At 41.5% G+C, this 121,896-nt stretch overlaps 1 protein-coding gene across 1 annotated transcript; it reads right to left on the minus strand.

The window, feature by feature from the left end:
- Window positions 1–3,047: 3,047 nt before the first annotated feature.
- LOC126159769 (glutamate receptor 1-like) lies at window positions 3,048–111,668 on the minus strand. Its single transcript, XM_049916574.1, has 7 exons — window positions 111,397–111,668; window positions 98,434–98,683; window positions 84,131–84,473; window positions 57,692–57,908; window positions 55,620–55,831; window positions 17,533–17,720; window positions 3,048–3,395 (listed from the first exon to the last, which is right to left on the minus strand). Exons 1-7 carry the CDS (start codon window positions 111,666–111,668, stop codon window positions 3,048–3,050), a joined length of 1,830 nt encoding a protein of 609 aa, XP_049772531.1.
- Between the last annotated feature and the right edge of the window lie 10,228 nt (window positions 111,669–121,896).

Here is a 121,896-nt window from a genome sequence, read left to right on the forward strand (position 1 = left end):
TCAATTAAAGTACTTCACATCCTCTACTTACAGAGGTGCATTAAACAGAATACCACTCATGCTCCCTCATTAAGTAAAGAAATTTGTTTCACACATAACGTGGCATGTAACTACCACACGTGGCGTTCAATTAAAGTACTTCACATCCTCTACTTACAGAGGTGCTGCATCACGATACGAAAATGTGCTTGAGGAGTTGGTTAAGGAGATAAATAAATATTTCATATAACTTGTCTCAGTGATCCTATTAACATTCAATTAACAAGCAGGCACTTTATCTACAACATTCAGAATGAATAACCTTAACCCCATTTGTATTCGAACTTCTGGACTGAGTTCAGAATATATAGAAGTTGGAGAATGCGATCAGAAAATCTTAAACAGTGGCATTAATATAAAGTTGATCATCGTGGTTGTCGTGTATTGATGGACGATGCTATGACAGTGTCATTCTCACCTAAGACCCCTGCGACAAGGAGGAAGGAACAACGACCGTGCTGAGAAAGGACCATCAAGAGAGGAAGCTTTTCGCTCCTTTGAGACTCCTATGATGTGGCTTGAACAATAAGAAATCTGCTTTACAATTGCTGCGCGTGCGTTGTTTGTGAAAGTAACAAAATAAGGAGTCTGAGATTTTAAGAAACATTTTCTTGTGCATTCCTTCTCTTAAACTTTTTGGAAACTTTTTGAAAACTTGTGGTAAGTTCCTATTGGACCAGACTGCGGAGCTCGTCGGTCCTAAGGTTTACACACCACTTAATTTAACTTAAACTAACTTACGCTAAGGACAACACAACACATACACACACACACACACACACACACACACACACACACACACACACACACTCATGCCCGATGGAGGACTCGAACCTCCGACGGGGGAAGCCGCACGAACTGTGGAAGGTGCCCTAGACCGCGCGCCTACCCCGCGCGGCTCTGTTGAACTGTAGGCCTACTTGAATAGCTATTTTGAACTTCTCAAACTAGAGTATGCAAAGTAGTGTGAAAACTTTGGGAAGACTGTAAGAAAGGAAATTAACAAATAAGTGCTCGAGATGACTAATATGGCTTATTTCTAAGTTCAAAAACTAATCAGCAAGAATATTTGAACACCAATGCCAAATTGATTTTACGTAAACTTACGTGAAAAGTAGTATAATGCAGTAGTGATTAAAACTATTTTAACGAAACATAGTTAGAGAAGAGTCCAAGCTATAAATCTGTACCTGTCTGTTAGAGTTATTTCGTAATAACAGATATATAAGCCAACATTTAACAATTATATATAGCCTACAATATATAGTCTATAGAATGTTTTCAGACCAGCAAAGTAAAAGATTCGCTGTATGTAACCCTACCTCCAACGAACTCCATACAAATAAAACAATATTTGAAACGATAGGCAATTTCTTTGTCCCAATATCTTAATTCTAAGGAGAACCTGTGCCGCTATATGAAGAGAATGGATCACAAATGAAGATTACGGAACGTATCTGTAAATGGTGACCACTTCTAACCAACTTAGTGAATTTATCGACGATCCACCTGCATTGGATTTTCCCTCTTATTGCCACTGCATTGCGACGGGAACTCAGGGCATACTATAGTTCAGTTCTTTTATCTCGGCGGTTCGCGCAAGCCCGCCCAGACGCGGGAGATTGCTGCCTTGCCAGTTGTACGCGCCAAGAGAAGCAGCGCCATAGTATAGTATAGTATAGTTCGCAAACCTACGTTTAGGGGGTAGCGCGCAGTTTATGAAGTAAAGACACCACGATCGCATTAACCCTTTCGCTGCTACAGAGACGTGCTCCCCGCATTCCGCGCTATGCGCGATTTTGTCATCACTGCACTGCTCGCCTGTGCAGACACATGGTGTTCCGACTGCTTTGACACACTTATCATTCGACTTCCCAAAAACTATTTGGCCCAAAAATTTGATTTTTAGACATCTTCTTGACTGATACCTTCCCCCCATAAATGAGTTAATTTTGTTCCGATGTTCAACGCAGTTGTTGTGCAGCATTAAATGTAGTAAACCATTGCACGAAATTTTGAAGAGTTTGCAGAGGTAAAAGTCACAGCGTATACTTTACGCTTGGTCGAATTTAGTTGCCACTAGAAATTTAAAAAAATTACATTAGAATGAATGAAATTCATGAAGTAAGACACTTTGATATGGTTTTGAAATAAAGAAAGTATTAGGCACAAAACAAGGTTAGAACTCGGAACCTTTTGCTTAGCAGCCAAACACCTTAACAATTACGCTAATGCAGCTCGTCATTTAACAGAATTCCTGGAGGAGTTTAAAAAGTCACGCAAAATACCGACGAACACTGTTGCTATGGCTATCAATTACTCACGTTTCGTCAAAGTATGAATAGGAAATAAACAATTACCGCAGTTCTTTATTGCGAAAAAGCGGTTAGTGAGAATGAATTTCCCTGCTATCGCCTGAATTAGGAGGCATATTGCTTGTTTGGTTTAATTAATTAATAGAATATGAAGCAATTGGTATAAGGAATGCTTTTTCCGAACTTTCTTCTATAGAGAGTCTGCTATCAAGACATTGCCTTTGTTCAATTACTTTATTTATGAATGAACGTTTCTAAAACTGAAGACACTCGTCCGTTCTCTGCACTGCAGTCGAGCTCTGGCAACGTCGTTCTCTGTTCATTAGCTGACTGTGTTTTGTGACGTCAGATACGCAGAACGAACCTAAACTCGCCTGCCGTCGTAAATGACGCGCACTTTAGTACAAAAAGTACAGTGCATTCGCTGGTTCTCCATATTGTTTCTAAAATGTGTTACGCCAAATATACATGTACACTTTTGTGTTTAAATCAGGGTTTCTTTAATTTATACTTATCAACTGTGAAGATAAATTTTTGGAAACGGTTATCCAATAAAGTAATTATCTGACCACCCTACTCCCATGCACAACTGTTTGAAATAAACGATATTCTACGATACCCACATTTATTTGAATATGTGAACTAAAAGATGAATGTGCTAGCTCAATGTTATATTGAATAACAAATGTCACATTAATAGATGAAGTCGGTAACGCCTCCGCTGTGTCGCCGACGACCATGTGCTGGTGACGCTGTTGACTGAGCCCCTTTTTCCAGCCAGGCTGCTGGACGGCACACCTCCAGCGTCACTGTAATGGAGGATCTAAATTCCAGCCGTGTGGTACCGACGGTCTTCCAGTGAACGGCAGTTTCCAGTACGAAGACGACCAGTGACATGCAGAGTCCGAGCACCAGCAGAGCGAACTCTCCCTGCACGTGCGTCAGTTGCAGCTTCACCGGACCATCCGGCGCCTGGGCGTACGACCGCATCCCTACTTGGGCGGCCAGCTGCACTCGTGGGACCAGCCACTTGCGAGCCACCTGTGGAAAACATTCGCAGCACTCAGAGCCTGCCTACATATTACCTGAATGAGATTTTTCACTCTGCAGTGGAGTGTGCGCTGATATGAAACTTCCTGGCAGATTAAAACTGTGTGCCCGACCGAGACTCGAACTCGGGACCTTTGCCTTTCGCGGGCAAGTGCTCTACCATCTGAGCTACCGAAGCACGACTCACGCCCGGTCCTCACACCTCTGCTTCTACCAGTATCTCGTCTCCTACCTTCCAAACTTTACAGAAGCTCTCCTGCGAACCACTCAGAACTAGCACTCCTGAAAGAAAGGATATTGCGGAAACATGGCTTAGCCACAGCCAGGGGGAGGTTTCCAGAATGAGATTTTCACTCTGTAGCGGAGTGTGCGCTGATATAAAACTTCCTGGCAGATTAAAACTGTGTGCCCGACCGAGACTCGAACTTGGGACCTGTGCCTTTCGCGGGCAAGTGCTCTACCATCTGAGATACCGAAGCACGACTCACGCGCGGTCCTCACACCTTCTGCCAGTATCTCGTCTCCTACCTTCCAAACTTTACAGAAGCTCTCCTGCGAACCATGCAGAACTAACACTCCTGAAAGAAAGGATATTGCGGAAACATGGCTTAGCCACAGCCAGGGGGAGGTTTCCAGAATGATATTTTCACTCTGCAGCGGAGTGTGCGCTGATATAAAACTTCCTGGCAGATTAAAACTGTGTGACCGACCGAGATTCGAACTCGGAAGGTGCTTCGGTAGCTCAGATGGTAGAGCACTTCCCCGCGAAAGGCAAAAGTCCCGAGTTCGAGTCTCGGTTGGGCGCACAGTTTTAATCTGCCAGGAAGTTACATACTACCTTTCTAACAAGTACATTTCTGGGAATTAAAACTGCGAGACTTGGAATGGTAGCAAATAATTAACGTGGACAATTTAGCGGGAAGTACAGATGATTTGGGAAGACACAGGGTAATGCAGCTGCCCCTATCGATGTCATTCTATGCAACCCGCAGTGTTATATCTGCTCTTTATAAAACACGCATAAGAGCTTCATATTCTCTGATTCTTTACGTGCCAACTATTAGGCCTACAGTAAAAATGAATGGGAGCTCTTTGTAGGAAATGTAATGCACTGAAATTTTGTACTGGGGTACTGCTTCGCTAGAGGCCGTATTATGGAGTTATTGAAGAAAAACGTACAAAAGTGGCTTTCAAAACAAACCGCATTCCATGACTCAGCCCCCATCAATCAGGATTTCTAGTATATTATCTACGGCTCTCAGTCCTATCACAAAAATATTGCGACTGCAAGTATTATTTCCCACGTTCGACCTTTTTTGATCTTCATTGACTGGCCGTCTTACACCACCGGCTTGGTCGAGGCAGTTAAAAATTGTAAAATTGTTGTCTGAGTAAACTTTAACTAGCCCGCCCGGTTGGCCATGCTGTCTAACGCACGGCTTTCCGGACGGGAAGGAGCGCCAGTCCCCGGCACGAATCCATCCGGTGGATTTGTGTCAAGGTCAGGTGAGCCGGTCAGTCAGTGGATAGTTTTTAGGCGGTTTTCCATCTGCCTCGGCAAATGCGGTCTGATTCCCCTTATTCCGCCTCAGCTACACTATGTTGGCGATTGCTGCGCAAACAAGTTCTCCACGTACGCGTACACCACCAATACTCTACCACGCATACATAGGGATTACACTAGTCTGGTGTAAGACGTTCCCTGGGGGGTCCATTGAGGGGTCGAACCGCAGAATTACCCTGGGTTCGGTGAGAGCGGCGGAGCGATGAAGTGGACTGCGGTAGTCGTCGTGGGGTTGCGGACCACTGCGGCTACGGCGTGGACGGAGCCTCTCCGTCGTTTCTAGGTCCCCGGTTTACATAACATAACATAACATAAACTTTAACTATCAGTTTTGTAAAGTAAAGTATAGTAAACACTTGCTCTATCGTTACATTAGTCCGGCCTTCGGACTGTGAAAAAACTGTACGTGTAAATAATAAGTCTGGATCGAATTGTCTACGTAATTAGTTTTAGTGGAACATTTTAGATAGTAGTTTTTATTTAATTACGGGCACTTTTAAATTATCAATGTTAAGAAGTAGCCTACTATGCTGGTGGCGTAACATCCCAACCAATACAGACCGAAAAAGATCGAATATCGGGAACAGTTCGTGCAGTCCGAAATTTATGTACCGTGGTAGGAAGGAGCTCCACGAATTACATACGAGAAATCCTGACTGGTGAGAGATGCCTGTGGGGCTGGAGGTGCGACTGAAGGTTACTTTTGTACTTTTTATTGAATAAATCGAAAACCGTGGCCTCTAGCAAAAACGTATCCCAGTACAAACCTTAACTCTTGATAGTGGACTCTGGTCTCCTCCTAGAGCCTAAGATCAATGTGATTCGAAATTTCGGAGATTCATGTCCGCCATCTTCAGATGAACTCTGCTGCTGAGGCCCAATGAAAACTGATGATGGTGGACAGATGGAGACTACACTGAATTATAAGACCGGGAAAGCCTACGAAGTCACATAAAATTTAAGTACATTACATTTTCCACAAAAATGTCCTCTCCATTTTTTCTATAGGACTAATAGTTTGCATGTAGCGAGCGAGAGGTCGGAAATCTCGCGCATAGTTTATGAAGGTGTACTATTTGTCTTGGGTGGACTTGGTTTAAAAAAAATGTAAACTAAATATTACGATAGATTTTATAAATAATCGACAAGTACGTCAAAGAAGAAGAGATAGAACTACAATGGACATGTTATTCCATGGAGTCTTGCGCTTCTATGCATGAGCTATCTTTCCTTTGTCATTTGCTTATCTTATCTGCTTGGATTCGGACCTAAGAGGACGTGCTTGTGTAAAGCCCATCTCGCTGTACCAGCTGATAATGTAAGACGTACTTAAAACCCGAAAAATATAATGGTTATTTTGTGAAAAGAATTTGTGTATGTGATCAGTCTATTGTGAATCTGACACCTTTATTGTCTTAAGTAGATATGGGCCTTAACAAAGAATTTTCATTGTTAGGCGCCATCTTAGAAAAATCTTTAACATTTTTCTTTTAGCTCATCTACGAGACGTGCCGTCGGTTAGGACAATTAACTTTATTTCAGATCCCACATGACCGGAGGCAGCTACTAATAATTTAACAATTTAATTTACAGATTTTCTTTATATAACGAGATAAAATCCCAGGCAGAAAAGGTCTGGTCATAGGATTCCAGTCCCATTATAGGATTTCATTTGTAGATGCTACTCTTGTTATATTATATTGGGGAATCGAGACGAAACCACGACATTAACTTACGTACTACAGTAGTGTACATGGAACAGATTTGGCAAATATTCTCTGGTGCAATAAGCACACGACTTCTCACGATCCTAGTGTTGGATAAATAATAAAAGGACAATAATTATAGACGATTACGTAACTACCCTGAGAACTGAACTAGTTTACTGAGTGCTTATACACGTCGGGCTAAATTAAACAACATATTGCACTGTTAATAATATTCCTAGGTTAGTTATTTCTCTTTTATGCTGATCCATTGCATTAATGTGTGTTTCTTTTTTGTATAAGTCACGGCTCATATTATTTTATTACATCACACTAATAGTCACAAAACAAATAATTTTATTTTATTTTATTACATTACAAAGGCCAGATATAACATTGCGGATTGAATAAAACGGTTTCGATAGGGGCAGCTAAATCACCCTGTCTAGTGTGGCAAACTCGGTATACTGAACTGCAGATACACTCGCTCTAACCGGGCCGCTATCGAGTCAAACTGAGACTGGATAACAGATAAGGGTACTTCATCCCAATACTGTCTCCGTACCAGAGTACATCACTTGTAATTGCTGAAGAGCAGTGGCATTTCAGTCTACTGGTAACCCGTGACTACGTCTGTTCACTGGGTGAGAGATCTGGAGAGTGTACTGGAATGTTCAGTACCCCCAGTATCGAGGTTGATCAGGACGTAACAGGCATCACGATCTCTCCCTATAAATGTCATGAGTCAACGATCACGCGATATTGTTTGTGGTTAAGAGATTTGTGAGACTTCTGCAATTAGAAATAGTCCTATGGAACATGAAGAAACATACAAAACCACTTTAGTCAACATTAAAGAATCAATAAATCAAATAAGGATTTAACAGTCTGTATAGATAAATATATATATGTCCGTTTCCTTCAAAATCTTGCGTCTCCAAATGTTCTTCAGTGCTAGATAATACGCACTTAAATATAAAACTGCCTGTAAGAATGAAACTCTCGAACAAAGTAAGTGAAATCGTCACTAAACTTTACCTAAACTCACCCTTTAAACAATTTTTAAATGCAGTGTTTAACTGTATTATCTTACTATAATGTATGACGTACAAGTGGCCCTAACTAATTAGCTTGGCTTACCTGTGGCAATGGAGACGAGTTATTTCTCGAAGTGATGAACATAAAAATACAGCGGAGCGGCATACCAGCTCAATATCAGGAAGCCTTGCGTAGTGCAATTCAAGGACATGCAACTATTGTTAGCAGATCATGCTTCAGTTTTAACCACTGTGCAAAGTACAGTGTGTCCATTCACACATCAAATTATTAGACGGTGGTGGATACTGAGTGTGCTGATTGAGGTAAAGGGGCTAGCATTCAAAAATTATATTGAAACTCAAATATCCTCCTTTGCAGTTTTAACGATTCTCACAAAACTTACTTCTTTTTACAAATATGACTCTGTCATGAAATTAATTATTGAAATGGTAACAGAGTGATAATTCTAAACCTCTGAGAGCAGTCCATGAGAATAGGTTATTCAGATCTGTACAATGAAACTACTAAGTCGAACCTAGAAAGAGAAATCCCAGTAAAACTTTCGGTTTTCCAAACACATCGTAAATTACAGATAAGCAGGCAGTGCTCAGCAATGTGTCCATCACACGACTCACTCACTTCTCACAGAATGCCACTGGCAACAAAATATCACAGTGATTGTATTCATAATCTCTCTGGCATAACATATCGGCTGTTGAAGACAAGTGTTTGAGAAATGTCGATCCTACAAATATCAAGTACGACACATCGAATGAAAACATTTAGTCTACATCACATTTCTTGAATACTAAAGATAAACTACAGGTTTTACACATTGTGAGTGGAGATCGAGATGTGGAAGATATTGCGGAGGATGTTGGGTCGAAAATGATGAGGAATATATTTGTGGAAAATGACTGAAACCTGGGATTTAAGTGTTAGGATAGGGGTGGGATGACAGCCGGACAAGGAAAGAGAGGGTTAGAGCCTTTCTTTGTTGTGATTTGGGCACAGTAGTTTACTGTTGGTTGGTAGAGTGATCGATCCCGAAAATAAGTTAATGGTCTAGGAGGGAAAAGCGATTGAAATCCTTTGGTAAGTAAATGGAGTGCGTGGAGATGAAGGGGAGGTGCGGCCTGTTAATAGAGGTGCGGCAGCAGGGAGGGTTCTCAAGGATGGAGAGGGGGGGGGGGATTATCGAGACTATTGGGCGTCGAGTCTCACGTTTAAAGACGATGTGTGAATGTGATTAACTGGTACAGGAGGTGGGTGTGAATGTGTAGGCAGATGGAGAAGGCAAGGCCTAATAAACGACGTTCTAGGTTTGTGTGGGATTCGTAGTACTTAGGATGGGGATGAGGTCCATGCAACACTGGCATAGGTAGGATGGGACAGATGAGGGTCTTGTAGGTTACGTAGAATGTTAAGGAAAATAATCCCTGTGTCCAGCCTGTCAGCAGTTTTAGTCTATTGTGGACTTTCTTTTGTCTGGTGAATATTTTTGGATTTTAGGCTGCTTTCCAATCGAGTCGAAAGTATATTATTTGATCAAAAGTATCTGGATACGAATTAGTGGGCATTAATGTGTGGCCTACATGCCCTTCGCCCTTATGACAGCTTGAATTCTGGTGCAGATACTTTCAGTGAGGTGCCTGAGTGTTTGTGGAGGAATGGTAGCTCATTATTTCTCAAGTGGCGAAATCAGAAAGAATATAATGTAGGACCCTGTGGTCTGAACTGTTGTCGATGTTCTAACTCATCCCAAATGTGCTCCTTTGGGTTTAAGTTGGGACTGCTGCGGGACAATCCATTTCAGAATTGTGACTGTACACGAACCATTGCCTCACAGATGCTGCTTTATGACAATGTATTATCATAATGATGCAATCATTGTCTCCAAACTGTTTCTTTACCGTACACAGAACGTAGTGCTGCAAAATGTGTTCATACCGTTCCATATTCACGTTTCATTAAGAGCAGTAAAGGGTCCAAACCTTAAATACGAAAACCGTACCCATACAGAGACTTTCGTACTTCACTGTTGGCTTTAAAAATGATGAGAGATACCGTTCTCCCACTGATTCGCCAAACTCAGACCTCAGACCCTTTCATCTGTTTCCCGCAAGGTATACGTCGATTATTCACTCCATAACACACTCTTCCAGTCACTCACTGTCCAGTGCCAATTCCGCATTACGTAGGACGTCCCGCTGCTTTTGGTCCGACAACGTATTTTAGTGTTTTAGGTAGGATGACTAGGTAATTGTGGACTGTGATATAAATGTCACGGGGATGAGTGGTGGGGATAGCCGGTGGAAGTCATCATATAGATGTCTCTATAAGCAAATACAATTTCATATGTATGCCTGATCAGAATTAGGTCGACTTAAACTGAAGTACAAGAGTACGTTATATTATTAAATTACTGACGCGAATTATAAAAAATTAAAAAAAAAATTACAAAATAACATCGCCATATGTACTCGTATGATTGACTGCAGTCAATAGCGTGTAATAAGATGATGTGATTTCAGAGATAACGAGGGTGTGAAAGACGTTATCGACGTAATAAGCGAACGCAGAAGCACACGCTAGACATATAATAGCTTTGTGGCATAGTGTTAAGAAGCGACGGCGGCAATTTTTGATATTGCTGACAATCCAGTGACGGGACGTCGGTTGCAAATAATATATTGCCGAACTTACAGTTTGAGTTCATTGAGGGTTCCGACCTAGAGAAAGCTAATAACACGAACAGTGAGAATGTACTTAATTCATTAGATAACATATTTGAAGCTACTGGCATTTTCTGTGACCCCTTCAAATCCGCCGGCCGCAGTGGCCGAGCGGTTCTAGGCGTTACAGTTTGGAACCGCGCGACCGCTATGGTCGCAGGTTCGAATCCTGCCTCGGTCATGGATGTGTGTGATGTCCTTAGGTTAGTTAGGTTTAAGTAGTTATACGTTCAAGGGGACTCATGACCACAGCAGTTATGACCCATAGTGCTGTGAGCCATTTTTTGAACCTTAAAATCCTTTGAGTGGATGAATCGCAGCGTTCTGTTCAGTAATATTATGTTGCTACCGGCACTGCTGTGAAATAGTACGAATCTTACCTAACTAACACTAAACACATGATGTCGTTGCGAATCTCCTGTAGAGGAAGTAATCACTCTTCATCAGATTGGTGATTAATTACCTGTGGTATTCCTCAGGGTTCGATCTGGGTCCTGCTGCTTTTCTTCAGTAAATTAATAAATCTCTTGTCTATTACATTGCCAGACTTGTTTCGTGTGCAGATGATACAAACATTTCAATAAATAGCAAGTCAAGTACAGATTTATGAATGTCTGGTAATCGAATTTCACTAACATTCATAAATGCTTTAAAGCTAATGCACTGTCACTAAACGTTGAAAACACCACCTATATTCAATTGAGAACCTGTAAGACATTTCCTTCCAGCATGTGTATAACATGTGAAGACATGCAGATCGAAGAGGTTGACTGTGTTAAATTTCTGGGATTACAACTCGATATTAAATTCTGTTGGGGAGGGCATACTACAGAATGGATGGAGCGCCTAAATAAATATGTATATTTGGAATGAGAATGATGTCAGATGGAGGAATACAAATTTAAAATACTGCATGCTTTGCATTCTTTCATTCCATTATTTCATATGGGATCACAATCTGGGGTAACTCGATAAACTAAGCAAAAGCGTTTCAAGTGCAAAATCATGTAATAAGACTTATTTGTGGTGTAAATGCAAGAACATCATGTAGAAAGCTGTTAAAGGAACTGCGTATTGTAACCACTGCTTCTCAGTATATTCATTCCTTAATGAAATTTGTTGCAAGCAATATGTCTCAATCTCCACCCAGTAGCTCCATATATAGCATAAGTATTAGGAATAAGAACAATCTACATAAACGCTTAAAATCACTCCCCTTTGTCCAAATAGTGTTCTAATATTCAGGAACATACATTTTCAATAAATTGTCAGAAACGATTAAAAACTTGGTTTCAGATGAAGCACAGTTTAAACACAGTTTGAAAGACTTTTCGATACGCAACTACTTTTACTTTGTAGATAAATATCTTAACAGTAGTCTTAGAACAGTTTCAGTAAAAATATCTTTTAGTTATTAGTTTTGACAGCACTTGGTCAGAACAGTGAAGGTTAGCTGTTTTGTGTATGATGAATTGATTAAAAATGCATAACTGCGTTGCATTCTGAAAGTGCATAAATTCTGTAATTATTAGCACTTACAAATTGCTATATTTATTCACATACTTAGACAATCTATTGACAAATTATGAGGAAGATCAGTATCATATTTAAATGCTCTATGTTTTTCATGTTATACTTTCTGATATATCCCACACTCACGAGAATCATCACATTTTTTGTCTACGCAACGAAAACTAAATCTAAACCAATCTAAAAGAATTGCCAATTTTTAATAACTGGAAAATGGCTTGGCTTTTTAAAAACAAAATGTTAGTCACAGGCATACATCATCAATTCGAGATCGCAGATCCACAATTGAATACATAACTGTTAACCAAAAAGAATCATTGTGGGTAACTGACATAAGAGTACATTAAGGAATTGACATCTTTTCCTACGAATATTTCTCAGTTTCTAAAAATAATATTCTGGGCAATGGAGAAGAAATAATAACACTAATAGAAATAAATATATGACATTTAAAGTACACTTAATAAAATGTAAGGGCATACAACCATTATATGCAAAAAGAGGAAATGAATAATTGCTATTGAAAGTTGCTACTGCAGATATTAATGAAGAATGAGAGAATATTAGTAGTAGCTTACAGAATCCTACATTTGAAGCACTGGGAAAAAGATTTAAAAGATGTGATAACAAGAGGTTAGGAGGGAATTAAGAGCAGAATATTATTAACAAACAGAAATTGCTAAATAGGAACATAAAAAAGCACCCAGTGCAATTTGTGCCAAATATAGAAGTAAACCAGAAAATTACATTTAGGACAAAAAGGAATTGCCTGTACAGAAATGAAACATTTGAACAGACAAGAAAAAGATATATCAATCATTAATATAGTCAAAAATAAACAATGTGAAGAAATCTATAAGAACATTTCTTATGACCACAACTTGATGGAACAAACAGAAATGAATGTAGGTGGGAGAGAAATAGGTCTGCTAATATTAACAGAATTTGAAGAATCTTTGAAACCAATGAAGAAAGAAATGCGGCTAATATAAATGACATTAACAGCGAGTTATTAAAATATAGCAGATTCACTTACAACTACGAAATTTCAGATTTCCTAAATATCTTCTTGGAGAATACGGGATATTGTCGAAACATTTTTAACTAGAAACCATATATTTATAAATAGAAGAAGAGAGCTTAACAATGAGACATACATAGCTTCTATCAGCTATGTCAAGGCGTTAGATAGAGTTTAATTTTAAACGAAAATGAAATTCCACAACACTTAATAAAGGATATAAAAAGCCATACAACGAAAGTAATTTGATATAGAAACTGCTAACAAAATAAGTAACAACTGCATTGTAACTAACCATGGAGTTAGGCAAGGTTTGCAGTCTTTCCCCAATCAAATCAAGTTTATATATAAATTATATGATTAAAATGTGGAATTAGGAAAGAAAAGAACGACGAAGAAACAGAATGAGATGAGAACCATTATACAAAAACATTAATGTATGCTGTCTGTCAGTTTACAATATCCACCCCAGAAGAAGAAATAAAAAGAGATATTTTCAAATTAAACTAAACTGATAAAAATTGTAAGTTAATGGCATTAAAAAGATGCAATCATTAAATAGTGGTAGTAGACTAAATAATCAACAATTACATTCTTCTAACTAACTGACCAGCCACGATTCTTTGCACTATGATGAAGTTATAAAGAATGAAATACCAAAATTATGGGGTGTCTGTACGACAAATAAAATGGCATTATACGTAACACATGTAAAGAAATGCTAAAGAAATTTTATAAAACACAAACTGTCCCATTGAGGTTTTATGGGTCTGAATCATAGACCGCAAATAAGAAATATAAAAATTCGTAGTGCCGTCATAAATACAATTCCTCAGATCAGTTAAACGATGTAAACTAGAAGACGAATTAAGAAACGAAGATATTAAAAATGACATTAAACAACTTAAATAACAGATGAAATCGACGCATATTGGTAGCAATGGAACACATGAACAGTATGCAATACGGCAGATATTCTATAAAAACTTTGAAACATATACCAAAGGGTTAGAGAACGTAAGTCGGCCCAGGGAACTATGGAGCTAAGAAAACTCAAACTGGAAAGCGTTCCTTGAACCAAACCCATGAATTTAAATGATCATGGTGATGATCATGACAATGATAATCACCTGATTACCGAATAAAGAGTACTGTGTAAAGTAGGGCACGTTATATCAATATTTGGCAGTAACAATCCGTAGAGGTATGAAGTGGAACGAGAATATAGGCCCAGTTGTAAGTGAAGCAAACGACAGGCTACGACGGATGGATAGGGCATTGGGAAAATGTAATTAATTTTTTTTTTTTCAACACTTCTCACATCTCCCATATAGGCATTTCGCTTTAATTGCTAAAAACGCTGATTCCAAGACTAATTTCGAATCCAAGATCGTTATTAAATGGCTAATTTTATGAAGAGTGTAACAAAAAGATACGACCAATCTTTCGTGAAACATTCCTCGCACATAGAGAAATAAAATGTGTTATACTGACGTGGGTCTGCTGACACTATACTTATATTCTATAGCTCATTTTCTACTTCCCTTCATAATGACAGTAATCACGGGAAAACACACAGAAACAGAACGTTCGACCATTGCATGAAATGTTTTCTTACATGAAACGTTACAGTACGCTTTTCGTTATGTTTGGTTAGAAGATGTAGTAATTTGTAACCCTTCGGTTCACCGCCAGTATTTGCTGTTGCTGTAGAACTAAGGTAATGTTGTCATGTGACTCACTTCATTGCTCGTGTTATAATGTGTTAGTAGCCCATATGTTGTGACAAGCAACTAAATTCATTGTTGACATGCTGGTAATTTCATTGCTCTATTAGCATGTATCACTTTGCATAAACTGCTTAGAGTTCGTCACGGATTGTCCAAGCACGTAGCATGAACTGTTGGTTGGGCATCAGAGACTGTGCACACAGATAGACTCAAGCCTTTAGTGTTCACCACTGATTCACCACTGACTTGGTTTCCAGTACAGTTCAATGGAAGTGTACTCAGATGTGAAGTTGGCAGATGCCCATTTGCTGTAGGAATCTGCAGATGGTAATGATCCCAGCGCCACGAGAGGAGTTCGTTGGAAGCAATTGATCGTCTTCTTAGGGAGCATGGGACGTTTGAGCCTGCTATTCGCTTCTCGGGGAGGCCATAAAGGACTGGGACACATCAACTGGAGAAGGAACTTCTTAATGCTGTTGGGAGGCGTACAAGGACATATCAGCTGGAGGAGGAACTTCTTCAGGCAGTTGACGAAAACCATAGTGTCAGCGTAAGACAGTTAGCGGCAATAAGCAGCGTTCACCACATGACTGCCCTGAAGAATGATACATGAGAAACTCATGTATGCGAACGAAGTACAAGGTTTTCAGGCAATACACTGTAGCTGATGTTTCTGCACGGCTGCATTTCAGCGAATGGTTCATTCAGCAATGTCAGCCCGCATTTTATTGTAAAATTGCTCTTCACGGGTGAGTCTCAGTTTTAACCTGATCAGATTGTAAACGTTCTCATTTAGCACACTTGCGCCATCGAGAATCCTCACGAAATTGTGCAATCACGTCATCAAGAAAGATTTTCTGTCGGCGTTTGGGCCGTCACTACTGGTGGCCGTTTGTTAGGGCCTCATATTCTTCCAACCAGGCTCAATGGAGAAAGTTTCAAGGGAGGAACCATTCTTTCTCGTAGAAAGACTTCACAACAGCGGTAAAACCTGTACTTCGTGACTGATGGAGCTCCTCCTCATTTAAGTTATAAGGTTCTTGGGCTTCTTATAACAGATTCCGTGAAAGACGGGTAAGGAGAGACGGACCAATTGCTTGGCCTCCACGCCCTCCTACCCTAAAACCACCAGAATTTTATTTGCGAGAGCATTCGAAAACTTCTTCATAAAAAACCCCGATACTGCACGTACAGAGTCTTTGAGTCCGTATTGTGGAATGCTGTGAAACTGTACGCAATTTTCTAGGGCTGCATCTTCCAATAAGTCATCCATTGCTTGTATCATTGCTAATGGAAAGTATTTTAAACACTTCATTTAGGAAATAGTTTCATACTGTGCTGAAACGTTCTTTTCCTGTTTGTTTCCCAAGATTAATGTATTGAAGAATTGTAGAAAGTGAGCTACAACATGGAAGTAAAGCATTTCTGCAGACTTATTTATATAACATATTTTCTCTTCTACGTGATTGAAATGTTTCCTGAGAATTTGGGCATCCCTTTTTTTTGCACACTCTGTATAACAGCTGGAGTAGTGTGAATCCATGAGTACATAGGACTAACGTGCATTAGAATCAAATCAGGACACCTGATGTCATATGTAACTGGACACCTGATAACAGCCAGGGGTTAACCACAATATTACATGGACCGGCCAAGAATATGGAGAGACATTACGATGCCTAATACGATGTAGGAAAGCCGTTGGCATTCAAAAGACCGCGGATGGCAACCAAATGGGTCCTGCTACGAAAAGAAAAGGCATCCCAGGCCATCACTCACGGTTGTCGGCCATAGTATGGCCGACAGTCAGGTTGGTATCCCAACGCTCTCCAGAACCCCTCCGGACATGTACTCGGCCTAGAATCCCATTGACTGGAGTAGAATTGTCTCCATTGATGAGTCCCAGTTCTAACTGTCTTCCGATTACCAGTGAAGTTACCTGGAGACCCCCTGGACAGTGATGAAATACGGATCTGAATGTCCGTAACTTTTCGTCCTGATAACCAGGAGTGCCATTCCTTTTCATAACAAAACCCCTTCGGTTGTCTTCCGTGGCACCCTTACAACACAGTGGTATATCGATGATATTCTAAGCACCGTTTTATTCTCCTTCAAGGGAAGGCAGCCTGGGCTTACATTTCGGCAAGATAATGTCCGCCTACAAAAGGCGAGAGTTTCTAATGCTCGTTCCGTGCTCACCAAACCCCACCTTAGCCAGAAACTTCCCCGGATCTCTCCCAAATTAACAACGTTTGTAGAATTATGGTCAGGGCCCCTCAACCAGCTCCAGATATTGACAGTCTAACCCGTTAGTTGGGCATAATTCGGCCCGATGTCCCTCAAGAGGAAACCCACTATCTCTGTCAATTAACGCTAAGCTTAATAGCTCCTCGCATAACGGCTATAGATTCACCAACTAATTAATAACTTGCAAGATTTGTAAAGCTCTTTCTCCTCAATCAACCAGCCAAGTTTTCTGAAACTGTGATCATTTGTTAGTCTGTACACATACATCATCTCTGTACCAACTCGGATAATTCTACCGTGGTCCATCGCAATTTATTTAGTCTTAAGAGTGCATTTTAGGACAAGACGTACCAATGGCTTCTCAGAGGAAGGATGCTGATGGAGGAACTCAGTTAGGCTCATTAATATGCCTGTAATGAGACATCTTTGACAAGTACATGCCAGTAAGAACTACTGTATCTAATGAAATTAATATTTTGACATAAATTAATATTAATTGGGAATGATCTATATCTTTTAGGCATCAGACATCAGCAGAGGCTGGTTTGTAAACACACCTGTCCCTCCCACGTGCTTATTATCCCAGCCTCGAAGAGTCTGTCGATGATATCATTGAGCTGTTCAAGGTAAGGCCAACCCTTGCGGACCGCAAACACCACGTTCTCCCAGTAGATATCCTCGCGCATTGGTCGCAACCATTTACTCAGCGCTTCCTCGTCCATGTAGTCACCAATGGCAAAGTACTCTGTGGGCAAAGAAGGGATCACTTCACACCAAACTAGCCTTTACACTAGCTATCAGTGTAGTTCTATGATACTATCAAACTTATCTAGGCGAAGAATAAAAAATTATTACAACCTGTTGCATTAAATAATACGAACACAGACGTTAATCTGCAAAATAAATTCGGAAGTTTTGTATTTCTGTGAAGGTGCTAAGGTAAATTCACATATCAAATAAGAAAATAATATTGTTTCTGTTAGCTGTGCATCCGGATTCATGTAACTTTAATGGAATTTGAGCTATGGACAAAAATATGAAAAACTTTAATTATGTATTTACAATCGCTAGTATTACATACTGCAGAAAACTTAGGATCTAAATTTTGTTTGTTATGTGTGATACTTTTACTGACATCTTCCACCATGCTGTCCATGTCCCTGTCCTGCGTAATAATTACACTAAGTTCAATTAAGTACCTTATTCTGTCACCTTACTTTGACTCATTAAGTACAAGGAGACATTATTCAACTATATGAGAAAAAGCCCCCCCATGAACCATGGACCTTGCCGCTGGTGGGGAGGCTTGCGTGCCTCAGCGATACAGATAGCCGTACCGTAGGTACAACCACAACGGAGGGGTATCTGTTGAGAGGCCAGACAAACGAGTGATTCCTGAAGAGGGGCAGCAGCCTTTTCAGTAGTTGCAAGGGCAACAGTCTGGATGATTGACTGATCTGGCCTTGTAACAATAACCAAAACGGCATTGCTGTGCTGGTACTGCGAACGGCTGAAAGCAAGGGGAAACTACGGCCGTAATTTTTCCCGAGGGCATGCAGCTTTACTGTATGATTAAATGATGATGGCGTCCTCTTGGGTAAAATATTCCGGAGGTAAAATAGTCCCCCATTCGGATCTCCGGGCGGGGACTACTCAAGAGGATGTCGTTATCAGGAGGAAGAAAACTGGCGTTCTACGGATCGGAGCGTGGAATGTCAGATCCCTTAATCGGGCAGGTAGGTTAGAAAATTTAAAAAGGGAAAAGGGTAGGTTAAAGTTAGATATAGTGGGAATTGTGAAGTTCGGTGGCAGGAGGAACAAGACTTCTGGTCAGGTGACTACAGGGTTATAAACACAAAGTCAAATAGGGGTAATGCAGGAGTAGGTTTAATAATGAATAGGAAAATAGGAATGCGGGTAAGCTACTACAAACAGCATAGTGAACGCATTATTGTGGCCAAGATAGATACGAAGACCACATCTACTACAATAGTACATGTTTATATGCTAACTAGCTCTGCAGGTGACGAAGAAATTGAAGAAATGTATGATGAAATAAAAGAAATTATTCAGATTGTGAAGGGAGACGAAAATTTAATAGTCATGGGTGACTGGAATGCGAGTGTAGGAACAGGGAGAGAAGGAAACGTAGTAGGTGAATATGGATTGGGGCTAAGAAATGAAAGAGGAAGCCGCCTGGTAGAATTCTGCACAGAGCACAGCTTAATCATAGCTAACACTCGGTTTAAGAATCATGATAGAAGGCTGTATACATGGAAGAATCCTGGAGATACTAGACGGTATCAGATAGATTATATAATGGTAAGACAGAGATTTAGGAACCAGGTTTTAAATTGTAAGACATTTCCAGGGGCAGATGTGGACTCTGACCACAATCTATTGGTTATGACCTGTAGATTAAAACTGAAGAAACTGCAAAAAGGTGGGAATTTATGGAGATGGGACCTGGATAAACAGAAAGAACCAGAGGTTGTACAGAGTTTCAGGGAGAGCATAAGGGAACAATTGACAGGAATGGGGAAAAGAAATACAGTAGAAGAGGAATGGGTAGCTTTGAGGGATGAAGTAGTGAAGGCAGCAGAGGATCAAGTAGGTAAAAAGACGAGGGCTAGTAGAAATCCTTGGATAACAGAAGAAATATTGAATTTAATTGATGAAAGGAGAAAATATAGAAATGCAGTAAATGAAGCAGGCAAAAAGGAATACAAACATCTCAAAAATGAGATCGACAGGAAGTGCAAAATGGGTAAGCAGGGATGGCTAGAGGACAAATGTAAGGATGTAGAGGCTTATCTCACTAGGTGTAAGATAGATACTACCTACAGGAAAATTAAAGAGACCTTTGGAGATAAGAGAACCACTTGTATGAACATCAAGAGCTCAGATGGAAATCTAGTTCTAAGCAAAGAAGGGAAAGCAGAAAGGTGGAAGGAGTATATAGAGGGTCTATACAAGGGCGATGTACTTGAGGACAATATTATGGAAATGGAAGAGGATGTAGATGAAGATGAAATGGGAGATACGATACTGCGTGAAGAGTTTGACAGAGCACTGAAAGACCTGACTCGAAACAAGGCCCCCGGAGTAGACATTCCATTGGAACTATTGACGGCCTTGGGAGAGCCAGTCCTGACAAAACTCTACCATCTGGTCAGCAAGATGTATGAGACAGGTGAAATACCCTCAGACTTCAAGAAGAATGTAATAATTCCAAACCCAAAGAAAGCAGGTGTTGACAGATGTGAAAATTACCGAACAATCAGTTTAATAAGCCACAGCTGCAAAATACTAACACGAATTCTTTACAGACGAATGGAAAAACTAGTAGAAACCAACCTCGGGGAAGATCAGTTTGGATTTCGTAGAAATACTGGAACACGTGAGGCAATACTGACCTTACGACTTATCTTAGAAGAAAGATTAAGGAAAGGCAAACCTACGTTTCTAGCATTTGTAGACTTAGAGAAAGCTTTTGACAATGTTGACTGGAATACTCTCTTTCAAATTCTAAAGGTGGCAGGGGTAAAATACAGGGAGCGAAAGGCTATTTACAATTTGTACAGAAACCAGATGGCTGTTATAAGAATCGAGGGACATGAAAGGGAAGCAGCGATGGGGAAATGAGTAAGACAGGGTTGTTGCCTCTCCCCGATGATATTCAATCTGTATATTGAGCAAGCAGTAAAGGAAACAAAAGAAAATTTCGGAGTAGGTATTAAAATCCATGGAGAAGAAATAAAAACTTTGAGGTTTGCCGATGACATTGTAATTCTGTCAGAGACAGCAAAGGACTTGGAAGAGCAGTTGAATGGAATGGATGGTATCTTGAAGGGAAGATATAAGATGAAAATCAACAAAAGCAAAACGAGGATAATGGAATGTAGTGGAATTAAGTCAGGTGATGCTGAGGGAATTAGATTAGGAAATGAGACACTTAAAGTAGTAAAGGAGTTTTGCTATTTGGGGAGCAAAATAACTGATGATGGTCGAAGTAGAGAGGATATAAAATGTAGACTGGCAATGGCAAGGAAAGCGTTTCTGAAGAAGAGAAATTTGTTAACATCGAGTATAGATTTAAGTGTCAGGAAGTCATTTCTGAAAGTATTTGTATGGAGTGTAGCCATGTATGGAAGTTAAACATGGGCGGTAAATAGTTTGGACAAGAAGAGAATAGAAGCTTTCGAAATGTGGTGCTACAGAAGAATGCTGAAGATTAGATGGGTAGATCACATAACTAATGAGGAAGTATTGAATAGGATTGGGGAGAAGAGAAGTTTGTGGCACAACTTGACCAGAAGAAGGGATCGGTTGGTAGGACATGTTCTGAGGCATCAAGGGATCACCAATTTAGTATTGGAGGGCAGTGTGGAGGGTAAAAATCGTAGGGGGAGACCAAGAGATGAATACACTAAGCAGATTCAGAAGGATGTAGGTTGCAGTAGGTACTGGGAGATGAAGAAGCTTGCACAGGATAGAGTAGCATGGAGAGCTGCATCAAACCAGTCTCAGGACTGAAGACCACAACAACAACAACATGAGAAAAAGTAAGTTAGTTACAAACTACGACGTTCACACACTTTATTCAACATGCAAAGTCACTACAGGTATACGAGTTTAGGTTATGACATGTTCGATATGCCTGCCGTCATTGGCTGTGATGTGGCGCAAACGAAGACACGAAATTCTGCATGCCACGCTGAAGTCTTGTAACATCGATGCTGTCGATGACCTACTAAAAAGCAGTTTTCAGCTCACCAATGGTTTCGGGGCTATTGCTGAACACCTTGCCTTTAATATAGCCCCAGGAAAAGGAGTCACTTAAGTTCAGATCAGGAGGATATGCAATCCGATCGAGGTTCATGCCAGAGGCTTCTAGGTACCCCAGAGCCAGAATGCGGTCCACAAAGTTCTCCAGGACATCAAACACCCTCCTGCTTCGAAATGGTCGAGCTCCGTCTTGCACGAACCACATCTTGTCACTTGGATATTTGGTATGAAATCATTTCTCGAGACCTTCAATACCGTTGCACAGTCACCGTGCCATCAAGGAATATCGCACGGATGATTCCGTGACTGGACATTGCACACCTCACAGTCACCCGTTAGGGGTGAAGAGACTTCTCGATCGCGAAATGCCGAATCTCAGTCCTACCAAGTGCTCCAATTTTGCTTATTGACGGACCTATCCTAATGAAAGTGGACTTCGTCGCTAAACCAAACCATACATGCGCAAAGTTATTCTCATCATGACCAGCTGGGGCTACGATGCAGTTTGAATGTCCTAATGTAAACCGTTCAGAAATATGACGATTTTATATCATATAGTTCAATAATTGTCACCCTGTACGCAAATAAAAATTGTAGTCGCCCGTTTTATGTATCTCGATCAGTGCCTTCTATCTTTTTGTAGTTTACTTGTTACAGTTTTTATTAGATATATGGTCAGGATCCGCTGCAGATACCTCATTGGCTCAATAACAAATTAAATACATTTCATTTGCATAGTCAGTCTATACATCAATTGAAGCATCCCGCTTTGCCATTAAATCTGTGTGTAGTACGCTGCTGTAATTTCAGATGTCTACATCCAGATACCCAAAAACGTACAGAGCTATCTAGTGCATTGCGGGTGCCGCAGCAGGTGACGTGACGTCAAGTACAGATCAGAGCGAGTTTAACGAAGGACATCAGTGACCGGCTCGCGCATGGGTCCTCCTGCCAAGTGTCAGAACTGCATGATGATCAAAACAAAACTACCTCCGATTTCTTTAATATCTGTCGTGTTACAATACCTCCACCTACCCTGTTTTTCGCACTGTGTTTCAGGCAAGGAAATTAGGACTAAATCTCATCGTCCCACCAAAGAGAGCCATAGATTTGTTGGGAAAAAGTTAACAAGAGCAATAATTTGGGCAGTTGTAAAATCAGCATGTGTGGCACGTTTCTTATGCCTTACAATCCCAACATACATTAAATCTTGCGTGTGACACTCTCAATTCTACCTAGAACTACGACTCTTCATACCAAAACATGTACAAAATAAACCATTAACCTTGTGTGCATCTGTGTATATGCCAGTGCGACACTTTCTAAACAAGAAAGAAAAATATTTAATTATTGGAACTCTATCCCAATCAGAGCCAGTGCTCAAAACTGTACAAACTGAGCTTCTGCTCAAAAGAATAAACAGAATAATCTACTGAAACCATAACAGTTTTCGGCCTCAAATGCCCCTTCCAGATTGATTTGCATATCATTTAGCAACGGTTTGCATGTTGCTATCATACACATTTTGAGTTTACACATGCTACGAAGCACTAAAGTGACATTTTTCTTACGCCACGTAGCAAATGATGCAATCTGAATTGCACGCACTACGTCTGACGTTAGCGCACGTTTTGTACATATATCAGTAGGCTCAGTGCAGCCAACATCACTGCAAGTGCAGCCAACATCGCTGCGTCAACCTTCGGGCCTACCAGCCGGATCGTCCAGTAGCAAAGAAACAAAAAGTCCCACAAGTCACTTAATTAAAGCTCAGGATTGTCACTCAGAGATGGTGCTATATGTACCCACCCTTGTCAGACCATACGTATAAAGAAGTCATCAGGAGAAAGAAGCAAATACACTCACAACTGCTGTGTGGAGAACAGAACACGCAGATACAGTTTTTCACCTTTTCTGTGTGACCCTTGTCTTCACACTGAAAGAACACCGACCATTAGCTGCATTCGTTAGAGAACATATTCTCACGCCTAGCAAACGCGTTCGTAAAGAAGATATTGCTCAGAAACCAACATATCAGCTGTCACATCACTGCAACGAATTAAAAGGAAATGTAAACCTGATTTACATCTGACACTTACACAAAGAAAGAAGTACATAAAATCCAGTGCCACCACCACACAATTAAATAAGTTAGTCAACTAATCAAAACATTATACACAACAAGTCATTAAAAGATACTTGCCACCATTTTCAGTCCTGAAGGTGCAGCCTTAAAATTGACACGCTTGTGATTGGAGACAGCATTCAACTTAATAAACATGTTTGTAACTGAAATCTGCCCCTTGCTTATAAAATCTATTCCCAACAAAACTTTGCTGCACAAATTTGCTACGATGATCTTTTCTTCGAGTATAACCTCACTCTTTAATGGCCTTACGTAGCTCTGAGTTGGAGATTTAATTCCGAATCTTGTCGCAGTTCAAACAACAAAAAATGGTTCAAATGGCTCTGAGCACTACGGGACTAAACGTCTGAGGTCATCACTCCCCTAGAACTTACAACTACTTAAACCTAACTAACCAAAGGATGTCACACACATCCATGCCCTACAAACAACAGTTTTCATATTTCTAATACGATTAAAAAGGATTATTTGGACACACATAACACATTACTATCTTCGTCGAACAAAAAATCTATTTCAATACTGTTTCCTGTAACATTCATGATAGGTTGAAATTTTACTTCTGGCTCCCTTTTCAATTCTGTCTCTTCAGGCAGATCACTCTCAGTTCCGCTAAAACTATCAACAGCCACTGCATTTACTCAGATATCACTGAGAGCCTAAGTTTCATTGTCGTCATAAAACCCTTTCTAAATTTGGACAGAATTTCTTCGAGAACGCAGAACTTTCTGGTTATTTTTAATTTTTCCGTTGCCCTTTACAATGATACCAACTCTTTCCCCATCTCATCTTGTACAACGTAAACCTTAGGACAGTAATCACAGTCATACATTTATCTTCACCAAGCCAAAAACCAGTGTCTGGATCGTTGTCAATAACATACTGTTCTCTGTCATCTATAATGAGGAATGTTTACATTTGTTAGGGAACGGGAGATTAGAGTGTTGCAGTCAGTGAATCTAAAATAAGGTTCATCGCAACAACCAGCTGCACATTGTTAATTTTGTCAGCACATGCAAGTTACATTGCGTGCCCATCCTCCGTAACAGCAGCCACAGGTTCCAAATCCTGTTTATCAGTATCTAGGAACTGTGACTCTGAAACAATCTTTATCTCTGTCATCAGAATAACGGTTTACTATACCCTCTGTTGTTGTCCACCTATCGTGCTGTCAACCGTAGCAAATCATAATTGTGATTAAATAGATAATTTAAAATCTACATCCGCTAAGGTTCCACTTCGATTATACTTTTTGTTGCCTCAATGATCGTTGTCTCCAAACTATCCATAATATCTCGTTGCCCATCACAATCTCGATAGAAAATATCTGTGCCTTCTTCCTTCCTTCTAATCGTTACTGCTACCTTTTTTTCTCATCACTTATCTGGTCCTATTCTTTGCAAAGTTTGTCTTACTTCATTCTTTTACCGCAGGCGACAGAAAAGCTAGTTTCCTGGTTTCTGCCTGCCTATTACCACTATACCAGCCATCATCTATATTTCTACTAAACTCACGACTACCATGGTTCTCAGAATCTGGTTGATATTTACACATGTCCCACTAAAATCTGTTCCTATACGAGTCTTACACATCCCTCCAATTCCGTCCTCCCCGATTGTTACCATTATTCTCTCGAGAACTGTTTGCATTGTTACTATAGCATACTGCATTACGCATGCCCCCCGTGTAATCAAGAAATTCGTCCATCGATACTATAGGGCTATGGACTAAAGCCCGCAGCAGACATTACGGTAAGCGGCACTTCAGAGTAGATGACTTGCACACCGTTCCCAACGGGTTATCTAGATGTACTAGTTTCTGCCCTTCGGCCTGACAGAACTCGATCGCACTTATCCTGTCATTGTGATAGCACAGCCCATTTAGAAGAGGGTTCTGCAATAGCAGGTGTTTTCATATCCCGCAGTACGTATTTAACAGTTGCTCCTCGAATGTTTCGTAATCAAAAAACGCCGGAGAGATCTGATTCGCCCATGTTTGTGCGCTGCCACGACGCTGGAGCTTGATGAACTTCATTTGGTTAATTACTGTGGTAGCCTGCCCACTCGTGTAATATAAGGTGCCTCAGATGCTGGTTTCTCGGACAGCTAATCAACAATTAAAGCAAATCACTTTAATGGTCCTTATTACGTTAAAGTAGATTGACAATACTTGGCGTCTTCACAAAGACTGGTCGTATGCAATTGGCGACAGGCAGATAATCAATGACCTTCAATGAATACAATTTCCATGCAAGTATATGACACTGTTCACAGGTCACGGCTCGTCTTCCTGTGCAGCTCTTCTAGTGCGGCCGCGGCTCTTTTTTTCTTTATTGTATTTCAGTGGCCCGTATGGGTTGGGCTGGTACCAGCATAGTCGCCGCTTTTCAGCCGAGAGACAGACAGTATGTACAGAACACGGAGACACTTAAAACAACATAAAGGAGGAAATATGGCAAAACAGACACATAAAAGGGGAATCATAGTGAAAGATAACGTAAAAAAGGGGGTGACTGTAAAAATCTAAAAACTGTACACAAAAGACTACACACTGTGACCATTAAAAGACTCACAAGGCGAAGTACGGCCGGAGCATAAAAGTAGCGTTGGGCGGCGTAGCACGTAACAATCACTGACAGCAACACTATGTACAAGTCCAGGACACGATTAAAATCACAGATATTGACGTCACAGGAGAACAGCACCAAACACAACATTGACGTAGCAGCTGCGGCTGGGCGGCGCGTCGCATTTACTCTCTTCGTGTAGAGGCCGGTCCTGTCGTGGTGACGTCCTAGTCAGCGTGCTATTGGCTGACGTCATCTCGCAGCCCTCTCTGCTGTATCGTTCTTGATCTTCCTGGCGGCGCTTGTCCTTACGCCGGAACAGTTACTATGTTACTTAATTTAGTTCTTACCGAATTCTTTCTCCCTTACCCCTTCCTCCCTCCTTATAGCGGTGTCCAGTTCTGTTCTCATTACTGCCTCGCATTGTATCACCTCTCCTTCACCTTTAGCCATTCGGGTAAGAGCAGAGTCGTCTCCTTTCGTTTGTTCTCATACTCCTTCTGCACATTCTCTACGCCAAATCCTTCTTTATCTCGGTTATCCACTCTACCACCTACTTTTAAATATGAGTGTGTTGAGTGCTGTAACCCTCTAATACAGACCGGGTTTGCTCGATCTGATCATTGACGTGATTTTCTACCCACTTCACCCTAGTGAGAGGGCTCTGGTGTCTTTTTGCGATGGGCGCGAGGAAAGTTATGAGACTGATATTTTATCTAACATAGTTTTACCTTTTAAGGCAACAATATTGTCCCCTTCAAAGCAGTTTCCTTCGGCAGCTATACAGCGTTGTTCCCAGTCTGGCCAGCACAGCTGAAAGCCTTCAACTCGAACGGCCTTTAACATGTCGCTCACATCCTTTTGGGTGTTCTCCAGAGTCTATGAATGACACAAGGACTCAGATGAGGTGAACAGCGGGGGGAGGAGGGGTGGGGGCTGTGTGAAAACAGGAATGCCTTTAGAGGTCTAAAATTACGTGATGGAAGTAGCGTTGTTATAATGCAGCAGCCAGTTATCTGTCATGTCCGATATCATTCGATTCACCATTTCCCTTAGCCTTTCAAGGACATCTTTGTAAAATATTTGGTTGTCAGTTTGGGCTGGAAGAAGAAGTTCTTCATGTACGACAACCCTATTGTCAAATAACAATTCAGGATTGTTTTGATCCTTGATTTACTCATCAGGTCAGGACATGTATCAGTGTGCCAGTCTTCACTTTGTCGCGTTTTGTCAGGATGGTATTAAAAAATTCAGAATTCAGATCACAAGGCTGAACCATTCATGGTCGTTGGAAATACTTTGAATTTTAATGCACACTTTCCGTCCCCTCAGTTATGAGATTTCCGGCACCATTTTGGCACAAACTTTTCGCATTTCCCAAACTTCTCTCAAAATTAGATGTACTGTGAAAGAGTTTAATATGTCACACATCATCCATGTTGTTAAACGTCTATCTGATACCACTACAGCACGCACGCACACTTTCGACGTGTCGTCGGTTTTCGAAGGTGAAGGTCTCCCTGAGCAAGGTTTATCTTCAACTTGTTCTCGGCCTTCCAATAATTATTTGTGTCTGCGGAAAATCTGTGCTCTTGATAACGAATGTTCCCCATAGGCCGGTTTCAACTTTTCAAAGTCATTGAATAACCTTGCTCTAAATTGCGTTCTTCCTGTTTTGTAACATAGAGCAAAACCCCAGATTCACTGATGGAACCGCTTGGTGACTGTACGGAGCTGAAACTTAGAGAGAACATCTGGAAGGGATGAACACACCGGTCTACACCAGTAGAACAACACAGCGGTGCCAGATCTCTCGCAATGGTGTCTCATTACTTTTCTCACACATCTCGTATACGGCAGAGAAAACGCCAAGCCTTATAGCCATCTAATTGTTGACACCTTTCAAGTCATTGTTTAGCTTAAGTTTAGTTGTGTCAGAGCAACTGTAGCATCTACAGGTCAAGGGTAACGATAAACATTTCTCAGAACCACGCTCCTGGTATTGTAAGTACTATTTCACTGTCAACGACCTCTCTTGTATGTTTACACGGAGCGGTGTGCTGAAGAGCTGTGTTTTGGAGACGTAGGTTATTATACTTTATTAACTGCTAACCATGGTTCATGCCTCTAAGTTTAGGACCAAATAGAACTAGACTGAGAAGGAATTAGACCAGACTCTTCTAGAGGTACTTGTGCAAGAAGACGACTGCGGAGATACTGATGTTCATTTGCTGGCAGAGAGGAATATTTCCGAGCAATCATGTTAGTGATTTTGAATTGAGTGTGACGAAGGTTTGCCATCATTTGATACTGAAGTCTACGTATTTATTGGTGGGGACAAACCAACGAAATGAATTAAAACTGACATGCAAAAAAATACATCCCAGGTAGCAGGAAAAAATATTATCAAGACTTTTCCAAGCCCTGCAGTGATGGCACGAGGTATTGTATAGAACACTGATTCGCTCCATAAAATCATTATTACTGATATGATTGTTGAAACTGTGCAATTTACAGACGTATACATACAGAGAAAAAGACAAGATTAACATTATTCTAGAGTTATGGATGCTAAGTTGACCGAACGAACTGAAATGTGGGCTCTATTAGTTGTTTTGTTTTGTTTTGTTTTGTTTTGTTTTGTTGTCGTTACAAGTGGAAAACACAAAAATGCATTGAAACTTTGCCAAAACGACGGAACAGTAATGATTATTTTCAGGTCGTACATGATATAAGAGACTTCTTATTATTTTGTAAAGTGTATTAGATTTGATGATAAAAGAACTAGAGATGTAAGACGTAAAACGGAGAGGTTATCAGCTATTAGGAGATTTGTTGATGCATTTGTGAAAGACTGCGTGGCTAGGCACACTCTTGGAGAATTTGTTACTATGGACGAGAAATTAGAAGCATTCAGAGGTCATTAAAAATATATTCCAAAGGAATCAGCTAAATGTGGCATAAAATCTTTGCTCTGTGGCATGCTCTCATTCTACTATGGTTTCTAGGAAGTGTACTATGGAAATCTGGACCATATTGTGTTTCTATTAACCCATTTGACATTGTGTTCGAGTAATCGAGCCGAAAAAAGCACCAGTAGAAATGTGGTAATGGATAACTGATATACTAGCTATTCTCTACTGTCTCTCTCTCTGCTGCAAAACAAAGTCACTTGTGTAGGAACCCTAAGAACGGATAAAAAAGATATCCAGACTGAGCTTTTGTCCAACAAGGACAGAGAAATCGGTTGGACATTTTGTCTGATACCACAAAGGCATTACTATGGCACACGTAACAAATCTACTGTACTCATTTCCAGTATGCACAATGAAGGAGCAGTAAATGAGGCCACTAAGAAACGTAACATAATAGTAAACTGTAGTAAGACAAAGTGTGGAGCTGAAGCTGTTGAGCCGGCCGATGTGGCCGAGCGGTCCTAGGCGCTTCAGTCTGGACCCGCGCGACCGCCACGGTCTCAGGTTCTAATCCTGCCTCGGCCGTGGATGTGTGTTGTCCTGGCCGGCCGCTGGTGGCCGAGCGTTTCTAGGCGCTACAGTCTGGAAGCGCGCGACCGCTACGGTCAAAGGTTCGAATCCTGCCTCGGGCATGGATGTGTGTGTTGTCCTTAGGTTAGTTAGGTTTAAGTAGTTCTAAGTTCTAGGGGACTTATGACCTCAGCAGTTGAGTCCCATAGTGCTCAGAGCCATTTGAACCTTTTTTGTGATGTCCTTAGGTTGGTTAGATTTAAGTAGTTCTAAGCTCTAGGGGACTGATGACCTCCGATGTTAAGTCCCATAGTGCTCAGAGCCATTTGAACCATTTTTTTAAGCTGTTGACCAAACGTGCAATAAAAAGAATAACATTAAGATGGACAATGGCTATACATTACGCATTGTTGAACGTGGCTTCAATCAATGCGCAGCCTTTGTTTTAAGCAAAAGGAAAGGGGACATACATCCAAGTTACGTTTTTATAAAGAGTCTTTCTTTTCAACGCATGAAGCGACATTTTATCGAAATATCTGCGATACTAGCTTTACCAGCTGATGTTACAATGTGTCTGCGTCGTTGCATAGTTCAAGAGACGCATATATAAGAGCAACCAACGTAGAAAAATTTTGATGTCGAATTTGTAGAAGGGCCAAGAATAACTCCGAAACAATAAGATTCAATTCTTGTAACGATTTTGTTTGCAAAAATTATTCTCAAACAACTGTTCGCAGCCAAAAGTGCAGTGTACATTAACCCAAGTTTGGAGACAATCAACTTGCAAGTAAGTTATTCCAATGGAGCAAATTTGAATTTATAACATGGATGAAACTACTGTTAACCATAACTTTAAGTGTTACTTGTAATTATTGTAATAATTATTAAATAGATAGCAGTAAATAGCCATTTATCATCAATGTGTACGTAATACACCGGACGCCTGCTACTGAAATATTAAAGAGAGCCCTCGGCTGGCTGTTCATCCTCTCCTTTAAACTCCTTATTGGTGCCAGTTTCTCCATGATATGTCACCATTGTGCTTAAACATTTTCTTCAACAGAAATATATTTTCTTCCCCTGCATAAATATGTCGTCTCCACGATCGGAAGCACACTCCCAGGGCGACTGTTTAATAAGCTAGGCATGGCTAGCATTCTGCAGAGGCAATATTAAAACAATAACAAATGCTGCTGGGACTTAACTATAGTGGACCACCACCAATTATTGCTAGTGTAGTAGCGGTGACCGCAAGCTGTGCATGGCCGCTACTATGGTGCGCTGGAGTCCCGGACCATCAGCCTATGCATGGTCAGTCCGTGCTGCCATGGTGACTGCTGCTTCTCACTGCTGTTGTGCCGGCAGCATTCGCGAGTACGGCATGACAGTTGCTGCTACCGATGGTGTTTTGTGATTCGTAACACAGTTACAATGTGTCTCTCTCGTGGCTAGGCTTGTGGTTCTCTAATGAACGTCTACCTCTCAGTAATTCTAAGATACGGAGCTACCACTTCAGCAAGACAGCTGTTGTCTCCACTCTTTCACCAATATTGAACGAATATCCTGCTGTCCGCACTCCTCCGCGGACCCCGACCGAATTGTCTTCTTCCACACCATCCGGCTGGGGAAAGCTCGACGTGCATTTTTCGCCAACAACGTAAACCGCCGATCGAAAGCTCGGAAAACACCCGTGCGTCAATTGCGTATCAGTTCGAATACTGTGCAGTCTTCCTTCAAAGGCGTGTAAAGACGGGTCCTCCACTGCTAGTACAGGGACATGCGTTCACTGTGACGATTTTTTGCGTCACGAACTGCAGTCAAGTCAACGGACTATTATTTTTGACACACTGGGAACAGGAGGACCAGAGCACGTACGTGAACTTGAAGGAACGCAACAGTCTTCTCGGCCATCCAGTTTCCGGCTACCAGCAGCGTCTCTGAGAAATGTTTGCACCACCAAGCGGATACGGTTCCAGTGGTAACAGGAGACAATATGAGGTCCATGCTGAAATGCGGACTGCACCTCTCCTCGCGGGGAAACAGTTGCCGCTCCCACATTGCTACGCAACATCTGCGAAAGAGGTTAGCCATTTCTCCTCTGGTTATACTTACAACACAGCCAAACCCCTTCTGCTACGTCTCCACTATGTGTGACCCAGTGACTCCCTGTGGCTCGGACTGTGTGTCCTCTTGTGACAGCCCCTGTTGTGTCAAAACGCAAGCCAGCTACCTTTCGCATACCTGCGACCTACTCTTCCCACTGCGCTCTTCAGTATCACCTGCTACATCTGTGGCTGTCCGATGGATAACAATCATTCGTCCCATCCATCTGAAGTGACTGCATGCGTATTGGTACGATCGAATTCAGTGTAACAACCACTGTCTCAATAAACATAGAACACGACCAAATAAAGTAGAAGAATGACGTGTCGAAAGGGCCTGACGTCTTCCACAGTGACATGAAAGTTGCTGCCTCTCGCTGCTGATGTACCAGTGGCATCTGTGAATATTGCGTGACCATAGTTACGATGCAATGGAGCCGAAGCTATGAATGTGTGTGATCAGAGCCGCACTGTCATGAAAACCGTTGCCACGTGCTGCTCCTGATGTGCAGGCGACGTCAATTCATTTGCGGCGGAAGCAAAGAAACTCCTGCCCCACTTTGAGTACATCTCACGTGCTATGCGCAGCTAATTCAGATTAACCTCCAGGTGTGGTGGCAGCGCACACTAAATCCCCGATGACAATTGCAACGGTACATTAATAATGTTGTTGTGGTCTTCAGTCCTGACACTGGTTTGATGCAGCTCTCCATGCTACTCTATCCTGTGCAAGCTTCTTCATTTCCCAGTACCTACTGCAACCTACATCCTTCTGAATCTGTTTAGCGTATTCATCTCTTGGTCTCCCTCTACGATTTTTACCCTCCACGCTGTCTTCTAATACTAAATTGGTGAGCCCTTGATGCCTCACAACATGTCCTACCAACCGATTCCTTCTTCTAGTCAAGTTGTGCCACAAACCCTTCTTCTCCCCAATTTTATTCAATACCTCCTCATTAGTTATGTGATCTATCCATCTAATCTTCAGCATTCTTCTGTAGCACCACATTTAGAAAGCTTCTATTCTCTTCTTGACTAAACAATTTATCGTCCATGTTTCACTTCCATACATGGCTACACTCCATACAAATACTTTCAGAAACGACTTCCTGACACTTAAATCAATACTCGATGTAACAAATTTCTCTTCTTCAGAAACGCTTTCCTTGCCATTGCCAGACTACATTTTATATCCTCTCTACTTCGACCATCATCAGTTATTTTGCTCCCCAAATAGCAAAACTCCTTTACTACTTTGAGTGTCTCATTTCCTAATCTAATTCCCTCAGCATCACTCGACTTAATTCGACTACATTCCATTATCCTAGTTTTGCATTTGTTGATGTTCATCTTATACCCTCCTTTCAAGACACTGTCCATTCCGTTCAACTGCTCTTCCAAGTCCTTTGCTGTCTCTGACAGAATTACAAAGTCATCGGCGAACCTCAAAGTTTTTATTTCTTCTCCATGGATTTTAATACCGACTCCGAATTTTTCTTTTGTTTCCTTCACTGCTTGCTCAATATACAGATGTAAGGACATTACTAATATATATGGGTGTTTTGAATGTTTTTCCCTCCTCTCATTGCCGTGGGGGTTGTTGCTCGTACTGATAGCTTTATGTAAAATAAAAATGTAAATAAATTCCTGATATACAAATCCAGAACATAAAATATTAGATTGGGTTATAGATGCGGAACGTAAATAATGTTCGCCAACAACGGCTCTAAAGTTGAATACCATTCACAGTTTATTCCATTCTTGCACAAAGTGAACAGCAGACTGGTGAAAACCAACTTACCATATCTATTTGAGATCTAAAATGGCTTGAGACTCATATTGTAAATATATATGGTATCACTGCAAATGTTTTAAAACGGTAGAGTTAAAAAAATTGGTTCAAATGGCTCTGAGCACTATGGGACTTAACTTCTGAGGTCATCAGTCCCTTAGAACTTAGAACTACTTAAACCTAAGTAACCTAAGGACATCACACACATCCATGCCCGAGGCAGGTTTCGAACCTGCCACCATAGCGGTCCAGACTGTAGCGCCTAGAACCGCTCGGCCACCCTGGCCGGCGGTAGAGTTCACAATTCCGAAATATTGTATGTCCAGGCCAGCAATAGTCATCGGAAATAAAAGTCCATTCAACAAACAATGTAATGTAATGTAATGTCAATGTGTCGAGTCGAGTGAAAATATCCAGCTTGTTGCAGAATATCTCTTTTTAATTGCGAGTTAGACCCGTTGTCAGTATTTTATAGTTCTCCTAAGGAAATAAATCTATGCTCTTTTCTTATAGTTCAGACCTTATCAAACCTGTATTTTATAAAAAATGTTTGTATTTGTCAGGTTTTTCTTGGAATACAGGTACAATCTCTTAAGGAAGATTGTGGTTGGCATTACGCATAGATAGAAAAAGATATCGCCTTAGTACTTTCGCAATGCTACAGAGGGAACCTTTGTCCTTCATGGAATGTACATAATGCATTAGTTTAACTCGAATTTTTGACTGAGATACACATGAAGAGACATAAGTGACCCTTTCGCGTCGTTTATATAAAAAATGTTTGATGCCGACTGCCAATAGCTGGTTTATCGACATAAATGAATATTTGATACTGTAGGAAGAGAGTGATCCGTAGCACCGCAACAGGATTTGGAGCGACTGGAGAAAGAAGGAAGGTGTGTAGGTACTGGATTGGCCTCAGAGTCGCCTGACGCTAATGTAGTGAAAACGTATGGTCTTGCATAAAAAAGAAGTTGCAAGGAAGAAAGATCTTTACTTTCAAAAGCTTGTTAACTCCAAATTCGACGAATTTGGAGGCCCTTTCCACGTGGATACTTCGACAATATGGTTTCAAGAATGTCACGGAGATGCCAAGCAATTATTGACACTGCAGGTGAGTGGACGTATTATTAAGCACAACTGCACTTATCTTTCGTTAATGTACACTGAAGTGTAGGGCCCCGCCACACGCAGAAGTGCAGCAACACAACGTGGCACGGACTCGATAAATGTTTGAAGCAGTGTTGGAGCGAATTGACACCAAGAATCCTGTAGGGCTGTCCATAAATCCGTCACCGTACGAAGGGGTGGAGATATATTCTGAACAACAATTTGCAACGCAATCCCAGATATGCTCAATAATGTTAATGTCTGGAGGGTTTGATGGCCAGCGGATGTGTCTAAAGTCAATAGCGTTCCTGGAGCCATTCTATAGCAATAATTGTGGACGTGTTCGGTGTCGTTTTGTCCTACTGGAATTGCTCAAGTCTGTAGGAATGCACAATGGAAATGAATAGATGCAGGTGATTATACAGGATGCTTACGTACGTGTCACCTGTCAGAGTCGCATCTAGACGCATCAGGAGTCCTGTATCACTCCAACTGCACACGCCCCACACAATTAGAAAGCCTCCACAGCTTGAACAGTCTCCTACTGACATGAGACGCCCGTGGATTCATGAGTTCGTCTCCATACTGGTACACGTCCATCCACTCGATACATTATGAAACGAAACTCGTCCGACTAGACATGTTTCCAGTCATCAACATTCCATTGGTGGTGTTGAGCAGTAATTAAGTGTACAAGAGTGGGTATTTGGGTCCGAAATCCCTTACCGATGATTTTTCATTGAATGGTTCGCACGATAACACTTGTTGATGACCCAGCACCGCAATTTGCAGCAATTTGCTGATGGGCTGCACTACCATCAAGTTGAACGACTCCCTCCAGTCGTCGTTGGTCTCGTTCTTGCAGGATCGCGGGGGTGTCGGAGATTTGATGTTTTACCGGATTCCTGATATTCACGGTACACTTGTGAAATGGTCGTACGGGAAAATCCCCACTTCATAGCTACCTCAGACATGCGTCGACTATAGCACAACATTCAAACTGACCTAAATCTTGATGACCTGCCATTGTAGCAGGGGTAACCGATCTAACAAGTGTGTCAGACGTTTTTTTGTCTTATAGAGGCGTTGCCGATTGTAGCGCCGTATTCTGCCCGCATACATATCTCTTTATATTGAATATATGCCTGTACCAGTTTCTTTGGCACTTCAGTTGTTATAGTTTGTTGTGAAATACATTTTCCTACTGATTAACCCGAGCATGATCTTAGTTGACAGAGTGTATAGGAGTAAGACTACGCTTATATTTGTAGTATCTTTAGTTTCATATTTTTTCGCCTTAGTTTGTTTTTAAGTAGGTTCAAAATAGAGCCGGCCTCGGTGGCCATGCAGTTCTAGGCGCTTCTGTCCGGAACCGCGCGACTGCTACCGCCGCAGGTTCGAATCCTGCCTCGGGCATGGATGTGTGTGATGTCCTTAGGTTAGTTAGGTTTAAGTAGTTCTAGGGGGCTGATGACCTCAGATATTAAGTCCCATAGTGCTCAGAGGCATTTGACCCATTCTAAATAGAAAATCTTGTTTCCTTATACGTCTTTCATTACGTATACTTCCCAAAACAAAAGCAGTAAAATATCGTTGCCAGACACAATATTCTTTGCTCTTAAGTCTCCAGGATGCCGCAACGCATTTAAGTGAAAACCTCTAACAGCGCTGGTTAAGAGTTAAACGTATAGGTATCAGCAGAAGCGCTCAAAAATGCTGATCAAAATAATATACAAAAAATGTTCTCAGTTCGGTATCTACAGCAACTGCACATTTCAAATGCCGAGAATAATATTCAGTTTCTGTTTGCTGTATTTTTACGATATATGCTCACAAGGTACATCAATTTTTTTTTCGAAATGATCTCTTTCCACTGCTGCTGTCCGAATTCATATATCTGCAATAGAATTGGACTTTTAGGTGCCGCTACGAAAAATTTTAATTTTTCCATTCAAGCTGGTAATTCAAAATAGGAGACGTATGATGTGAATGTTGTTTTTCTGATTGCGATTGTATTTATCAACACAGACTGCTATGATATTCGAGTACCTGTATTGTATAATTAATTATGCGGACTTTAATTAAACATTTCAGTCATTCACATTTCATTGGCTAATTAAGTATGTAAATAAACATGTTAGTACCTCGTTCGATGTCCGTTGATGAGTGTTTATATGATGTAGTTATATACTCTTTGTCGATAAATTGTTACTACTGTTTTTAAAAATATTGCGAAAATAAGTTACAATTATTTTCTTGGTTCAACAACAAATTAAATATATCCTTTGCATAGACAATCTACACTGTGGTGACAAAAACCGTGGAATAGAAACATGCACATATACAGATGGAGGTATTATCGCGTGTACGAGGCGGAGCTGTCAATTTAGTGACATGCATCCTACTGCTCGACTCGCTGCATGTCACATCGTTGCTGCTGTCACTCTTCGCACTACACTTCACACAGATGTCCGGACGCGGATAGGGAGAGAAAGTTGCTGCTTTGGTCGAGTTCCTGCTCAAGCTGGCGGGGAACGACAGCGGCAACAAGGAGAGCAGAGCGAAGAAAGAGCAGTACTAACGCTGCCAGAAGATCGGGCATGTAGCCAAGACCTACAGGGGTACAGTTGCACGTCCAAATTGCGCGAAAGCACACGATACTCGCGATTGTGACAAACCGAGAGATGTCACTGTCACATGCGTAAACCGCGGCGGCGCCCACGCTGCCAGTTCATGCAGCTGCAGCTACATAAAGAGCTGTGTACGGGAGAAGAGGTAGGAGAAGGAAGGCAAGACCGAAACACGAGAACAGGCTGTCCCATGCGATACGCGGCCGCCCCGCTCCCTTGCCCACCTTACCCAACAGGTAGAAGCGAGTCGAGCCGGCACAACGAAGGCAACGGTGACTTCCACGAAACATTGCGGACAACCACCGACGATGCGTTTACCGCACTCAAATGCTTTACGGTGGAGGGGAAGGTGGCCCTGAGGGTGGAGTCAGGTGACAACACCACCAGTTCGGGTTGGACACAAGATCGCAGACGATCGCTACCTTGGCTGCTACTGAAACGCACGCAGCTCAGGTCGTGGCCATGGAGCTGGAGATCACTGCCCCAGACAAGGCCGCCATGGACACAGTCGCCTCAAAGGCCCCTGCAGACCAGCAGGAGATTGAGAAGGTAGCGATGGATGCGAATATGCCGGACTCCTCCGCTCCCTCTCGTGGAATTGGGGCGACAGAGCCCGAGAAAGAAGAAAAGCCGTCGTTTATGTACCTGCCCTTCCAGACGGGAACATAAAGATGGTGGCGCTCCACAAGATCACTATGTCTCTCTGTGACGGTTCCTATCCCCACCACGACTATCCGTGTAGCTTTGACAGATGGACGTTCCTGAAGTCCCACGCCAACCCCATCCATCCAGAGTGGGGAGAGAACCCTTGAATTGGTCCAAAATGGTTCAAATGGCTCTAAGCACTATAGGACTTACGTGAGGTCATCGATCCCCTAGACTTAGAACTACTTAAACCTAACAAACCTAAAGACATCACACACATCCACGCCCGAGGCAGGATTCGAACCTGCGACCATAGCAGCAGCGCGTTTCAGGACTGAAGCACCTAGAACCGCTCGGTCATAGCGGCCGGCCGTGAACAGGATATTTAAGAAGTAGGTGCTCATCCTGAGACGAGACCTCAAGCTCATTAACTCCTATCCCGCCAAAGAAGCGGTCATCTCCAGAGAAACACTCCACAGGGTCTTTACGTCGACGAGCTTTCTACATCAAAGCAGCCAAAGGAGAAAAGGGGAGGTGGCAGCCAAGGCTCTCAAACTACATATCACTATTGTCAGCCTGACTGGCAGCCCATGCTTTTATTTATTTTTTCAAATCCACACATCACAAACACGGATCCACCACGGAAGATAATCAAACTCGGACCAAAAGAAAAACCACCAGGAAACGTTCCTAATGAGCATGAAATGCAGGCACCTCGAGCCGAGGAATGGCTCTTCATTCATCGAACGAACGAACGGAGCTGTCATTTTTAATCACATGATTCGTTAAAACGGTTTCCGACGAGGCTACGACCAAACGACGGAAATTAATAGACTTCGAACGCGGAATGGTAGTTGTTGCTAGACGCATGGGAAATTCTATCGCGGAAATTGTTAGACAATTCTGTATTCCAAGGTCAAGGATGTGCCCAGAATGCCACATTTCAGGCGTTTGCCTCTCGCAACGGATAACGCTGTAACCGATGGCTTTTCGTTTCCTACAGAGAGCAGCGGTATTAGTCAGTGCTGGCGGACGAGAAATATCGGGCGAAACGAGCGCAGAAATCAGTGTGGGTCTCGCGACGAACGCATCCGTTAGAACCGAGCTCAAAATTTGTTGTTAAAGGGCTGTTGTAGCAGACGACCGACGAGAGTGCCTTTGCTAACAGCTCGACTTCGGCTGCTGTGGCTCTTCTGGGCTCGAGACCATGTCGGTTGGACCCTAGACGACTGGAAAACTGTTGCCTGATCAGATGAGTCCAGATTTATTTGTAAGAGCTGACGGTAGGGTTCGAGTGTGGCACAGACCACACAAAGCCATGGACTTAGTTTATCAACAAGGCACTGTGCAAGCTGGTGGCGCTTCTATGGTACTGTAGGCCGTGTTTGGATGTAATGGACTCGGTCCTTCGGATGATCCACTACTTGGAGGCCATTTTCAGCCATTCATTGACTTCATGTACCCAAACGATGAAATTTTGATTGATGAAAAAGCGCTGTGCCACCGAGCCACAGTCGTTCACATTTGGTTTGAAGAACATTCTGGACAGTTTGAAAGGTCTCTGTTGGATTCGTTTCATGTAAATTTCTTAAATCTGTTGTCATTTACGGCATAAATTCCTCTTCTAAATTTACTGTGGCGTTTCTGACTATCTGGGACGAGACTGAGTAGTGGAACGTGTTACTTTCACACATAAACAAGAACGATCTATCACACTACTACACTTTGAAACACAGTTTATATGTAATTCATGTCACACAGTCTCATACGGAACCTACATCCGCTTTCTTTTATATACTGTATATGATAAGATACTGTCATACCCCTTCCCTTCTGTGTGAGAGGATGAATGAGCAAATGTATTTCTAGTTGCATGCTTGAGGGTAGCAGACAAGCCTGTCTGCTAGAGAACAGTAGGACCAACGTCGGAACAGGTAGCTACGCTTTCTAAAAGCAAAGAGGTTTCTATCCTTAGTATGGTCCTGTCCGTCGATTGTCATGTTGGTATAGGAAGCTGCCCCTCTGGCCACTTCCGTTTGTATTTGTGAGCCCCCTCAGGAAGGGACCAGGTCAGTCTGTCAGTGGCGAGCGTCTGAAGTGGTAAGATCTCTGGCTAAGCGCGTGTCTGTTAAGTCCGTAGGACAATGGATTTCTTAAGTTCAGCCTAACTGAAAATTTAATCACGTTTATTTCAGGTTTAGCTCTAAAATATCTAATGTTATCTTAAATTGCAACGCAGTGTAATTCGCGTGTGAAGTTCAGAATATCTTCCGGCAGTTGCTTTGTTACTACTTTGTGAGTAAAGTGGAACCACGTGTTGATCAGTAACTCTAAGATCATCAATCTTAAATGCGAGTGTGCGTGAGATTATAACATCTCGTCTTAACAATATTTTTCAATATAGCAACTTTTCTTTATGTTCAACCCATGTGCGGTGTACTTTGTGAGATCACTACCACGTGCTTATATAATTGTTTGACCCATCAGATTAATAGTAAGAAGTTAGTAACCAGTTTGAGGTTTTTCTTTTGTAAATTGCCTTTCGATCTAGCTTATTTTAATTATCAAAATTATTGTGGAGTTACACGCTTTGTGTAAACCAAGTTGACCACGTGAAGCATGTGGTGTAATCATCAAAGTAGCCCTCAGCTATTCTTTTTGGGAAGATTTCACAGAGAGTTAGTATGAATTTAGTATACCAGTGTGTGGTAATTACCTGGCGGACAGGATTGTGATACGAACGTAATTTCTTTGGGTGAAAATTGAATCGGTTGGTTATGGTTAATTTCCTCTTGCATATGTTTCAACGTTCTTCGTGTGTTATGTTATGAATGCAGTGTTGTATGCAGTCTCCCAATCTTGGCTCCATATTTGATGTGTTCCATAAGATTACAAACCCACATTTTCACAGTCCTAAATAAGGCACCAGCTTAGTTATGACTCACGTTTAATACACTGAAATTTTAATGATCAATGTTAAAATAAATTTCCAAATATAAACTGATTTATTTCTTTTTATTTAAATTCTCTTATATATATATATATATATATATATATATATATATATATATATATATATATATATATCACCGGTTATCGTATGCCTATTAAAAGATTATAATTCATGTTAGTCTGGTTGGGAATTTGGTAAGCTAAACTGGATACCTGGTGAAACAGTTGCTCAGTAATGCAAGATTAACTTCCCCAGACACCTCACAGCTTTAAACCCGCTTTTATTGTCTATCAGTTCAGCTTACATAGCAAAATAAAGCAACAACGTTACAAGTTTGAGCGATTGGTTTGGTCACCCAGATCGCCCCACATGAATGCCATCAAAATTTGTGATACATAATCGAGAGATCAGTTGGTACACAAAATTCTCCATCAGCAAAACTTCGGTGGCTATGGGCGGTTATGGATGTAACATTGTTCAATATTTCGAACGATTTGTTGATTCTATGCCACGTCGAACTGCTACACTATGCCATGTAAAAGTCTGACATGACATTAGGAGCATCACAATTTCTGTCACCTGCTGCAGCTAAGCTTGTTCGCACTGGCTCCTGCCTTGACAGAAGCAAGTGCGCTGGGCTGCCCACTCCTTGCGCTGCGCCACGCCTACCTGGCACTTCCTGTCAATCATCACTGTGGCACGTTGGACAGTGGCCATGACGCAGACAGCACACAAGACGTAGCACTCGACCAAAACAAAACCACCCCTGATCTCTTTACTGTCTGACATGTTACGAGTACTTCGTTACTCATCATCGTAAGCCCCCAAACTACTGTACTCACTCACTACGTTTCTCCAAAGCAGTCCGTACATGATTTCAGTAATTGTTGATCAGGCTATATTATGCCTGGTTACTTCATTTTCAGGTTCTTCATTCTACAGGGTGTTTCGAAAAGAATATACATGCTTCCAACGCATTATTTATTAAAACATAAGACATACTATTATGAAACCTAGGACACCCATTTACGAATAGCTCAAGTTTACGCAACAGATAATCAATACTTCTTCCGCCAGATTTATCACATCGAAACTGTTGTGGATTGGCAAGACAGCCAACCCACTATAAGGAAGCCGAAAGGCACGCGTGTAAGCTCACGCAGGCTGGCGTGAGGTCTGGAAGAGGACAAGGAATTGAGACTAGCCAAAAAACGTACGTAGCTTCTGGAATACTTTAATCCATAATTGGTGAACATCGCTCTTGACGGTACATGTTTTACAGCATCAATAGTAACTGGTAATGGCGCCTTGCTAGGTCGTAGAAAATGATGTAGCTGAAGGCTATGCTAACAATCGTCTAGGCAAATGAGAGCGTAATTTGTCAGTGAACCATCGCTAGCAAAGTCGGCTGTACGACTGGGGCGAGTGCTAGGAAGTCTCTCTAGACGTTCCGTGTGGCGGCGCTCGGTCTGCAATCACTGATAGTGGCGACACGCGGGTCCGACGTATACTAACGGACCGCGGCCGATTTAAAGGCCGCACCTAGCAAGTGTGGTGTCTGGCGGTGACACCACAGAAACAACCAGTTTCGTAACACAGCAGGATGCTGCTGTCCATCAGCAATGTTTCCATTAAAGAAGAATGGACCTTAAATAGATGAATGGAATATCGCTCATAACACATTGGCATTGGGTGATTCTCGTACGTGTTCAGTCTGTGCATGTGCGTTCTGTAGACCATAATTCAAACAGTGTGTTCGTTTACTTTACCACTAACGTAGAAAGTCGTTTCATCACTGAACACGATGAGTTATGCGAAAGTGTTATCATTGTCAATAGTATTCTGAAGCGCGTTGGAAAATGGCACACGTCTGTATTTGTCGGCATGACGTAGAGTTTATAACAGATGTGGCTTGCACGGCTTCGTAAACAACCAATGTCTCAGAAATCTATAAACTGCAGTTAAAAGCAGTTGTAACTTCCGACCGGCACGACGAGTTCATTTTGGTTGGAATTCGTGCGACATTTTCGTTGGAAAGATGAAGGCACATACTGTGGGTACAAACTGTCGATATCATGTGCGAATATTGCTCAGCCTTAAACGTCTTTGCAGTGTAATCACGGAATTACCGTTCACAAAATCGAAAACATAGAATGACTTCAGCTGCGGAGCACTCATTTTGTAACAAATTAGGGTAACCAAGCAAACAGGAGATAACCGACATCTAACGACAATGAACTAGACAATGTATTCGTCTCTCCATTAACCGAGCATTGGGGCAGCGCTCTATAGTTTTGACAGCATAATATTTTGTAGTGCGTATATTCTTTCTAAGGCAACCTATACTTCATGTGTAACTGTAGTAGACAAATGGTGGTAGACAAATGGTGACTGTCAATACACTTGATAGGCAACGTGGAATACCTTATGGTTCAAATGGTTCAAATGGCTCTGAGTACTATGGGACTTAACATCTATGGTCATCAGTCCCCTAGAACTTAGAACTACTTAAAACTAACTAACCTAAGGACATCACACAACACCCAGTCATCACGAGGCAGAGAAAATCCCTGACCCCGCCGGGAATCGAACCCGGGAACCCGGGCGTGTATACCTTATGTATATGTTCATTAGATCACGAGATTAAGTAGCCTTTCCTGTATGAAAATCTACTATTCAACTTTATATTTCTCTGTAATGAGGATTTTAATTGGGCTGCAAACCAGTCTCGGGACTGAAGACCACAACAACAAACAGATCAGAAATTAGTGGTTTCTTCACAGAATCGGCGAGGGAAACTATGTATGGGAAACACTGGCGAAAGGATAACGTAATACGTCGAATCATGGACTGAGTCATAGAGGGTAAGGACTATAGGAGAGGACGGAGACGGGAATATAACCAATAAATAAATGAGGATTCTGCGTCTAAGAGCTAGTCAGAGGTCCAGAGACTGGGACAGAAAGGCGCGCCGGCAACATAAAACCAGTTCTGACGACTAATGACTAGAGCGAATCTTATTTTTGAAGATAGAGTTTTATCTTTGTGCTGCAGGGTAACAATATAAAATGTAGAGAAAATCTAAAAAATAAGATATGAGAGCCACGATGATGATAACCCCAATTAAACACACGAATAATTTCATTGTGGAATTTACTAACAACTTCGATGAAAATTGGTAAAAGCCCGCAACGAGGACAATTGCGAGATCTTATGAATACATTAATTATAATTACAGATAAAGCAAACAGTGATTTGTTCAGTACTTGGAAAAAAACGCAACGCACCACGAATGAGTGGTCACAAATTGATACTAATTTAGATTTAGACGGATAGCGCGAAATTGTAAACTTTTGCGGCCGATGGTTCAATGCGTGACGCTGCAGCGCTCTTTAACTGTGCAGGTGGCAATGATAGTAAACAGAGGACACGTCGACCAGAGATAAGATATTTGCGAATTTAATTCTGTGTACTGAGTTAGACAGTAAGTGTGCCTCGGAGGCAGGGGCGTGGACACACCATCAAGAAAGAAGCACTAGACCTAGAGAGGACCAAGCGATTGTCAAAGAGGGACTCAGAGCCCCGAGTTCATCATCATCATCCTCATCACCATCGATCAGACGTGCAACTGGTGCTGCAGTGACCAAAAACATCATGAATAAGCAGCTAACAGAAAGGGGGCTGAGCTCACTGCATCTACTGCGCCGATTACCATTGGCCTGTGTACACCAGCAAGACCGTAGGAAATGGGTCGGACACATTCGCGCTGAAATCTCGTTGACTGGAGTACAGTTGTCTTCAGGGATGAGCCCCGCTTGAACTGAGCCTCGACGATAATCGAAGACGTGTCTGGAGACGCATTAGACAGCGGCGTGATGCCAAGCGGCCTGTCGGACTCCATATGGTCCTACGATCAGAAGTCATGATCTGGACTGCCGTTTCATTTCATAGCAGTAAGACTTTGGTTGTCATCCACGGCACCCTTACAGCACTGCTGTTCGCCGACGACATTGTATTCCCTGTTTTGTTGCCCTCCATGGCAAGTCATGGAGGGCAACAAATTTCTGCGAGGAAATGTCTGCCCACGCACGCCGAGGGTTTCTAAAGCTTGTCTTCGTCCTTACCAAACCCTACGTTGGGTAGCCAGGTAGCCAGATCTCTCCCGAATTGAGAACGTTTGGAGCATTATGGACAGGCCTTTTCAACCAGTTTTGGATTTTGACGATTTAACGCTCCATTTGGGCACAGTTTGGCACGATATCCCTCAGGAGAATATCCGACCACTCTATCAGTCAGTGCCAACCCAAATAACTGCGGCCGGCCGCTGTGGCCGAGCGGTTCTAGTGCTACAGTCCGGAACTCGCTGCTGCTACAGTCGCAGGTTCGAATCCTGCCTCGGGCATGGATGTGTGTGATGCCCTTAGGTTTGTTAGGTTTAAGTGCTCGTAGTTCTAACTCTAGAGGACTGATGACCTCAGATGTTAAGTCCCATAGTGATCAGAGCACTTTGAACCAATAACTGCGTGCGTAAGGGCCAGAGGTGGACCAACGCACTGTTGACCTGCTCAAGTTGTGAAGATCTTTCTTTTGAATAAGTCATCCAGTAGTTCCAAAACACTGGTTTGTCTGTACATGTACCGATTTTCGTCCCATTCATCTAATTCCTTCATCGTGAGTCGTTTTAATTTTTGCCTTAGAGTATTAGTGAACATTGAACAACGATCTATGATAATATCACGATGAACAAATAAAGGTATGCATAATCATTATGGTGATTATTGTGATGAAACTTTTTCAACCAGTTCCCAAGTCTCTGAAGAATCAAACTACACGAAATATCTAAATAAAGTTTCGTTCCTTTAAGTTTAGCTGATTTCATTATTTGTAACGCCTATTTCGAGTCTGTGTAAAAAGCGAACTTTGCTCAGTTTCTTTTATGGTCGGCACTGTAAGGATAATGAGATATCGTTGTGCTTGGAAAAGAAAGTTTAATATTCGCAAATTTTATTCCCAATTTTTTTTCTTTACATACTCCAGTCTTACGTCAAGATAGCTCATCACAAATCTATTACTTAGTATGTAGGGATTATGGGAAGTACGCTAAATATCCATCAACGATTGCCAAACTCCTGTCATTGGAATGCAAGACATTTAATTTCAGAATACGTGGAAGCTAAAGGATACCAAAACTGGTGCTAAGGAGGCTGTTAGAAAAATGTGTAAACGTTGTAAATTTCCAAATTGTCACAATTGGTTCTATTTGTCTTTTTTTTATCTTTTCTTAGTTCAAAATGTTCAAATGTGTATGAAATCTAATGGGACTTAACTGTTAATGTCATCTATCCCTAAGTTTACACACTACTTAACCTAAATTATCCTAAGGACAAACACACACACCCATGCCCAAGGGAGGACTCGAACCTCCGCCGGGATCAGCCGCACAGTCCATGACTGCAGCGCCTGAGACCGTTCGGCTAATCCCGCGCGGCAATCTTGTCTTTCCAGGACGCTTCTAACATATTCTTTTCAGCCTTCTAGTTCTCTATTTCCCAGATATGACGTTACTTACTGCTAGATAATACATAAGAAGAATCGAAATAATGAGAATACTAACTACTGACATAGCCTAGACTGTAATTAATCGATGTACAAATGTAACGCAATTCTTACATAAATTTCTACGCATGTTATTGTTTTTCGACTGTCTAAACATTGACTACCACCCACATTTTTCATCATTAATTATGCCGTCATGACATTAGATAAGTCATACACTTTGTTTCTTTGATGTTCCCATTCCACATAATCTATTCGTTTTACCTGTGATTGCATTTTACCAAGGCCATTCACACCTTCAAAAGAAATACGGTCTTATAAGCACTAAGTTACACATCCATTCTTTCACCAGCTTTTGGATACATTTCAGTTAGTCACATATCGCTTAAAACAAAAATAATTTTGCGCCCGAAAACTATGAAGAATTTATCCATTTGAAAGGAACTCTTACAACACTGCTACTTTGAAAAGCGATGTAAACACAACGGTTCTGTAGACAAATTTGAAAGACATCTTTCGTTACTGCACAACGGTTACCAACATGACAAATACAAATGTGCCCGCATCTCGTGGTCGTGCGGTAGCGTTCTCGCTTCCCACGCCCGGGTTCCCGGGTTCGATTCCCGGCGGGGTCAGGGATTTTCTATGCCTCGTGATGGCTGGGTGTTGTGTGCTGTCCTTAGGTTAGTTAGGTTTAAGTAGTTCTAAGTTCTAGGGGACTTATGACCACAGCAGTTGAGTCCCATAGTGCTCAGAGCCATTTGAACCATACAAATGCCAGTGACGATTCTGTGACCCCGTGGACTCCAAAACTTTACAGTAAACTGGAATTATTCGGGTATTTGTGCCTTCACTTACTCCAGCTGCAGTTGTGAGATTATTTTCTTTAAAGAACGCATGCTGCAGTTGTAATTTTTTGTTATTTAAAGTATTTCTGGTTTCGGCCTCAAACGGAGTCATTTACAAGTTAACTTCAAGTACTGTTTCAGCCTTATGAAGAACACTTAATGTATACAATATATTTGAAGTCACCTGAAAATGGACGTGTATGAGGCCAAAATCGAAAGTGCTTTTCAAATAAAAATTCTAAGAAGAAGAGCTGCCGTTATTAACACCAATTATATGCAGTTGTGGAACACGCCTTCATAACAGTGGAAGATTTAAATATTTACCGGTTAATTAACATTAATTTCACGGACAGATGAAGTCTGATGCATCTACACAACATTCATTCCACATTTCTGTATGTTTTTTGTAGTTAACGTGTCTAATTCTGTAGGACCAAATTTAGCAGCAAATCTCCATGACCAGGGGAGAAGTCAGTACATGAAATTAACGTAAACAAAATAAAATGGAGACGGATCCTATGAAGATGACTAGCTGCAAGCATATGTTACCACAATCAACCGTGTCATCTAGGAATCACATTAATTATCCCAGAAAGGCCCTGGTAGAATAGAACGAGTGATTCATACGGGAATTATTAGGCTTTAATGAGCGAGGGTCACTGCTAATATTTTTTAATTCCTGTGTTAGCTTACTGTAAATGGATGCAGAAAAAAGAGCTAAGGAGGTACGATCCTAAAGACGAATGGATTTCTGCGTAGTATTAATTGAGTGAGAGCTTATTATTCTTGGGGATAAGCACATATATTAAAAAATAGACGATGTTAAAGAAAATTCCCAGACTCCTGAACAGGGGTCGGCAAGAGATTTGTAAAGTTACCCCACATATTGCTCGAACTGCCCCTATATGAGCCAGAAATATCCTTTATAATTGAGAAGCCGTACCCCAGAATATAATGCCATGAGTCAGAAGCGAAATATAATAACTAAAATAGACTACTTTTCATGCTGGACCCGTCACTTATTGCAGACGTTTTTCTAATGGTAAATACAGCAGCATTCAGATTTTGAACAAGGTCCTGAACATTAGCCTTCCATGACAATCTGTTTGAACACATTAAAATTTGTATTGTTTAAACTCACTAATGGTATACCCATTCTGTGTAATCCAAATGTCACTTTTAGTTGAATTATGTGTTAGAAACTGTAAAAACTGAGTCTTACCGTGATATAGCATCAATTTCTTTCCTACAAGCCATGAGCTTATCTCCTGAACTACAGTATTTGGTACATTGTTACGATGCACTCAGCATCCTTCACTACCATGCTAGTGTCAGTGTTCTAGAATGTACTGTGGTATTCGAAGATATTAGGCAAACATGTGGTTCCTGAAAAGGGGCAGCAGCATTTTCAGTAGTTGCAGGGGCAACAGTCTGGATGATCGATTGAACTGGCCTTGTAACATCAACCAAAATAATATTCCTGTGCTGGTACTGCGAACAGCTGAAAGCAAGAGGAAACTACAGCCGTAATTCTTCCCAAGGGCACGCTGGTTTACTATATGGTTAAATGAAGATGGTGCCCTCTAGGGCCCTGGAGATAAAATAGTGATCCATTCAGGGCGGGGACTACTCAGAAGGGCGTCGTTATCGGGAGAAACAAAACTGGCGTTCTACGGATCGGAGCATGGAATGTGAATCTCTTAATCGTGCAGGTAGGCTAGAAAATTTAAAAAAGGGAAATGGGTGGGTTTAAGTCATATGATGGGAATTAATGAAGTTTGGTGGCAGGAGGAACAGGACTTCTGGTCTCGTGAAAATAAGGTTATAAATACAAAATCAAATAGGTGTAATGCAGAAGTAAGTTTAAGTCTTCAGCAAGGTCCTGGAATCTATCCTGACCCGACGCATCCACCAGCATCTCCGCCAGCACCGCCTCCTTCCTGTTACCCAGTGTGGCTTTCGGCCGTCCTTCTCTTCCGACGACCTTCTCCTTCACCTCACTCATCTCCTTTCCGAACAGCTTAATTCCCGTCGCTCCGCAATCTTCCTCTCCCTGGACCTCGAACGTGCCTATGACCCGCGTATGGCATTCCGACCTCCTCTTCAAGCTCCAAACCTTCGCCCTTCCCATTAACTACGTCCGTCTGATCGGCTCCTTTCTCTCCCGCCGTCCTTCCTATGTCACCGTCCATAACACAGATTCCTACACCTTTTCCCCCTCTGCCGGTGTGCCCCAAGGCTCCGTCCTCTCCCCCCTTCTGTGCCTTTTGTACACGGCGGACATGCCGCAACCGTCACCACCCATCCACCTTCTCCAGTTTGCCGATGACACCACCTTCCTTGCCCTTGCCCCCACCCTGCAGCGCTCCCAACACCTTCTCCAATCCCATCTTGACCGGTTCACCGCTTGGTGCAACCAGTGGTTGCTCAAGGTCAATCACTCCAAAACCCAGGCGATCATTGTGGACAAAACCACCCCTTCCTTCCGCCTCCTTGATTTTTATCTCACCATCTATGGCCGTCCTATCGCCCTCACTCCCACCCTTAAGTACCTTGGCGTCACCCTCGACCGTCGCCTCTCCTGGACTCCCCATCTCCGGACAATCCAAGCCAAGGCACGCTCCCACCTCAGTCTCCTCAAGCTCCTCTCCGGCCGTACGTGGGGTCTGGGCCCCTCCACCATCCTCCACACCTATAAATCCCTCATCCGCCCTATCCTTTGTTATGCCCATCCGGCTTGGATCTCCGCCCCCCCTACCTTTTACAAATCCCTCCAAATCCTTGAACGCCATGCTCTCCGCCTCGCCTATCGCATCCGTCTCCCCTCCCCCACACGGATCCTCTACGATCTCATCCCCTTCCCCCACCTTCTCCTCTTCCTTGAAAGGATACAGATCCTGTACACCTCCCGCAAACTCGATCCTCCTCACCCGCTCGTCTCCCCGCTCCTCTCCCACCCCCACCCGCTGCCGCGCCTGTATTCCCACGTCCCACCCGGTCTCCATCACTCCACCCTCCTTACCCTCTCCCGATGTGGCTTCCGCCAGCTCCCCCTCCCTGATGATGTCCTCCTCCCTTCCATTTACCCCTCCTATCAACTTTGATCCCCCACCACTCCCTGTTTCCTTTCCTTTAGGCACCCTCCCTCCCTTCTCCTCCCTTCTCTTTCCTTTTTCCGCCGTCCCCCGTCCTCCACCCCTCTTCCCCCGGGCTTCCCCTCCCCCCTCACCCCTCCCCCACTCACCCCTGCCCATGACATCTCTGCTCTCCCCTCTCCCTCTCCCACTCCCCTCCTCCTCCTCCTCTATTGGCAGGTCCCCGGACTCGCACACGCTCTGTGAACATTCGCGCGCCGGAGATCGTCGCCATCAGTGTCTCGTGTGTGTGCCTTCGTCTGTGTTTAGTGTTGTTTCGTCGTCACGCCTCCTCTGTTCACGTGTTCCGTTGCAGCCGTCCGCGTTTTGTGCGCCGTGTCAACTAGTGTCAGTGATGTTTTTTCGTCAGGTGTGTTTTTTTTGTTTTGTTGTTTTTGGTGTCTACATTGTTATGCCCACCATTTTTGATTGTATTCTCTGTGTCCCCTCTATTTTATTGTAAATCTCAAGGCTGAAGAGCGGCGTACTCCGCTGCTGACAGCCCGCCTTATGTAAGGTGTTAAAAATTACAATAAAGAAAAAAAAAGAGTAAGTTTAATAATGAATAAGAAAATAGGAACGCGGATAAGCTCTACGAACAGCATACTAAAAGCATTATTGAGACCAAGATAGACACGAAACCCACACCTACCACAGGACTTCAAGTTTATATGCCAACTAGTTCCGCAGATGCTGAAGAGACGGAAGAAATGTATGATGAGATAAAAGAGATTATTCAGGTAGTTACGGGAGATGAAAATTTACTAATCATGGGGAACTGGAATTAGGTAAGGAATGAAAGAGGAAGCCGCTTGGTAGAATTTCGAGCAGAGCGTAGCTTAATCATAGCTAACACTTGGTTTAAGAATCATGAAAGAAGGTTGTACAAGTGGAAGAGATTTGGAGACACAAGAAGGTTATTGATTATATAGTGGTCAGTCAGAGATTTAGGAACCAAGTTTTTAGTAGTAAGACATTTCCAGGGGCATATATGGACTCTGACCCCAATTTATTGGTTATGAAAAGCAGATTAAAACTGAAGAAACTGCGAAAAGGTAGGAATTAAAGCAGATGGGACTTGTATAAACTGAAAGAACCAGAGGTAGCAGAGTGTTTCCCAGGGAGCGTTAGGCAATGGTTGACACGAACAGAAGAAAGGAATACATTAGAAGAAGAGTCGTTAGCTCTGAGAGATGAAACAGTGAAGGCAGCAGAGGATTAAGTACGTAATAGGACGAGGGCTAGTAGAAATCCTTGGGTAAAACAACAGATATTGAAATTAATTGATAAAAGGAGAAAATATGAAAATGCAGTAAATGAAGCAGGCAAAAAGGAAAACAAACGTCCCAAAAGTGAGATCTACAGGAAATGCAAAATGGCTAAGGAGAAGTGGCTACAGGACAAATGTGATGATATACAAGCATATATCACTAGGTATAAGGCAGATGCCTCCTGAAATGTTGACTGGCAATGGCAGGGAAATCATTTCTGAAGAAGAGAAATTTGGTAACATCTAGTGTAGATTTACGTGTCAGAAAGTCTATCTGAAACTATCCGTATGGAGTACGGGAGACAAACATGGACGTTAAAAAATATAGAAAAAAAGAGAATAGAACGTTTTGAAATGTGATGCTACAGAAGACTGCTGAATATTAGATGGGTAGATCAAGTACCTAATGAGGAGGTACTGAATGGAATTGGGAAGAATAGGTATATCTGGTACAACTTGACTAGAAGAAGGGATTGGGTGATAGGAGACGGTCTGGGACATCAAGTGATCACCAGTTTAGTATTGGAGGGAGGCGTGGAGTGTAAAAATCGTAGCCCGCATCTCGTGGTCGTGCGGTAGCGTTCTCGCTTCCCACGCCCGGGTTCCCGGGTTCGATTCCCGGCGGGGTCAGGGATTTTCTCTGCCTCGTGATGGGTGGGTGTTGTGTGCTGTCCTTAGGTTAGTTAGGTTTAAGTAGTTCTAAGTTCTAGGGGACTTATGACCACAGCAGTTGAGTCCCATAGCGCTCAGAGCCATTTGAACAATTTTTTTGTAAAAATCGTAGACAGGGACCAAGAGATGAATACACTAAGCAGATTCAAAAGGATGTAGGTTGGAGTAGTTACTTAGAGATGAGGAAACTTGCACAGGATAGAGTAGTGTGGAGAGCAGCATCAGTCCAATCTTTGGACTGAAGACCATTAGAAAGCATATATATAAGCCACCCCATAGACGCTCTCATTTTGATGGAGGATGACCCTTTCCTCTCCGTTCTTAAAATATGTGAGGACACATTTGGGAATTATTCCTCTTATTCCATTAATGGTCCAACTTCTGCGGTAATTTTCGTGAGCCACACCAAAAGTCACAGCTAAATCAAAGGAGATACCTAGTGTTCACAACTTTTGCTTTATTCATCCAGTGTCTCACAGAGAAAGAGAATATAACATTTTAAATTTTTAAGACTCTTCTGCAACCAAACTGTACATCTGACAGGAAATTGTGTCCACTGTTATGATCAATTACCCTTAAATACATGGTCTCTTTAATAACTTTTGTAAACACTGTTGAGATAGAAATTGGTCTCAAATTGTCTGCATTAACTCTTTCTGATTTTTTATAAAGGCATTTTACCGTTGAGAACTTTAATCGTTCAGGAATCCAACCATTCCTAAAGGAAAAATTACAAATGCGGATGGTTACTGGGCTAACATATGCAGCACAGTGCTTCAGTATCTTGTCAGATACACCATCATATCCATGAGAGTCCTTAGTTTTCAGCGATTTAATTATTTATTCAATCACCCCCTTTGAGGCGTGGCGCCTTATATCGCTCGTGTCTAGAGCCTGTGTATCGAGAGAATGAGTCATGCTTGCACAGTGACAGATAGTATGAAGCGGGTTCAGTCGAGTACGTAGTTATAATCTTCATCGACCAGAGTACAGTGGCGGACGGGGACATTCAAGAAACAAGTCAAGAGAATGTTTTTGTGAATTTGTCTGTTTATTTCTTGGAGGTTTTTGTGTATTTATGTTTGTATAGTTTTTAATATGCTTAGTAGCGTGAATGATGCGTGTATGTTGTCTAAAGTAAATACGTAGATCATTGTAGTACTAATGATCGCTGAAGTGCGAGAAAGTTATAAGACAGTGTGAATACAGACGACGGGGAATTTTGTATCATAATATGTTAACTACGTTTATGGTAAAAGGAAAGCTAATTCGAGTGAAAATGAAAATAGTTCATAAAACAAGGAATAAACAAAATATCAGAATGTTAAATATTTATTTTGGGAAAAAGTACAGTTCGAAAGTGTGTTATTTGTCGATTGGTTAGTCATGAAAAGCACGGACTAACGGTGGAGAATAATGTTTTCTATTGCCCTTAAAGAAAATTAACCAATCAGAACGGAGTATTCCTCGCGTGTCTTCTCTTTGAGATAGAGAATGCGTACAGCAGTATAAGTAGTCAGAGCCCAGCCTTTCAATGGTACGGTCGTGTGTAGTTAGACCTCCGAAGGAAGTTATAATTTGCCGGTTTTAGTTGTGCTACCATGTTGCAAAAGTGTTTTAAAGTGAAGGCATACTTATTCCGGTCTGTTTTTTACAAAGTACGGATTTTTTAAGTAATTTTGTGTATGAGAAAAGACGGTATTTCCGCGTGGCATATTGAGCAGATCGGTGACTAAAAACTTAAGTGCATTAGACACCGATGAACTTAAGAGTGGGGCAAGCATTTTCATTTAAGAACAATCGTTGTTTAGTAGCTGTTCAGATTTCGCGGAATACGTTACCATAAACTTCCTAATGTTAATGAAAGGGTTTGCACATGACTGTATTAGTATCAGCATGGGCTTGGCAATTAACTTGTAATTCTCAACTTCACAATATACGAAGTTTAGCCAGTATTCCCAACTTTCACCCAAAATAAAGACCTTTACCCGATTCTTAGAATAGTTACGTTGTACGCAGCCTGATGCGAGTTGCAGTGCGGTAAGTTTCTGCTCGGCTTTCCTACTGGCGTTCTGCTGCAAAGAGTTCAAAGGTAGGTGCAGGATGAAAGGAACCGCACCGCCGCACCTTGTTTGTATCACGGAGGTGCATTTTATAGAGAAGTATTGGAAAGCGATTTATAAAACAGTTATATGATTCCCTTTAGAAACTACGTTCTTATTCAATTCACCTGCTACATTAAAAACGATTTTTAAATACTGTAAATATGTTTGACTTAACAGTAAAGAAAAAATGATTACTACGTATTGATTTTAGATCCTCAACCTTCAGCTGTTGGCCACACATTTCCTTCACCTTCAGCATTAGCTGTTCTGTTCGCATTCTACATGCTTTTTGTCTTTCTAATGACATTTTAACAACTTTACGGTATTGATTGTTATGAACTACTTGAGCTCGATTTCTACTACCCCTAATGTTTTGATATAATTCCCACTGCGTTCTACATGATACGCTTATCCCATTAGCCAGTCGTCCATGTTGCCTTTTAATGCCAGATCACTGATTAAAACGTTCTTATGTCCTTCAACTTCTGTATAACCATTAGCCGGCCGGGGTGGCCGAGCGGTTCTAGGCGCTACAGTCAGGAGCCGAGCGACCGCTACGGTCGTAGGTTCGAATCCTGCCTCGGGCATGGATGTGTGTGATGTCCTTAGGTTAGTTAGGTTTAATTAGCTCTAAGTTATATCGGACTGATGACCTCAGAAGTCGCATAGTGCTCAGAGCCATTTTTTTGTATAACCATTAGACATGTGCTAAAGCGGTAAGGGAGGAGATCACAAGAAATCCGGGGTAGTTTATGATCAAGATATACAAAATACGGAATATATCCCTATTTTTTCCATTTTTTTGAAGACTATACCTGCAAAATATCATTCGCAGGCCATACCTCCTGGTAGCCGCTCTACGGCAAACGCCAAGTCTCGAGTGGTGATCCGAGAACGCAGGATGTCTGGTGTGAGCACCCGGAAGCGGTCGATCAGGTCCAGAGCGACCTGATCTGTGCGACCTCTGAGCGACTTGAGGTACGCAATGTCCATTCCTGCCCACTTCAGCCCACTGCCATGCAGGTCGGCCACGGTGTCTATGGGAGGCTCGTATCTAGTAAAATATAAAAATTAAAATTGTTGTATTAAATAGTAACTTTCGGAAATTTAAGGAATCAACTATATTAGTACATTAACACTATGGGTCAACACTTCTCCTGACGGCAGTAATGTTGGCTGCGGTGTTCTTATTCTGTTGGCATTTGGTCAAGTTTCACATATGTTATGTGGCTGAAACCCACATCGAAGGATTATGCAATAACTGATAAAACCAAATAAAAGTCGCTCTCACCCTGCATGTTTTCGGGATGGTCTCTCTTACAAGAGGAGGTCACGACTTTGGGAACGCGGATTTACTGCAAACATCGTACACTTGTAGCACTCCATGAGGACAACAAAATGTGTAAGCAGTGGCGCGTACTTCTCAAGCGTTGTTGAGAAAAGATAATTTCGCTGCTCCTCAAATATATACCTGTGTGTTGTCATTTTTACCATGAAGGGGCAACAGCCGAGTGGTGTAATTTATGACTCCAATTATCTGTCACCTTATTTATGTCATTTCATTGTAGCTATTTTTGTTACTGTTTTTGTGGAATTAAAGAAAAGTGGTTAGCGTTCAGGCCCCGTAATCGGTGGATCGCGTCCCGTTCGTCAGTTTCTCTTTTTTTTTCTTTTGTTTTCAACACAGTCATTTTCTTTACTATTTATATAGCAGTTGATATAATGATAAAAATATGTGTAATCGGATGAACTTTTATTAAATTTACAATGTTATTTGCCAGTCTACAAATTTTTATTATCACAAAATTATAATATTCATAACAATCGATTAGTAAACGACCAAACGCATAAAGTGATACTGAAAATGTATGCTTGTCCGTGTCTTCCAAATTGTTCGTATTTAATCGAAAGAGAACGAGAAATTACTTCTCGTGAAGGCGCTATTAAAATACACCCGATACTGCATGAACAATTATCAGTGCCGGTATTTAAGGAATTACTGCGTTATGCATGGTTTGCTTCCAAATTATCGGCTGAAAGAGGGGTTTTTGAAAATGTTAACGAGTTTTGTTTTTCCACGGAAAACCTCAAAAGACCTTGCGTATGCAGAAACATATCATTTATTCAATGCAGCTGGTGCCGTTTAACTTTATGTTTTCCAGGTTCTTACGAGAAATACCATCCTGAAACTTGTACTCCTAACGTCGAAAGCGACGATTAATTGTACATCTTTCGAAAGCCGTCTGCGCCGGCCAAAACTTGGAGGCAACAAGTCGTTTCTGGCTCCTTCCAGGTATAAGGGATTTCTCAAATCACGGACAAGCATACATTTTCCGGACCTCTTTATGCGTTCGGTCGTTTACTATTCGACAACGATGAATATTATAGTCTTTGTGATAACAAAAATTTGTAGACTGCCAAATGACATTGTAAATTTAATAAAAGTTCATATGATTACGCGTATGTTTCCCATTATATCAATTGTAATATAAATAGTAACGAAAATTACTGTGTTGAAAATTTAAAAAAAGAAACTGACGAACAGGACTCGATACAGCGATTACGGGGCTTGAACGCTAAACACTCCTCTGCTGTTGCTTCGTGGTAAAAATGGCAACACGCAGGTATATATCTGAGGACCGAAATTATCTTGCGATTTTCTCAGTAACGCTAGAGAAGTACGCGCTGCTGCTTACACATTTTGTTGTCCTTGTGGAGTACTACGAGTGTGCGAAGTCTGTAGTAAATCCGCGTTCCAAACGTCGTGGCTTCCCCTTGTTAGCTGTTTCACCCTGTGTGACGAGAATAGTAAATTTGCCTTTGGAATGCTCCAAATTTGGTTTAACCACTACCTGTTTTAATGCCCCCGTTCTTCTCTTGAACCTAATCAGCTGATAATGAACCTCTTCTGTACCTGGGTATGGTGAGCATGGAGGAGAGTCCGCTGCTGTAGCTTACGGTGACGAGCAGGTAGGCGAGCAGAAGCCACGACAGCACGTGGCGGGTGGGGCCCACGACACGTGTGTGGCGCCGCTCCACGTCCGGCGTTTGCAGCACCAGCAGGCCCAAAGAACGGAAGAAGCAGTCCTCCACCGTCGAGTACCTTCCGCCTGCTGGCCCATCGTCTTTACCTGAAAATTTGTCAACGGTGAGAGGTATAGGTTACATTCAAACGATAACCGGAGAAGTACTAAGATATGTACGAGGGGAGGTCAAATGAAAACGACACAGGTGGAAAAATGTAAATGAACTGTTTACTTTTTCAAAAGTAATAGCCAAAATTGTCAATACGCTTACCCCACTGTGAGGCAAGAGAAAATTTATTCCATAAAAACACGGGAGAACTGCCGGATGTCAGTAACGTCCTGCCACGATATTTTGGCGCAGTGTCTTCTGGCCATCTTCAGTTGAGTACCACTGTAGTAGTACTGGCCATTTTTAGACGTCTTGGTGCGACGTAAGAGTGATGGCACACTTGGTTACTCGGTGTACAGAAAGCCCACTCATACAGGCCTGTATGAACAAGCTACTAGTGGCCACCATCTAGCACAAACAATGGGCGTTCTCAAAACCTTGATCCACCGTGCCCATACCATCTCTGACGCCGACAGTCTTCAAGCGGAACTGGAACACCTGCAAAAAGTATTTCTGAAGAATGGCTTTTCAACTAGGGAAGTGAACAGAGTGCTGCAGACCTACAAATGACGAAATAAAGAAGAGGAAGAGGTCTTCAGGTCGACCGCTTATCTACCATTTATTGGGAATATTTCTTCACAGATAGGCAGAATATTGAGAAAGTATCAAGTGAGAGTCATCTCTCGCCCTCCTTACAAAATTTCATCCCTGGTGGGATCCGTTAAAGACGACCTGGGCCTGCGTAAATCAGGTGTTTACAAAATTCCGTGTGAATGCGGCAAATCATATATAGGGCAAACAGCACGAACTGTGCAGGAATGCATTGTGCAACACCAATGGCATACTCGCCTTTTCCAACCCAAGTCCGCAATCACCGAACATTGTATTTCCACAGACCATTCCATGAATTACGACACAAATATTTTGGCCCGTAGATCAAACTTTTGGAGCTCGATATCAATGAATCTGTGGAAATAATATTGTCTGACAGAGAGACTATCATCAATCGAGATAGCGGTTATCAGCTAAACTGTGCTTGGAATCCTGTTATAGAGAAACTTCGTAGTCTGGGTAGTTATCTGTATAAAGATGTAAATCGACCTGATATCGAAACGCCAAGCTTTCACCGTGGAGGGCGCGAGGCGCAGCGCACGGAGTTGTTATGATGGCGCACGCTGAGCAGCGCATGCGCAATGTCACCTCAGTATGGCTTTTAATAGGGCTCAGCGAGTACTCGCGAATACTACCCGCTGACGCCCCTGCTCTCTTCATCCCGCCGCTTTCCCTGCTGCCCCTTGCTCACCCCTCCTTTCCCATCCTCTCTGCTCTTTCCCTCGGCAGGCCCCACCTGGCAGTTTTATTCTTCGTCGTGTGTGCTCCAAGTGGGTTTTAAGTGTGTTGCTCTGGAGTGTTTTTAATACTGCGGCCGACTTTTAACCAGTGCATCCAGTGTCTTCTCTGTGTTTTAAGAATCGCCAACTGTGTTTTTTAACTTTCTGGTGACTTTTGTGAACTCTCCCCCGTGAACGTCTCCATGTCAGTGTACTTTTAACTCTATCTTCTCCCCTTACTCTGATTTATGTTCCCCTTTTTTTTATCGCCATATGGGGCAGGGGAATGAAATCACAAGAAAAAAATACTCGCCAGTACTACTACAGTGTACTCACCTAAAGATGGCCAGAAGACTCTGCGCCGAAATATCGTGGTAGGACGTTACTGACACCCGGCAGTTCTCCCGTGTTTTTATGGAACAATCAGTACGCCGGGAAAGCTTTAAACATCACAATATAAAAATTGTTTGAGGTTGCCTGTCGAACTATGGTCGTACCCAGACCTGCAACTCATCATCTGAAGAGCAAATCGAGTGCCTCAAATGTCTTTCTTCACGACTCCGAAAAAAGGGCGAAAAATCACATGGGGAGAGCGAAATATCTGCACCAAATGGAAACAATCTTGGCAACATGTGGGCGGGTATTATCCTGCAACAGAATGATGCCGCCTGTGAACATTCCTGGGCGTTTGGACTTGATAGCGCGCTACAGTTTCTAAGTATCCACGTACCACTGTCCGTTAAATCTGGTACCGTATTCCAGAAACTCAATGAGCATCAGGCCATTGCAGACAAAGAAGAAGGCATTATGGTTGTTCTTTCTACTATAAGTAGGCTGTTTATGTTTTCTTATTGGCAACGTTACGTAGCGCTCTGTATGAAAATCACTGGCTGTGCTGTGTGCAGTCTGTGACTAGTTTGCATTGTTGTCTGCCATTGTAGTGTTGGGCAGCGGCAGCTGGATGTTAACAGCGCGTAGCGTTGCACAGTTGGAGGTGAGCCGCCAGCAGTGGTGGATGTGGGGAGAGAAATGGCAGAGTTTTGATATTTGTAAGAATGGATGTTATGAACTGCTATATATATTATGACTATTAAGGTAAATACAATGTTTGTTCTCTATTAAAATCTTTCATTTGCTAACTATGCCTACTAGTAGTTAGTGCCTTCCGTAGTTTGAATCTTTTATTTAGCTGGCAGTAGTGGCGCTCTCTGTATTGCAGTAGTTCGAGTAACCAAGATTTTTGTGAGGTAAGCGATTTGTGAAATGCATAGGTTAATGTTAGTCAGGGCCATTCTTTTGTAGGGATTTCTGTAAGTCAGATTGCGTTGCGCTAAAAATATTGTGTGTCAGGTTAAGCACAGTCTTGTATAATTTGTCTAAGGGGAAGTTTCATATGTCGACCCTTAGCCGAGGATACCTCACTCGAATCTTCTGATTTTTTCTTGTAGTTTGTGTAATTAGTGTAGATTTTGTTTATTGCTATTGCGTAATTGTAGAGAGAATCTCCTTTGTAGTTGCAGTCTTTCATTGTTGTACAGTAAAACAGTTGTGGCATGCATGTAGATTTGCACCAAGTATTTCGCAGCTGCGCTTGCAATTAACTAGATATTATTTTCAGTGCTATGTTAATGTGTTCCCCTATTTTAACTCTTCAAATTGTGTTTTTCTGTGTTGTCTTGTGAAATATTGTGACAATAATGGCGTGTGAAAAACGTAATACTAGGCTCCAAAGTAAACTGAGAAATGACAGTGAAGACGAAAGCAGTGTGTTAACGCCACCATGTAATGAATTAACTAATATTCAAAGTAGTAATTTGGCAACTGTGCATAGGGAAATGGAGCGGGCGTCAAATAATGGTGTAGGCAGTGAAACAATTAGTGAACAGGGATGCATTATCGATCGATCGCTTGGCAACAGCTCGCCTCAGGAATCCGAAATGACAGGACACAATTTTACAAATACTGTAGATTCAGGTTTTGCGTCCTCACCGTTTTCTCAAATAAGTCTAGACACATTTTCTGCTTGTCAAAATGTGAATGTTGCCGGTGCAAATTCGCTGCCGAAAAGCACTGAGGAACATGTTTCAGACACCAGTGCATTGTTATTACAAATAATGCAACAAATGGGACAAAAGCTTCAGAAGTTAGACACAATGGAACAAAATCTTCAAAAGTTAGACACAATGGAACAAAATCAGAGACAAACACAGCAACAGTTAGACACAATGGAACAAAATCAGAGAAAAAAACGGCAACAGTTAGACAAAATGGAACAAAATCTTCAAAAATTAGACACAATGGAACAAAAGCTTCAAAACTTAAACTCAGTGGAACATAAGCTTGAACAAACACGTGAAGGTTTAAATACTGAGTTACATAACATTGAATCGAAATGTCAAAAAGTCTGTAATGACGTAAAAACACAAATTTGTGAGCATTTTCAACATATTTTTTCGCGGCATGAAAATGCATTACAGAATCACGAAGCAGCCATAAAAGAACTCCAAACCATTGTTCATGAAAATCATGAGACCTTGTGGGCTAAAATTGACTCAGTTGCATCTACCGATTCGGTTATGCAACTTGCAAAAACTCAGGAAAACTTAAAGGACACAGTAGATTCGATTTCAACACAAATGAACACTCTGAAACTTGGTTCAGAAAAACACATTGATGAAATGTGTTCACTATCGGAGAAAGTAGCCGAACTTTCGGATCAGGTCCCTAACTTATCTACAAAGGTAGATGATGATCTGAACGACACAAGACCTGTAGCCATCACTGACACAGAAGTGTGCGAACAAATTAGGAAATTCAAACAAAATCAGAATCAAATTAATACGCAACACCAAAGAGAAATTCGGGAAGTACAAGATCAGCTGACACAGGTAATACAAGAATTACGTATTTCAGAGGCCACTCGCGCTCCAATACGGGAAGAGGGACATAGAAATACGGAACAGCCACAAAATAATAACTCAGGGCACTTCGGAAATTATGAAAGAAATTGGCAAGGTAGACCGAATTTTGAGATGGAACCGCCGACACGATGTAACAATAACCGATATGCTACTCGCCGACAAGATGATTTTGACTATAAGCTGTTCATTACTACACGTAAATTCAAAACGTTTAAGAATTCTACCAACGACATTCATCCACAAGCGTGGCTCCATCAATTCTCTCATTGTTTTCCTCCCAACTGGTCATTGGAGCACAGGTTAGAATTTATGTGTGGCTATCTGGAGAATGAACCAGCTGTAAGAATGCGATCGGTCATTCACGATTGTCACAGTGAAGGAGAATTTTACCATGCGTTCCTCTCAGCATATTGGTCTCAAGCTACACAAGACCGAGTAAAACATAGCATCATAATGATGAAACATTTCGAACAATCTGAATTTTCCAGTCTTGTGAAATATTTTGAAGACATGTTGCACAAGAATCAGTACCTGTCAAACCGATACAGCCCCTCAGAACACATTCGCATTTGCTTAATCAAATTACCTGAACATTTACGACATATTATTTTGGCAGGACGTTGCAAAGACGACATTGAAGCTTTTCAGGGACTGTTACAAGAACTGGAAATTGACACGGACAATCGCGGAACGCGAAAACAGGAGCACAACAATTACAGATCATATCCGTCACAATTCCGCGATGACAGAAATAATATACGACAAGGCTATTCTTTCAATGTAAATCGTGACCAAAACAGACACCACCCGTATGACAACCGTTGGCAGAGTAGTAATAATTACAGGGAAAGATCACCTCTCCGCAGTAATGACTATCACAGAGACAATCAGAGAAACAGACAATATGGGAACGAAAATAATTATTATCAAGGGAGACAGAACAACTTTAAACGCAACAGTCCAGTTTGCAGTTACGACTCAGGGAGAAATTCTCCACCACGTGACCGACAACAAAGAAACTATGGAATCTACCGACGTGACGACAGACGATATGATCGTAACGACAGACCTGAACTGCATCAGAAGTGGCGGGATTTAAACAGGACAGGGCCCTCTCGTTACGGTGAATTTGTAGAAGTTAGGTCTCCAAATCCCAATAACGATGTGGGCTAACAAAGAGACAATAGGCAATGACTCACACCGCTGGCAGCCACAAAACTTACTTATGAAACTGACGACGCAGCTGCCGTAGCTAGTAATTACGTAAAAATGAAAGATTTTAATAGAGAACGAACATTGTATTTACCTTAATAGTCATAATATATATAGCAGTTCATAACATCCATTCTTACAAATATCAAAACTCCGCCACTTCTCTCCCCACATCCACCACTGCTGGCGGCTCACCTCCAACTGTGCAACGCTACGCGCTGTTAACATCCAGCTGCCGCTGCCCAACACTACAATGGCAGACAACATTGCAAACTAGCCACACACTGCACACAGCACAGCCAGTGATTTTCATACAGAGCGCTACGTAACGTTGCCAATAAGAAAACATAAACAGCCTACTTGAAAATCACTGACTGTGCTGTGTGCAGTCTGTGGCTAGTTTGCATTGTTGTCTGCCATTGTAGTGTTGGGCAGCGGCAGCTGGATGTTAACAGTGCGTAGCGTTGCACAGTTGGAGGTGAGCCGCCAGCAGTGGTGGATGTGGGGAAAGAAATGGCGGAGTTTTGATATTTGTAAGAATGGATGTTATGAACTGCTATATATATTATGACTATTTCATTTGCTAACTATGCCTACTATTAGTTAGTGCCTTCCGTAGTTTGAATCTTTTATTTAGCTGGCAGTAGTGGCGCTCGCTGTATTGCAGTAGTTCGAGTAACCAAGATTTTTGTGAGGTAAGTGATTTGTGAAACGCATAGGTTAATGTTAGTCAGGGCCATTCTTTTGTGGGGATTTCTGTAAGTCAGATTGCGTTGCGCTAAAAATATTGTGTGTCAGGTTAAGCACAGTCTTGTATAATTTTTTTAAGGGGAAGTTTCACTACTACTCAGTTATTTCCATATATTTGGAGCAATGAAGAAAGACTGCCATGGCCAGCGATTTGCTTTCAACGAAGAGGTCTGTGCCTCGGTAAGATCTAGCTCAATAGTCAACCGCAAGCATATTTCAACAATGGCTGACAGTGGGATAAACGTTTTAACAGCTATGGCGATAACTTTCGAAATAATGAACAGTTTACATAATTTTTTTCCATGTCTCTCGTTTTCAATTTACTGCCCATTATATGAGCAACTAGAAATAACTAAATCACAATAGACTAGAATTATTATTTCTACAAACAATTAATTTTGCCATATTAAGATACGAAGAGGTTTTCTGCATAATGAGCGAGGCTAGGAATATATGAGGAACCTTGATGAGAAGAATGGACATGATGCTAGGACATGTGTTAAGACCTCAAGGAATAAACACCACGGTACCAAAGGCGACTGTACTGACAAAGAAACTATATGGAAGGAAGAGATAAGTGATATATCCAACATACAGTCGGGGTCATTGGAAGTACGTGCTACACTGTACGTGCTACACTGTATTCCTGATTTAAGTAGGAGTCTATCGATCTTTCCGGATACTGGGCTAGCATAAGGTATCCAAGAAGTTATTGCTTATCGTGCATTTCAGATATGTGATGTGTATAACAGAGATCGTGGTTCATCTTACTGTATGTCTACAATGACGTTGTTTCTTAGGGCAAGGAGTCGTCGTAAAGTAAATGAATCAGAGTCTGTATCCATGTGGGTTAAAGGTGCAATTAATTGTGTCAAGATTAAAGTTGTTGGTGATGTGACACATTACTATAGAAACATGTCCTTTCTTGGACTGTCTTCTCAGGTCTCAGTCTCATCCTCATTCTAAGGCGTTCTTGACTCTGATTGCAACGCCACTTCAGTTTGATGATCGGAGTACCCATTCCTCTGGAATACTATTTGTAGGTGTTGTAATTCTTCTGTGACGCTCTCCTTGCCTAAAAGTGTTTTAGTTCTATGGAGCAGAGTCTGACGGTAATGGTTTGAGACTTGGAGGTCTTCTATAAACACTGTCACCCAGGGATCCATTCGTTCTTCTCGTAATTAACGCGTCGAGGAAAGATAGTTGGTCCCTTTTCTGAAGTTCGACAATTAATTTAATATTACGATGAACAGAATTTAGGTATATGTTCAAATATCTCTTGAAACTGTTCCACACCTTTTGGCCACACCACAAATGGCTCTTCTACATAACTATAGAAAGATGTTAGTTTCAGCTTAGAAGATTCTAGTGCCTTTCCTTCCAAGTGTTCTATGTACAGTTTCGCCACAACAGCCGATTGTTGTATGTAAAATGAAAACATCAACTAGGCAGAAATCTTGGAAGCACACCTCTATTCAACCGTGCTCAGAATACCTGAGTGATCACTCCACTCCACTGCGGGTTTGAGCTAGTTTCTCTCGAAGCTTATTACTTGCACGTAATGTGAAAATGATGTGTAGTTGTCCAGCACATTTTTCGGCTACTGTCGCGCTTCCTGGTCGCATTTTTCAGAGGTAAGGTATGTGAATGGAGAAGTAATGTTGGTAGAAGGTTGGGTATTGCAGCCAAAGGTGACTCACTACCGAAGAGTCTCCCTTCTAACAATAAAAGCGCTGTGATCGTCTTGATGCAACGAGAATGTGTATGGAACGTTTCTGTAAGGGAGTAGTGTCACATGAGGCTTAAAATTAACAACCCGTTTAATATAATCATTAGCAAATATACATGGAGTTCGGAAATTCCCGTGGCAAACTTCTAGGAGACGCAGGAGCCTGTAAATGAATGTATGGAGGGTGAAAATTAATGAAACCGACCAACTGCACCTACGAATTCCTGACTCGGAATGGAGGAAGAAAGGTCCTACGGACAGGCGTTCATTTATGTATCGCTGCCATGGCAGACAGCGCGTTCTAATGAAAGTTCTCTGACAACGTGCCATGTATCCCCTGACTGTTACGAGGTACATTCAAGTTCTAAGGCCTCCGATTTTTTTTCTACTTAACTACTCACCCGAAATCGATGAAACTGGCATTACTTCTCGACGTAATCGCCCTGCAGACGTACACATTTTTCACAACGCCGACGCCATAATTCCATGGCAGCGGCGAAGGCTTCTTTAGGAGTCTGTTTTGACCACTGGAAAATCGCTGAGGCAATAGCAGCACAGCTGGTGAATGTGCGGCCACGGAGTGTGTCTTTCATTGTTGGAAAAAGCCACTAGAAGCCAGGTCAGGTGAGTAGGGAGCATGAGGAATCACTTCAAAGTTGTTATCACGAAGAAACTGTTGCGTAACGTTAGCTCGATGTGGAGGTGCGTTGTCTTGGTGAAACAGCACACGCACAGCCATTCTCGGACGTTCTTGTTGCAGTGCAGGAAGGAATTTGTTCTTCAAACCATTTTCGTAGGACGCACCTGTTACCGTAGTGCCCTTTGGAACGCAATGGGTAAGGACTACGCCCTCGCTGTCCCAGAACATGGGCACCATCATTTTTTCAGCACTGGCGGTTACCCGAAATTTTTTTGGTGGCGGTGAATCTGTGTGCTTCCATTGAGCTGACTGGCGCTTTGTTTCTGGATTGAAAAATGGCATCCAAGCCTCATCCATTGTCACAACCGACGAAAAGAAAGTCCCATTCATGCTGTCGTTACACGACAACATTGCTTGGCAACATGCCACATGGGCAGCCATGTGGTCGTCTGTCAGCATTCGTGGCACCCACCTGGATGACACTTTTCGCATAGTCAGGTCGTCATGCAGGATTGTGTGCACAGAACCCACAGAAATGACAACTCTGTAGGCGATCTGTTCAACAGTCATTCGGCGATCCCCCAAAATAATTCTCGCCACTTTCTCGATCATGTCATTAGACCGGCTTGTACGAGCCCGAGTTTGCTTCGGTTTGTTGTCACACGATGCTCTGCCTTCATTAAACTGTCGCACTCACGAACACACTTTCGACACATCCATAACTCCATCACCACATGTCTCCTTCAACTGTCGATGAATTTCAATTGGTTTCACACCATGCAAATTCAGAAAACGAATGACTGCACGCTGTTCAAGTAAGGAAAACGTCGCCATTTTAAGTATTTAAAACAGTTCTCATTCTCGCCGTTGGCGGTAAAATTCCATCTGCTATACGGTGCTGCCATCTCTGGGACGTATTGACAATGAACGCGGCCTCATTTTAAAACAATGCGCATGTTTCTATCTCTTTCCAGTCCGGAGAAAAAAAAATCGGAGGCCTTACAACTTGAATGCACCTCGTATAGGCTATGTGATAGACGCAGCGTACAGTGAACAGCAAAATGGACAGGCAAACATATCAGGAACAAGCCGAAGTAGTGTTTGTGTACTGCCAAGCAGATGGAAGAGGTCGAGAGGTGGCACGAGTACCCCCACCAACACGAGCAACAACACACATCATTTTAAGCTCTTTTTGGGCGTTCGTTTGATTGTCGGTCCTTTCCGACAGAGAACTTTCAGGAAGGCAGCGGACTGTGCATACACCAGGTTTGGAGGATCGGGTTCTGCCTCTCGACTGTTTCTATCTACTTGGCCGTACACAACCACCATTTCGGCTTATTTCCGACATGAATACCGAACCATTCTGCTGTTTACATACGCTGCGTCAGTCATACAAAGAACACACGTCACGTGGTCTGAGGAACTTCATTCGTCAGCACCGTGGCAATGATGCATGTCCAGATAGATGTTCATAGGACTTTATTCATACATTTTCAGTAAAGGAAATGTCGCAGGAATTTGTCGTGTATATAGGGTGATTCCGTGATGATATTACAAATGTTCTTGGATGATGGTGAAAGGCAAATGTTCTGTTTCACGTAAGGGTTCCTGTACCGGAAACGAACGAATCGAAAGTTGTAAGCGGAAGCCGTTCTGATACCTCTGACAGTGATACATGTTCTCATACTGTTGTTGCTAAGATTGTAGGATAGGCAACTTCGACAGGTGGTAGCATGGACCAAAAGAAGGGAAAATGTCTAGAAAACATGAACTCTAAAACGCGTACGATAAGAGTCATGAGCACATGTTCAAAAAAGAGATGTGTGACGCAGTAGCGAAGATGAAGACAAGCTCATAACTCCTGAGGTATGAATTTCAGAACCGATGTTTACTGGACATTTTTCCTTGCTTTGATCCATACTACCACCTCTCAAAGTTGCCTACTGTATAATCTCAACAACAGTAGGGGAGACCGGGGCACGTTAGCCATAGGGACAGGATGGCCCAGTCGATTTAGTTCATACAATAGACGCTAGATCGTGCTGAGAATCTATCAGCAGGTTGGTAGCACTGTCTCGCTCCTTCTACAGGAGCAGTGTGGCCGGCGGAGCAGCTTTGGACAAGTTGTGTTGATTAATTGCTTTTGTGAGTGTGAGAGTAAAATTCTACTCGTCGGTTAAATGTGAGTTATGTAAAGTTTGCTTACTTTAGGGGAAACAGGTGAGTAGTATAATTAAACGTCGTAGGTTAAGGATTATTTATATGTTGCTGTTGTTGTGGTCTTCAGTCCTCAGACTGGTTTGATGCAGCTCTCCATGCTACTCTATCCTGTGCAAACTTCTTCATCTCTCAGTACCTACTGCAACCTACATCCTTCTGAATCTGCTTAGTGTATGCATCTCTTGGTCTCCCCCTACGATTTTTACCCTCCACGCTGCCCTCCAATGCTAAATTGGTGATCCCTTGATGCCTCACAACATGTCCTACCAACCGATCCCTTCTTCTGGTCAAGTTGTGCCACAAACTTCTCTTCTCCCCAATCCAATTCAATACTTCCTCATTAGTTATGATCTACCCATCTAATCTTCAGCATTCTTCTGTAGCACCACATTTCGAAAGCTTCTATTCTCTTCTTGTCCAAACTATTTACCATCCGTGTTTCACTTCCATACATGGCTACACTCCATACAAATACTTTCAGATATGACTTCCTGACACTTAAATCTATACTCAATGTTAACAAATTTCTCTTCTTCAGAAACACTTTCCTTGCCATTGCCAGTCTACATTTTATATCCTCTCTACTTCGACCATCATCAGTTATTTTGCTCCCCAAATAGCTAAACTCCTTTACTACTTTAATTGTCTCATTTCCTAATCTAATTCCCTCAACATCACCCGATTTAATTCGACTACATTCCATTATCCTCGTTTTGCTTTTGTTGATGTTCATCTTATATCCTCCTTTCAAGACACCATCCATTCCGTTCAACTGCTCTTCCAAGTCCTTTGCCGTCTATGACAGAATTACAATGTCATCGGCGAACCTCAAAGTTTTTATTTCTTCTCCATGGATTTTAATACCTACTCCGAATTTTTATTTTGTTTCCTTTACTGCTTGCTCAATATACAGTTTGAATAACATCGGGGACAGGCTACAACCCTGTCTCACTCCCTTCCCAACCACTGCTTCCCTTTCATGTCCCTCGACTCTTATAACTGCCATCTGGTTTCTGTACAAATTGTAAATAGCCTTTCGCTCCCCGTATTTTACCCCTGGAACCTTTAGAATTTGAAAGAGAGTATTCCAGTCAACATTGTCAAAAGCTTTCTCTAAGTCCACAAATGCTAGAAACGTAGGTTTGCCTTTCCTTAATCTTTCTTCTAAGATAAGTCGTAAGGTCAGTATTGCCTCACGTGTTCCAGGATTTCTACGGAATCCAAACTGATCTTCCCCAAGGTCGGCTTCTACTAGTTTTTCCATTCGTCTGTAAAGAATTCGTGTTAGTATTTTGCAGCTGTGGCTTATTAAACTGATTGTTCGGTAATTTTACATCTGTTAACACCTGCTTTCTTTGGGATTGGAATTATTATATTCTTCTTGAAGTCTGAGGGTATTTCGCCTGTTTCATACATCTTGCTCACCAGATGGTAGAGTTTTGTCAGGACTGGCTCTCCCAAGGCCGTCAGTAGTTCCAATGGAATGTTGTCTACTCCTGGGGCCTTGTTTCGACTCAGGTCTTTCAGGGCTCTGTCAACCTCTTCACGCAGTATCGTATTTCCCATTTCATCTTCATCTACATCCTCTTCCATTTCCATAATATTGTCCTCAAGTACACCGCCCTTGTATAGACCCTCTATATACTCCTTCCACCTTTCTGCTTTCCCTTCTTTGCTTAGAACTGGGTTTCCATCTGAGCTCTTGATGTTCATACAAGTGGTTCTCTTATCTCCAAAGGTCTCTTTAATTTTCCTGTAGGCAGTATCTATCTTACCCCTAGTGAGATAACCCTCTACATCCTTACATTTTTCCTCTAGCCATCCCTGCTTAGCCATTTTGCACTTCCTGTCGATCTCATTTTTGAGACGTTTGTATTCCTTTTTGCCTGCTTCATTTACTGCATTTCTATATTTTCTCCTTTCATCAATTAAAATCAATATTTCTTCTGTTACCCAAGGATTTCTACTAGCCCTCGTCTTTTTACCTACTTGATCCTCTGCTGCCTTCACTACTTCATCCGTCAAAGCTACCCATTCTTCGTCTACTGTATTTCTTTCCTCCATTCCTGTCAAATGTACCTCTATGCTCTCCCTGAAACTCTGTACAACCTCTGGTTCTTTCAGTTTATCCAGATCCCATCTCCTTAAATTCCCACCTTTTTGCAGTTTCTTCAGTTTTAATCTACAGGTGATAACCAATAGATTGTTGTCAGAGTCCACATCTGCCGCTGGAAAAGTCTTACAATTATAAACCTGGTTCCTAAATCTCTGTCTTACCATTATATAATCTATCTGATACCTTTTAGTATCTCCAGGGTTCTTCCATGTATACAATTTTCTATCATGATTCTTAAACCAAGTGTTAGCTATGATGAAGTTGTGCTCTGTTCAAAATTCTACCAGGCGGCTTCCTCTTTCATTTTTTAGCCCCAATCCATATTCACCTACTACGTTTCCTTCTCTCCCTTTTCCTACATTCGAATTCCAGTCACCCGTGACTTCTAAATTTTCGTCTCCCTTCACTATCTGTATAATTTCTTTTATATCATCATACTTTTCTTCAATTTCTTCGTCATATGCAGAGCTACTTGGCATATAAACTAATACTACTGTAGTAGGTGTGGGCTTCGTATCTATCTTGGCCCCAATAATGCGTTCACTATGCTGTTTGTAGTAGTTTACCCGCATTCCTATTTTCCTATTCATTATTAAACCTACTCCAGCGTTACTCCTATTTGACTTTGTGCTTATAACCCTGTAGTCACCTGACCAGTAGTCTTGTTCCTCCTGCCACCGAACTTCACTAATTCCCACTATATCTAACTTTAACCTATCCATTTCCCTTTTTAAATTTTCTAACCTGCCTGCCCAATTAAGGGATCTGACATTCCACGTTCCGATCCGTAGAACGCCAGTTTTCTTTCTCCTGATAACGACATCCTCTTGAGTAGTCCCCGCCCAGAGATCCGAATGGGGGACTATTTTACCTCCAGAATATTTTACCCAAGAGAACGCCATCATCATGTAATCATACAGTAAAGCTGCATGCCCTCGGGATAAATTACGGCTGTAGTTTCCCCTTGCTTTCAGCCGTTCGCAGTACCAGCACAGCAAGGCCGTTTTGGTTATTGTTACAAGGCCATATCAGTCAATCGTCCAGACTGTTGTCCTTGCAATTACTGAAAAGGCTGCTGCCCCTCTTCAGGAACCACACGTTTGTCTGGCCTCTCAACAGATACCCCTCCGTTGTGGTTGTACCTACGGTACGGCTATCTGTATCGCTGAGGCACGCAAGCCTCCCCACCAACGGCAAGGTCCATGGTTCATGGGGGGGGGGGGGGCATACAATCTAAATTGCTTCAGTGGGTTTTGTGACGAATAGAATTTATTGTTAACATGGTGATGGGGCAGGTTGGGCCTGTGACGATGGGGCACGATGGCCACCCGGGCCATCCTGCCCCGTCTTATATATTTTTTAAAATTCGAGGAAAGATTTGTTATTTTTAATGATAATAATATTTATAATTCGTCGAGTTTATGAAATTATTAACATAATTTTCGAAGTTAAACATATTTTGTTACGTTTCAGAGGTCAAAAGATCGTCATATTCACGCGATAAAAAGCGTTTCAAAAAGAAAACACCAACCTGTAAATTTTGCTATAATCTTAAATAGCGACCTGAGTAGTCAGAATCTGGTTCAGTTCTTTGTTTTTAGAACGTCAGAGTTATGGCCTTAGTTTAAACCATTTGTTTTATCTATAGGAACATAAAAATGGTGCGTAATTATAAAAGATAAGGTGAAACAGGGATGATTTCTGAAGATACGATGCTAAAAGCAGTTTTAGAAGTAAAAGGAAAGGGAAGATCTGTGAGGGCTACTAGCGAGGTATTTAGGATTTCAAGAAAAACTTTGGGGAGGTACTGTGCTAATCACAAACAGACCTCATGTCAGCCTACTCAGTCAATTGAACTTCAGGAAACTGAAACTGAATCTCAACCCATGCCAATGGACCAAAACCCTCAGCCTGGAGGAGTCCTACAAATACTTAATGACAAAAAGAAGCCTTGGGATAAATTTGTCTATGATAAAAGATTTCAGGTATGAAATGTTGTTAAGTAACATTATTTTTATTTGCAAAGCTATTTTTCAATTTCTAATAGTTTTTCCTCTATCCCTGCCATTGTTATTGAGTCTATCTCTACCTAATCTTGTGCGCTGTAGGCCTGCTGATTTGTCTCTCTCTCTCTCTCTCTCTCTCTCTCTCTCTCTCTCTCTCTCTCACTCACTCACACACACACACACACACACACACACACGCACGCACACAAACACACACACACACACTCACACATAAACACACACAAATGGAAAGAAAAACTGTGCCTTAATGAGTAACTTAACTAGAGTTGTTTATTTTCAGATATTTAATTCCGAACAAGAAGATATGCTTGAACAATACCTCATGTAGGCAAGTGACATATATTATGGCCTTTCCCCGAAGGAAGTCAGGCGTTTTGCGTATAGATATGCTATTGCATACAACAATAAAATACCCCAAACATGGACCGAGACCTAAATGGCGGGAAGTGATTGGTTCACAAGATTCTTGAAGTGGCACCCTCAACTCTCCATTCGGACTCCTCAAGCAACTAGTTTAGACCGGTGCACCAGTTTAAACAAGCATAATGTAGAACTGTTTTTTAATAATCTCGAAATAGTTTTAAAAAGATTTAAAGTGACCCCTGCGGACATCTGGAACATTGACGAAACTGGAAGTAACTACCGTCCAGCGTTCTGATCGTGTAGTCGCTCGAAGAGGTTTTCGCCAAATAGAGCGAGCGACATCGGCTGAGAGAGGATCACTTGTTACGATCGCTTTTGCAGTTAGTGCGTTGGGTAATAGTGTGCCTCCATTCTTCATCATCCCGAGTGTCAACTTCAAGCCTCATTTTATCCTTGACGGCCCGATTGGGTGTGATGGAGCAGCTCATCCTTCGGAATGGATGACGGAGATAAACTTTGTAAAATATGTGAAACATTTTGTTCTACACGCTCGCTGCTCAAAAGAACGCCCTTGCCTGATTTTGATTGATAATTACAGTTCACATCTCGACTCTGAAATTCTTGATTATTGTAAAGATACTGGAATCACCTTTTAATCTTTTCCGGCTGACTGTAGCCACCAGCGTTTAGACAGAAGTGTTTAAGGGCCTTTTAAAAAGTTCGTGAACTCAGGATGTGATGCATGGAATACCAATACTAAAAGGCCTATGACTATTTACGACATTCCGTCTATAGTGCGCATAGCACTTCCAAATGCTGCAACTCCCAATAACATAACCAGTGGATTCAAGGTAACTGGGATCAATCCCTTTAAGAAAAATATTTTTACTGACAGTGATTTTATGGCTTCCTACACCTCGGATAGGCCAGACCCAAACACTGAAAACAGTCCTTCAACTCGAGCTGAGATAAACGTAAGACCGTTTCCAACTCTAGAATAGGTCAGACCTTTTGAATTAGCAGAGCCGAGAAAAAGTATGGGAGCTGGGAAAACGAAAAGAGTTTCTGTCATAGTGACAGACACTCCAGTAAAAAAAGCCCCCGAGGAAGAACAAAAAAGGTGCAAAAGAAAAGAAGGCGAAAGCATTGGAAAGATAACTTAAATCACAGGCTAAAAAAGCACTTTTTCAAAAAGAAAGTAGGAGCAATGGTAGAATGAAATTAACTAAATCAACTGCAGTAGGCCTAAAACGCAAGAAGAAGCCAATGGAAGAAGACAATGATGAAGATGATGATGACGGTGAGGAAGATGAAGATTCACTGTGCCTAAGGTGTCTCAAGCCTTTCTCAAACAGTCAGCATGGAGCACAATGGATTCAGTGCACAAACTGCAAGCGTTGGGCTCATCAGACATAGGTGAAAATTGAAATCCGTGGACTACTTTATGAGTGTTATAACTGTGCTGATCCTTTGGATGTGGACAGTGATTAAAGTTGATTGGTTTGTATTAAGACAGTATAATTCCTAATAATTTTAAGCTTTCCCGTTGTCCTAATAAAATGTTAAGCATTTAACTCAATATTCAACTTGATTTGATGTACATTAAAGTATGTTTCTTGATAACTATTTGTTTTATTTTGATATCCTCAAGTTATACTAGTTTAACCTATCAACGTATTACATGGGTCAACGTGTCCCAGCCTCTGGGCCAACTTACCCCGAGGTAGGGGCAGATTGGCCCACTTGACATACGTCCGGTAATTAATTTTTTAAAAACTTTTTAACTCATATTTTCAAGGTTAATAATTGTGATCCAGATTCAGTAAGACTGCTCTAAATATTTAGCAATCTATCATCTCTATCGGCGAGCCCCAGGTACGATCTCGGCCTTGTCTGCCTGTTGTCGCTTGCGTGGCCGCAGCTGCAATATTGCGGTGTCGCAAGGCTAATGTTACCGATGGATAGACCAGCCCCCATGTGCTCTTGTTTCCGCGTTGACTCCCCGAACCTTCTTCACATCCCATCCATCTCTCTGCTTAACCATTCGTCGAAATTTTCTTGTCTCGCGGCCCTACCATTAGCAGACTAAATTTGCGATGCCTCCCGATGACTGATCGCATTTTCATGACTACGCCTCTCGGTGTAGAGTGGAAATTTCGTGCGTGACTCTGGTATTGCTGCCTTTCTCACGATTTCACCAGCGTTGACGCCACGTTCTACCGATGTTTTCCTGCATTCCGAAGTTGTAGTGAAAGCCCTTCTGGACAGACTCATGTATGAGGCCTGCGCGGACTCATGTATGCGCTTCGTTTCAGAGTCTTTTGGCTTCTCTCCTTTGTAAGGAATGTCTTTTATGTCCAGAAAACGTCTTTTTGTGCAGACTGATGTCTTTCACAGGCCTACCCGTGTGAGTTCTTCGCACTTCGTGTACGCTGCTCCCAGTGCATGTAGAGTGCTGGAATTGTCGACACGTTCTTGCTTTCTAAGGCAGGTAAAACGTCAACTGCAAAGCCAGAAGAATTCATATACCTTCGCCTGTGCATTCTTGATGCTCCGTTCTAGTGGCTGCAGGTGCACATCAGTTTTTGTCATGCTTCTCACTGTTCGCCAGGCACTTCGCAATGTGTCCAGCCTTATGCAATGCAACGGAATCCTCACACCTATCCCATGTGTATGTGTAGAATGGCTCCAATGTCATCGTCTCGGAAGTTCGCCACAAAGGGTCCTGAGCCGCTGGTCTTTTGAGACAGCGGAAGTGGTCGCCAGCGCAGGTATTCCGGTAGTTATGACAAGGGATTTAATGAGTTGAAATTGAACAATGTTTTTAAGTTCACTATTTTACGTTTTTTTCGCACCTTCACTATCTGAGCGATTTCTATGGAAGTTTCCTGATCATACACACATTCAAACACACTAAATTACATAGATTTCCATCAAATCATACTTGAACTCAGGATAAGGAATTCGTGCCTCTGTTTCAAGAACGAACGCATATTAATGCAGTAGTTATCTCACTTGACCATTCGTCTTTCATTGTAACTTCATCCTAACGCGGAGAGCTCCTGTTCCGGTCCTCCGTACCTCACGATAATCTGAGGAGATACCAGAAAACGAACCTGGGGCCTTCTGAGCTAAAGTCTGTGACACTAAACCGCTTGGCTACAAAATTGGATGAGTTTAGTTTGTGTGAACCAGTAAAGACTTTGTGACCACGATTATATTGTGTATGTGTAAAATAACGTAAAAATATCAAACATAAAAACATTGTGCAATTTAAACTCTGATTCTTTCTTGTTGTAGCTAAAATGTATATAATAGGCTATGCTGCATGATGTGAACTGAGTAACCACATCACTTCTCTTAGAAATGCAATCTCTTTCATATCTAGTGTATTTTGGTATTGCGTATCTGCGAAAAATGTAAAACATTGACTGTAAAAGTAACATTACATAATTTGAACTCTGAATATGCCTTACTGTAGCAAGAGTGTATGTGTGCATCTTACTTTCTTTGGTATATGACCTTATTTATAATAATGAGTTTTTTTCACATTATGTATTTTGACTGACTTAAATCCGTCACATTCCCTCTGTACTCTATACTGCCGTACAAGGCCGTACATTGTTACCAAATATCCCGAAAAGTTCTTAAGTAATTTACTTCAGATTCTTATGTCACGCTAATGAACTTTTTGACGGATATAGGCTACATATTCCGTCACATATATGGTACATAAAGCGAATAGATTTTAGCGGAATTCTGGACAACTTTTTGCACGACACTCTAATAAGCGTTCGGATAGACACAGTATATACATAGGGTTGGAAAAAATTGTGTTGAGAAATTTTAACCCCGGATAGCTGATGCCAGTTGGAACCCAAACTTCTAATTTTGTGTACGTCGACAACACACCATTTTTAAACTACACAAACTTGGCGCCACGCGCTCCGATTGGCTGTGAGATTAACCTGTTGCCGTTCGCCAGTTGACGGGCAGCGCTATGGTTGTCGCGGCCAATCGGAGCCTGTGGTGCCAAGTTTTCGTAGTTTAAAAATTGCGTTGTCGACCGACACAACAATAGAGAAAGGAAACTGAAGCAAATATTTTCGTAACAGAGGACAGTAAAGATTTTTTTCTCGTTAATATATATATATATATATATATATATATATATATATATATATATATATAGAGAGAGAGAGAGAGAGAGAGAGAGAGAGAGAGAGAGCGCCTGTGGTATATAAGAGGAAACGTGATTTTAAAAAATCTCCAAAACTTCTTCACTAATTTAGGCTACCTGGTATTCTGACATGATACTCCAATATAATATACACAAGTGGCTATGAAAATTCCTACACCACGAAGATGACGTGCTGCAGACGCGAAATTTAACCTACAGGAAGAAGATGCTGTGATATGCAAAAGATTAGCTTCTCAGAGCATTCACACAAGGTTGGCGCCAGTGGCGTTACCTAAACGTGCTGACATGAGGAATGTTTCCAACCGATTTCTCATACACAAACAGCAGTTGACCGACGTTGCCTGATGAAACGTTGTTGTGATGCCTCGTGTAAGGAGGAGAAATGCGAACCATCACGTTTCCGACGTTGATAGAGGCCGGATTGTAGCCTATCGCGATTGCGGTTTATCGTATCGCTACATTGCTGCTCGCGTTGGTCGAGATCCAATGACTGTTAGCAGAATATGCAATCGGTGGGTTCAGGAGGATAATACAGAACGCCGTGCTGCATCTCAAAGGCCTCGTTTCACTAGCAGTCAAGATGACAGGCATCTTGTCCGCATGGCTGTAACGGATCGCGCAGCCACGTCTCGATCCCTGAGTCAACAGATGGGGACGTTTGGAAGACAACAACCAACTGCACAAACAGTTCGACGACGTTTGCAGCAGCATGGACTATCCGCTCGGATACCATGCTGCGGTTACCCTTGACGCTGCATCACAGACAAGAGCGCCTGCGATGGTTTACTCAACGACGAACCTGGGTGCACGAATGGTAAAACGTCATATTTTCGGATGAATCCAGGTTCTGTTTACAGCATCATGATGGTCGCATCCGTGTTTGGCGACATCGCGGTGAACGCACATTGGAAGCGTGTATTCGTCATCGCCATACTGGCGTATGACCTGGCGTGATGGTGTGGGGTGCCATTGGTTACACGTCTCGGTCACCTCTTGTTCGTATTGACGGCACTTTGAACAGTGTATGTTACATTTCAGATGTGTTACGACCCATGGATCTACCCTTCATTCGATCCCTGCGAAACCCCACATTTCAGCAGGATAATGCACGAGACTGCTGCCCTGTCCAGCACATTCTCCAGATCTCTCACCAACTGAAAAAGTCTGGTCAACGGTGGCCGAGCAACTGGCTCGTCAGAACACGCCAGTCACTACTCTTGATGAACTATGGTATGGTGTTGAAGCTGCATGGGCAGCTGTACCTCTACACGCCATCCAAGCTCTGTTTGGCTCAATGCCCAGGCGAATCAAGGCCGTCATTACGGCCAGAGGTTGTTGTTCTGGGTACTTATTTCTCAAGAGCTATGCACCCAAATTACGTGAAAATGTAATCACATGTCAGTTCTAGTATAATATATTTGTTCAATGATTACCCGTTTATCATATGCATTATTTCTTTGTGTAGCAATTTTATTGGCCAGTAGTGTACATAAGTAGTATGGAAGTACATATATGATACGGTAGCCAGACGTCGTTGGCAAAAATCCGAAAATTTCTTGATCGACTTGCTTCAGATTTTTGCGCAATACTGTAATAAACGTTCAGATGGACGTGGGCTACACATTTTTTAATACGACACTGTACAGGTGTTCTGTTAATGAGAAAAAAAATCTTTTCTGATCTACTACGAAAGTGTGAGGTTTAGTTTCCTTTCTCGCAGTAAATTCTGACTTTCATATCAGGGCACTGAAACCACTAAACTGTTTCTCCTATGTATATTCTTTCTCCTTATTTATAAATTAAAACAAAATTTTTTATACCATGTGCTGTTTCGATTTATTGATCGCAGTACGTTTTCATAGAAAACAGGAGGTTCTCCTTATGGATTATCAGCTTATGATTACAGTACTTCCACGGAATCTGAATAGTCAGAAGCTTTTTAATCCTACCTGATTGTAGATCAAAACCATGAGAAATACAGTCTTTCAAGCTACTGTCCTGAGAGAGACAGCTGCTGGAGAGGTCTCTGTCATATCCTGTGTATCAATGATCACAAGAGCTTCACCCACCGGTTTTAAGAGACTTAAATTTCCAATCAAGATTTCACTTGCAGCACAAATAAACAAGGCTCAGAAGTGGAGAGAATGGGGAAGAGGATGCTAACTGAGAGGGGGAAGAAAATGAACGTAGAAAGGAGTAAGTAGAAAATGGACAGAGAGAGGGTGGAGGAACAGAACCACAGAGGGAGTAGGAGATTATGGACAGAGAAAATGGGCAGTTGGGGATGGACAAAGAGAGGAAGAGGAGATGGATAGAGAGTAGGAGGAAGATAGAGATTAGGACGTACATCCAATTCCGTACATATTTAGGAATTGCAAAGCATTACCTGGCTCGCTGGTATATTACAAGGACAGAGATGATATTTACAGAAGAGGCGGTACAGCATACGACGTGAACTGAAAAAAGGTGAGATGCGAAAGTTACTTATGATGAGGCAGTGCAGAATTTGACACAAACGTTAGTGGAGTATGAAAAGGGATGCAGATGGAAACTGCTGATATGACAAATATATAATGCTATAGTATTGGGAATATAATTGTTTAAACATAGTACAAAAAATGTACAGCTGCTTTTTTAATATGGTGAGCTATACATTTTGACTAGTGTTTTTTGTTTTAGGTAAACATTCCGTGTTTTCATTGGCTGTTCCATTTTAGGTAACAATTTTGTGCATCCCATGGCTGTCTCATGCTATTTTGAAACAGTTTTCCATCAGCTCCATCTTTGTTTCGTTTTAATGTCTGGTAAAATACTGCAGTCATATTTGTTGTTTAGATTTAATAACAAATATATTTTAAAATTTCCCTCTCACTACCATCTTCCATTTTTAATCACTGTGACTGGTTGCTTCATTTTTTTATGAGTTCTAAAATATTATCCGACTATTCTACACACTTTTTAGTTTTCTTCTCCACCGCTGTCTCTGATTTTTAATTTTCTTACCATCCAACGTCTTTTACTACTGCCATCACTTTAAATATCCTGCAATCTGCTATTTTCAAGATTAATTTTTGCACCATCCACCAGTTTGAATATTTTTTATTTCCACCATCAACCTTCAAGGATTTTTGAAATTCCAAATTCCGTCGGAACATCAAAAACCCCAGACGGGTGGCGCAGGGAATTTTAAAAGTCACTGATGGTAGTGGCAGGAAATATAAAAAAAATCAATGGTAACGTCATACCGCAGTGCCAAAAAGTGGCGGATGCTTGAACTGTGGCCTAAATTCGATATGGTAATAGAACTGGAGCCCCAAAGGCCATTTGAACATCAGGTCTGAAATGCATTCCAAGCGAGGTACACACACCAGAAGATGGACAGAATGGCACTGTAGGTATCTCTAATTTAAAGGGCTCATGAGAACATTCCAGTCAGCTGAGACTGTTCCGTCTATACTAATATTTTAGGTCTACTATCAGGACGGTAGCGACCTGGAGCGTCATTATCCAGTAGCCACATTACCCTTTTAAGCATGAAAGGTACATCTTCAACAAAGGAAGAAGGAGAGGATACAGGAACATCCCACGTCTGTGCGGCGCTGGGGATGGATGACTGATTCCACGAAGCGGTTGCCAAAAATTCACACCAACAGTCTGAGGTTGAGCCGGTGGACCATACCATGGAGATTTTCTGCAGCTGTAGTATGCAAGTTGACAATACCGCTCCTTGTAAAGATAGCTACATCTGTGAAAAGGATGGATGTCGGAAATTCCAGCACATAGTGGGCTGTATAACGAACTACTACAAACCCGTCGTCTTGGAGGCATGTCCGTAGGTAATTAGAAGTGCACGCTTTGTATGCCATACAGATAATGTCAGTTGTTTTACACAATTTTCCGGCTTACCCGATGCAGGAGGGCCACGTACCGTGTTGCTGATAGTGGTATCACTGTCAAAGATCGTTTATCTCCACCTTCAAGTAGGTGAATCTTCTTTGGAACGCATTTCCGGCCATATGTCCAAATGAACTCTTTTACTCCTTACCTTTTTTGGGATCGCTTCCTTCACAGTTCGTATTTACTAAAAACATTCTGCAGTTTTCACCTCCATTCAATGCTTATATGTTGTTTTATATGCAGGTGAGCACCCACTTGAGGGAAGGAAGGAAAGAAGATCGTTAGAGACAGGGCACAACCTTTGAGTGGGCAAGGAGATCGAAGAAAATCAGCCATGCCCTTTCAAAGGATCCATCCCAGCTTCATTCGGGATTTCAAGGGGATTCTAAATCAGAGTGGTTGGACGCGATTTTCCACCGTCATTGTTCTGAACGCAAATCCAGTGCGCAAACCACAGCGCCATCTGGTTCAGATACAAACGCTCGAAACTGGGCATTACTGCTCAATGGAATACTCATTTAAACTAACTACCCAGTAGAAATTATGTTCTTTATATTTACGGAGGATATGGTGCCCACCCAGAAGAATTTCAACGAACTGTGAGAATTACTGCTGTACAACTTCACGTTGCATTTAGTATTGCATGTGCTTGCAATTAATGAAGTGTAAAGCCTGGTGTCAGAGCTAATATTCGATATGATAAGAGCCGGCCGGTGTGGCCGTGCGTTTTAGGCGCATCAGTCTGGAACCGCGTGACCGTTACGGTCGCAGGTTCGAATCCTGCCTCGGGGATGGGTGTGTGTGATGTCCTTAGGTTAGTTAGGTTTAAGTAGTTCTAAGTTCTAGGGGACTGATGACCACAGATGTTAAGTCTGTGGCCATTTGAACCATTTGATATGATAAAAGTACTCGTAAAGCTAAGGAATGTGTAACACCAAAAATGCAGGAGTTATGGCACCTGCTACCTATATATAATTTTTTGCTGAATTGTATGTAAATATTTGTAATTTTTAATGCTCTCTTTTAATAAGTAAGGACATTGCTTCACTGTATGTGTAAAATGAAGTAGAACTCTGTTGACATTTCATTGTATTTATCTGTGTCTTACTGTGAAACTTATAAGCCCTGGGAAAAAGCCAAAGGAGTTTTTATTTGCATCGATTGGCAACGATAATAGCAGTGCTTGTGCATTGTAAAATATTTGGGTAGGGAGTTTTTGCACCGAGCACGCGGAGAGAGGGAGAGCTCTCGCAGTAGAGAGTACCATTTCGGCTGCATCATGTACGCACGCGTACCAGATGTGTAGTAGCAGGCGTAAGGACAGTGGACGGGTGGAAGAGGCTGTATTAATTACGATTGCCCTTTCCTATAATTACCCGTGGCTCCACAATATGCTACCGTCTTCAACAACAACAGCAGATCAAACAACACAGATTCGTCGTCGGTTCCGAGTTTCGTCGTATGCGCAGCACTGAAGTAAGACTGTTCATTGGTAGTAAGTATTAACGGCTAACCCAGCAGCACAACTGAATGTGATTTGATTGATGAAATTTATTTAAATAATGATCAGTTAAGCTCAAGACGATTGTCTCCTCATTGTCCTCAGACATTGTTACCAAGCAGGACCCTTGTTCCTTTTTTTCCTTATATGCTAACTGAGTGTCAAAACTGAATGGTTACAGACAGTTTATTAACGAATAATTTCATTTTAAGAATTTTAGCCTCGGTATACTTTCAATTAACTGTTGTACAACAGAGGTTTCAGTATATGAGTAAAGAAAAGCCACTTCATTTTTCAAGTTTGAGAATCAATCACTTGGAAAAATCCAAATCTAAAGAAATGCACAAATTAAGATTGCGGAAGTTTTATTTATTTTACCTATTTCTTGGAGCACATGGTTATTTAGTTTCGTACGTATTCCATTATTTATTTCTGTTCAAGTCAGTAAAAAAAGGTACACTTGTTCAGACAACAATTTGAAATCTAATTTGCAAAATAAGTAACTGCCAAGTAAAATGTGCTTGCTTTTTTTCTAAATTTCTTTGATGACGTTACGTTGAGGTCGCTGAAAGTCATTGTTCACGTAACGAAGTTCAGTACTAACATAAGGTTTAACTGCATATTTTGAAATCGTTACCCGATTGTTTTTTTTTCAAAATTTAATGATAAACATAACGTAAGAATGATTTCTCAGTTTCATTTATCATTACATACTTACATAAAATTGGTGTCAAAAAACGTGACAACCTTCAGTTGCCACGTCAGTGTTTAATAATACACGTTTTACTTTCCTATCATCTTGTACAGGATTGTGGATGTAAATTGCCCTAGTGGGGTGGCGATCGTTAATTATTTCATTTTCGTTCATTAGTGTAACTGTTGGATTAATGATCAGTGGTACCCCTTTTCTGTCCAGTGTTTGAGTGAATGCATAAAATAACTTTCATTATTCCAAATTATTACCCTGTTCGGTTGAATTACTTTTTTTTAGCGAACTTTTCCATCAGAAGGGTCTGTTGCACACTTTCCTCCTACTCATCGGTATTAATTCTTCGTGAAAGATAGCCTTATCCAATTAGTAAAAATCCATTACGCATACACGTGATCCACGGTCGTATGTTATATCGCAAGCGGGGTAGGCCGAAGAGTAAGGGGGAGGTTAGAAAAGGTAGACTCTCAAACGCAGTAATTGCTTAGGTGCAAGATATACCCCACAGTGAGAAAGAAGCCCAACGCCAAGTGGCACATGACAGCACTGTCGCATCCATAAGTCCTTAATTCTTAAATGATGACACCAAGCTGTAACTCACCAAGAACCCGATCAGAGAGTTTCTTTGCAGCGTACAGTGTGGCTGTGGCGAAGATCACGGAGCATCCAACGACCACCCACAGGGCAGGTGAAAAGGGCAGTATGGGGACCTGCCAGCCAGGTAGAAGCAGCGGCCGAGGAGCCAGGCACGCGATGCCGGCTCTCATGTAGGGGCGCGAGTACTCCACGAAAAGGTACTCGGGGTACCAGGTGTAGAGCCCGTCGTCCGCCAAGTCGGCCTCGTCCATCGCCACGGCGCCCAGGACGCCGTTTCCCGAACCGTTCTCCCATACTGTGCCCCACTTATACGTTGTATCTTCAAGCAGGCTCCACGTTGCATTCTTCTGCAAACATCCATGACTTGAACATTAATCGGCGAGATCAAGGCGTAATGTTCCCTGTTTCACAGAATATTAGACGTAATCATCACGTTATGTTAAGAACTATTACATAAGGGTTTTTCACAAGTTCTATTACAGGCTTCTTGGGATTGTAGAGCAGACTTAGTAGATGAAGCTTTGATCAGGAATCCATGTCCGGAAATGTACCACCTGGATTTAACCCTTTGTTTCCTGACATAAGAAAAAATTTACTTTTTAACATTTTCTTTGCAGAATTTATGCTATTGTGGCCTCAAATGACGGCAGGATTTTTTGTAAAATTTTATTTTATTTTTCACAACTTTTTTCTCTCCTGGTACTCAGAAGTACCGTCAGACTCCATGGACAGAATCACAACATGCGCAGAAAAATGCTCCAATTTTTATAAGTTGTACTTTATTCCACATAAATATTAAATATTTTTACATTAGAAAATTAATTAACAGAAATATGATATTTCTGAATTTTTTTTTTAAATTTCACGTAGATTTATTCTAGAGCAACTTCACAATACATAGTAACGTAGCTATACATTTTTGACAGTATATACATATCACATATTTAGTGATACCTCATGAAATTGTAGGAAAAAGTTCTTTTTCTCATTGCAGCACAAATACACTTGACATGTACTACATTGTGAATGTGGTCTCGGCTGAATTTTATTTTTCGCACACATTTCGCATCGCCCTCTTTTACAACTGAACACTACAAAATGGTTTCCTCTGTTGCCAAGACGTACATCCTTCGGAACAGAAAAGTTATCCTTCCTTCTATTTGGAAGAGTTATTTCATCTTTACCAGAGTTTCTCTTTTTGAGATTTGGCACTTGCTGTTCATTCATTAGCCCTAGTGCCACAGCACGCCTGACTTCCAGCAGTGGCAGTGCCCCATGTAGATCACTGAAAATGACGTAAGCATTGACAAAAGCAATTTCTATTGCTCCCCAGAAGAGACGGTGCCACCATTTCTTTGATCGCTTGTCAAGACCATAAGTTGAAAGTAATCTGTCTGCATGATCCACACCACCCATGTTTTTATTGTAATCACATACAATAACTGGACATGGTATAGTCATACTAGTTGCATCTTTCTGTTTTCTTGTCACTACGCTGTGTTCAGTGCCATGGAAGTTTGACGCAAAATACACTACATTATTTTCCTTCCATTGAAATACTGTTAGGTCTAAAGATGACTCTCTGTGATTTGATTTAGACATTTTTCTTTAGGTAAATTGCCTGGCAAACCTTTCCTGTTTGTTCTAATTGCTCCACAGGCAAATGTATTTACCGATTTCTATGTGAGAAAAAGTGGACAGAACAACTAGTGAGAGGTAACGCATTGTTGCTACAAAAAGTGTTCACACAACCTGACGGTACTAATAAGTCCGCCTTATATTTTCCACTTTATCTCATCCACATGTAACGTAATGCTTCAAACTATTATAAAAAAACAAAGAAGATAAGTACGTGCAATGGGAAACTCAACGGAAGTTTCAATAAATTGCGCACAAATTCAGGCAACACCATGGAAACAAGCACATACAATCTTCTGTTTTCACAGCAGCGCGCGAGAAACAATTTCAAGCTCTGACCGCCAGAGAGGTCTATGTATTGCACAATAACATCTATGAAACAGTAGAGCAGAGTTACTGTTACGTACCGACAGGCTCTCAGATCACGAAACTGCACCACGAGAAAATAATGAGAGTCAAAACTTACTGGTACTTTTAAGTACCGTCAGGCAACAAAGGGTTAAAAATCTCCCGCTACACGCCACGCACTCAGGAAGGAGCGGTCGTCAGTCTCTGTTGTAATGATGACATCACATACCATCTTTGTCCGACTACGGCGACAGCCACGAGTAACTGACACGTTCGCAACCAGGAGAGTTGACTGTGGTGCTCCATGGACGCGTTACACTGGCAATTTTGAGGAGAACGTCCTTCGTCAAGTAGAAGACAACAGGACCGCGAGTACTCGAAACTTTGCCTATGCGATGGACTCCTGCAGATCACACAGGTCAGAGGTCATTGTCTCTACTGTGCGTGCCGTAAAGCTGAGGATTTGAAAATGATCTGACCTTCAAACTTACTTTAATCCAAACAGTACATTTCAGTTCATGCCTTTCTCACCGGAAACTTGTATAGCGAGCACTAGAGATGGGCTAAGTCGTCCATCCTTGGGAACTAGGTCACTGGTGATCGCTCTAGTTTGGAAACCGTTCATTTTCATTCGTTCGCAGTTCTTTGTGCTTGGTATATGGTTCTTATGAAAAACTGAAAATTAGAAACATAGGTGACCGAAGATGGAAGGCGCCAAGAGGGGGCACTTGCCTCCCCCGCGAAGTACAGAATTTTTATTCATAACAGAACTCTCACACACTTGTAATTTTAGTGATTCTGCAAAACATCTCGTTTAGTCAACTGAAGCGTTACGTGGCTTACTGTAGTGAAGTAATATAAGGTGGCGCACGAAAAACCAGCCCCGAGTACTAACTGCTCGCCAATTACGCACGATTTATCGACCACTATGAGGAAACTAGATGAACATGTAATAATTAGGTAGTGAATAAATAACAAAAAATTGTTCAAATGGCTCTGAGCACTATGGGACTCAACTGCTGAGGTCATTAGTCCCCTAGAACTTAGAACTAGTTAAACCTAACTAACCTAAGGACATCACAAACATCCATGCCCGAGGCAGGATTCGAACCTGCGACCGTAACGGTCTTGCGGTTCCAGACTGCAGCGCCTTTAACCGCACGGCCACTTCGGCCGGCAATAAATAACAAATAAGCTAATGCAAACAACTTCGAAACAATAGATGACGATTGGTAAGCGACAATGAGCAGTCTAGTACTGGGGGGCCGACTTTTCGAGCGCCACCCTGTACCACTGAAATAATAGTATAGGAGTCTCTACAAAACATGAAAACATACACTCGATTACGAAGCGCGGGTTTCATTCGGTTGTAAGTCGGTCTGCCTTCCATAACAATGAACATTCTCTTTTACCTTGGATCAAAAAAAGACGGAAAATGGCCACTTGTGCGTGCCGTGCCGACGTCCTTTGCATGTGTAATAACAAAAAATCTTGCCATTTTACAAGTATTTCTTCTGCTGTTTAGCGAAATAGTGAAGTAAGCTGATACGCCGTTTTGTTACCTGAAAAGATGTAGACCTATGTATTACATACCACGTAATTTTTATGTAATTTAAGTAATTGTGAAATAAATTGTAATTACCGGTCGTGCACGCTGAATAGAATACGAAAAAAACCAGACGTTCAGAACTCAAAAGGGTTTTAAACAGATCTAGAATGGGCGTGCGAAGCGAACGAAACGAACGACTGCATACTGAGCTAAGTACGAGCAGTCGCCAGTGGAGCTGCGACGAGTGGCCACGCGAAGAAGGACGAGTCCGTCCAAGCGAGGCCGAGACCGAGACAGACGGGTACGGGACCGAGGCTGGAACGAGCCCGGCCGAAGTGCTGTTACGGGAACGAAACCGACCGTTTCCCGTTCCCGAGAACTATAAGTAGAAAGCCGCGACCGAAGTGAACTATGAAAGACCGTTCCTTGCAATTCGTTCCTCACTCGTTCCGTTCATCTTGGTGAACCGTTCTTTGGACCCATTAGTTCGCGAACGACCCATCTCTAGCGAGCACTCCCTACAACCCTTAGAAGCCTGTAATAGCGAATGTGGCACACGCTGTGTATATTTTCACAGGTATCTCTCCATCCGTGCTTTGCTTTAACGTTGTTCATTGCTAGCTGTATAACAACAGACACGTGAATCAGATTGTGTACCTATTAATAACAAATGTTTATTATATTTCAGAGCAGTGGAAGTATGAATGCAGCTAGCTGATTACTTAACGAAATGTAACACATAAAAGCTGTTTAGTGACTATAATTTATTTGCATAGTGGGCGGTAATAACTGTTGTGCGGTTACCTGTACAGTTATTGCAGTTATCAGAAAGATGACGTCTATTGCCCTTCTCGTATCATTAACAACTCATGAATTGGAGACTGTGCTTGTTAAATGAGATTATTCAAATGGATGCAGCATACAAGTCATATATGAACAATTTGCGGGAATGAAACCAGGTGACAAGGTACTTTGCTGGCCACCGATATTTCGACAAGTGCACACGCTGTCATTTTCAAGGCACAAATGCAGCAATAAAGTGCTGTGTACATATACTGCATGTAAAAAGAGCGTCTGACAGAATGTTTATTAGAGCATCATCGGCTGCCATTAACGACGTCTTTTTATGCAACCGGCAATGTTATATTTGGCCTTCAAAAACCACGTTAAAGATTTTCATATTCTCTTACTCGCTACGCATTAACTGATAGTGCTTTTTGTGGGAAATTTCATTTTGTTAAATTTCGTACTGGGATACATTTGCGTTGGAGGCCTCGGTTTTCAAGTTAGTCAAGAAAATGTACCTCCACACTCATCCCACACCAATCAGTATTTCTACTACGTTGTTCGAGACGCTTACTCTTACCACTGTACAAAAATTTCCGACATCACGAATTATTGCCGATATTAGATTTTTTTGATATCTATTGACTGGGCTATAACGCCACTAGCCTAGTCGAATACTTTGTCAACATTATTAATTCAAAAGTATACCAATGAGGATAATGAAAGAAAAACGACTTTTATAAACGTTACATTAAAATTAATTACTTTGACAACTAGATCCAAACTCCACAAGCATGGTATATTTGTAGTCAGAAAGCATGACGTATACATCGATGTTACTGTTTTTTTATGCTGTTAAAAATCACAAAATCCTTAGATAAAATTTACACTAACGTCAAGTTTAGGTCAGTCAATGAAGACCAAAAATGATCGAATGTGGGAAAAAATTCGTGCAGTCGCAAATTTTTGTGCGGTGAGAGAAAGGGGGGCGCAATGAACAACACACTAAACATTTTGTGGCTAAGTGTGGGAATCACTTCTGTACGAGATAATATGAAAACCTCACACTTCGTTTTTGAACGCTTGGCATAACACTGTGGGTTGAACGACATTGTTAATGGCATATAAAATCGTACAACTACTCCATTTTTTGCTAACAACGTTTCTCATATATATGTACTAAATGCATATTTCTATACATTAAATAGATTCAAAATTATGCAGCCATGTTCCTTCTGTATGTTTATTAGAGTATCGTGTAAAAATCTGAAGTAAATCGGTCAAAAGCATTTCAGTATTTTTGCTAACAATGTAAAACATTTCACTATACATTGTGTCCCACGTAAGTTTGCCATCCCCCTATGTATTTCCGAAATGAAACTAAACGTGAAAACTGCAGTAGTCCAGGGACGCACCTATGTCTGCCGCTCACACAGCGGGCAGCAATGTAGATCCCTGCAAGTATGCAAACATCATGCACTAAGTTACATTTCTTTTCCAGACACCTGTATGTTTTTTCTACAGTAAAGAAAACTAGAGGTAGTGTGGTGTCACCGCCAGACACCACACTTGCTAGGTGGTAGCTTTTAAATCGGCCGCGGTCCGCTAGTATACGTCGGACCTGCGTGTCACCACTGTCAGTAATTGCAGACCGAGCGCCGCCACACGGCAGGTCTAGAGACACGTCCTAGCACTCGCCCCAGTTGTACAGCCGACGTTGCTAGCCATGGTTCACTGAGAATTACGCTCTCATTTGCCGAGACGATAGTTAGCATAGCCTTCAGCTACATTTGCTACGACCTAGCAAGGCGCCGTATTCTATTGATACTAAGATTCTATTAATGTATCATCAAGAGCGATGTTCTACAAATGTGGATTAAAGTTAAGTATTCCAGGAGCTACGTACTTTTCTTTATAGCATACATTAGGTATCCTGTTTCAGACCTCACGCTAGCCTGCTTGAATTTAAGCGCGTGCCTTTCGGCTTCCTCTCATTGTGTCTAGGCTGTCTTGTCTAGACACAACAGGTAGAGTTAATTGAGGCAGACTTGGATACACTGCTCTTAGCGTTATACCGTCTGGGATACTGACACGTTAAATAATGGAAATGATGTCACAGCTATAATGCAGTAATTCGTAATGCAGATTGCCTGCTCTGTCGTGGACCTAGTTGTAGGCAGTCCGTGCTCTGCGGATTATAGCGGAAATTATGGCGCCAATGCTATCATACACCATCATCATCATCTTGGACAGTTTCCAGCCTCTGGCCGGGTCTGTATGGAACCTAGGCCTCTCCATCGTCTTCTGTCTTTCCACCATCTCCCCGTCTTTAACTTGGCCCAGTCTTCTCCTTTCTTCTGGACGCATTCCTTTACTCCCTTCTTCCTTTCAGCCATCTGTCTCTCGGTCATCACACATGAGAAAGCAAAAAAAAAAGGTAACTTGCGTTGAAAGTGAGGATTGTTTACGTGTCCAATTGCATTTTTGGCATTTTGTTTCGTTTCACAAATATTGGTGGTGGCAGAGTTACGAGGGGGGGGGGGGGGGGCACCCTGCATATATGTTCAAAAGATGGCGCTGCAGAAGGTAACAAGGATATACGCGCATCCGAATGCAACGTTGCTTCAAAATATTAAAGAAATCTGTGAATAGCTTTCGGAAATTTAAGATTTTGTACAAACAAACGTTTACATTTTTGTGTATATAGTTGTAGTGACTATATAAAGTTATTTTTGTAATTTTATATCGTGAATTAGTATTAAAAGAAGATGGCGTGTATACCAGCACGGATAATTTTTGAGCTTCTATTTTAGTGGCAGGTGTATTTCCAGTGTAGGAAGGAAACAATGTTTTCCGACTTCATAAGTAACAATAGTAATGACCTCACGACGAACAGAAACTGAATGTTGTAGCAGTTTTTATATACTTTGTACAATTTGCTGGTAAGTAGACTTCCAAAGGCTCTTGAAGAAAATAGTTTGGAGGTAAGCATACCTTCCAAGGGTTTTTAAAATATAGTTATTTGATGGGTTGTGTGTGTGTGTGTACCTACCATGGCCCTCAAAGCTATGTTTCACATCTAACAAAAACTACAGATGGTACAGTAGCCTATTACTAGATTCCAGGAGGGTAAAAAAGTGATCAAAAAAAATGTTTATTGATAAGTATATCCTATACAGTTTGAGATGGAGTTAACACGTTACGCAAAATGAGGAAATATTATTTGCGGTACAATGTGATCAAAGAATCTTTACATGTGGGAAAAATACTAAAGCCGAACTTTTAACTGTAATTACTTATTTCATGAAAAGTTTCAGCTACAGTATGTAAGATTGGTTCAAATGGCTCTGAGCACTATGGGACTTAACTTCTGAGGTCATCAGTCCCCTAGAACTTAGAACTACTTAAACCTAACTAACCTAAGGACATCACACACATCCATGTCTGAGGCAGGATTCGAACCTGCGACCGTAGCGGTCGCGCGGTTCCAGACTGTAGCGCCTAGAACCGCTCGGCCACTTCGGCCGGCAGTATGTAAGACTGCATTTGGCCAAACTACAGTATAAATACGTATTGCAGATATACAGTGTAGTTTTTTATTTGGTCTTGCATCAGTACTCCATTTTACAGCTGTGGCGGAAGTTTCTCAGAAACTAACAACTGTATGCAACACAGGTAATATGTAGATCCGCAATTTCTCATTTGTCAGACTGTAGCTGTAGAACACCTTGTTACAATCAAATGCGGATTTTCCAGGAACTTAAACAATTGCGGTAATAGTTTATGTTAATTTGTCGGAAGCAATGCACATCTCAGGGCCACATAAAAACTTTACTTTCGCAGATAGAAGATTACATGTAATCGTTCAGAACAACTGTACACAAAAATTAACCATACAACAATAGTCATTAAATGGTGTTGGAGCAGAGATCTTTAACGTTTGTGGTGAATGTAACTGTCATTCGATATTGCATTGCACTCTCTAACTGTACAACAAGAGAAACCTAACATCATATAAAAAGGAATACATAATATCACTTCATAGCTTATGTTCAATTCACAACAGGATTGAAATTAGAAGAACATTTATTTGCTGAATTACTTGGTTGTCATGTCTTTTTCCCTTCATTCAAGAAGGGCTAGCTTGTAACAACAACAACGCTATACTATTGTACTTATAATAAATGTTTTCTTCTGAATTTCGATAAATTAGTATAATCGATGTCCTGATTTCATTTCTTTTTTTGTTTCATGCCATTATGTTAAAGAAGGTATAAACAATTTTCGATGTAAATTTTAATATTTATGTCAAATTTCAAGCAATGTTGTAATCGAAGTGAAGTGTACCTAATGTTGAAACTATTGTAAGATATGAAAGTAGTAATTGTACGCCTGGTCCATACGTAGACAATGTATTAGAATATGTGGAATGCAAAACCTTTGGTGAATACCCTGTCTGTAGGGAAACGGTAAAAGGTGGAGGCAGGCGAGCGCGGGAAAATGCACACGGGCGCGGTACGGCATAACGGGCTCAACAGTAGTAGTCGGAGTTGGGCATCGATCTGAGAAACACATGCTGGATCGAGGAGGCTCTCCTGGAAAAAGTGGTTTCGTTGAGCCTCGGATGCGCTGTTTCCGACGTCTATACAGCATGACAATATTCCATAGGCACTAAATGGAAAAGCATTGCGACGCCATGAAGAAGTAAAGTGCCGCTATTTCATGAGCCATTGTTGTAATTGCACGTGTGCTTTGTGCCTCGCCGTCTCGCCGCCTGCCGACCGCCTCATCGATACGAACAGGTTGAAACTTTCAGTACTGTATTCGTGTGGACCAGTGTCACTTTTGCTACATACTGTTCAATAATAACTTAAATTTTACCAGAACTGTCCTATCAATTAATTATCCTCACAACTAACCTAGACAGGGTCCTTTCCACATGTTGTGCAATCCGAGTATCCTAAGATGAAGAGTTAAAGTTTATGTTAATAATAATTACCTGCAGACCTATCACTGTTAAAAGGATATTTAATGAACTTTGTTGTTAATGAATACTGGACGAATAATATAGGTATGACAAAGTTGGAAGATAATGTTGAAATTGGTTTAGTAATGAAGTTTATTTAAATTGAGACAAAAATAACGGTAGTTAAATGAGCAGGAAATAAAACAAAAAGAGTGATAAATCATATTTTGGAAATCTTGAATGCTTAATTCTTTCAATAATTAAAATTCCAATGCAGTGATCATAACAGTTTCAGGGTCTCCCCCCCCCCCTTTCTTTCTTTTCTATTTATTTAAATCCTGAAGTGTACTGAAGTGCTTTGACCAGCAAAGTTAAAGTCAATATAAAACCTAAATTTATCAGTGTTTTACCCTTCTTAAAATTGACATTGTATGTGTGTTTCAAAAGTGCTATTTCTAGGGTTCAAATGGTTCAAATGGCTCTGAGCACTATGGGACTTAACATCCATGGTCATCAGTCCCCTAGAACTTAGAACTACTTAAACCTAACTAACCTAAGGACAGCACACAACACCCAGCCATCACGAGGCAGAGAAAATCCCTGACCCCGCCGGGAATCGAACCCGGGAACCCGAGCGTGGGAAGCGAGAACGCTACCGCACGACCACGAGATGCGGGCTCTATTTCTAGGGTAACCTATGCCCTATTTCAGTCGGATCAATAGACAAAACGCAGTTTGTAGTAATCATTATAGTGTAATGTTATGTATTTATAGCTTGTCCAAATTAGTACAGAAAGTGAAAATATTAGTTCAGTAGATTTTTCTGGTGCTCAAGTTTAGCATATAATGTAGTATTACTACGTGTTGTTATGCTTGAACGTACTTCCTCTTGTACAGGGAAGAAACTCAGTTTATGCCTAACTAGGCTGGCGACCGTATTATTAAATTGGTAGCATCTGCTGTGTATGTTCTTGCCCGTCCTAACGTGTAGTTGCACTTTAGACTTGCTTGACGTATCATTGTTGTTACTGAGTGGGTGTAAGTCTGATTTTGCCTCCATTCAGGTACACGCGGACAACATATTTACTAAAATCCTTTCTTATAAGGTGAAGCCCGTCAACTTACCATAGTACAGGCTTTAAAGAGTTAACGTACGCGAGAGCGTGGACGTTACAAGCTCATCGTCTTGAGCTTAATATGTGCTTGCTTGGTGCTAATGATATAGGTGCTTCATATACTGGCTTGAGTAATATGTGTTAGCAATTTTTGGTTCTATTTTCTGCTCGCACTTCAGGGAAAAGGGCGGTGATGTAGCAGGGTAGGTGCTCCGATTCCCACATCAGCAGAGTGGGTATCATTTTGTGGAGCAGGATAAGTAGGTAGATCTTAAGCAGAGTTGTTGCTCATAATAAATGATGACGCCACCATGTTATCTTTACTTATGCCGTGAGAGCTAGATTGAGAGCTTCATCAATAACGTCATTCAAAGCAGTAGACACCATAGCAGGGCATCATTCACTGAGCACACTAACCTAGTCTGCATGACCGAAACCTGGAAGTCTAAATAAAGATCTGGCTGCCAACACGCTCTACGTCTAGAAGTGTGCACGTGCAGTATTTTACTGCAGACGTTAGCTGGATTTACACCCTAGGAAATGAAATACAAAAACTGTGGCAATCTTTAAACGTGAGCAGTCACCGGATCTCCCCCAGAATTCTCGGCCAGATTCCCTACTTCGTTGCACCTATAAGCGCTTGGAAACGCTTATTTACAATAGAGTTGGAGGTAGTATTTTAGAACAAATTTCAATAGAACAAGCGGGATTTAGGCTTCACAGAAGCTGCAACGACTATTTGCTAACTCTGTGAACTTTGATAGGCGCCGGTAATCAGGAAACACTAGAAACACCTGTGGGCATTATCGACTTTAGGGCAGTATCTGACCCACCATCTGGAAGGAAGGCATAAATTACAAACTACTGAAACTAATTAAATACCGAACAACACCGTCTCTTATTAAAATGATAAGTAATCGATATTCTCAGGTTCGCTTTGGTGATAATCTTAGCTCGATAAGTAAACTAAATAAGACCCTGACACAGATCTCAGTTCTGGCACCTCTCCTGTTTAGCCTTTATGTTTCTGACATTCCAAAATCATCTTCAGGGAAGAAAATGGTGATTGTAGTCCAGTACTAGTAAAAGAGAGATTTATTTGTTTCACCTTAACAACAAACAAGCTAACATGGGGCTCAAGGTGCAATATAATGGAGCTATTCTCCGCCAAAACAAGTAGATCAAGTATCTTGGCATCATACTTGACTGCACACTACCTTATAAAAATCATTAGGAAAACATATCAGCCAAGAAAAAGATTCCCAATGAAATCATTCAGAGGCTGTGTGACACAATCTAGGGCGCGTCAATGGAGACTTTGTGAACATTGACTCTTGAAATGTTTATTGAGGCTTCGGATTATTGTGCCTCAGTATCATGTAATAGTTGTCATACCAGTCTCTTCGATGCGCCGAACAACAACACAATGCGACAACGCATATGATTACTGGCACATTCAGACCAACTCCTGTCTGCTGGATTCCCCTGCTAAAAAATATCTACCCACCACAGATTCGCAGAACTTAGACCCTGCCTAGAGATTACCACACTGTACAAGAGAAAAAGTTACTACCCATTTATTATGACACGAAGAAACAGGCTTCATTTGAGACACCCGCCATTACTGTACTCTGAACTGCTAGCTGCAAGTAACACCAAAACAAAAGATCTCTGGAGCAAGAACTGCAAATTCATCGGAAATTATTAAGAATGGAATTTGTTCCAGAGATATGTCTGTGATACTGCGGGTGTCGAACTAGACATGAAACTGTTGGTCAAATTAAATAGAATCCGTACTAGATGTGGACGGTGCTCTGACTCACTTTCTAAATGGAGTATTGCGGAGTCTCCGAGCTGCAAATGTGGTGCGCTGAATCAGGCTGTCGGACATATAAGAGAGGAGTGCGTCCTACGATGCTATAAGGGCAAGGTGAAATGTATTAAAAACCTAAATATTAATATTAAGTAGATTTATTATTGTTTTATGAAATGAAATGAAATGATTGTATGGCGTTGTTGGCTGGGAGACCCCATGCGGGGAAGTTCGGCCGCCGTATTGCAAGTCCTATTTAGTTGACGCCACTTCGGCGACTTGCGTGCGTCAATGATGATGAAATGATGATTAAGAGCACACAACACCCCGTCGGGAATCGAACCCGGGACACCTTGCGTGGGAAGCGAGAACGGTACCGCAAGACCACGAGCTGCGGACTTTGTTTTATGAAATGATATTTATAACATTACAAATATAATGCATGTGTGTGTCTCACGGATAATAATAATAATAACGGAGCAAATAGTTGTTAGTATCATCTACTTACAACCATTACTATTATGTCTGCAAGTGCTGCTTTGCCTAGAAAATAAAAAAGCACATTATGAAGGAGATTTCCTGTTTGCAGTACGCTCAATACAGACAATCAAAGAGGGCAATGAGACGGTTAATCAAATTGAGAGATGGATAGAGTCTAAGCATTTCCTCAAGCTCTTTGCGGTTACATAGAGTGTCCCAGGAAGAATGTTCAATATTCACTGATACGGGAGGAACAATCATTCGAAGCAAAAAGTCTAGTAAACAAGAGCTCTAAAATACATACCTTAAGGACTATGAGCACTTCATCTTCTATATTGTGAAACAAATTTCTTCTACTGCAAGTCCTTTGCTTTCCATACTTTCAGAAGTGGTAGTGTGGTGTCACCGCCAGACACCACACTTGCTACGTGGTAGCCTTTAAATCGGCCGCGGTACGTTAGTATACGTCGGACCCGCGGGTCGCCACTATCAGTGATTGCAGACCGAGCGCCGCCACACGGCAGGTCTAGAGAGACTTCCTAGCACTCGCCCCAGTAGTACAGCCGACTTTGCTAGCGATGGTTCACTGACAAAATACGCTCTAATTTGCCGAGACGATAGTTAGCATAGCCTTCAGCTACGTCATTTGCTACGACCTAGCAAGGCGCGATTACCAGTTACTATTGATGGTGTAATACGTGTACCGTCAAGAGCGATGTTCACCATTTATGCATTAAAGTTAAGTATTCCACAGCTACGTCCTTTTTTGCTAGTCTCATTTCCTTGACCTGTTCCAGACCTCACGCCAGCCTGCGTGAGCTAAAACGCGTGCCTTTCGGCTTCCTCTCATAGTGGGTTGGCTCTCTTGCCAATCCACAACAGGTAGTACGGACTAAAACAAGAAAAAACTACCAGTGAAAATGCGGTCTGAAGCGCACATCTTAGGGTAATTGTTCCTCTTCTCTGGCACATAACTGTTCCGCTGAACAAGTCCTCATAACCCTCAAGGTATGCATTTGGACCCACGTTTGCTACACTCTCATTCTTCGAATGATCGCTGCTATCGTATCCCTGAATATTTACATTTCCCCTTGGGAAACCCTGTATATATTAATTTAGTTCCTGTTAGATTCACGCTAATGGCTCATTTAGGGTATCAGAATATTCGTAGGGAATTATCCAAGAGTAATTGTAATAACAGCGACTACATTCAGAAGTAACCCATTTGATGTTGAATATGACTCGGAAAGAGCCGTTAATTTGGCTTTCAGAACATCTCATGACGAGTCGCTGAATATTTTCTAAACTGCTATGACTGCTGTATATCCTGCCTCGTGAAAGTGGAAAAATTTTGTCGCAGCTGCTTGTAGGAGGTAAAAGTCTACACGGCATGTTTCTCATGCCATAGTAATTAATGTAACGTAGTACTAGTTCTGCTTCAAAACTCAGTTTCAGCAATATCTTAAATAAGAATCTGCGAGTGATAAGAATGAGTCAATGAAAACGGATTATTGGACAGAAGCATGAGACTGCTGTTTTGAACGTTTTCGATTGGGGAATGTAATGATGTCAGCATCTGTGAGCTAATTTCTGAGAAACTGCGAATACATACCTTTCTGACGAGCTCTAAGATGATGCGGGTGTCGACACCGTCAAATAAATTAGCGTCGCTGTTGAGCACGACGTACGGCGGGTAGTCGAATGTCGCGATTACGAACGTGCGCCCGGCCAGGTCTGCCAACCTGTCGGGATAGAGGTCTGCAGACGGTGGGTGCAAGCCACGTGCCCCGCTCCACCGCGCCACAACCAGCTCGTTGCGCCACGTCTCCTCCCCCGTCAACATCAGCGTCACCAGCTCAAAACTAGTAAACAGAATGATGTCTCAGCGAACACATCTAGTTTTCCTACACAAGCAACATAATGCACTTCGAAGAATTATATGAAATTAAAACTGCTGAAGACTGCCTAGTCAAAGCACTTTCTTTTGTAATGTAAGCGTCACAAGGGAATATTCTTTTAATCCACCAGAGGTGGTTTTTAAAGACCAGTGGACAATGTTTGATACTTTTTTGGATTGATATTTAGTTTTGATTTCTATATTTTTGCTAACTTTCAAAGTAAATGCAGGATTAGCATCATAATTTTGACGCTCTTCACTTTTCACAAATGCATCAATGATCAGAATTAACTTTATCAGCAAACAGGAAATGACAAACATATCATTTTATTGAATCGTAATTTAACTTTTTAAACGACAGCGACTTGGTAAACTAGTTTCGTGTGACCAACGATATGACATTTTTAAAACAACTAGAAAAACTTGTACTAGTGTAATTATGTAAAACGTAGGGCTAGGAGACATTGGTGCCAAGTGACAACTGTTAGTCAGACAAGCGGCTAAAATTCGAGATTCCTGATCCGTGAAAGGCTCCATGAGAGTAAAAAATATTTTAAAACGACGATGTGTGAAATGAATATTTTAAAGATAGAATTTAGATATAAACAAAATAAAGGAAGATGCTACTCACACGAGAACAGCATACATCACGGAAGAATAGCAGAATGCTTTCTCCTATGGACCAAATGCTAACAAATCATTGGAAGACGAAAGAAACGTTGGCAACAACTTTCTCCAAGAGTGGAACAGGTGAATCTCCAACTGTTTCGACCAAGTAGGTCTGATTGATTTGTAAGCGAAGGATAGATGGGAGGTGTTAACCTTACTACCGTTACAATGACAGTGAGAATGCATTTTTGCTAGAAATTTCATAGCAACTATCGTTCCAGCAGAAAAACGTCTTAACCTGCCACGAGATTGAATATATTAAACATGAAGCATAGTATTAACTTTCTTTTGCCAACATTATTTTGTTTCCTGTGGCATCAACACTGTTCAACAGACGACTGTTAATGATAACAACAAAACTACATGCTAGCTGTTTATTACATTTGTTTGTTAATAATACACATTCATTGGATTTTTCACATTAAATGCTCCATCCTTTCAAGGCTTCCACAGTGAGATTATTGTCGCGAACGCGGAAAAATAAAAAAATCAAACAAATTACACAGGAACCAATCTACTAACGTTTCTTCCATACATACGATGTGACAAAGTTGTTAATGATGCGGAAAGATGAAACTAAAATGTAGTTGATTTCTTCTATTACATAGAAATAAAAATACGACGAACGTTTAAAATCATTCTTACTAAGGTGTCTATAAGATAATTCAAGTGTTATTGCGGCAAAATAAATGTAGTATCAAGGCTTACCGTGGAGCAGCGGTAGCGTGTTGGGTCACCGTCCACAATTATGTGGCTTCTGGACTCGAACCCAGCCATAATTCAATTCTCAATAAAATTCATCGGCAACGGTAGCCGTACACTCCCAGTACGGCGAGTCACCCTGGTCCGTCCAGCGGCCTTGTCAAAGAGAGGGAAGGGCAGATGGAAATTTGGGGCACTCTACTGCCCATAGGGTGGAAAATTGCGCCCAAAAGGAGGAAAATTAGCAATGATCAACGTGATGAGGAAGCAGAAGGCAATGGAAACACATAACGTATATCCACAGTACATGTGTCTGCAACTGGAAAAGACTCATGATGATTTCTCCATTGGCAAAAGATCCTGCACTAGTCCACCAGTCGGATCTCTTGGAGGTGGGAGGTGACTGCCAATAGTGAGGAGACCATGAGAAAATTTTATGTTTCAGAGTGTGGAACGTCTGAAAGTGTCTGAAAGTGTCTGAAAGTGGCCTGGAATCTACAGAATCCGATGAGGGAAGTTCAGAGGCTCAGTTTAGATATAGTGTAGTTCAGCAAAGTAGAATATAAAAAAGATATCACCAGAAGACTATATGATCATATGCAGCAAGTTATGGTGCATCAGGAGTAAGGTTTGTTGTGAACAGAAAGACAGGGCAGAGATTGAGATAATGTCAACAATTTAGAGGTAGGATTATCCTCATCACCACCGATAGCAAACTAACGCTAATTTCATAAGCTTCAGATACAGACACAGACAAAGCATATGAGGACATACAACGGCTAATACAGTACGTAAAGGGAGATGAAAATCTAGTAAACACTGGGGTTCCAAGGGCAGTAGAAGAGGACGGAACAGGAGGCAGAGTCACTGGGGGTTATGGGATTCGCAGTAGAAATGCGAGACCGGAAAGACGAATTTAGTACTGCAATAAATTTGAATTAATGGTAGCGAAAATACTGTTAAAAAACCACAGCAAACTAATCTATAATTGTAAAAGGCCAGGAACCACTGGTAGATTCCTGTTGATTACACCATGGTGAGGCACAGATTGATAAACCAAGTAGTGGATTTCAGATACGCCTAGCAGCGAATGTAGACTAAAGACTTAGTATTACTGAAGAATAGGGTGAAGTTTTAGAGAATCTTTAGGAAGAATCAACTGGATACTGAACTCATAAATAATGGCAAAGTGCATTTGAAAATTTCTAATTTTGTAGATACTGTGATAATGAATACCGTAGTAAATAGTTAGGTCGATTAGGTATGGTCCTCCCTGAAAATGGTAATCCAATTTGACGAACAAATACAGGTACTGTGAATAAATCTTGGGTGAAAAAAGAAATCAATTGATCTACGAAAGAAAGAAGTATAAAAATTATCACAAAAAAGGACTACTGGAATGTAAGTCATTTAGAAACTAAGTAAAGAGGATGTGCTGTTGAGCGAAAGCGAAAGGGTTTTCAGGAAAGATGTGATAAACTGACTCAGTAAACTGAGAAGTCAAATCAACCTTCGACGAAATAAAGAGCATACGTCGACATTATGAGTGCAAGAGGAATTCCACTTTTAAATGCAGAGGAAGGAGCGCAGAGAGATCAAGAGTACAGTGAAGATGCGTTTATTTGATGACGTGATAGAAAAACAAACGGGAGTCCATCTGTAAGACATAGGATGTCCAGTGTTACAGCAAGAATTAAGCTACGAAAAATTTGAATTCAAGTAAGACGAGAGTCATAGATAACATTTGTTCGAAAACACTAAAATCGTTAGGGGGCAGAGGCAACCAAACGACTGTTCTAGTCGGTGTGAATAATCTATGCGACTGGACGCCTATCACCAGACTTTCGGTAAAATATCATCCACACAATTTCAAAGATAGAAATGGTAGGCAAGTGCTAAAACTGTCACAGCATCACCTTACCTTCAAAAAATGGAAAAGACAATTGACAATTTGTTAGACGGCGCTCAGTTTAGCTTCAGGAAAGTTAAAGCCCAGAAGGGGAGTTCTGAGGTCGCTTTTACTTATGAAAAGCAACGCATCAGAAACATCAATAGATATTGATAGGATTTATTGACATGTAAATCGAATTTTACAATGCAAAAGGGTGCAAGGTATTTGAAATATTGAGAAAAATAGGCGTAAGCTACAGGAGCAAATCGGTTAATATAAACTGTGTGCAACAATCAAGAGGGAACAATCAGAATGAAAGAACGAGAACTTAGGGCTCTGATTAAAAGAAATATAAGACAGTGAAGCAGTCTGGTGCCCCTACTGTTCGATCGGTGAGGCAATTCTAAAAACCAAACAAAGTCTCAGAAATGGTATCAGTGTTCATCGTGAAAGGATAACACTTGATAAGATTCGTTGATAACGTTGCTATTCTCAGTCAACATAAGAAAGAATATCAGGACCCGTTAAATGGAACAGTCTAATGAGTGCACAATTAGGATTAAGTTTAAACCGCAGAAGGTAGGAAGTAATGAGGTGCGGCAGAAATGAGGTTAGCGACAAACTTAACATCGACGTTGGTTAGCCCATAGTACCTTAAGTAAAGCAATTCTGATACCTTGGCAGCAAGAAAACATAGGATGGATGATGCGAGGACAACTTACAAAAAGCCACTAACATAGGGAAAGACGGCATTCCTGGCCACAAGTAGTCTACTAATCCGAAATGTAGGGCTTTATATGAGGAATAAATTTCTAGGAATTTTCATATGGAGCGAAGGATTATACAACCTACAGTCGGCAACGAGAACTGAAAGAAATGGAAGCGTCTGAGATGTGCTGCTGTAGAAACATATTGAAAATTGAGTGGAGTGCTAACACAGATCACAAACGAGGAGGATCTACGCTGAATATCGTGAGAATAAGAAGGATTTCATGATAATATATGTGTGAAGACATCAGCAAAACTTTCATGCTATCCCAGAGAGCTGTAAAATTAAAAAAAAGAAGAAGTTGGTGAAGGCAAAGATTGGAACATATCCAAGAAATAATTGAAGACGTTCGATGGAAGTGGTATTTTGAAGGGAAGAGGTTGGCGTAGGAGGGCGTGTCGGACCTCATCAAACCAGTCGAAAGACGATCCATCGCCACCCATCCCCACTTCCACAACCACCAAACCAAAAATAAATAAAATAAAAGTAAAAATGTCTGACATATAGAAACTTTGTCGAAGTCTGATACCACACAAATACACTCCTGGAAATGGAAAAAAGAACACATTGACACAGGTGTGTCAGACCCACCATACTTGCTCCAGACACTGCGAGAGGGCTGTACAAGCAATGATCACACGCACGGCACAGCGGACACACCAGGAACCACGGTGTTGGCCGTCGAATGGCGCTAGCTGCGCAGCATTTGTGCACCGCCGCCGTCAGTGTCAGCCAGTTTGCCGTGGCATACGGAGCTCCATCGCAGTCTTTAACACTGGTAGCATGCCGCGACAGCGTGGACGTGAACCGTATGTGCAGTTGGCGGACTTTGAGCGAGGGCGTATAGTGGGCATGCGGGAGGCCGGGTGGACGTACCGCCGAATTGCTCAACACGTGGGGCGTGAGGTCTCCACAGTACATCGATGTTGTCGCCAGTGGTCGGCGGAAGGTGCACGTGCCCGTCGACCTGGGACCGGACCGCAGCGACGCACGGATGCACGCCAAGACCGTAGGATCCTACGCAGTGCCGTAGGGGACCGCACCGCCACTTCCCAGCAAATTAGGGACACTGTTGCTCCTGGGGTATCGGCGAGGACCATTCGCAACCGTCTCCATGAAGCTGGGCTACGGTCCCGCACACCGTTAGGCCGTCTTCCGCTCACGCCCCAACATCGTGCAGCCCGCCTCCAGTGGTGTCGCGACAGGCGTGAATGGAGGGACGAATGGAGACGTGTCGTCTTCAGCGATGAGAGTCGCTTCTGCCTTGGTGCCAATGATGGTCGTATGCGTGTTTGGCGCCGTGCAGGTGAGCGCCACAACCAGGACTGCATACGACCGAGGCACACAGGGCCAACACCCGGCATCATGGTGTGGGGAGCGATCTCCTACACTGGCCGTACACCACTGGTGATCGTCGAGGGGACACTGAATAGTGCACGATACATTCAAACCGTCATCGAACCCATCGTTCTACCATTCCTAGACCGGCAAGGGAACTTGCTGTTCCAACAGGACAATGCACGTCCGCATGTATCCCGTGCCACCCAACGTGCTCTAGAAGGTGTAAGTCAACTACCCTGGCCAGCAAGATCTCCGGATCTGTCCCCCATTGAGCATGTTTGGGACTGGATGAAGCGTCGTCTCACGCGGTCTGCACGTCCAGCACGAACGCTGGTCCAACTGAGGCGCCAGGTGGAAATGGCATGGCAAGCCGTTCCACAGGACTACATCCAGCGTCTCTACGATCGTCTCCATGGGAGAATAGCAGCCTGCATTGCTGCGAAAGGTGGATATACACTGTACTAGTGCCGACATTGTGCATGCTCTGTTGCCTGTGTCTATGTGCCTGTGGTTCTGTCAGTGTGATCATGTGATGTATCTGACCCCAGGAATGTGTCAATAAAGTTTCCCCTTCCTGGAACAATGAATTCACGGTGTTCTTATTTCGATTTCGAGGAGTGTATTACGTTATTAAGAAGCGTCTGCAGGAAAAGTTGACCACCCCAGGAGATATTGTGACTCTAACCTTGATAGACGGCCTATTCCGGCAAGGAAGAGGGTCAACAAGCTGCTCCAAGTATTCTGCTCCCATTTGAGGCATCGATGATGGGATCTTGTAGAGCTACAGAATTTTGGGGTGTTGACTGCTATGCTTACCCGCTGTTCGAAGCATTCCTAAATATTTTCTATGTGACCGTGATCAGGTGTTTCAGTGGGCCATTTGATCTGCGATGCAGTGTTTTGAGTGTTCGTCGAACATGGCGCATATGTGTAGTAGATGAAAAAAGCTGTTTATATACTGGAAGACGGGCTTGTCCACGGGATGTTCATCATGAAGATACATAATGCCTGGTTACCAAGTACGGTGAAACAAACGCTCTGATTAGAGTTCAAACTAACCTGTAAACCTGTAAACCTCTCTGAACAGCCTGAAATCTCAATTACAACTGTGAGGCGTGTTAGAAGTCTCCTTGTGCTATCGCAGCACTCAACATCTCGCATCGTTCCAAAAGAGGCAATATCTTCTCGCTGGGACAGATTCCTGTTTAATGACTGGTTGGTGACATATGGAAGTTTTGGTCTGGCCGTGAGTCATACACGGATAGCCAAATGGTAAGGCGACCACCCGTGATAAGGGGGAAATCCGGGTTTGAGTCCCGGTCCTGTACAAATTTTCATTGCCACCATTCCATTCTACAGCATGGTTGTCCATATTCTGGGTTGCGAATACATCTCATGTATAGGCAGATACCGGATAGGCAGATCCTCGATCTCGGAATGGATGAAATGTCTATAATGAAGTTTGTATGTAACCCTCAGTGCGCATATGCCCAATTCTTTTCACCAATGTTGCCTATCTCTAACAACATTCACGCTGGGAGCGAAGATTTTTTCAGATGTTCCAGCAGTTATTTTGCCTTCTCCTCTCCACTTCATTAATTAACAGCTTTTCGTAATTTATTATTATTATTATTATTATTACTATTATGAACTCATATTTGAAAATATACCAATCGTTGCTGACCAATACTGTCTTACTTACTTCCCTTAGTTGTAAGGGAGTATTTACTAAAAAGTTCAAGTTAGAAGATTTATATTTCCCAGAAATTCGAGTTTATGGACAATAAACTATCCAATAGATAGATCGAGGCCACAGATCATAAATATAAACAATGGTAATTGTATTAGAACAAATTCATATTTATCCACACAAGAAGTTTCGAGCCAACGGATTCAAAGCTCTGTGACATTCCGCTGTTCTCAAACTGACCACGCAATATATTACTGTTGCTTGTTACCAGTATTAGGACACTATCCAAATAAATTTTGCACCAAATGAGCTATTTTCCTTTTGTTAACTATGACTTGCCAGATTCTATACTCACTGAATTTCACCTCAGATATCTGAAATATATGCAGTAGAAATCAGGCTTAAACTGATATTCAGATCTGCAAAAGTTTATGTTGAACGCTTTATACAATTTGACTATGGAAGTAATATAGAAAGCTACAGAATGAATGTTGTAGTGAAAGGTTAAGAGTCTGTTTAATGGATGGAGGGGTGATGTCCACTGAAATAATAAAACGAGTTATTCCCCGGTATAACTTCGAATTTTTTTCATTCCATAGAAAGTAGAAGCTAATAAGATTATATATTTTACTACCATTTCTTTTCCATCACTTGTCCTCTTTGCTTTTACAAAATATCTTCTTTATTTTTTCAATATAACATAACTTATGCCATATATCGTAGCCTTATGCCATTTCAACAATGATAACATTGATCAGTCTGGTCATATGGGGCACCATAGCCATGAATTTATTGAGAGATAGAGATCTGATTCCATCTCGTCTTCTTTTCCTAAATGTAGGTATTTTTATTTACTGCATACTACACGACTGGTCAGTTTCGGCTTTACAGGCCATTTTCTATTGCTGTCTGTATTGTGATACGTACAGCACTTGGTAATGGCCTAAGTTGTCGAACGCTACGGTCGCAGGTTCTAATCCTGCCTCGGGCGTGGATGTGTGTGCTGTCCTTAGGTTAGTCAGGTTTAAGTAGTCCTAAGTTCTAGGGGACTGATGACCTCAGCTGTTAAGTCCGATAGTGCTCAGAGCCATTTTTTTAAGTTGTCGAAACTGTCCATTTGTACAAAATGCATCTAAGCATTTAAAACTGAGGTGCAACTGTGTCTCTAACCCTCACTTATAATGCTGGATTCCCTCCTTCTCTACAAACCTGTCAGTGTTCACGTGGTGACAAATTGCGCTTCGTAATGTCAGTCACTCGGAAGGTGCCCAGATTCTGATGTAGCGGATCTTCAAACGCATATTAATTTTATTAATTGTGGATGGGTGGAGAAAATGAATCATAATTTCTTATGCAATGATACTCAAAACTACTGAGAAGTTCGGTTTGTTAATCACCAAATATACTTATGGTACCACCTTACTGGTATAATAGGCACATACTAACTACAATATACGTAACTGAGAGAGGATAGTTTCTTTGAAATTTCAACACAGTAATTTGCTCTCGAGCAGATACCTTGCAAATAAAATTCACATATTAGTAGTGTATAACATTGACAGGTAACACGATAAAAACAATGATAATTGAACGTACATTGTCACTGGAAGCTAGTAGAATTTAATGTTGTAAGGAGAAAAGCTGCGAAGGGTAAAATAGTTTTCTGAGTTCGTACAAAAAGTCTCTGGGTACACACGCCACAAGTCAGTATCCCCTACATGCTGTGGCTTTCTTAAACGTGATGCTGCATTAATTAATTCCTCTGTTTATATGGCAGGTTTGTCATGCTCTTTTCTAAGGCAGGTGGCAGCTACCATCTCAAACACTGTGCTAACTACACCAATGTAAATGATTTATTTCCCTCTCTGCAATAATGTGGCTCATGTTTTTGGGTAAATCAGATTCGTCACTTTCACAAAATTGTCCTATAGAAAACCTCTTGACTTCTTTTCCAGCGGTCACATCCCATATCATGAAATTTTTCACTCATTCTTTGGAATATTTAATTTAACCTCTCTCTTGTTATATTTTTCTTAAGGGTTGTTCACATTCCTCTCTCAGCTCATCATTGACTGGTTACCGTTAATCTTATATTAGTGCCTCAAATACCTCGTTTTTAATCATTTCAACATTAATATATCCAGGACCACTAAGATTCAAATCCCTGCCTGGCTGTCCGGGTTTAATTTCTTACGACTATCCTAAATAACTCAGTATATTTCCCCGAAAGCACTTCTTAAATTGAGACGAATTATAAATTTTACAGTCTTTCTTCAGTCAGAGCTTGTGTTCCGTCTTCATAGCGTCATCGTCGGCAGAACTTTAAATCTATTATTCTTTTCATCCTTCGCTCTGACTTTCCACATTAAATGTCTCTCTTCCTGCAGCTATCGAAAACCTCATTGAATCGGTAATTATATGCCTGTTACATTTGTTCTTTTTAATCTTATGTTCATTTCAACTCAGCTTACTTGCCATTAGAGACTTACTATGTCCATCCATATGGTGAACTGGAAGCAATCTACATATGCGAATGATAAATCCCTACCCAGTGAAGATATTTTTCATGTGTACCTTTCTGTGTTCTCCAAAAACTCATGAACTCTTTCACTTACTGTGGAAGAGAGATTTGTACCTTGTGGGCAGTGTGCCTAGGAACACATGTTGGTTCCAGGTCGATGTATTAATCTAGTGGCTGAGTTTATAATCATATGCAGCAACACGCACTAAACACCAACATTAGAAGTTCGCGAAATTTTCTATTATTTTTGTTGTTAGATATGAGGTATGTTTTTTCCAGAATTTCTAAATATTTAGACGTCTACACATTTATGTGCTGCGTAATATATTAAGCTGCTTAGATTGGAGCTATATAGTTATACAGTTTTATAGAAAGCAAAAGTCAAGTATTTTTTAAACTATTTATATGAGTACAGCGTGTGGATAATCATATCATACTATCTTGAAACAAAAGAAGTTCTTACACTACAGAACATACGATTTTGTAAGTTACTTTCTTTAATATCTTATCAGCTTTATTTATCTAGAAAATGGAAGCTTGTCTTAGTGTTCAATAGCTTCAATTTCAAAACATATTTAACTTGTAAACAGTTTTTGATAATACCTGTAACCAACTTCATTTTACTTACTAATTGTTGATGTGTAATAATGTAACAGACAGACTATTAAATTCAGTATTGATAAGAATTTCTTGAATGTGACACTTTTTAATTTCAATAGAATTTGTTCCTAGGTAGAGATCATGTGTATATGACTGGTATTTCGACATATTTACACATTTGGAAACACCTTACCTTCCCAGGGTATTTTTGCAATTCCCAAAAAAAGAGAATGCAGTGTACAGAAAGTGAATGCCACAATTCGAAAATTGAATAATAATATTCTGAGGCGAAATTCTGAAAATGTTTCAGCTTACAAAGATCTTGTCTACCTACTGTTATATTTGATGAATCAAATAAACAACCTCACATAACCCTTCGCCTGTCTGTATTTATGGAGCCTGTGTCTTCTTTTGCCTCTTGTACTCTGACAGACACTAGCAATTTTACCAGGTCACACAATTACTTTATACCTCAGTACCTCCACGACATTCTCATCTGTGTTCATACAAAGAAACAATGTAAGAAATAAATTTGTTGGCTTTCACGGTCAGTGTTAGTTTCACTAAAATAATTTTCGATGTTAGGACACGTCATAATCAAATACTAAGACAATTATATGACTGGTATTTCGACCGTCTTGCAGTAGTCCTCTTCAGTTGCCCTCGACCGCTGCAAAGACAGTCGAAACAGTGGTGTAATTGTATTAGTATCTTGTATTGATGCGGCCTAACTACCTAAATGATTTAATTAAAACAGCATAGGATGTCTTTAGCTGATATTGCTGCAGTAACGTCAGACCGCATTATATCTTTGTGGGTGCAAAGAAGTTATAAACCTTGCAGTATCCTTTATCCATCTAAGTCGGATAATATAGTTCCCAGATTATACGTTACTTTCCAGGAACGTACAAATGGGCATATTTGTACTTCAAATTTAACATATTTATAGAATACATGTAGCATTTTCGTTCAACGTGGTTCATTTCAGTCGAAGTTACACATGTCAGTTCAAGCATCAAAGCGGGAAGCACAGATACTGAAAAATGTTCTTTAATAAAATTCAGTGACAGTATGGAAACTGTAGTGGACATATAGTATATTGTGTCAGGAAACAACGTTCAGTTCATGTTATGAGTTTAGGGGTTACTTCTGATAAAAGAACTTAACTGTCGTAATTTATCGTAGAAATATATAGGATGTAATGGGTATGATTGCAAATATTTCTATGGCTCACATAGGCCAGTGTACTGAACAACATTATACCAGTATTTACGTAATTTGAAGACTAATAACTATAATTATTACAAGTCATACACCTTCTGGTTGGTTCGTACCACCAAATATGTGTGCCTAGGGTAGGTCATTAATGCTAATATTTTCCCCTGGGACCAGGTCAGGCAAATGCGTGGAGTTTCCGAGGAAGCTAATGACAGCACTGATGAACAGAACAAATGAAGGTGGTAGCAAATGAAACGTTGTGATCTAATGTTCCGCTTCATTATCCCAATTTCCTCACAAAAGATGTTCAAAAAGCCGACCGTCAACAACAATGCATTTTTCTGCTCTTGTAGACAGCTGCTGTATTGCTGTTCTGAATTCAGTCATACAGTCCATTACTTGAACACGTACATGTAATACACGAGTGAGAAATTCTTACGTTCTGTTTTATAGACTTGTCTCTTAAGCCAAGCCCACAAAGAGTAATATAATAAAGATCGGCTGCCCTCGGTGACCAAGAAAAAACTCCACGGAGACAGATCCAATGCACAGGACACGTCTTAGCGAGTTACTGTGTCACTGGCCGTGCGGGCTGTGCAGAACCTCCGTCGTGCTGAAAGTACATACGACGTTGTGTGGCCAAAGGCATATCCTGCAAGTACTCTGGTAACAGATTTTGCAAGGGATCACAATACTGCACTCCACTGAAATGGTTGTCTAAAACAGGTACACCGATGAGTTGGTCATCATTGAAACTGTCAGTAAAGACAACACTACATAGGGTACTGTCGATTTGGTTGTATTCACATGAGGAAGCTCGTGAAGAAGGACATGTGACTGACGCCCGTGATTTTCAAACAGCTATATGTCGGATATGGTTACGGAAAGGTCATATGTCCTTCTCAAATTTTTTGTTGAGAATTAACAATACTTTCATCCGTGAAAGCACCCTGTATTGCTTCAAAAATGGTTCAAATGGCTCTGAGCACTATGGGACTTAACATCTATGGTCATCAGTCCCCTAGAACTTAGAACTACTTAAACCTAACTAACCTAAGGACAGCACACAACACCCAGCCATCACTGTATTGCTTCAAAGCATGAAACAATGGGAAAGGCAAAATGTATGACATGTGCTGCAAGATAGGATTAATTTAAAAGGAAAAAGGAGCTTACTGAGCAGATATTGAAATCCCCTGTATAAAAAAAGAAATCTCAAGACAATCTAACACCGTCTGGGTGAAAGGAAGTAGCTGTGAAATATATCTGCGTCTTACCTGCCATCATTATCCGCCATTCTAGCCACTAGAATGTCGGGAACAAGGTCGATGTTGCGGAGAGCGAAGATCGCAGATACATTAACGTGTGGAAACTGAGCTGCCGGCAGTACCAGTAAGCGACGATGCACTCGCGTGATTGCCAATTTGGACGCCTTGAGGAACGCGTCGACGCAAGCTGCTGCGTCACGACATCGAACCACCAATCCTCGGCAGTCGGCGTCCAGGGCGGACACCAAAAGGCGCTCCACAGGAACTTCTCCACTGGCCATCGATATTAGTACTGCTGTGGGAAACCACAAATTTAAGTACGCTAAACCCTCTGGAACATCTGACAACGCAATTACACATTTATAATCCTCAAATTCCTTCAATAGTATTCTGGACCCCATGTTTTGTATCAAACCATTAAAAGAGCTAAGATCGTCGTTCTGCGGTATCATAAGTCCATCGCACAGAGAAATTACTAATGTGGCCACCATAAGAAAGGAACGCATTGCCTGTAGCGACAGGGAAAACCTATCCTGGTAAAAAACACCTCTAACTACACCAATTTTCTGTTTTCGCTGAGGGAATTACCAGTCGCCAAAGTAATATTTCGGTATAAATTAACTCAACATCTGGCTCACTCCTGTCTGTTGTCTGTGTGGTACATCTGATGCCGTTTAAATGCGTGTTCTCGGGCACCGTACAACCCTATATATGAGGCAAATACCATGAAATATTTAAATCGTCCTCCCGAGCTAATTGGAACTACGTTTCCTTTACCTTTCACGCAAAAAATAGACCGAACTCACAACTTGGTCATCAAACAATATTTTGCACGATTTATATATAGATCAAAAGTCTCATTCTGAAATATAAGTAATGACTCGTGTCAGGCAATCATCCGACGTCGTTTTAAAATATTACCTCTTCCGGTACTTACCCTCACGTTCCAGGCAGATGTTAAATATTTCGTTTCCACTGTGAATTCCAGATCAAAGCAAATGACCGCTTTTAGTCGAGATGATAACCTCAAAGCACCGTGTCGAGATGGCAGCATTCAAAAGTAAATTATACATCTGTAGCTCTTCATCCCTGGTCAACGGACTTTTGAGTTGAAAATGTCTATTCGCTTGTTGTCGAACTTTTTTGTGTGACTAACTACCGTCAGATTTGAATCGCTGATAACTACGAGACTAATAATGAGTAAACAGTGATTGAGACCGCAACGGATGGATCATGTCTGAACGTGTTTGTTGCCCAACGTTTGTTTTGTCTGTGACGTCATCGTACCAGCGCAGGCGCATGCGGATGCGCATGATTGTTACGACTTACCTTTGAGTAAACTTAAAAATAAGTGTAGCGTGGAAACGCGTTTAGCTAGGGCATTTAGGACATTCAATCGTGTGCCATTGTGAAGAGCGTGAAGAATACTACTGGGATCTAAAGCTCAACAATAAAATTGTTGGCTGAATATAAGTGAAAATCGGATTTAATTGAAAATTACAATATTTTCGAAAATGTCGTATCATATGATTTGTAAATATGCTAGGAAATTTGTAAAATGCAAGTAAGTAGAAAAGTCGCGTGGAGAGACATCCAAAAGTCTAAAAGAGTGCCTACCGAATATGAGAGCAGCGGCAACGCCGATAACGAAATAAACGGCGCTAACCACTTATGTAGCTGGCTGTCAGGTATACCTGTACAGCGGCAAGCGGATGTCGTACTTCCTGCAACACTTCGCTCCCACGTTGTTAAATTGCGATATATTCGGCTGTCATAGTTTATCAAAATTCTTACAGTTTAGGTTAATTTTTATATTCTGTCAAATATTTTCGTATCCTTTTCGTTCTATATTTTATCTGAGGGTTCTTCAGTTTTAACTCTCAGTAAAATGGTTTTATACTGCGACATTCAAATTATTTTCAGATCCTTCGTATTTCACGCCAGTCTTCTCACTATATGTTATGCTTTGTTTCCCTCCAAAGGTGAAGTTTCAAGATTTTCATCCATCAGTACAATGCAACGATTATTTCCAGTAGGTTTCATTTAATGAAAACGTTTTCATAATGTGTGTTTCTCTGCTCTGTATGTCTTCCTAGTCAAATGCATAGTTTTGTAGAGGAGAGGCTCTTAACTTGCGCTGGCACGTACCTAGTGTAAATCTTACAACTCTGATCTTTCTCTCTAACTTCAGACTTTTTCACACAAGTTGTCTACTATGATACGAGAATAGCCAGCTATTGTAACAGAGCAGCAGAACTGAGGAGCAATTATTTCAGGTTCATACATAAGTAATACTTTTTTCACGTAAACGTAACTTTTACAGTTATTAATTCAGTTATATTCAAGCTATACATGCATAAATAAAATTAAACGTAAATGGTTAATAATTATGATGGAGTTAATGAGTATGATGGACATTAATCTTAATAACAACGCTGTGAATTTACCCCCCATATTATTATTTTACTTTACGCTAACTATTTATTGAAATTGGAGGAAAATTGTAGCTGGAGGCATTTGCTGACAGCACCATTATCATGGCCCAAGGTACATTACAGTAGACGCTTACAATGTGGCAATAGAGATTAACAATAGAGAAATGGCATGTAGGCTTAATACAATAAACGAAATTTGTTACTACTGCATGTTTATTAACATGATTTTATGCTCAAGCAGTTAAATATAAGAATTATCTTTATGCGTACTCATTTGGAATTCGGTTTACTAGCCCTGTGTTCATGTTCAGCTAAGTCTGTTCATAATAGAAACTGGTACACCTGCTAATGTCGTGGAAATCCACCGCCGGCACGCAGAAGTGCCGCAATACGACGTAATATGGAGTCGACTAATGTGTGAAGTAGTGCTGGAGGGAACTGACACCATGAATCCTGATGGGCTGTCATGAATCCGTAAGAGTACGAAGGGGTTGAGATCTCTTCTGAACAGCACGCGCAAGACAACCCAGATACGCTAAATAATGTTTATGTCTGGGGAGTTTGGTGGCCAGTGGAAGTGTTTAAACTCAGAAGAGTGTTCCTGCAGCCACTATGTAGCAATTATGGACGTGTGGGGTGTCGCATTGTCCTGCTGGAATTGCCCAAGTCCGTCGGAACGCACAACAGACATGAACACAAGTGATCAGACAGGATGCTTAGGTATGTGTCACCTGTCAAAGACGTATCTAGAATATCGAGGATCCCATAGCACACCAACAGCACACGCCCGACACCATTACAGAACCTCTGCCAGTTTGAACAGTCCGCTGCTGACGTTCAGGGTCCATGGATTCATTGGGTTGTGTTCATATCCGTACACATCCATTTGCTCGATATAATTTTAAACGAGACCCGTTCTACCAGGAAACATGTTTCCAGTCATCAACAGTAAAATGTAGGTGTTGACGGCCCAGGCGAGGCGTAAATCTTTGTGTCGTGCAGTCAGCTTGGGTACACGAGTAGGCCTTCGGTTCCTAAAGCCCATATCGATGATGCTTCGTTGAATGATTCGCACGCTGACACTTGTTGAGGGCCCAACATTGAAAAAAGGAGAAATTTGCGGAAGGGGTGCACTTCTGTCATGTTGAACGAGTCTCTTCAGTCGTCGTTGCAGGATCTTTTTCCAGCCGCAGCGATGTCGGTGATTTGATGTTTTACGGGATTCCTGATAGTCACGGTATACTCGTTAAATGGTCGTACAGGAAAGTTCCCGGAGATGCTGTGTCCCAGGCACTTGTCTTATACTGGCGTTGTCGACCGCACTGCCGTATTCTGCCTGTTTACATCTACATCTACATGGATACTCTGCAAATCACATTTAAGGGCCTGACACAGGGTGCATCGAACCTCTTTCACAATTCTTTATTATTCCTATAAAGAACGGACATCTATATCTTTCCATGCGAGCTCTTATTTCTCTTATTTTATCTTGATGATCGTTTCTCCTTATGTAGGTTGGTGTCAAAAAAATATTTTCGCATTCGGAGGAGAAAGTTGGTGATTGGAATTTCGTGAGAAGATTCCATCGCAACGAAAAAAATCTTTCTTTTTATGATGTCCAGCCCCAATCCTGTATCATTTCAGTTACACTTTCTCCCAAATTTGACGACAATAAAAAACCTGCTGTCCTTCTTTGAACTTTCTCGATGTACTCCGTCAGTCATATCTAGTAGGGCTCCTACACCGCCCAGCAGTATTCTAAAAGGGGACGACAAGCGTAGTGTAGGAGGTCTCGTTATTAGATCTGTTACATTTTCTAAGTGTCCTGCAATAATACGCAGTCTTTGGTTAGCCTTCCCCACAACATTTTCTATGTGTTCCTTCCAATTTATGTTGTTCGTAATTGCAATTCTTAAGTATTTAGTTGAATCTATGGCCTTTATATTTGACTGATTTATCGAGTAACCGACGTTTAACGGATTCCTTTTAGCACTCATATGGATGACCTCTCACATTTCGTTATTTAGTGTCAACTGCCAATTTTCGCACCATACAGATATCTTTCCTAAATCGTTTTGCAATTTGTTTTGACCTTCTGATGAATGTATTAGTCGATAAATGACAGTTTCATCTGCGAACAACCTAAGACGGCTGCTCAGATTGTCTCCCAGATCGTTTGTGTAGATCAGGCACAGCAAAGGGCCTGAACACTACCTTCGGGAACGCCAGAAATCACTGTTTTAGTCGATGACTTTCCGTCAATTACTAAGAACTCTGATCTCTCTGACAGGAAGTCACAAATCTATTCACGTAACAGAGACGATATTCCATAAGAACGCAAAGAACGCTTGTGTGGTACAGTGTCAAAAGCCCTTTGGAAATCCAGAAATACGGAATCAATCTGAAATCACTTGTCAATAGCACTCTACACTCCATGCGAATAAAGAGCTGGTTGTGTCACAAGAACGAAGTTTCCTAATCCCATGTGGACTGTGTGTCAATAGGCAGTTTCCTTCAAGGTAATTTATAATGTTTGAACACAATATATGTTCTAAAATCCTGCTGCATATCGACGTTAACTATATGGGCCTATAATTTAATGGATTACTCTTACTACCTCTCTTGAATATTGGTGTGACCTGTGCAACTTTCTAGTCTTTGGGTATGGATCTTTCGTCGAGCGAACGGTTGTACATGATTGTTAAGTATGGAGGTAATGCATCACCATACTGCGAAAGGAACCTAATTGGTATACATTCTGGACCAGAAGACTTGCTTATATTAAATGATTGAAGTTGCTTCACTACTCCGAGGATATTTACTTATACGTTACTCATGTTGGCAGCTGTTCTTGATTCGAATTCTGGAATATTTACTACGCTTCTTTTGTGAAGGCCTTTCGGAAGGTTGTGTTTAGTAACTCTGCTTTGGTAGCACTGTCTTCGATAGTATCTCTAGTGATATTGCGCAGAGAAAGCATTGATTGCTTCTTGCTGCTAACATACCTCACATACAACCAGAATCTCATTGCATTTTCTGCCAGATTTCGAGACGACGTTTCATTGTGGAAACTGTTATAAGCGTCCCGCATTTAAGTCCGCGATAAATTTTGATCTTATGTAAAAGATCACCAATCTTGGGGATTTTGCGTCTGTTTAAATTTGGTATGTTTGTTTCGTTGTTTCTGCAACAGTGTTCTGAAGCGTTTTGTGTACCATGGAGTATCAGCACCGTCGCTTGGTAATTTATTTGGTATAAATCTCACAACTGCTGCCGATAATATTTCTCTGAATTCGAGCCACATCTGGTCTACACTTATATCATTAATTTGCAAGGTGTGGAGATTGTCTCTCAGGATGGCGTCAAGTGAATTTTTATCTGCTTTTTGGAATCAGTATATTATTCGTTTATTTTTGGAGGATTTGGGGATTACAATATTCAGTCTCGCTAGGACAACCGTGTGTTCACTAATCCTTGTATCCGTTTTGATGATCGTTATTAACTCAGGATTATTTTTATTTAAATACGTGTGCCTATACCAGGTTCTTTGGCGCTTTAGGAAGAATCATCTCTGTGGTACAACTCTTTGATAAATTTATTTGGTATTGTGATTCATTTCATGGGAAATAAGAAAGGTAATGAAATAGTTAAAGAAGTGCATAAAAATCCAGTTATTGTGCCTGGACGATCCAAAGAAAGCAAGCCGAAGGTGTAAGCCCTTATAAGCCTATTTCAGTTTCAAACAGTTTTCAACTGTGACTTTCTAGCTCAGAGCCCTATGTTACGGACCAATGACTGGAGTTTACGTCAAAACCATTAAATTTGTACAAGGTGAGCTCCTGGTCGCCATTATCCATAAACAGCTGTAACTTATCGCTAAGGATATGTGCACTGCTATAGTCTAGCCAGGCAATTTGGCTGCAAACTGAGAGAAGGTTTGTTTGTGTGAGCTCTACCAGTTGCACAGCAGTTATTGTGGCTCTGTTGAGGTAAGATGACTTGAGTTCCTGAAATCAGTGGCTATTGGATGTTGGTATTCTTGTAGTGGGCGTCGTCAGCTATTAGATTTTAGATAGTTTTGTACTACTTGAAGCTGACAGTGTGTACGTGCAGTGTGTGTCAACTACTCGATCTTAAAACTGCATCGTAACGCCAGAAGCTGGCAGCATTTATGTGCAATGTCTGTTGTTAGTGAGTTTCCCTCATTTTGTGTTGGGTTACAGATAAGAAACGAATGAAACTGTAACAAATTGCCCCATACATCATTAACTTACAGCAAAATTATAAAAGATTGTTCCTGTTATAGAAAAACGGTAGTAAATTGCTCCACACATTGTAACAGCTTTGTTCTGGCAATTTTAGCCTGATATCAACAGGCAGATTCGATTAGTCAGAAAGCAGGGACATGTTGATGGCAGCAGGTAAAGAGTTGTAAAGCATAGTGTTAAGGCAGATTCATGACATCACGTATTAATGTCAATACCCTATCTACTACATCATATGTTGCGATGACTTTGACAGTATGACATCACAGTCCTAGATGGTGCCAATATACCAGTTTGATTTTTAGAGGCCTATAGAATACTGTGCTCTGTGTGGAAGCTTAGGATATGTCGTTTGTTTACATCTCATATTTGGAGTATTATAATTATACTTCAATATTACGTAGTAGTTCAGTATTATTTATTAGCTGAATGCGGAAACGAAATGAAATACAATCCGTACGTTTTTTGAGCTCATTGGCCACAGGTCCAATCGTGAAAGTCACTGCCTTCATCAAAATATTGGTATTTGAGCATAGCGTCATTTAGGCCTTAGGCTTTAGGCTTGTAATCAAGTGTCATCTGCCTGCTTAGGAAGTATTTTAACAACATGTTATTTCTACTGTTACAGATAATAATCATTGCAGAGAGAGATGAAATTTATTGATGAGGCAGTGTAGTATTTCACATTTTTTTGTGAGAGATAAAACACAGTCATGAAATTTACTGATGAGGCAATACAGTATAGGAAATAATCATTTTTTCAGTGTTGTATGAAACAGAGAGACATGAATTTTATTGATAAGGGAGAATTTTGGTAGTTATATGTCTTTGATAAATAATGCAGATGTCTAAATATTATAAGTCACATCTATTACGTGTTTCTAGATGAGGTGATGATACACTATTTGACATGAATACATTTGGTAGATAATAACGACTTTTGAGATGCTTTTGAACTTGGCACAAGATTCACATTATTCAGTATATATATATATATATATATATATATATATATATATATATATATATATATATACCGTGCCCGATTAGCTTGCTTGGGGATAGACATAACCCTACGTGAGACCTTGGGATGGGGTCCCTCAACCCCGACACGGCGCGTCCCAATGGCTGATTGGGGAATCTCCTGTAGGTATGCAGGGTAGATGTGAATAAGGCGTAGCCAAATAAGTACCCGCGAATGAACTAGGTTGAACCGAAAATGGTCAACGGCTTTAATGGCAGAAGAGGAAGAGGACATATGTCTCAACGGCAGATAGGGCGGGAGAACCAATTCCCGATCTGCAACTGTTTACCTAGTAGGTACGGCTGCACACCTTACGTTCCAAGAACTATCAACATCTGGTCCTAAAATGACAGTGGGAACGCAGGACAAAGCTTCGATTACAAACAATTATGATTCGTGAGAGTAACAACAGAATTACCCCAGGTGTTAACTAATCCACCCGTCAACGGACGGCAACTAAGTCTTCGGATTCTGGAGGACCTGGGCTACCACGATCACAGATAAAGTCGGAGTTCTCTGCAAACTACCATCATAGAGAACCAGTTACATCGGGACCTTAAACATCAACACCTTACGACAACCAGGTAAACTACACATCTTAACATCAGATTTAGATCGACGAAAGGTACAGATACTAGCTCTTCAGGAAAGACGCATTACAGATGAAAACTCACTAGACTATGGTAATTACCGTATCTTCAAAAGTAAAACCGATAAACGAATAGGAAGAGGTGGCACCCCACTCTTGGGTATTGCATTTGTCGTTCACAATAGTTGATTTGGTTAAAGAAGGCGCACCCGTAAGTAACAGACTAATGACAATGCGCATATTATGCGCAAACATAAATACACATTAATGAATGTACATGCACCCACGAACATTGGAAATGAGAGAGATCTTCAGACGGTAGAGAAGTTCTGGTCTAAAGTCGAGAAGATTACGGCGTTAGTCACCAAACAAGACATAAAGATATTATTAGGAAACTTCAATGCCCAGATTGGCAGAGGAAAGGAATACAAAAAGACCGTAGGCAAATTCCCGGCCCATAAATTCACCAACAAGAATGGAATGAGACTCATTGAACTGTGTCAACAGACAATCTGAAAATAATGTCCACCTCCCTGAGGAAACATCCTCGTAAACAGAAGACTTGGAGGTCTCGTATACAGTCTCTCGGAGAGTATCACACCGACCACGTCGCCATCACACGCCCATCACAGAAGGAAATTCATGACGTGCAAGTCCGAAGAGGAACCAACATTTTCTCTGACCACTATCTAGTGCGAATCAAAGTGAAATTTACTCCGAAAAGAATCCACCACAAGAAAATTCATCTCCAAAAATTCGACACCAAAAAGATCAAAGAATGCAACATAAAAGAAGAATGGGAAAAGGAAAATTCAGGCACCTGGCATCAATTCCGTAACAAGATAATCAAGAGAGCCAGAGAGGCTGTACCAGTGAAGAAGAATACGAAACGCTCGTTATGTGACTCCACATGTGAAGAAGCACTGGAAGAACTAAAGAGTACTTTCCAGAAATACATCTCTATGATGTCACTAGAGACTCAACAACATTAACTTCAGATCAGAAAGGTAGCCTCAAAAATTATCAGACAAACAAAGAGGAGGCACATGAAGAACCAGTTGGACTTGATAGAAAAGACTTCCGAGGTCATAATACTCAAGACTTTTATAGGGCGCTCGCAGGAGAATTCAAGGATACATCCCTCAGAACTTTTGTTTCCGAAAAACAGACGGCAAACTCGCGCTGGCCAGCCAAGATAATTGCAGAGAATTGGCTCGATATTTCTCAGAAATACTCAATTGCCAGGAGCCCACATCAAGATGGCACGAAGAGACTCCTGCACAAGTAAACCCGGAATCTCCACCACCTACCAAAGAAGAAATCCATAAGCACATCTTCATACTCGAGAATAACAAGGGATCTGGAGAAGATGGTATAGATGCAGAACTATTGAAGAACATAGGCCCAAATACACATGAGGAGCTTACTCAAATCATCACAGACATCTGGAAAACAGATGTAGATGTAGAATCGTAGTGGAACGCCACCCTTGTGAATCTTGGGCTGCCCATACAGTCTTGGTGGAAGAGCATTGTGTGGTCTCAGCCTCTTGTTAACTTGTTTAGGTAAAGAACTATCGTTCAAAAGAGAAGTAGTTTTTCTGGATATACGACTCTTTGGGCCCTTATCAATTTTGCGGTATATAGGATCAATTAGTTGACTGTATATCTTCTCGTTGTAGGCTTCCCTTGTCAAAAGGACCGTAGCATAACCCTTTTCAGCAGGGAGTAAGACCGTACCAATATCTTCTCGGAGGTTGCGAAGAGCAGCTCTTTCCGCTGGAGAGATGTTGCTTCGTTGCGGCGCACATTTCAGCAAGGTACGACACGATTCCTTTCGAATTTGCCGGCCGGTGTGGCCGTGCGGTTCTAGGCGCTACAGTCTGGAATCGCGTGACCGCTACGGTCGCAGGTTCGAATCCTGCCCCGGGCATGGATGTGTGTAATGTCCGTAGGTTAGTTAGGTTTAAGTAGTTCTAACTTCTAGGGGACTGATGACCACAGATGTTAAGGCCCATAGTGCTCAGAGCCATTTGAACCATTTTTGAATCCGTCGAATTTCGTCTGCAGAATCCGCGGAAAAAGATCTAATAGCCTCCTCAATAGAACTGATGAGATCCATTAAAGGAGATGAAGAAGGTGTAGGAGCGAAGTTTAAATCTTTCGCAAGCACTGACATCGTCAAACGATTTCTCCG

The sequence above is a fragment of the Schistocerca cancellata genome, chromosome 2 (assembly GCF_023864275.1).
Source record: "Schistocerca cancellata isolate TAMUIC-IGC-003103 chromosome 2, iqSchCanc2.1, whole genome shotgun sequence".
Lineage (NCBI taxonomy): Eukaryota > Metazoa > Arthropoda > Insecta > Orthoptera > Acrididae > Schistocerca > Schistocerca cancellata.

Bases quoted from the DNA above. Each gene is read 5' to 3' on its own strand.
- LOC126159769 (XM_049916574.1), bottom strand. From the start codon at position 111,668: ATGGCCAGTGGAGAAGTTCCTGTGGAGCGCCTTTTGGTGTCCGCCCTG. The intron at 98,684-111,396 runs GTAAGACGCAGA...TCTGTTTACTAG, and splicing joins ATGGCGGATAATGATGGCAG to TTTTGAGCTGGTGACGCTGA. The intron at 55,832-57,691 runs GTACAGAAGAGG...ATATTTTACTAG, and splicing joins TCCATGCTCACCATACCCAG to ATACGAGCCTCCCATAGACA.